The sequence below is a fragment of the Wyeomyia smithii genome, chromosome 1 (genome assembly GCF_029784165.1).
Source record: "Wyeomyia smithii strain HCP4-BCI-WySm-NY-G18 chromosome 1, ASM2978416v1, whole genome shotgun sequence".
NCBI classification, from domain to species: Eukaryota; Metazoa; Arthropoda; class Insecta; order Diptera; family Culicidae; genus Wyeomyia; species Wyeomyia smithii.
Window position 1 is genome coordinate 190,189,183 of NC_073694.1, and position 144,179 is coordinate 190,333,361.

At 39.4% G+C, this 144,179-nt stretch overlaps 3 protein-coding genes across 5 annotated transcripts; 1 reads left to right on the forward strand and 2 right to left on the reverse strand.

Moving 5' to 3' along the window:
• Positions 1–5,741: 5,741 nt before the first annotated feature.
• Positions 5,742–28,139, reverse strand: LOC129730420 (uncharacterized). Its single transcript, XM_055689745.1, has 7 exons — positions 27,749–28,139; positions 7,831–7,899; positions 7,101–7,744; positions 6,798–7,045; positions 6,374–6,542; positions 6,085–6,250; positions 5,742–6,033 (listed from the first exon to the last, which is right to left on the reverse strand). Exons 1-7 carry the CDS (start codon positions 27,950–27,952, stop codon positions 5,917–5,919), a joined length of 1,617 nt encoding a protein of 538 aa, XP_055545720.1. The 5' UTR covers positions 27,953–28,139; the 3' UTR covers positions 5,742–5,916.
• Positions 28,140–38,809: 10,670 nt separating this feature from the next.
• On the reverse strand, positions 38,810–119,175 carry LOC129719491 (mucin-2). Of its 3 annotated transcripts, XM_055671008.1 has the most exons (9): positions 118,598–119,175; positions 106,552–107,101; positions 60,280–60,440; positions 59,972–60,211; positions 59,432–59,905; positions 52,719–59,362; positions 52,366–52,603; positions 42,024–43,347; positions 38,810–41,603 (listed from the first exon to the last, which is right to left on the reverse strand). In XM_055671008.1, exons 2-9 carry the CDS (start codon positions 106,580–106,582, stop codon positions 41,005–41,007), a joined length of 9,711 nt encoding a protein of 3,236 aa, XP_055526983.1. In that variant the 5' UTR covers positions 106,583–107,101; positions 118,598–119,175; the 3' UTR covers positions 38,810–41,004. The 3 variants fall into 3 exon arrangements, with proteins under 3 accessions (XP_055526983.1, XP_055526880.1, XP_055526932.1); XM_055670905.1 differs by having other exon boundaries at positions 38,810–43,347; XM_055670957.1 differs by lacking the exons at positions 106,552–107,101; positions 118,598–119,175 and adding an exon at positions 60,535–61,698 and having other exon boundaries at positions 38,810–43,347.
• Positions 119,176–129,529: 10,354 nt separating this feature from the next.
• On the forward strand, positions 129,530–131,401 carry LOC129727485 (isochorismatase domain-containing protein 1). The gene is made up of 2 exons (XM_055685354.1): positions 129,530–129,750; positions 130,578–131,401. Exons 1-2 carry the CDS (start codon positions 129,619–129,621, stop codon positions 131,046–131,048), a joined length of 603 nt encoding a protein of 200 aa, XP_055541329.1. The 5' UTR covers positions 129,530–129,618; the 3' UTR covers positions 131,049–131,401.
• Positions 131,402–144,179: the final 12,778 nt, after the last annotated feature.

Sequence of the window (144,179 nt, forward strand, 5' to 3'; positions counted from 1 at the left end):
TGGATTTTCTCATAAAAAATCGTATGGAAACTTAAAAAATCGGGTGCAAATATATAGTTTTACCGATCGATCTGAAAATTCACCCAGTTGTTGTAGGACCCATAAGGAACACGAAAAAGGCATGGGAGCGAAAAAATAACACCATCACTTTTTTCCCATATAACCGTGTCCCAGTCTAACCCACATTCGATTTTATGAAAATATTTATATTGGATGGCATGGTTGTATTATTGAATTGTTTCGATGGCCACTAGAAGCCCCGGTGAAATTTGTTCCGGAAGAACCATTTTGAGAACATATCACCATTACATTCAAAACCATAGAAATTACCTTTGGAAGTTTTTTTTATTAACTTTGATAAAGAATATTTCTTCAAGTTTGTGTCAATTTAAACCTATGTGTATAACCAAAAGAGAAAATTAATCAACTTTTCAATTGAAGATTTGTTTGTCCTGAGAAGGACAGTGTTTGTATTGGAACAATTTCCCTCAATCATTAAACAAAAAATCGTTTCGGTTAGTAGTAGACCATCGCCATTTTGTCTATTTTACAGTCGGAAGCTGTCTTCTGCCGCCGAAAAAATCAGGCACAATCCGATCCGGTTACCTTTCGCCCTCTGCAAAACGGTCTCCCACCAACATTGCAATTGAAATCGGGAGCTTACTTTTTCCTTTCTAAATTGAAATATTGGTGGGGAAACATAGTCTCAAGATTCTTTCCATGCATAAAAGCAGTACAGAAATGCTACGCGCGATTATTTTTAATCTGGCTTTTCAAACAGAAGCACCAGCAGCAGTTCTTAACGTGAAACGGAACAGAAACCAAGCACGGGAGGACCGATGGCTTCCTCCTGCGTTCTAATTCCTCAAAGAATATCATTCATTTTTCAACTAACCTGCAATTATTTAATGTGAATCTGCTGAACCACCATCAGAGCACCTAATTTAATTTAAGCACATTTGGTTTCACCGTAAAACCTTCAGAACGTTTCAATCTTACTATTTTTCACATAACTATTTTTTTCTCTCTCGGTGTTGTTTATATTTTCGCGCCGGTAGTGACTAGAACATTTACCACAAATATCGGCACGTAATAGTCGCGTAACCACTCAAACTAAGTATACTTTTCTTTTAACACTAATAAACAGCGCGAGCGTGACTTATTATTTCAGCGAAAAATCGGCCGAAACAGGCTAACACTTACTTCTAAAGTGTAGCGCCTCGCAAAGCTCCGGTTTTTGATTTTTTTATAGTTTCAAGTCAACTGCCTGTGTCAAATTTTGCACCCGTGTTGTCAGCATTGCCATTAGCAGACTACGCTAACATATAAAAATGTTTAAATTGTTTTGGTTCTGTTGAATGTTTGGCATTGAAAATATTAAAATTTTAGTAACCGTGTACTGTTAACAATGATAAAATAATGCTTGCATTCCGTCCCGTTGCACCTTAAATATCTTCCATCATGCATTTGAAATACATTAAGGTCGCTTTTTACGCGTTTTTTACACGGGTTTTTTCATGCGGCTTTTTACGCGGATTCCGGAATTTACGCGGTTTTTTACGCGGATTCCGGAATTTACGCGGTTTTTTTTTTGCGCGGATTTCGGTTTCCCTTCACTCGGAATGCAAAATTTACGCTGGTTTTTTACGCGGGTTCCGGAATTTACGCGGTTTTTTTACGCGGCACGTATCCCCCGCGTAAAAAGTGACTTTAGTGTCCATATAACTATACAACTTTTTCAAGTTCCGTCATTCTCGCTTGTAAGTTGAGAATTAAGGGCCGGTTCTTCAACTACAGCATCATCAACGTGCACTGCCCACACGAAGGAAGAGCCGACGACGAGAAAGAGTTCTATGCGCAGCTGGAGCAGGTGTATGATAGCTGTCCGCAACGGGACGTTAAGATCGTCATCGGTGATATGAACGCTCAGATAGGACGGGAGGCAATGTACAGACCGGTGATAGGGCCGAATAGCCTGCACGCCGCATCAAATGAAAACGGCCAACGATGTGAGAACTTTGCAGCCTCCCACGGTATGCTAGTCAGAAGTACCTTCTTCCCACGCAAAGACATCCACAAAGCCACCTGGAGATCACCTGACTTACAAGTGGAGAACCAAATCGACCACGTTCTAATCGATGGTAAATTCTTCTCTGACGTCATCAACGTTCGCACCTACCGTAGTGCGAATATTGATTCGGACCATTACCTTGTTGCAGTATGCATGCGCTCAAAACTTTCGACGGTGCGAAACACGCGTCAAAGTAGCCCACTGCGACCAAACATCGGGCAACTACGGGACGCCGAGGTTGCACGGGAGTACGCGCAGCAGCTGGAAGCAGCATTACCAACGGAAGAGCAGCTTGGCGCAGCTACTCTTGAAGATGGCTGGAGGGACATTCGATCAGCCATAGGTAGTACTGCTGTAGCGGCGCTTGGTACTATGGCTCCGAACAGGAGAAACGACTGGTTTGAGGACGAGTGCAAACAGTTAGTGGAAGAGAAGAACGCAGCACGAGCGAGAATGCTGCAACACCAAACGAGGGCGAACGTGGAGCGCTACCGACGCGCACGGAACAGGCAAAACTCGGTCTTACGGAAGAAGAAGCGCCAGGAGGAAGATCGAGATCGCGAGGCGATGGAGGCACTGTACCGTGCGAATGACACACGAAAGTTCTACGAGAAGCTGAACTGTTTCCGCAAAGGCTTTGTGCCACAAGCCGACATGTGCAGGGACCGGGGCGGCAACCTTCTAACGAACAAGTGTGAGGTGATTGACAGGTGGAAGCAGTACTACGATGAGCACCTTAATGGCGATGTAGCAGAGGACGACGACGGAGTGGTAGTAGATCTCGGTGTAAGCGCAGATGACGACAGAATCCCAGCCCCTGACCTCCAGGAGGTTAGAGAGGAGATCGGCCGGCTGAAAAACAATAAAGCCGCTGGAGCTGACCAACTCCCCAGCGAGCTGTTAAAACACGGTGGTGAATCACTGGCTAAGGCGCTACACGAGCTACATGGAGGAGGAGGTAGTACCGGAGGAGTGGATGGAGGGTACAGTGTGCCCCATCTACAAAAAAGGCGACAAGTTGGATTGCTGCAACTACCGTGCAATCACGTTGCTGAACGCCGCCTACAAGGTACTCTCTCAAATTCTGTGCCGTCGACTATCACCGTTTGCAAGGGAATTCGTGGGGCAATACCAAGCGGGATTTATGGGTGCCCGCGCCACCACGGACTAAATATTAGCGGTACGGCAGGTCCTACAGAAGTGCCGTGAGTATAACGTGCCCACACATCACTTGTTCATCGATTTTAAATCGGCATACGACACAATCGTTCGAGACCAGCTATGGCAGATTATGCACGATTACGGCTTTCCGGATAAACTGACACGGTTGGTCAAGTCGACGATGGACCGGGTGATGTGCGTAGTTCGAGTTTCGGGGACACTCTCGAGTCCCTTCGAATCTCGAAGAGGGTTACGGCAAGGTGATGGATTATCGTGCTTGCTATTCAACATCGCTTTGGAAGGTGTGATACGTAGGGCTGGTATCGACACGAGTGGCACGATTTTTAGAAGGTCTGTTCAGCTCTTTGGCTTCGCCGATGACATTGATATTGTAGCACGAACCCTTGAGAAAATGACGAAGACGTACATCAGACTGAAGCCGGACAAATTGGACTGGCCATAAACGCATCGAAGACCAATTACATGAGAGGAAGAGGTTCCAGAGAAGACAGTGTTAACCTCCTGCCACGAATTAATATTAGCGGTGATGAAATCGAGGTGGTAGACGAGCTCGTGTACCTGGGCTCACTGGTGACTGCTGACAACGACACCTGCAGAGAAATTCGGCGACGCCTTTTAGCAGGAAACCGTACCTACTTTGGACTCCGGAGGACGCTCCGCTCGAATAAAATCCGCCGCCGCACGAAGTTAACCATCTACAAAACACTAATCAGACCGGTAGTCCTCTACGGCCACGAAACTTGGACTATGCTCATGGAGGACCAACGCGCCCTTGGGGTTTTCGAACGAAAGGTGTTGCGTACCATCTGTGGTGGAGTGCAGATGGAAGATGGATCATGGCGGAGGCGGATGAACCACGAGTTGCATCAGCTGCTGGGAGAACCACTCATCGTTCAAACGGCGAAAATCGGGAGACTACGGTGGGCTGGGCATGTCGTTAGGATGTCGGACGACAACCCGGTGAAAATGGTTCTTGATAACAACCCGACTGGAACAAGGCAACGGGGCGCGCAGCGAGCAAGGTGGCTCGATCAAGTGGAAGACGACCTGCGGGGCCTCCCCAGACGACATGGCTGGCGAGCTGCAGCCATGGACCGAGTTGAATGGAGACGACTTCTTCGAACAGCAAGGGACACTTCGGCCTGGAGCTGACTGGTAAGGTAAGTAAGCATTCTCGCTTTAACGTTTACGAAGCTGGTCGTTTTCATTGCCTAAGAGAAAAAACCGACCAGCTTCGTAAACGCAGAAGCGAGAACAACGGAATTTGAAAAAGTTGTACAGCTATGTGTACCACATATGCATCATCTCTCGGAAGATGTTTTTGTACAGAACACTCTCCTGGAAGTTGAGGATAATAAAATTCGATCCGATTTTAATGGTTTGAAAATAGTTGTAAAATTAAGAATACTAAATAGTGTTCTAGAAGACATGATCTTGAAAATAATTTACTTTTGTTAAACTTACTGCAATCCAACGATGAAAGATGATGCCAACGACTAACAACTATTTTTTAAGATCTGTGAAAATGACTGCACATTCAAGAGTCACAAGCTGAAGTAACTGAGTGAAAGTTACTTAGTTTCGCTAATCAATGTTACTCATTTTTTGACATTTAAAGTCAAAATGGCTAAGCGACTGAGCGACAAAATGGCATTTCTAAGCAATAAAAATATCTGTCCAAAGTTTCAGCCAAATCAAAAGTGACAATTAAAAATAGATAACAGATATTGGTCTGAACCTGGGAGGGAGAGATTTCTTTGCTGATCTATTTTGAGTGTAGTATTTCGCATCTTTCCAGATCTGAACCAGCTTCGCCAGGCACAAAGACCGTTTAAATAATTTCAGAGACAAGTTTTGTAACACGAGCCTGTGTTTGTGAGTTTCATATCATCCTGGATGTCTCATTTGTTCCATGTCTTGGTCTTTTGCTGAAGTCTCTTTGCCGGCCGCAGATCATTGGTTGGGCGAAACTGGACTGGGTATTTACTCACACATTCGCTTAACATTATAATAGGTTACTTGTTACATAATGTTAAAGAACTATTTCACGCGAAATCTTTCTGAATATGTTGAAACCTGAAACCAAAATTTTAGAATTTAATCAAACTGCATGTCTCTGACTAAAGGACACATGAATTTTCCACAAGTGTTTGAACTTTTCTAGCTGTTTTTCACAAAGGCCGTTTATGTCATAGTAGGTAAAATTTTCGAAAAATTGTATCTTAAAAACTTTGATCTCTTGTTGTAGAAAAAGCAGAACTTTTTCTTTTTTAGGTTGACATAGAAACGGCAATTTTGGGACTACTCTAGCTCAAAAAGTCACCCTTTGCACAAACAAAAGAAAAATGCAAGACCGAAATTTCATAAGAGGGACAAAAATACAAAGTTTAAACAAAATCTTTTGAATGGAATCGCTGTAATATAAAATAGAACTTAAACCAATTCAATAGGTACTTGTTCGTTATAATACTAAAATTTATTAAGCCATCAACTTTTTATAATAAATTAAAACAGTTATGAAGGAACTATACAGCTCGACAAACTATTCCAACCTAGTTGTCCGAAACAATTCCAAGCTCTAGGTCTGTGGGCAAATGCCACGCTAAATACTTGCATTTGAAAAAAAAAACACTCAAACAATCGGCTCCACTAACGCTCTTCAATCAAAGCTCCGATAAGCGCTTAATACTCGCTTTCAATAGTACTTCCGTTTCCGGTTCGAATGTTGATTTAATACACTCGTTCGAGTAATATATTCCACTTCTGGTGTTGATGATATCCTGAAATAAATATAATTAACAGGTGTTAGAAAAATGCCAACCGACACTCACGTTCCACGATTTGCTTTCCATCGAGTGGACCTCCGAGCGGGAAATTAGCTCCTTCCCGAGTATCTGATGTGAACCGGCTTTACGTATGACCACCTCCAGAGCGTAACTCCGACTTCGAACCGCATCTCCCTGTAGCAGGGCCGAAATGAAGACATCTCCGTTGGGGCTGGGTGTTGGTAGAGAATACACGCAAATGTAGCAATCACATAAATCAAATCCTCGTAATCAGGACGCATCGCAATGCCTCTATGCAGCGAAGACCATCGGCTAACTAATTTATTATACTTACCTCGGACTCGAGATTAATTTCAGCCAAAATTTATGACCGTCAAGAATCAACACCAGGCAGGCATTGTCAACAGGTGTCCTTGGCGGAAGTGAAATCTCCGCCGATGCCGTGCCAAACGAGATGATAGGCGTGCGGTGATGGTCGGTTACGTGCTGCTCCAGTTCGGAAGCTGTAAATCAAACGGAGAATGAGTCCATTCTAATCACAGGATAATGGCCGATCGGGGAAGACTGGAACCTCGGAATAGCCCTCAATGGAAGCTAACTAACAATTAGGATTATATGAAGAGCAAACCAACAATTAGGACCATGGTTGGTTGGCCAGACCAGAATTGTTGGGATTGCAGTAATATTCAGACGTTTAAATATTCCATGGATGTGTAAATCACACTCCACCATGAAATTTATGTATTCACCATCCTTACCGTTTATCTTATCGTTGCAATAGTCGCCACACGGACAGCACAGGGCGGCTGTCCTCGCTTGAGCTGCACTTGGTGGGACTGTGATTTGGATGCCATTTTCCGGTATGCTGCCCAAGCTCTCGGCTGAAACATTGCAGGAAAGGGAAGACGTTGGCCGCCTAGCAGACAGGCTAGTGCAGGAAGCCGCCAGTTCCGGGGCTAGCCGATTGGAGGAGGTACATCGGGGCACAGAAATTGTATTATCGCGTCTGCAAATGAGATTGATAAGATTTGTGACTGTTGGTGATTGAATGATAAAATCACCTGAAAATTTCACTCGACGACAGCGACAGAGACTTTCCCTTCAATCCTTGCAGATCTTCGCTCTGATCACAGTTCGAGTTTTTGCTTAAGTTATCTACGGACGAAGACTTCCCCATGATTTTTGCCAAAAATTTGTGCGTATGTGAATGGATTGGCTTCCCTGTCGCTAGATGTCCCTCGCTGTTGAATGGGCTGCGTGGTTTTTTTCGAGCACACTTGGCTCCAAACAATTTTTCCCGTAACTTGCCATCATTACCTTCGGTCAGATTAAAAGCTTCCGCAATCGACTGATACACCTGCTCTGCTAGCAGCGAACGACCGAAGCTGTACCTTTCCCTGCAAACGGCACATCTTTCCGAACGGACGCGGCAACGAGAACAAACCAGGTGTCCATTCTGGCACTGGAACACCGGCGGTGGAATGGTATCGAAACACACCGGACACTCCAAAGCAGCGACAATGGTTTGCATGCTGGCCGATAGCCGTTCCAAGTTGATCGGCATTGGGCCACAACATAACGACTCCGAGTTACAAGTCGGTTCCATGCCGGTGCTCCAAAGCAGCAGCGTTACGATATCTGTCTTCGAACGAACCATGCCGGCAACTTCGGCGATCCTCATGCCGAGCACGTCTTCGTTGTTCACCTGCGAGAGAAAGAGAGCGAGTAAAAATATAGACCAGAGTTTGCCTACCGATAGGCGGTTTAGCGTAAATGGTTTGCTAAACTCACCTCAAGCACGCAGTCGCCGGCCTTCAAACCGGTCACTTCAGCTGGCGACTCCTCGTCTACTCCACTGACCTGTCGATGTAACAAACATAAGGAGATGGTTTGATGACTTGCGAAAATCTGTAATTATTATTCTCTTCTTATCAAGTGCACAATCTAAGATTCTTGTGAAAAACATTTTGGATGCTTCTCCGGTAGATCACCCTGTATGTTTCGTTTTGAATTTTCAAGCAGTCTAGGATTTGGAATCTTTTTTTAATTCTTATTGTGCTTGGTCATTATTTTTATTTTTTGTTTTTCAAAAACCAGGAGTCACCATTCTGGATACCAAAATGGCATTTGGATTTGATTTCCGGTCTCTGGGTATTATATCGATACCAGAATTACCATGTTTGGCGGTTTTCCACAAAAATGGAAGTTGGCGCCCAGTTTTTGGCCCGCATACGGAAATACCCATTCTGGAGTTTATTTGGTTGTTTCCGAAAACAGGAATTCGCGATCATGGATTTCTAAATACAGGTGTACCTCGATTATACACACCCTCGATTATACGCACCCTCGATTTTACGTACTTCGATTTTACGCACATTTTACCTCGATTTTACGCATACTTTTTCCAAACACATTTTAAATTCGTTTGTTTTCTTCATTAAATCGTACGTAATGAAGGGTTATATATTTTAGACATCGTTCACAAATAAGGGGCCGTCCATAAAGAATGGGAAATCTGCCAAAAACCAGGAAACAGTAACAACAAGGCCTCATTTGCGAAACAGCGAACTTTTTCAAGGTTTATACGTGTCTAAGGGGCCGTTCAATAATTACGTAAGCAAATAGGGGGGAGGGGGGGTATGCAATTTGCTTACGCTGTCTTACAAGGGAGAGAGGGGGGTGAATTGATAATCTTACGTAAAAAAAGCATTGTTAATGCAGCTGTTCAAGTAACCATGTTTATGAAAGTGTGGACGGTAAAAAGTGTAGAAATTTGCTTACGTAATTATTGAACGGCCCCTAACGCGTAAAATATTGGACGTCGTACGCACACAATCTTTTTTGGAGTAATATACTAGAACTTTTATATAAAACGTGTACTGTTGCAAGATAGAGGAGCTGTTTTCAATGGAGGTCAGCGTTATTATGTGGGTAAAAATCACAGGAGGGTTGTGTGCAAAGCCACGACCGCAAGGTTGAAGTAGAATACTTTTACACAGCTCTACCTACGGCTGTACATTGACCTACGGCCGGGAGAATCGGTTCGCGCCACTTTTCGCGTTTAGCCTGGCAGAGGCCTAATGCGCACGGCCAACACAATAGAAAAGTGTTTTCACATTGAAAATTAGACACGGCTTTACTGGAGTAAGTGTTGGCAAATGCATCTACCGCTAATACCGCCGCTATCGTACGAAAGCGCGTCGTTTCATGTGGGGAATAATATCAACAACGAAAAATGACGCGCGTCTAAGCACATCCGAACTGTTTTGCCGTGCCGTTTCCATTTACTCCTTATAACATCGGCCTCAGGGAAATACCGGCTGCACCCACCGCTGAGGCTGTTACCATACTGCTACTGGTACCCAAAGCTATTAACTCTTCAAACTTAGTGTTTTATTTGTTCTCAAATGAACAATTGTTCAATTACATATCGGATATAATGCAATCGCATCTCTGTAATATTACCGACAGTAATATTCTTCTGAACAAAATGATCCAAATTTTCCATTAGAGGGAGTGCCGGCTAATGTACGGCAAAAATCTCGCCCGATCGCTCGCGTTGGCGTTCAGCCTGGCAGAGGCCTGAGACGTGGTGACCAACCAGAGGGGAAATGATTTGTTTAATTTGAAGGCAGCCACAGGCGCAACCCGCTGCTATCCTCTGTTACTGCTGAGTGCTGAAATCTGCTGCTACTGCTGTCAACGTTGTGGACGGTTCATCCAACTCACCTTCCGACTAATGAATGTAGCTAGATTTCCCAGAAACACTCTTTTATAGTCGAAGAGTGCTACGAACTAGGCCACGCCTTTCAGTTCAGTTGTCTTATTCTCTAATATTTTTTAGACGAATTATTCCACAATTCGCATTCGCGAATAAACACCGATGGTGCTCTCACACACGCAACGGTTTTAACCCGTATCTTATTGCGGTTTGTAACATCAACCGATTTCGTTTGCTCGCTGTTGCGTGTTGCATCATGTTGCAACTTGGCAGCTGGGAGACGACGAAATTCTGTTCATGCTGATTGATTGAATCGACTCCAATTAGCTTTGCATAGTCGAACTAACTGCTTTTGTGAATGCGTACTAACAGGGCAGTTTATTATTCAATGTCGGTTATGCTGATCGCAGCCTTTACGCTGCCCCAACAACTAAATTAACTAAATAAAGTAAAAATTAGACAACTACAACAGAGTTTGATTCATTCCGTCCCGAACGCTCGCTGTGTGAAGAAGAAAAGAAGCATTGCTTACTCGGTCGTGTTTCAAAGAGTGCGAAGTGCGGTGTAAAGACAAACTGATAATCCGAAGGTCATCCTGCTATTGTGCTATAGCTGTGCCGCTGCGAAGCTGCCCGTTCTAGCACCGAAAGACTCGGTGATTGTGCTATTGAAGACAACAAAGAAGAAGAGATACGTGATTCTTATGAAGGATCCTATCTTTGTCTTACAGTGGAATTGTAGAAGTATTTTACCAAAAATTGATTCACTTAAAGTTTTGATAAATAAAAACAAATGCGATGCATTTTCCCTTTGTGAAACTTGGCTTACTTCAAATATTGATCTTAACTTCCATGATTTTAATATTATTCGCCTTGATCGAGACACCCCATATGGAGGAGTACTTCTAGGGATTAAAAAGTGCTATTCTTTCTATCGTATTAACCTCCCCTCGATTCCAGGCATCGAAGTTGTCGCATGTCAAATGACAATACAAGGTAAAGAGCTTTGTATTGCCTCAATATATATTCCTCCCAGAGCACAGGTTGGGCAACGGCTGCTCATTGATTTAGTAGAACTTCTTCCCTCGCCACGTTTGATTTTGGGAGACTTCAACTCTCATGATGTGGCTTGGGGTTCCACTTACAATGATAACCGCTCCTCTTTGATCTATAACCTTTGCGATGTCTTCGACATGACTATTTTGAACAACGGTGAAATGACACGTATCCCGAAACCTCCAGCGCGCCCAAGCGCTTTGGACCTATCCTTATGTTCGACGTCGCTACGGTTGGATTGCACATGAAAGGTAATCCTCGATCCTCACGGTAGCGACCATTTGCCTATTCTTATTTCAATTACTAACGGTTCAACTCGCATGCGACCAATTGATATTCCGTATGACCTCACACGGAATGTCGATTGGAAGTTATACGAGAAAATGATTTCAAAAGCGGTCGAGTCGATTCAACATCACCCACCACTTGAAGAATACAACCTCCTCGCGGGCTTGATTCTCGACGCCGCGTTGCAAGCTCAAACGAAGAAATACCCTGGCGTAACGATCAAAGAACCGCCTCCCACTCCGTGGTGGGACAAAGAGTGCTCCAATGCCTACACGCAAAGATCCGACGCGTATCTGACCTTCCGGGATACAGACGATGCCGACGACTTTAAACGTTATTCGGAGCTTGATACCAAGTTTAAAAGCTTGACTAAGGCAAAGAAACGCGGATTTTGGCGTCGGTTCGTAAACGAGACGTCGAGGGAGACATCAATGAGCACTCTTTGGAACACAGCCCGAAGAATGCGGAATCGCGTAACGGTCAACGAAAGCGAGGAGTCTTCAAGTAGGTGGATATTTGATTTTGCCAGGAAAGTATGTCCGGACTCTGTTCCTGAGCAGATTCTTGCAGTGACGCGATAGTATCACCTTTAACGATGGCAGAATTTCCAGTTGCCCTCCTGTCCTGTAACAATAACGCGCCTGGGTTAGATAGAATCAAATTCAACTTGTTGAAGAATCTACCCGGCAATGCCAAGAGGCGCTTGTTGAACTTGATCAATAAGTTCCTGGAGCAAAACATTGTACCGCAGGATTGGAGGCAAGTGAAGGTGATCGCCATCCAAAAACCAGGGAAACCAGCTTCTGATCACAACTCTTATAGGCCGATTGCAATGCTATCCTGTATCCGGAAATTGATGGAAAAAAAATCACAGGAGGGTTGTATGCAAAGCCACGACCGCAAAGATTAAGTAGAATATTTTTACAAGAAAACCGGCTGTTTGCGTGTCAGTCATTTTCAAATTTGTTGTTCAATTCAATATCGGATGAGATACCGATCACATTTGGCGTTATCACTCACAGTGCGAATAAAGTATTCCTTGTGATAAAATAAACAGTGAAAAGCTGATTTAACACTCAAAACTAGACGGCTCATGTGTTGTCAAAATGTGTCAACTTTTCATTGAATGCATTTACTAGTGCCCGCTATCGCACAGAGACTGCATTTCACTAAAGTGCTTCAATGTATCAGCTGCTATCGATGCTAAACCCGCTGCAACTGCTACGCTATCCGTAGCCATGCTAATGTTTTGACCACTATACGCTGCTATTGGTATCCACTGTCCCTGCATCAGCTGGCCCAGCTGCTATCGATGCTGAGATCCGCTGCAACTAGTGCACTATCCATTGCCATGCCACAGCTGTGGCCGCTATCCGCCTGGTATTCACTGCACTGCTACTGCTGCTGCTAAGGGAAGACTACTGTTGTCGCTGTCTAGAACTATTATGAGCGGTTTCGGGTGAAAAAGGCTCTTATATAGGCCAAATAGCATGTTTAAAATTGCAAGGTATATGATTCTGTCGACCGTGCTTGGGAAGCAATCATATTAACGACTTATCAGATCAGTCGAATTTTGCGCTTCAACAAGGATTGACCATTCGCAATAATATAGTTGCTTGTCATGATTTGGACTTGTAATTTTTGAATTTTAATTATGCGAAAAATAATTGTTTATGCTGATAATGAAAGCTTTTCGGATGTTGTGCTCATGACACGAGATGAAACTAAATATAAGTCTGTTCCAAATTTCTTGAAAGTGTAAATTGATTTAAAAGAAAATATTAACACTTCAATTAGGTTTTTATTTCATCCTGAAAAGGACAATTTGTTGTTTAATTCAATGTCTGATAAGATGCCGATCACATTTCTGCGTTATCACTGGCAGTGCAAACAAAGTATTCCTTGGGGAAAAATAAACACTGAAAAGCTTTCCAGAACGTTCTTTTCGTTGGATGCATTTGCTAGTGTGCCTGCTATCGCTCAGAGACAGCATTTCACTAAAAAGCCACACTGCATCAGCTGGCCCTGCTTATATAGATGCTGAGACCAACGTCAACCGCTGCGCTATCCCCGTTGCCACAGTAGTGAACGCTTCCGTTGCCATTGGTATCCGCTGCCCTGCATCCCCTGGTCCTGCTATCGATGCTGAGACGCGCTCCGCTATCCGTTGCCATTCCACAGCTGTGGCCGTTATCTGGTGCACTGCTACTGCTGCTGTATCCACTGTTGCTGCTAAGGGAGGGCTGCTCCTGTTGCAGTCTAGAATTATAATGAGCGGCTTCGAGTGAAACAAGCTCTTTTATAGGCCAAATTGCACATTTCAAATGGCAAGGTCTATGATTCTGTCGACCATGCTCGGGAAGCAATCATATAACGACCAGTCAGAGGCCGAATTTTTCGTTTTGACAAGGCTTGCCTATTTTCAATAGTACGATAGTTTGAATAATAAAATTACAAATATCTGCATTTGGGAAGAATCTTAGAAGATTTTCCAATCTATTGCTGCAAGAACGAAGGAAATCCATCGAATACTAACCGATTTATTAGCATTTGAAATTGGACATATTTTTCACTTTTTTCGGTTTTAGATTTTCATTTTACATCCCTATGCAACCGAACTTCCTGAGAGAAGTATTCTACTTCAAAAATGATACTCCGTCGTTTAGACCATTGGGTCGAATCAAATGGTCTACTATCGGATACTCAATTTGGCTTCCGCCGTGCCAAAGGGACGAATGATTGTCTTGCGTTGCTTTCAACAGATATTCAGCTGGCGTATGCTCGCAAAGAACAAATGGCGTCTGCGTTCTTGGACATTAAGGGGGCTTTTGATTCCGTTTCTATTGACATTCTTTCGGGTAAACTTCACCGACAAGGATTTTCTCCAATTTTAAACAATTTTTTGCACAATTTGTTGTCCGAAAAGCACATGCATTTTACGCATGGTGATTTGGCAACTTTTCGAATTAGCTACATGGGTCTTCCCCAGGGCTCATGTTTAAGCCCCCTTCTTTACAATTTTTATGTAAATGACATCGACAAATGTCTGGCAAATTCATGCACGATAAGACAACTTGCCGACGACAGCGTGGTCTCTGTTACAGGAGCCAAAGCTGCCGATTTGCAAGGACCATTGCAAGATACCTTGGACAATTTGTCTGCTTGAGCTCTACAGCTAGGTATCGAATTCTCTCCGGAGAAGACTGAGATAGTAGTTTTTTCTAGGAAGCATGAACCTGCTCAGCTCCAAGCACAATTAATGGGTAAAACGATCTCTCAGGTTTTGGTGCATAAGTATCTTGGTGTTTGGTTCGACTCTAAGGGCACCTGGGGTTGCCATGTTAGGTATCTGATGAAGAAAAGTCAGCAAAGAGTGAATTTTCTTCGTACAATAACCGAATCATGGTGGGGAGCCCACCCAGGAGACCTTATAAGACTTTACCAAACAACGATATTGTCTGTTATTGAGTACGGGTGTTTCTGCTTCCGCTCCGCAGCAAACACACATTTGATCAAACTGGAGCGAATACAATATCGTTGTTTGCGTATCGCCTTAGGTTGCATGCAATCGACCCATACGATGAGTTTGGAGGTCTTGGCCGGAGTTCTACCGTTGAAAAACCGCTTCTGGAGCCTGTCTTCTCGTATTCTTATCAAATGTGAGGTCTTGAACCGTCCTGTGATTGAAAATTTTGAAAGGTTAATCGAACTTAATTCTCAAACCCGTTTTATGACATTGTATTCCAATCACATGTCCCAAAATATTAACCCTTCTTCGAATATTCCAAATCGTGTCAACTTATCAAATACTTCTGATTCTACTGTGTTTTTCGATACATCCATGATAGAAAAAACTCGTGGAATCTCGGATCATTTACGCGTGCAGCAGATCCCTAAAATTTTTTCCAATAAATATCGAAACATCAACTGCAACAATATGTTCTACACTGACGGATCACTTCTCGATGGGTCCACTGGCTTCGGTGTCTTCAATAACAATTTAACCGTCTCCCATAAGCTCGATAATCCTGCTTCTGTTTACGTCGCAGAATTAGCTACTATTCAGTACTCCCTAGGGATTATCGAAAAAATGCCCACGGACCATTATTTCATCTTTACGGACAGTCTCAGTTCCATTGAGGCTCTTCGATCGATGAAAGATGTTAAGCACTCTCCGTATTTCCTGGGGAAAATACGGGAACATCTGAGTGCTTTATCCGAAAAATCGTTTCAGATTACCTTAGCGTGGGTCCCTTCTCACTGCTCGATACCGGGCAATGAGAAAGCGGACTCTTTGGCTAAGGTGGGCGCATCAAACGGTGAAATTTATGAAAGACCAATCGCTTTTAATGAATTTTTCGCATTTGTACGTCAGAATACGATCATCAGTTGGCAAAATTCTTGGACCAGAGGGGAACTGGGAAGGTGGTTACATTCCATTATCCCCAAGGTATCGACGAGCCCGTGGTTCAAAGGGTTGGATGTAGGTCGAGATTTCATTTGCGTGAAGTCTCGGCTTATGCCCAATCACTATAGATTTGATGCGCATCTCTGTCGTATTGGGCTCGGGGAAAGTGGTATCTGTGCCTGTGGTGAAGGTTATCACGACATAAAGCACGTTGTTTGGTCATGCCCTGTACACCGTGACGCCAGGTCTAAATTTCGATTTTGGAACCAGCAATTGAACCCCACACGAACTCGCCAGGAAAACCCGAGGCCTTTCTTTATATCTTGGCTCAGCGGCACACACCATATGGCAACTTGAACACCAGCGAACAACAACAACGAACCAAAGCCAGCAACTAGACCCCGCACAATACCCTCAGAACCCAAGGATTACAAGCCCCTGTCCCAGCTCATGACATCGTGGCTTAGCAGAACAAATCCATACATGCTGCATATTCATTCGATGATCATCAGACGACCATTCAACTACAAAACACTGATTGAATAATACATGCTAGTCTTAAGATAGACTTAATTTCAGCTCGTAATCGGCAGCGAGGATAAAAAATTTGCTTATAGATTTTAAGTCATCCGATATAATAGGCGCCGTTAAACATTGAATTGTATTTGTGCCGTGTCAAATAAATGATTTGTGAAAAAAAAAACAGAATTTGATTGCATCCCGCACAGAATGTCTGTTTGTGTTGATGCCAGAAAATTATTAACCATCGATTATTTGTTTATTTTCCTTGAAAAAGACATTTTGCGGTTCAAAATCGGTTGCTGATCGCAACCTTTGAGCTACCCTAACAGTGGAGGAATTGAGATACACGGACAACATGCACTGTGGAAGCTATTTCACATTCAGTTAATTAGACGGGTGCGACAGATTTAAATTGCTAGGATCCAACACAGAATGCTTGCTTGCGTTGTCAAAAATTATTAACTTTCAATGACTTGTTTATTTGCCTTGAAACAGGCATTTTGATGTTCAAAATTGGATTTCCTGATGGCAATCTTCTTGCTGCCCCAACACGGGGGGAATAATGGCAGTCTGGCGACACACGCTGAGAAGAACCGCGCTGCTCCTGAGACGTGGTGACCAACCACAGGGCTAGTGCTACTGCTAAGGAAGGACGACTGCTGTTGTCGCTGTATAGAACTATTATGATCGGCTTCGGCTAAAACAGGCTCTTATATAGGCCAAATAGCATGTATTCAATTGCAAGGTATATGATTCTCTCGACCGTGCTTGGGAAGCAATCATATAACGACCAATCAGAGGTCGAATTTTTCGTTTTGACAAGGCTTGACTATTTTCAACAGTACAATAGTGTGAATAATAAAATTACAATTATCTTCTTTTGGCAAGAATCTTAGAAGATTTTCCAATCTATTGCTACAAGAACCAAGGAAATCCATTGAATATTAACCGATTTATTAGCATTTGAAATTGGACATATTTTTCACTTTTTTCGGTTTTAGATTTTCATTTCACATCCCTATATAGCCGAACTTCCTGAGAGAAGTATTCTACTTCAAAAGAATGTGTGATTCACACATTTACTCACACACACATATACACACACATACACATACACACATACACACACATTCAGACACATACACACATACATACATACACATACACATACGCACACATACACACATACACACACATATACACACACATTGGCACACATATATGCACACATATACATACACATATATGCACACATATACATACACATATACGCACACACATCCACGCACATATACGCACATACACTTACACTCGTACAAAAGAAATACACACACATACACACATACATACACGCCCATATTCATTGTTTTAAGTAATTCCTTTCAAGCATTTTGCATATGTTCTGGGTGAATTTCTCACGGCCCATTAGAGAACGTCTATTAATTACGTAACGTAAATAATTACCTTCTTCGGCTCCTATGTCACTTTCTTTTTTGGACCCTTAGTATTGTTTTTATGTATTTCCAAACTTTCCAACCCCCCTTTTGAACATAACATACTAATTGGATGATCCCTTACATGTTTTCTTGCACATTTCCGATCACGGAAGTTTATTTTGGGCAATAAAAAAAAATAAAAAATCTTGATTCGATTTTATGCACAATCCGATTTTACGCACACTTCAAAAACGAGAATGTGCGTAAAATCGAGGTATACCTGTAACAGCTGGAGCTTATTTCCGGTTTCTAGGCATCATTGGGTGACATTCAACTATTAACTTAAAAAGCCATAAGTCGCGTAAGAGTTCTGGGATTAAAAATTTTCAATTTACACCCCTCATTAGGAGCTTGCCGAAAGCTGTAGCTCTACGTCAAAAATAGAAAATTATACAGAAAATAAGGATTTAAAGAACAGAAAACGTTTTTTATCGAGCATTTCTGCTCATATTATTTCACTATTTTCAGTTGGAATGATTATTTTCTGACATGTTGAGTATCAGTTAAGATTTCATTTTACATTAAACTTTTTTTCTCATTAAGAGTAACTTTTCATAAACTTATAAGTTGCAATTTATGCCACGATACTTAAAACGCTCCACCCTGGTCCTATGCATCTCCCGGCTACAAGCACGAAATGAAAGACGAACGAAACATCAACTCAGATCACAAAACCAAGGGGATGAGATAATTTGGAAATAGACGAGAACTTTTTTTTCATGCTGGACTTATTATCAAAAGTTTTGCTATAATTTTCATAATAACAAAATTTAAAAAAATCAATTCGTTTCATAAATCAAAATAAATCAAAATCAAGTGTAGATTTAAATTTTTGTTTTTGTTTACAACATTAGTTTCTCAGTGCGTAGATTTTTCGCAAAGCATTGTTAGTTCTCTGCAACTCTTTTCTCAATTTTCCTACACAACAAAAGGTTTCTAAGATACAATACTGTAAATAGAGTCCAAACACATACGCCCTTCCAGATAATTGTTCTTGAGTAAAAAATTGTCCACCTATGGAAAATAGTCAGTGTTCAGAAATTTTATTAATATTAAAGTCACTTGCGCAAAAACAGTAAAAGTATTATAACACGGATTTCGCGTCAACTCGGCTGAGGGGCTGGCCGCACTTTCTCAGAGTTTGATGAAACTTTGTGGTTGTGTAAACCTCATTAAACTAACCATCTTCGCATTCTGAGCAGCTCCAATGTGTCAATTTAATTTTTTTTTTTCAAATTGTTATATTTGTATTGCCTGAAACTTCGCACAAATGTGGTAAAAATGTCATTTTGTGCTATTAATAAGCGTATTTCAGTCATGTCACGATCAGTGTTACGTCTTCGGTAGAGTGGTACATTGTAATTTTGTTTTACATAAGACGCGAATGACCCATACAATTTGAGCGTCTATAATAATTAAAATAATAATAAGTAAAAAAATATTACAAATTATGGGTCTTTCGATCTCAAGTGTGCAAAAATAGGTACAAATGTGTCAACAAAAAAAGCAAAGCAAAGCCTCGGTGCTACATTCCGACTCGGAACTTGACCTTCTGTTTACTATACACAGACTTCGCAACCAACTGTTAAGTGTACAGGACAATTGCGGGGCTAGCGCTACGATCCTACTGACACTAACAGTCTCTCCCGAGTCAAGACTCGAACCTAGGACGACTGGCTTGTTAGGCCAGCATCGTACCTCGAGACCAGCTGGGGAATAAGTCAACAACCTTCATAAATTTAACTTAATTTTGGAAAATGGTTCATATGAAATCACCTTGCAAAAATCACAAGATTGGTGTCGATATGACCAAATTTTCAAATAGGTTTGATGATTAAGTCACTATATGGTGTGATTACTGTCGTTAATTTAAGTAAGCAAAATGAGTTAAAAAAGCACGGTGCTTCAAAATTATGATTCATGTTCAAAACCATAATAAAAGTTCTTTCCGGGAGAATTTAGAAATGTCTTAGAAAAAGACATGATTCGATATAACGTAAGTTCGATGTAACGTTATAACGAAGAATTTTTTTTCCTTGGTGCTACATTCCGATTCGGAACTTGACCTTCTGTTTATTTATACACAGACTTCGCAGCCAACTATTTAGTGTAGGGGAAAGGGGGGCAGTTTCGGAAAAACAAATGGTGCAATGTTCAACCAAACTAAAAAAACGGTTTAACGTGGAATACCTGTATCAATTTTGAGCGGTAGGGTTGCCAGATATGTTTTTTTTACTTGAAAAAATAAATTGCATTTTTCGGCAAATCAGTGTATTTCGATTTGAAAATTTGTTGATTTGATCGTATTTCTGAGACAATTTTACATGAAAATCACTTATCATCCAGAGGAATTATGAAAAAAATTCGAGTCGTAGCATCTCTAAGGAATAAAGTCAAATTTATTCTGATTTGCTTACAATTTCTATTCCTATTTTTTGTATCTCAGGAAATATTTTGATTAATTACATTCTGAATTATACAATTAAAAATATTGCAGAAGAGTTCAGAATAATATGAATTTTGACCGAAAGTGTTGCCAGTTGCTTGGATATCCAAAAACAGTTTTTTATTATTTTGGAATGTTGAAATCCTAATTCAAACATCAAAATAAAAGGTTTTTTTATTGATATTTTTTCTGGAGCCAGATTCTAAAACCTCGAAGTTACTTATTTTCCGCTGTTCAATAATTTTTATGCCAGATATGGCGTTGTCAACAAACAATTTCAAATTTCCCAGTATCAGTAAAATTACTAATTTTCTTTTGGTTCTACTTCTGAAAATATTCAAGAGTAAAATGAATTAAAGGTTTCAGAGATCATGCATTTTTTTCGAGGCAGTGTTGTTAATTGTCGTTCTATGCGTGATGAATAATAATGTTCCATTTATCACTTCAACACAACATTTCATTATCATCTGTGGTAAAATTAAAAATAACTTTTCTACAATAAACTAGAATCTCTTCCTAGAGAAAATTTTGTCAGTAAAATAAACCAAGTTAGAACCTAAAAATTTCAAATAAAAAAACATATGGGTCATTCCATACGAAGTGACCACGAAAAAGCACAAACTTGGATACGACGTTCACAGATGTTGCTCAAAGTTGGGAGAATTATTCATCTATTGTCACTTTGGAAAAATCCCAAATTTGGTGTCGATTGGAATACCCCCGCTTGGTGGGACCCCCTTTTTATTTTGCAAAGTCACGCATTTTTTGTTCAAAATCTCTTTTTTCCGGGGCAACACTTCCGGTCAAATATAATATTTTTTCTGGACTCCTTGGTTTTTCACTATCACTATTTTCCGGGTGTCTTACGTTTATAAATTATAAAATAAACTAATAACGAAACTAACAACTATTTTCGTAAAAATGTTATATCTCAAGATTGGCTCATTCTACCTAGGGATGATAGTTGTTTCTTACGTTAAATTTTGCAAGGAACACGATGAAATTATCAATTTTAAAATAAAAATGGCTGCATTCGCCGAAAAATTTAAATTTAGTTTTCAAATATGGGGATTTTTCCAAAGAGACAGTAGATGAATAATTCCCCAACTTTGAGCAAAATCTGTGATGGTCGTGTCCAAGTGGCATGTACAATTCGTATGGAATGACCCATATTTTGTATGGCACGGTGTCAAAATTTCGATTATTATCGAATTTTCATGTACCTCTGATTTTTTTTTTCGCAGAAATGTTGCCAACTGGATAAGAATCAAGGAACGGAAAGTTAAAAAATATTTCATCGGCGATTTTTCGAAAAAATTGAATTATTTTTTTTTTTTTTTTTTTTAAAGGGGGGATTTGTTAGTAGCTTAAGTATTTATGATAAATATTAGTAAATAATGAGTATGTGTGTCCAATCACAAATGGTGACTTCTCAACACTGTTAGAAATTTGTAATTTTAATTGTTAGGATTTGTTTGCTTTCGCAATTAGGACTTATCATTCGTAGGGATTTAAACCTACTTGTCAGAAAAGGGGAAGTAAACTTACAACTAACTTAATTGCTAACTTATTGGCTATAAAAATTGAATTTATTTATTTAAAAGACGTTCAGCGCAATAAGAAAAAAATTAAGATGTAATAATTTTTGTGGAATGCAGAAAAAACGTACGGGAATCCAGAAAACCAGTTTGTTTTCATGTTTTTGTAGATAAAATTAGCTTAATGTTCAATCTTAATCGGATTGGGTAAATAAATTCATTAAAACACATTCTTTCTTTGAAAAATTCAAAGTTATTTATGTTTCAAAATTACAGCAGAGTACTATTACTTAATATGCAGACTATTGTATGCTACAATACAACTCATAATCTTATCATTATATCTTGGATTGATAATGGGTACCTTATAATTTTCCCATTTCTTGGAAAAATCTTTATGGATGGCTTCCGTTGTTTGCTTAGGGAAGCTTTCTAAGCCTCTTTGCCGATTTGCACAAAATTCCACCACATGTTGAATTATGTGGAACTTTGGGGTGCACGGAAGTTGTGCAGCTTTCCACGCGTTACAGGACGCACTGATGCAACTACTGTAGTCGTCTCGCAGGTCCACTCCAAAACAGGCATCATCAACGTTCTGCAGCGTCTCCAGAATATTGAAATATTTGGTTATGGTTCGATCATTGATGTTCAGCATTCTTCGCTTCGTAAGAAGATTGCGACAGTGCCTTCCCGTAAACCCGAACTGAGCAGGTCGAGTTGCACTTGAGGCGGCGGTCCAGGATTGAGCAACATCTGGATTATATTCCTCAATTGTATTGTATATAGAATTCACCACGCCCAACAGGAGATGTAGCGACGGAAGGGGACAAACGTTCAAAATCAAAGTTTTGTTACTTCCATGGAAGAGAGGTTCATGGATGCAGTTGAAGTAACTCTTTGCGGCTACTCTACTCGCTTCAGCTGCTTGCCACAAAGAGCTCTGTTCTTTCACGGCTCCGATTGTCCGCAAACCCCTAACTTTTTTCCCAGATCACAATTTTTCACGGTACAAATAGCACAAGGATACATTGAACTATTGCTCATTACACCCGTTACGATTGTAATGATCTTAAGGTCTCCTGGAAAAATATGTTAGGGTAAAAAAATAATTCCGTAAGTTAAAAAACTCATACCAGTGATCATTGCGTTAACCTTGCCAAGTTCTAGCTTCGACCAAATTTTGCTAACATTCTCATAGTTCTCCTGAACATTTTCCACTATCGCGAGGATAAAACAGCGCTTAACTCCGGAATTCTTGAATTTCGATTGATCAGAACCTTCTTGCCTATCCTCAACCATAAGGATATATTTGAGTGATCCTTGGCCGCCATCGATCCCCACTAGCAAACGTTCATTTAATATGTTTCGTCGGGCTTTCACGTTATCTATCAAACCAGGAACACTGCGGCAATACACCAAGTGGTGATCTGCGTAACTAGTGACATTGTCACTGGTTTTCGTGAAGTTTGTAACTCAACAACAAAAAAGTCATGAAGTTCGTGTGCTGAGGATGTGAGGACTTCTTCCAATCCTGGTTGTATGGAGACAGATTTAGTCTCAGGAATGGCACGAGCAAGTTTAGCTAGATTGCCGTGTATTTCCTTCATAAAGACTGAGAAAGCCAAAAAACAAACCAACCTTTGAAAATAATATTTCAGAGAATCAAACTTATTTATATTAATAATGTTGCAGGAAGTTTTTAACCACATTTATTGTTAGTCACAAACTCGGACTGTTCTTATTCCTACTCCCCGTTGGCCTAACGCCAACAGCCACAAAAAACGATTATTATAAATTTCCAATCGGAGTCGAATACTTCGTGGGGAGAGTAAAATACGAAGTGCCCTGCCAGCCGTTGCCATCCAGGGTTGAGATAGGTTTTATCATCCATCACCACCGCCACGTCGCGATTCGCTGGGAAGTTCGACTTAATCATTTTATTCAGCCGCTGCCGAAGCGTCATTTCCTGCAGCTCCGAGACGAGTAGACGGAACTGCCTCTTCCTGACATGTTTGTCCATGTTCGCCAGGTAGTTTTTCTCTATTTGGCTGGTTGCAACGATCTTCCGGCCAAGCGCTGTAGCCACTTTTCCCTCGGTCTTCCTCTTCAGCATACTTTTAAGCTTCTTGTAGCTCAGGGTCAATGGTCTTTCTTTCGATGCTCTGATTGTTGTCCAATAGCGCCAAGATGTTGTAGATGCCGGAACGGGCGTATCTAGTGTCCACGAACTGCCGCACGATGTCCATTTTCGACACGACGAGGTTCCGTTCAATGAACGCGCTCCTTTCTGAATGGAGTAGCTTCACTGTTACTATGATTATAATTATTTATTATTATTTATTTCTACAATTTATCTGGCCAAGGTCTTAAAAAATATTACAATATTTGTGTCAAGTTCATAAAATGTTCATTCTTTCAATCTTCTGCACGAATTTATCCATGGATTCGTTGAAGTCAAACACGTGCTCAACACAAGCAAAAGTTCTTATACAGGCGATGACAGATTCATTATAACCGAACGATGTGCGATGAAAAGGGGTCTGCAGAAATCCAGTTGAACGCAGAGCGCGTAGTGATGCACGAAAGTTCACGAGAGACAAAAGCTTCGGTGAGTCGATTCCTCCATGGAGTAATTTGGCTATAAACACAGCTTGATGCAATCGGCGACGGTGCTCAAGTGTATCATTTCTGATCAAGCGGCAGCGATCTGGATACAGAGGTAAGTTAGCTGGGTCACGCCAGGGGAGCTTACGTAATGCAATACGGACGAAGCGTTTTTGGATACGCTCAATCCCCAAGTTCCAGGTAAGTTGGTGAGGAAACCAAACCAGATTGCAGTTCTCGACTATTGGGCGTACTAATGAACAGTAAAGCGCTCTGCGCAGTGCGGATCATTAAAACCACGGGCGAGTTTTATATAACACCAAGCTGACGTGTAGCTTTTGAATTTATCGTTGCGTGATGTAGTAGAATGTAAGTTTAGTGTCAAGAAGAACACCTAGATCCCTTACATGATCAACTCTCTTCAGTTCCAATCCGTCGATGCGATTGTCGAAGATAACCGGGTTTCAAATACGATGGAAGGTTATAATTTCGCATTTGGCTATATTAACCACAAGCCAGTTTTTTTCGACACCAGCTGGTAAACACATTCAAGAAATTTTGTAGACGACGGCAGTCTTCGATAGTTCGAACTTCCAGAAACAACTTCAAATCATCTGCAAACACCAGCTTGCAGCCATCATCCAGTAGCAGTGTCACGTCATTGAAAAAAAGTGCCAATAGTAAGGGCCCCATATTACTTCCTTGGGGAACTCCTGACTTGTTAGTAAATTGCGATGAAATACTAGAACCAAGTTTTACGCGTAGAACTCTTCCTCGTAAATACGAGCTCAACCATGCAACGAACTGGTGGGAGGGCGTGAGATTTTACAGAGAAGTATTGAACGAACGATCGAAAGCTGCTTTGAGGTCGGTGTGTATCGCATCAACTTGAACTTTTTGTTCTATCTGTGAGATGCACGATGAGGTGAACTCCAACAAATTGGTACAGACAGAGCGGCCCGGTATAAATCCATGCTGAGTGGTTGAAATATAGTGCTTAGTGCAGGAGAGCATATAACCGCTTACTATGATCTCGAATAGTTTAGACCCAGCAGGAAGGCTAGTGATGCCACGATAATTTCTAACGTTTTGCCGGTCGCCATATTTAGGTACAGGAAACATCAGCGACTGCTTCCAAACTGCAGGAAATTTTCCTTGCGTGAGAGACTTGTTGAAAATGTGGCATAACGGAACAGCAAGAGCGGCAGCACAACGACTAAAAACAACAGCAGGAATTCCATCAGGATCTGCCGAATATGACCGTTTCAATTTTTATGCTGCAGCCAATATCATATCTGTTGTAATCGTAAAGGTTCTCAGGTCGACTAAACCGGGGGGAGCACCAGATGCCGCTGATTCAGCCTCGAAGTCAGAGGCAACTTTATCAGCAAAAACAGAAGCGAAGAACGTTTGCGGCTCACATGACTCGGATTCCGACGTTGATTCATCATTGTCGAAACATGCATTCACAGGTACGGAAGAACATTTCCTTTTGGTGTTAACGAAGTTCCAAAAGTTTCGCGAATTCCTTCGAAGGTCGGTCTGCACCCGTAGCACATATGACCTGTACAGTGTGCGATTTAAATGACGATACTCATCACTATGACGTTTAAAATCAGACTCCGTAAGCGCACTTTACAAACTACATTTTTTTAAGTTTGGTAAAACGGGCAGTGTATGCAGTTTGCGAGGATGCGAAAATGAACGAGAATAGAAGGTGTGACTTTAAAAAATTTTCTCTCGTCCAGACGGGACTCGAACCCGCAATCTCCGTTGTCTCCGGCAAGGTGTTTTAGCCAATTAAACTACTGGGAAAGGTATAAGTAGTTCTAAACCAAAGTCGAATCACCCTCTACTATTGTGTTCCCGTATCTCAGCACGCCACGATGAACTGCACACACTGCCCGGTTGGAGTGTATTTCTCTAACTGAAAGACTTCAGAACGATCGATGGAGCTATATTTTTGCGCCCGATTTTTAAAGTTTCCATACGATTTCATATGGGAAAATCCACTTTTTTAAAACTTATTCTCTAGAGATGTTCACTTGACCTCTAAAAATATATCGATACATGATATTTGTAAGAAATTTTCCTGGGAAAAATTCTTCTGAAGACCGTAAGGCGTTACGATGCTTGTGGGAAAGGTTATTCATTTCAAACTGAATGAATATATGACGAACGGCTCACCAGTAACTCTACGGTGAGTCCAGTATCCAGAAAGTCACTAAATTTGGACTGATACAATCGTTGGGACATGTGGTAAGAATGTGGGACAACAATCCCACAGAATCTCAAATCTAATAATTCTATTATTTTCTATACTGCTGACTTTTGTTCATAGGGAGAGCAGTTTTTAAATACGTGGTCCTGTTTATTGGTGACATAACATCTTCCTAAAAATCTAGTTTAAATTTACATATAGTATATTACATATAGTTTTCATAGACTTATTGCTTTACGGAAAGATTTTTTGATTCAAACTTGGTAATAATGCGAAATAAAAGTGATTTTCACCTTACCGACTGTAAAAAGTGTGTAATATGTGAAATATTGCTAAGGTGCGATTTACCTCAGGGTACGGATTGAAAGAGACACCATCTGCTACAACATATCATATTCTCTAGAAAGTATTCAATTGAAACATTTTAGAGCGCCGAGCTTTTTACAAACACATTTTCAATTAATTCCTATTTTTATTCCATCTTAATTTTCTTGTTAACCTTGGAAACTTTTTTTTGCTCTTTTGAGCTTTCAGTATGATTCTTGATATAAAGTTATTTTTAACCAACTCAGCTATGCTCAAGGCATAGCGAACTTAAAATATTAAAATTTCATGAATTGATGATTAGCAGTTTTGATGTATAAATTTAAGCGAAGACATTATCTATACTACTAGAGAATTAAGTTTTGAATATGTTAACCACACATTCGAACTTGACTCATACATAAAATTTAGTTGTGGAATGTTCCGAATCAATATCACGCAATCATTTGTAGGAAGCAAGTGAAATAAATCATAACGAATAAATTAAAACAAATAAGAGCAGCCACCGCCTTGCAAATAACCCGGTGACCGTGTGGAAATCATATGGTAATTTGTTTGTTTTGCCACCGTCTGAGATCATCTTCTTCTAGAGTCTAACTAAAATTGTTTTTGGTTCACGGTTGGCTTGAATCCTACAATCATTAAGAAGCCCCGGAGAGAAGCAACAAAAAAAAAACAACCACACAAGACAACAACCTGTTCCTCATGGTCAAAGGTAAAGGCCACAGGGGCTGTTTTGTCTCTCGAGATGCTCTGCCACTCGAGCCGTGTTCAGAATCAGACACAGTAGTGCTGTGGAAGGATTTGTCTCTATTATAGTTTATTGGCACTCGTTGGGGTTCAACATTTTAGCGCTTCAGTTGTTGAACAGTGAAACCATATTTACTTTTCAGCACGACCAGAGAAGCAAATCGAATTACCAAGTAAACAGATTGATTAGCGATTAATCGAAAATTGATTAGCGCGTGGTTTTTGGTTGTTAAAAATCTGGCAAACGATAATTTACACCTTCACATTTGATTTTTTAAATGAATAAATGTCAAGGCTGTTAAATGATAATCAAATCACGACTTGTCAATAACTCACCCAAGGATAGGGATCCCATTTACTTCGTGACAGATGAAAACCGCACGATCCGTCGGGTTGCTTGGGAATGTGCAGTATTCTCACGGAAGGATTGTAATGATCATCAGGACCCGCAGATGTGTCCGTTCCGTTGCCGTTCTGCGCAGTACCGTTCGTACTCAGCTTGATCATCGAGCTGGATTTTATCACTGAGGTTTCGACCATTCCAATAACCGATAAAACACACACAAAAATCACACCCTTTCGAACGATTTGGAATGCTACAACAATTCCAAGCAGTCTATTAAAGGAACGCTTTAGTTACGCGAGCCTCGAACAAGTTACACGTTTTTGCGACCGACCGTTTGCGCACCTCATCAATGACTAAAATCGTGGGGTTCGCCGCTTATTCGCTTCCTTCCTCGTCAAATATCCAGCGCGAAACGCTGCGCGCGGTTGTCTTGTCGTTCGTGGCTCAACAACGCGGCGCCGCTGCTGAGGAAACCGGGGAAGAAGGCACACGACACGAGATCCACTTTACTTTCAATACCAACCAGTCTAGCGGTCTCTGACACAAGCTTCCGAACAGTGAGTTATTGAGGCTGGCTTCGGGTCTATAAAATATCAAAACGTTATTTAGTATAAACTAGACATGAGCATGTTTCGAAACCATTCAATCGAAACTTTGTTACACTGTTCGGTGCGATCCGCGATCCTCCCATGCTGCATGAGTCAGGCGAGCAAAACAGGCAATAAGTAGGTAATAGCACCAACGGAACCTGTCTCCAAACGCCTCCAAACTCGTCGTTGTTGTTTCCAAACATTACGCACATGAGCACGTGAAGCATTGGCTATTTCCGAGTTTCCTCGAGTTCACGTTTACCGCCTGGCGCGCGCTCGTGGTGTAGCGTTACGCGATCTCGCGTTCGGCTCGAACTCGTACTCTAACTCGGAGTCGATGACGTACTAATTCGAAAGGCAATCACGGATCACAGGCACGATAAAAAAAACGATCAAGAACCTAAACTAACCAGCAGATAGACGAAAGACCTCGGCTGCAGTTATCGTCCTATGGAAATAACAGAACTAGCGGTTTCAACTAGTTTTACTGGCTCGCGAATGTTGCAGTCATCTCCGTTCTTATGACGCCTACATGACAGAGAGATAAAGGTTGGCCCTGACCTTCATCCGGATCAAAGCCATTCGGAAACTCATTGGAAATGCATAGGTTCAGTTCGAACAATCACTGCACGAGCTCGCCCGGTAATATATCCTGGGCTCTAGGGTAATCAAAATGGAAATAGGTAATTACCTTGAAAAACCTTATAAAAAGAATAATTTTAACAGCTTCGCTTATTTTAGATGAAATTGATAGGCTTACCAATAATAATTATTTCCTGATTGCTGAAGCATTGTTCTGTGATCTGTGTAATTCGCGTGTACCTTTATCCTTTGGAGCGTCCTTCTACCAATAACTTGACCAGATCGGTCGTTTGTGAATTTCTGTTAATGAGAGGACAATGACATCTCGTATAACACACTTTCCACATTGAAAGCAAATTGAAGCAAATTATGTGCAAAAAAATATCAATCGAGTTTTAGGGGTTTTGTACAGGACTAGATAACCTTTGTTCGAAAGTTCGATCAGCTAAATTTTTTTAAAATTTTGATTATAGAAATTAGACAATTGACAGTTAACAAATTTCGCAACCAAACCTTCGTCGAATGTTAGGAAGTCGAATCTAGGTAGCAGCTCCAGTTGAATAGAGGATGGTTACATATAAGTTACTCTGAGCAATTGAAGAGTAGTGGAATGCCCCGGTTTCGGTTTTTTTGAAGGCAAACTCTGTACAGGGACGATTTGAGGCTTAAGCCATATTTATCGGTACGTGCTTCAAAGTGAAATCCAGGGCCGGCGGTTCATGTGGGTAGTATGGGTAGTAGTACCCACTCGGAAAATATTCCTGTGGGTACTTACCCACACGGAACTATCGAACAAAACCAAAAGAAAAGTTTTTTTTTTGTTCGAAACATAAAATTGAGGTTACAAAGCTACAGCAATTACAATTTTTAAGCCTTAGATTTAAAATATTTTGTATTTTGCACCAACCTGAATAGTTTTTATTTTCACCATTTTTCGACCGTTAATTATGGTTTCAATGGAAATCGACTTTTCGAATTTCGTTTACGATAGGGTTCTAAAGTTTTGTCTTCTCGTAAAAAATTCCCATACCAAATTTGAGCTCAATCGGATTCCGGGAAGTAGAGCCTTAAAGCGGTAAAAGTTTCAGTTTTTTGATTGATGAAAAAAATGTTCGGGCTGGGAGAGTCTCTTGTGCGTTCTGGTGTATCTCGAGTCTCCCGGTGCAAAAGTTTTCATGTCCCTGGAAGTTGATTTTTTTTTTCGGACAATTGAGATAACATCAGATCTGGACATTTCGTGCGTTTCTAAAAGATTTGCCATCGGAAAAATCTTGATTTTGAAAACTACAATAACTACCCTTGTGCATTTTTTCGTTGGTCAAAAAAGTAAGATTGTAAGTGAAATTTTATCAGAAGTTCGATTAAGCTCAAATTTTTGGATGGAGACTTTTTTTCGAGAAGACAAAACTGTTAGGCCCTAACGTTTGCATTAAAAAATGCTCACAAATTGCCCAATTTTCATGGGTTTACCTTTACACATACTGACGAAACTACCCACGCAGCATCAATCAAGGTAACCCATTAGTTAGCAGAAGAATTTTGACTCGAATTCTTACCGTGACGGCTGAAACAATGAAACTACTCCGTTCAGAAGTGGGCGCGCTCAAAGAACGTTATCCCGCCGCGTCAAAAACGGATATCGTACGGAGAAAAGACACCGGATACGCCTGTTCCGGTATCTACAATATTTTGACACTAATTGACTACAATCAGAGCATCGAAAAAAGCCTGGTTCCGGACGGCCGATGACCCTGAGCGACAAGGAGCTCCAAAAAAATGCTGAAGCGACAGACCGAGGGAAAAGTGGGTACATCGCTGTGTACGCTTGATCGGGATGTCGGTGCAGTCGGCCAAACAGTGAAAAAGTACCTGGCGAACATGGATGTACATGTCAGGAAGCGGCAGTCCCGTCCACTGGTCTCGGAGCTGTAGGCAATGAAGCAGCGGCAGCGGCTGAATAAGATAATCAAGTAATTTTTTCCAGCGAATCGCGACGTACGTTGAGACCCATCTAATCCAGGATGACAACGACTGGCAGAGCATTTCGTATTTTACTACCCTCACGAAGGAAGTGAGCTCTGAGGTGAAGTTCATTTCACACACCAAGTTTCCTGAAAAGGTCCTACTGTGGCTGACAATCAGCGAGAAGGGGATGTCAAAACCGCTCATCTTTCGCTCCGTACTGCCCGTGAACGGGACTACTCGAAGCAATCGTTGCCGGAGATGGAGCGGCTGAAAATCGATGTGGTACCTAGGTCGGCCAACCCGCCCAATGTCCCCCAGCTGCGTTCATCCTGAGTTTCTGGGCAAACCTGAAGCGTAAGACCTACTCCAACAACTTTGCCGCGAAAGTTAAGAAGGAATTGATAAATAAAACATAGAAAAAATTCAAAAACATGCCTACATACATGTTTTCGTCCACCATGGCGAATGTATCAGTAAACTTCCGGAAGACCACTCGCAAGGAAATTCATCTAACTCAATTATCTGTCTTAGTTTTTTTTTCTATCATCATCCGGAAAAAGTCCCATTCAATGCAAAAATTACTACTGAACGAAAATCTAATTTTTCTTAGACATTCCATTGGCACCCTATTGTTGATGCACTGTCGATTTTTCAAAGAACTATGTTCAGGTATAAGTAGGTAACACTACCCCCCCCCCCTCCGCGCCCCAACAACGCCTTTGTTGCCCATGAACCTTCCCTATTCCTTACTACCCATTCGGGAAAATAATATGACGCCGGCCCTGGTGAAATCGATGCCTAGGGTTTATATTTATGCTTACTGACAATCGCTCGGATTTAGATCGCTATTGAACCTACCCAAACTTACCTACTAATGAGACGGAGGCCTTTGCTGTACTGAGAGCCGACGCCATTGTACCCGATCCACGGCTGCTCGTTTTCATTCCACCTGGTCGATCCTTCGTACACGTTGCGCGCCACGACGCCGCGTTCCTATTTAGTTATCCAGAACGATTTTGACTGGACTTCCCTCCGGCATCCTTGCGACGTGCCCAGCCCATCGTAGCCTTCCGATTTTAACCGTATGGACTATGGTGGATTCCCCCAGCGACTGATGCAACTCGTGGTTCGTTCATCGTCTCCATGTCTCATCTTCCATCTGCACTAGGGTGTCCTAAAATAACGTTTCGTCAAAAAGTCTGGGGGCTCTACCGGAAAATGATTGGGTATGGTGTAGCAAAAAAACTTTCGTATGGCGACAACTCTGGATAATGTTTAGTCGTTGTGCTAATTTGAGTTTTATGAAAAAAATCAATTTTTCATGTTTTTTTTATTTTAAATTAATTTTATCACGTAAAAATCCTGTAAAACCGAACTCAAGCATATTTTTTGCACATTCTACGGAGTCCAAACTAAAAGAAAAAAAATATTTCGGCTAGTTCTTGCTTTAATTTCATTATTATAAATAATTTTAGCTCTCCTGAAAATTCCTAATTTTGGTGTTTTCTGAAATTAAACCTTTAAAAAGCGGACCAAACTGTACGCTAACAACCATACTATACCACACAAAAATGGAAAATTTTATGAGGAACAACTTCCTAGAAGACACAAAAATCCTATCTTGAATCGTTGTTGAGCTATTCGAGTTTTATTATGGAAAGAATATCGTAAAATAGAAGAATCTTCAGTGTATACAACATCGAGTGAATCATTCTTGACTACGACTGCTTAGCGACATTAGTTTGTTCGAATCTGTATCAATATACATAGTAGGCGCTGCATATTAACCAGTGTTTATTCCGTTCCTTGAAGCCTGAACGATGTCGCAAGACATTTTAACAGGCGATTCCCGAAAGAAATTATCCAAGATAAATCAGCCTTCTGAACAAAAGGTATTAAGCTTCGTGAGAATAAAAATAAAATCTGTTTCTGAGAGTACTGATATTGTTGCATATAATAAAATCACAAACCACCTATGGTATCTATCGGAGATTAATATTTGCCTGGCATTTTTCGACGACGCGGTCAGTAATGATGTAAAGCGAAAAATGCTCATAAATTTATCTAAACCGAGTGATGGTAAGAATACGTTTAGAGTGAAAAACTTCAAACCGGAATTTCAGTTCGACGATTTTGTCGCTGACCAGTCGCTCCAGTTTTTCGAAATTTTAAAAGAAGAGGTAAACGCCCTACTTAAAGAAGACCCTGAGAATTGGAGCAATAATATTGAGTACATGAAAATTAGCGAACCTATACATTAGAGAAATGACAAGACACTCACCGTTAAGGCAACTGTCAACATCAAAACGGGCGAGTTGTATCATTTTGCATTGCCGTTATCCGTTTTGATGTTGACAGTTGCCTTAACGGTGAGTGTCTTGTCATTTCTCTAATGTATAGGTTCGCTAATGAAAATTAAAGAAAAATGCGAGAATTTGTGTGTAGTAAACGATCCCCCAGAACGAGCACTAGGGCTGGCAGGAGACATAAATGATTTCGGGCCATCTACCAATAAAAAAAAGGGTCAACTTTTGTTAACCGTGGCTAAAAACCGTAAATATCAAAATAACTCGGTCAAGGCATCTGTTGTTGACTATTTAAATAATGTTAATAATAATTCATTTATAACGTAAATAAACAGCTAAAATAATCGAACAATTGGATGGATGATATTTTTATTGATTTGTGAACTTGAAAAGTTGATTCACTGCATCTGAGAGTTACTTCATATAAAAATAATAAAAACAGAGGATTCGAATAAATAGTACTGAGAACTGGGCTCACTTATCCACTATAAAATCCTGTCTGACATAAAAATCAAACTAAGTAGGCGATGGTTATACGACGTTTTCGTTGATAAGTTGGCTCGATGTTGCACACACTAGAGATTTTCCTATTTTACGATATTCTTTCCATAGAAAAACTCGAATAGCTCAACAACGATTCAAGATAGGATTTTTGTGTCTTCTAGGAAGATTTTCTCCATAAAATTTTCCATCTTTATGTGGTATAGTATGGTTGCTAGCGTAAAGTTTGGTCCGCTTTTTAAAGGTTTAATTTCAGAAAACACCAAAATTAAAAATTTTCAGAAGAGTTAAAAAATTTGTAACATTGAATTTCGAGCCACAACATGCCGAAACAATTTTTTTTCTGTTAGTTTGGATTCCGGAGGATGCGCAAAAAAAAATTTGGTTCGGTTTTACAGGATTTTTAAGAGATAAAATCAATTTAAAATAAAAAAACATGAAAAATTGATTTTTTTCATAAAACTCAAATTAGCACAACGACTAAACATTATCCAGTGTTGTCGCCATACAAAAGATTTTTTGTTACACCATAACCAATCATTTTCCGGTTGAGCCCCCAGAATATCTGACAAAACGTTATTCTGGGACACCCTAATCTGCACCCAACCAGTCCGAGGGTAATTCTTCATCGGACCATACTCTCAGCATGACCCGGTGTAAAGCACGATACACCTGTAGCTCCCGACTTTGAAAAGTTTGGGTGAAATGTCGTCTTGACCAGCTGCCTTGCTGTTCTTCAGCTCGTCAATGAACAGTGGGTCCACAGTTCTGCCATCATCCTCAATCACCATCCTGCTCCATTCGACTACGCTGTTTCCTTCACCACTCAACAGCACACTAAAGTGTTCCTTCCAATGCCTGCTCACCTCCGTTCTATCGGTAATCAGGTTCCCCTCCCTATCGTTGCACATGACAGGGGCTGACACGTTCCGGTTCCTGACTCCATTTATCTTCTTGTAGAAGCTTCTCGAATCATACCTAGAGAAGCAACCTTCCGCCTTCGCAAGAATACACTCCCAATGTTGTTGTATCTTCCGGCGATGAAGGTGCTCATTACGGGAGTCACTTCACGGTGAAATCAGAGTGAAGTGAATAAAGTCCTATTACGGGACTCACGTAAGTGAGAAAAACGTCGCAAAGTGACATCTGCCGTGAAATCTGGGCTATTATGAGTGTCCTATAAGTGAAGTGAAAACGAAAAAAGCGACGTTTCGCGTGGAATTATTCCACGACCATGGTGCTTATTACGGGAGTCACTGCACGGTGAAATATATTTAACTCTCACGCTCACTTTACTTTTTTAGATCTATTCCCGATTCCACCTCAAGTGAGGTGACAAAAATCACCTCCGTGGAGTGAGATTGACAGTGAAGTGAAATTGAGAATAGGACAAGTGAAATGAGATTGTTTCCCAGCTCAAAAACCTAAGTCCCAAAAAGTCGTTTTTTCCGTTTTTTTAGATAACACCAGATCTTAACGTATTCTGCATTTCTAAAACATTCGGCATCAAAAAAATGTTTTTTTCGGTATCGAAAATTTCCTGAACTAGTTTGCATTTTTTTCATCGGGCAAAAAAATGAAAATTCGACCGCTTTAAAGCACGGATCAAATTCTGATTCGTTTCGTTACTGAAGAATAAATCCAATATTTACCATTAGATCACAAATCAATCAACTTTAAGACTTATGGCATCTTCTTGGAATCATTTCACCGTTCAAAATGGTCGTGAAATGATTCCACGCGAAACGTCGCTTTTTCCGTTCTCACTTCACTGATATGACTCTCATAATAACCCAGATTCCACGGCAGATGTCACTTCGCGACGTTTTTCTCACTTACGTGAGTCCCGTAATAGGATTTTGTTCACTTCACTCTGTTTTCACCGTGAAGTGACTCCCGTAATAAGCACCAGGGAAGTTTAAAAATCAATTGATTTATTATCAGCGGTAATATGTATGGGATTTATTTTCCAGTAACATGGCGAATCCTTTTTTTCTCGAAAAAAATCGGCTCTCTGGGACTTAAAAATTTTTGAGCTGCGGCCAATGGAACGTAAGGGAAAAATTGACTTTCGAATTTCGTTTAGTGGTAGGGCCCAAAAGTTTCCTCTCGTCGAAAAATGTCCTCTTACAAAATTTCAGCTCAATCGACTTTCCGGGACTTAGAATTTTTTTAGCTGGGGAACTCCCACATATCACTTGTCCTATTCTCAATTTCACTCCACTGGCAATCTCACTTTACGGAGGTGATTTTTGTCACCTCACTTGAGGTGGAATCGGGAATAGGTCTCAAAAAGTGAAGTGAGCGTGAGAGTGAAATATATTTCACCGTGAAGTGACTCCCGTAATAAGCACCGAAGTCTTTTTTCGGCAGCTCTAGCTTCTCGGTGTCTTCCTACACTCTGACGAGTCACAAACGTGGTTGACATGTAAACTCTGGCGCGGTTCTTTTCATCCGTCAATCACTGGCACTTAGCGTCAAACCACTCATTGGACGTGGCTGCCGCAGATGTGCCCAACACTTCTCTCGCTGTAATGCTGATTGTACTGTGGATATGCCTTCACTGTTCATTCAGGTTACCTCCAACTTGATCCTCGGTCCACTCATCAGCCTTCTGCAGGTACTATGTAGCCACTTCTCCAGTTGATAGCCGCTGGATGTTCAACTGTATCCCCCTTGTAGTCATGGATTTTAATGAATCTTGGGTACCACGAGATAATGATCCGAGTCAAAGTTTGGTCCTCTAAACGATCTTACGTCTGTAACGTCAGAACATGGTCGATCTAAGAGCAGGCCTCTCCATTCGGGTGCCTCCAGGTGTGCTTGCGTATATTCTGGCGTGCAAAATAAGTGCTACAGATAGCTATACGTCTGGCTGCATCGATTTTAACAAGCCTCAGGCCGTTGTCGTTCTTAGTAGAGTGGAGGCTTTCTCTACCAATCACGGGGCGGAAGAGGTTCTCCTGTCCGACCTGCGCACTTGCATCCCCGTTGACGATCACTCATTGTACGTCTTTTCCAGGAGCTCATAAAACTCCTTCTTCTCTCACCGGGTTTATCGTTAGTCGATGCGTACACATTTATTAGGCTTTAGTTAAAAAATTTGCCCTTAATTCTCAACACGCATATACGGTCAATGATCGGCCTCCATCTATTGACACGCTTCATCTGTTTCCCTATAAGCACGAAACTGACTCCCCTTTCTGCTTTCACGGCACTACTGCACAGTGGTCCAATAAGGCAAAAAGTGGAACTTAATTTTATAGCGCCTTTTGCCTATAGACACTAAATATAGTGTCTATACTTTTACCCTCATACTTTTTTCTATACTTTTACCCTCATTCTAGTGTCTACGGAACAATTGTTTGTATGAATGACCCGCATAATCGCAAATTGTCAAAAAGTATGAAAAGTTTACTACACTGGAAATAAAAAAAAATAACTTTTTTGTGTTAAGAGATAGAAGAATAGTTTGTTCAGCAAAGTTGTAGAAGATTCAAAAATATGAAACTTTGTTGAACAAATGAAAATCCTATCTTCTTTCGGTACAAAGTTATAAAGTATATTACATGGAATATTGAGAATAGGTTATGTTTCCGTTCAATTCTACTACAAAAAATCGAATACCGTCCGCAGATACGTATTTCGGCTGCTACATGCAACCATCATCAGTGCTTATGTGGACAGTATTCGATTTTTTGTAGTAGAATTAAATGGAAACATAACCTATTCTCAATATTCAATTCCATTCTACTAAGACGCTCAAAAAGAAATTTATTTGATATTACATGGAACTTACTTAAAAGTTAGTTTTTTGTACTTAACTTTTGTTAGTTGCATTTTACACGAAAGTGTTGTTCGGAGCAATTGTTAGGACACACAAAACACACATTTTTGCCAAGGGTCATATATCTCCAGGACTTTTCTTTACAAAGTTACCTTTTAGGCAGGGCTTAGCCTACCGATTTTCTCCTCGATCTCCTGGAGGCTTGGGACCGGGAACCTGTCGTCATCCGCACGTACTCCTAGATTAATTGCCGTTCCACCTTCGTCGTAGTACTGTTTCCACCTTCTGATCACTTCACACTCGCTCGACAGGAAATTTCCTTCCTTTATATCGTTCCACATACGCTCTCGTACGGTGCAGCCGCATTCTCTACTCCCGTGCTGCTTTCTTCTCCACTAACAGCTTACATTCGCCGCCAAACCAGTCATTTTGCTGATTTGGGGAGGCTGTACCTAGTGCCGCTATAGCCGTGTTACTTATGGCGGATCGTATATTTCTCCAGCCATCTTCAAGAGAGTCTGCGCCAAGTTGCCCTCCGTTGTTAGTACCTCTTCCAGCTGTTGCGCATATTTTCGGGCAACTATGAGATTCCGTCAGGTCGTGTCGTTCGACTTTGATGCGTGCTTTCGGAGAAGAATCACCCGTCGATTAGAACGTGCTCGATTAGGGTTTTCTGTAGATTGGTCGGGTGATTTCCAGTCTCCAAGCTCTGTAGATATCTTTACGTGGGAAGAAGGTGCTTCGGACTACCATACCACGTGAAACTGCTAAGTTTATGAACCGTTGACCGTTGTCGTTCGATACGACGCGAAGGCTGCCCGGCTTAACCACCGGTCTGTATATTGCCTCGTGTCCTATACCTGACCGTTCATGTCTCTCCTAGAGCAACCTTCATGCACTTGTTCCAGCTGCGCGTAGAACGTTTCCTTCTCGTCATAGGATCTCATGTGGTTTCGTCTTATGATGATCTTAATTACTCGTTCTGCATTTTTCATATGAGTCCGGAAAGCTAGGTTGTAAAATATTCTCTACTGAAAGTCTAGATTGAATAAATTAATAAAAAAAAGACCTAATTCTATCAAAAGGGTAATGTGTTGAAGTAATTGTAAACCTTGTCCTTTTCGGCAAACCTACTACGCGGGATTCATCTCTAATGAAAACGGAGTTCCTAACACAATGAAAGTCACTCAAAACAAAAACTCCGTTTAACGCTAACTTAATCACGCCGAAAAACCATGTCATCTAAGTAAAAGTGTTTTTTTTCTTCTCAGCACTGCAAACTTTCAAGGCATTCGGATTTACGACCGCACTGTCACAACATTGAATAAAAATCTGTTTTATTATTATTTTATAATTATTTTCAATTTTCGTTAAACAGTTTTCTCTTTATACATTGATCAATGGTTTTCCGAAGCTGTGCTTTGTTGACCCCTCGAATCTTACTTGATCGCTTAATTCACCTCAATATACAATATATATTCTAATTTGGACGAAAAAAGTAATACGAACCAATAAGCACAGAAGATGCTCCCGGAACATAAGGTCCCACACATTCAGCGGGAGAGCACTGATAATGTAGATCAATCAATTTTACTAGTTAAACTTTCAATTCTATGTACACTGCCCGTTTGCAAGCTGCTAACCCCGATTATTGTTAGATTGTTGAACGTAACTCTTGGAGTGCGTTCTTCATTTGGTTGGTTATGTTGAAAACAAAGGGCAAACATAATCAACCATTCCCGGACTCCGTACGGTTTGTTGTATTGTGAATTTGTTTTGCTTTCCGGAGTGCTTCCATCATATAAATATTAAATAAATTCAGTATTTAAAATAATACAAAAAACTAAATTATCTACTTATATAATATCGATTTCACTCTTATAGAATCTCTAGAAATTACATTAGTTTGTTGTCACTGCCTCCTCTTTCGCTTCAATCCAGAGAGATAGAGCAAAAAGTCTTTATAAACTCAAAGTTTTTTTTTGTATTACGTTGGAACCCACGTGGCATCAATACGACCACGACGCAATTGTAAACTCTCTTAATCATGTCTTAATTTCACTCTTTAGTAATTTTTGTTAGTTTACTACCATCAGTGCGCTTGCCTTAAAACCTTCAACTGAAAGATTTAAAACGTGACGTTCTCATCTATCGATACTGCTAACGTTTCACTCTTAAAAACTAGAAGTTCTTAAAATTTACAATTTATGTAGGTTATATGTAGCTCCATTATGCTACCCGCTTTGATTGATTTTTTCCACGTGTTGTTGAGTAAGTTCTTATCCGTGTGTAGTTTTTCGTACTTTGTCTTATGATCTGATTGAATTACCTCCTGAATGGGAGGTGTTCTTGTTCGAGTAGCTCTCCTATTTGTGGCTGCTTTGAAAAAACGATCAAACTGCAGCTTGTGGGATATATTTACATGGCATGCCATTATTGGACGAGGTTCGGTATTTTTGTGGGTCTTTTTATTCATTTAGGTTGAAGGTCTTAAACACTAGTTACTATACGTACAGTCATTCGTTTTGATGTTAACGCCCTCCTCCTGGCTGATGGTAGTTAGTTGGTGCGGGGTTTAAGGAAACATAGGAAGTATAGCATTTCTGCAGGTATGTCATATTTTGGTTAATAGCATTTTATCAGGGTAAGTTCGGCCAACAATTCCCTACTGACTGTGCAATGCAATTATCTCGGAAAATACAGGGTAAATACCTAGGTTGTGTAGAATCGAATTCCGCTGCACTGTTAGATGGATCGCGTTTGAGGGTTGAACATAAAAGTACTCGCTTATTCGAATAATTCCGTACCGGAAATTCATAACAAAATAAAATGACAAAAAGTCCATAAGAAGCGCTCAATTTTATAAAAACAAGACATTTTTTAGTAAAAGTATTTTTGACATTCAAACATTCAAAAAAAAATTATGTGAACAAGCAAAATTAGTTGAATATTTATTCGCAATATTGCATAGCTTCAATTATTTTCATTTTTTTTGTTACTTGTAAATGACAAAGATCCAGTATCGAAATTACAAATTCATTTGTTTCAAAACTATATCCGACTTTTAGTCTCCTAATGCGTCTAACTAAGACAAAACAACGTCATCTGCAGATTTTTTTAAAACTGGTGTTCTCAATCTCATCTTGAACTGCTACAAAATTTGCAATTTTTTAAAAAATACACAATTTCTACACATTGATAACAAACAAACAAGGGTATCACGATAGCCCTATCATATCATGGTTTTACCCTTATGTCATTCGAAAACAGTTAGGAAAATAAAGAAAAGTTTTTCAAGACCCACAGTGGATTATAGAACTCAAAAAAAAAATTTACAGACCCGCCGCAAACTTATCCGTCCCTGAAGGTCATTCCGCTTGTTTCGCGTCCTACTCCATTCCAGTCTATTGACCTGCTACCTACACTGCTGCTGTAGTTGCCGTTACTTCCGTCGTGGCACCCACCACCAGTGCCGGGAACAGCCCTTGACTTGCCGCAACGACAGCCGGAAGTTGTCAGGATTTGATGATAGTTTTAACCGGTGGATCACCAGCCCCGCTGTTTTCGCCACTACTGTCCATCGCTCCTGGTCCAGCAGCACCTGTTCCTACCGTGTTAGCTTGACTGTGATGATGGTAGGAAAGGGTTGTCTGGTGATGATGATGCAGCTGCGTTTGAGCATGATGTACTTGCACGTGGTTCAGATGATTGTTGTGATGGGAATGGTGACCGGATGCGTTCTCAGAACCGTCCTCAATTGCCGAGCTGAGACAATCGCTAATATCATCGAGCCGATTAATCAAATGGTATCGTCGTTTAGTCGACGATGGAGGTCGTTGCATAGCGGCAGATTGCGGACTGTCAACCAAGAACGATTGATCCAATGGAAAGTGCAGGGCAGCTTCGGTTTCGTTGCTCTGTAGGTTTAGAATGGAATCGATGGCATTTTGAACCTGTCGACTGATGTCCTCTTCAAAGTTCAACCCTGGGTGACCGCTAGCATCGAAATTGATATGGTTCAACTGATGCTGCAGCTCGTTCGATGTCGCTTGCGTGGATGACACCTGGTGGTGAGGATGACTTTTGCCAGAACCATCATGTGGTCCGTCCAATCCTAGAAGATCACGATCAAGGTAATTTAGTTTTCCGCTGTGACTGTGTACATGACTAGAGCTATTAAGACCACCACCGGTATTGCCAAGATCAATCAGATTAGTGTCATCGCAGTTTTCTCCCCCTAGAACTGGAGAAGGGAAACAATTTTTGGATGATTTGTGATCCGGTAGTGAATCATGGTGCGCCGAAGGAATATCGGTACCCATCATTCCCACCGACCCACACATGCTGTTAATGTTATTCAGACTGAGGCTGAGGTTAGTATCAAGCATATCTAAATCGCCGGTTGCCGAAGCGAGTAGAATGTCGCCATTCCAGGAAGTGCGTTTCGGGTTAGTAGTGCTGCCGTTACTATTAGTGTTAGTGTTAGAGCCGTGTCGAGTACCACCACCGTTATCATTAAGAAGATGATTGTTACCTGCGGAGATTGTATTACTCTGCTGATTCTGTGTTGAACACCTAATGCCTCCTGTTACATGATCCGGAAGCTGTTGATTCTGAGTCTGGGCGCAATCCAACAGCCAACGATGGTCATTATCTTGCTGTCTATTATTATGATCGGGTAAGCACTGTCTCTTGCTAGAATTTTCCCCATCGTTCCAGTCACAGTCGTTCGATGTAGTCCAGTGACGTTTCTGGCTAAGTTGCACTTGAATCATTTCGAAATTGCTCGTCTTATGCAGAAAGCTCGCATTATCCAATGCGCTTTCACCACTCTGAAACAATGCTTCCAACCGTGTTTCTATCAAATCATCCTGCTTCTCCACCACTCCCTCCGGTGAATTATCTTCAGAACTTCTGTTATGAAGTGGCGTCCCACCGAACAAAGCTTCTAATCGATTTTCCACCGACTTATCGGATGGCACACCACTGGATCCACCAGCACTTCCCCCTACTCCGGAATCTTGTTGCTGGGAGTTGAAAAAATCGGCTAACGGGGAATCCACCTGAGTTCGACTTACACCGTCACTATCCTTTTCCTCACTACTGGGATTGAAAAGATCATCCAACTGCTTTTCAATTATCTCCTCTTCCGGACTTTTAACGCTCTTAGAAATATTTCCACCTCTTCGCTCATCAGTAAGATAGTTCAGTTCTTTCTGAATGCATAGCCACTCGTCATACGGTTCACTAGGCTTGCTGGCGACTTCGTCTTTCGTGCCGCTGGGTCCACTTGTTGAGCATTGATCTTGGCTAACGTGATTAAAATAACTCAGCGAAGGCGGTTGAGTCTGGGGTTGGGGCGCTTTTACGCTATCACATTTTTTCATAATAAAACTGGGAGTAATCTCACTTTCGATATCGTCGAAACTATCGAGCTCTTTTTTCAGTACATCCGACGAGGATTGTAATGCGCCAGATCTCAGCGAAGAAGCATTCAGCTGTGGATGATGCCGATAAGCTACCAGATCTTCCGTTGCGTTACCTTCCGTTTTTATGTTTTCTTCTTTGATAACCGCCGGACAGCCTACCAATGACGGATCCATACCGGGAGTGGGCACCAAGGAAGAACTTGCGTAGGGCAGATCTTCTTTTTTAATCTTACTTTCTTCTCCGCTTGCATGCGTTTGCTGCTGTTGATACCACAAATCTGGATGCTGGGAATCCACGTTCAGCGGCAGTTCCGGCATTGTTGGATTCAAAAGCTCGTTGATATTCAACTGCATCTGGAGGATTTCCTCTTTTACGTCGGAGATGAGCATACGATCCACCATCATCAGTTCGGTTGTCCGTACGTGGCGCTGTAAATGAGAAGAACAATGTTTAGAATGTTGTTTTAAGAATGCGAAAAGTACTTTAAAATGGTAACGAACCAGGATACAAGTAATACTGGGGAACAAAAAAAAGTAGCATCTTCGTCGTGTTGGGCTCGGGGAAAGTAATATCTGTGCCTGTGGTGAAGGTTATCACGACATAGAGCACGTTGTTTGGTCATGCCCTGTACGCCAGGTCAGGGCCGGCATTTCATGTGGGTAGTATGGATAGTAGTACCCACTCGGAAAATATCCATGTCCACGGAACTATCGAACAAAACCAAAAAAAAAGTACTGTTGCGAGCGACAGATTTTTTTATGGATATCGTTGAGCGAGAGTTTATAAACCTACAGACTTATGTACAGTTGTAAAGTTACTCAGAGAAAAGGATTATTTTTTTCATTGTTCCATTTACGATAGAGTTCTGAATTTTATTTACGATAGAGTTCTAAAGTTTTGTTTTCTCGTTAAAATTTCCCATGCCAAATTTGAGCTCATTCGGACTTTGGGAAGTAAAGCCTCAAAGCGGTCAAAGTTATAGTTTTTTGATCGATGAAAGAAATGTTCGATCTAAGAGTGTCTCTTGTGTGTTCTGGTGTAGCTCGAGTCTCCCACCGCAAAAGTTCCCATGTCTCTGAAATTTAAATTTTGTTTTTAAAACAAATTTTATGAAACAACATCTCAGTTCTCGACATTTCATGCATTTTAAAGAGATTTGCTATAAAAAAATCGATTTCTGAAACTTCAAGAACTACTCTTGTGCATTTTTAGGTTGGTCAAAAATGTAAGACTTTCACGACTTTAAGTGAAACCTTATCAGAAGTTCGATTAGGCTCAAATTTTGAATGGAAACTTTTTTAGAAAAGACAAAATTGTTGAGGCCTAACGTTAGCATTGAAAAAAATGCTCAAAAAAGGCCGGTTTTTCATGAGTTTACCTTTACACGCACTGACGAAACTACCCATGCAGCATCAATCATAGTAGCATGAGTCAGCAGAAGAAAAAATGACTCAAACTCTAACCATAATGGCGAAAACAGTGAAGCTACTCCGTTCAGAAGTGTGCGTGATCAAAGAACGTTACCCCGTCGCGTCGAAAACAGACATCGTACGAAAAAGGGAAGCCGGTTACGCTTGTTCCGGTATCTACAACATCTTGGCACTGCTGGACTACAATCAGAGCATCGAAAGAAAGACCGGTTCCGGACGGCCGACGACCCTGAGCGACAAGAAGCTCCAAAGAATGCTGAAGAGGAACACCGAGGGGGAAGTGGCTACATCGCTGAGTACGCTTGATCGGGAGGTCTGTTCAACCGGCCAAACAGTTGAAAAGTACCTGGCGAACATGGACATCAGAAAGCGGAAGTCCCGTCCATTGGTCTCGGAGTTGCTCGATGGTCGAGTCAATTTTTCCGACGATTTTTCCGACGAATCGTGATGATGGTGGTCCAAGCCGAGACCTATCTCACCCTGGATGACAACGACTGGCAGGGCACTCCATATTTTACTTTACCCACGAAGGAAGTGACCTCTGAGGTGAAATTCGTTTCACATACCAAGTTCCTAAAGAAGGTGCTGCTGTGGCTGACAATCAGTGAGAAGGTCCGTACTGGCCGTGAACAGGGAAATTTATAGTACGAAGTGCCTGCCGGAAGTTGCGTCGTTAATCAAAAAATACCGTAGGGGCGAAGACGAGGTGGTCTGGCCGGAAATTCCATTGGCACCCTATTGTTGATGCCCTGTCGACTTTTAGTAAAATTTTGTTCAGGTATCAGAAGGTTCTAGGTCATTTGCTTCCACGAGCAGTGCAAAGTAATCCGTAAATTGAATCAGCTGGCATCCTTCTTCTTCTTCTACGGTTTCATGTAAAGGAGTTGAGTAAAAGTTGAATATGGGTGATAATGGGCAACCCTGAGGCAAGCTTTAGCTTATTCTACAAGTCACGTCACCGCTAGTTTTAAGTGTGACTATTCTTCGGTGAAGATACGTGTGTAGCCAAGGTATCAATTTTCCTGGGATCCTCTGTTTGGTCATTGTTCCGAGCAAGGTGTTGAGGTTAACTGAATCGAATGCCATAGACATGTCCAGAAAAATACCAACCATTTGTTTACCTGACGACTGGGGTTCTTTTATTCTGTTTACTACTTCACTTTATAATTGGTTTAACTAGCGACACCCTCCAACGTTTTGATATTTTTTCTGAGATGAAAACTCTGCTCAACATTTCGCTCATTTTCAGCTGGGTTCCTAAATTCTACTCAAGGAGTATGGCATAAGATACACCATCTTATCCTGGTGCTGAGTGGTTTTCTTTTTTTTGATATTACTAATTATCTCTTCATCTGCGAGACCCATTTCGTAGCCTACCAAATCAGAGCTGGTGTACACTTTAGGTTTAGTGACTGATATTAGTTTGCTTCCATAGTAATAATCCATGAATTTCGGACTTACTTGAGAACGGTTTGATAAAAACCATGTCAATGCCTCTTATAATATTCCACATTTGTCTACTAGAGGTATCTTCGCTAATTTTATCATCTTTTGGTTTTTTGAATAAGCCTTTTGAGACTTGCTATTGCTCTTTGAAGGTGGAGATAATTAGATAGTGACTTTTTCCTGTTGTACATTCGTATTGCCTTTCTTTCATCTAGATAAGCGGCGTGAATTTCTGAGAACCTTAGCCTTTTTATTCTTTATTATAAAACTTGCCTTCTCCAAATGTTGCTCAACAATGGATTGCATTTCAGCGGGGGCGTCGATATATTGTGGTTGCATTTGGTTCAACGTTTCAATTGCCCTTGCTGTTTTGTTAACGACAGGAATGGTGTTATCAATTTCGATGATAACCGAAAGATGAATGCTTCCGATGTTTTTCTTGCAAGTCTTGGTGTGACCAAGGATAGGTCGATGGCAGAGCTGTTTCTAATTTGAATGGTGAGGCAAGTTGGACTTCCGTCATTTAGGATTATGAAAGTGAAATTCTCAATTAGGCTTTTCAATAAAATACCTTTTGCGCTGTTCTCAGCCATCGGACCCCAATCACTGTGGTGAGCGTTTCGCCTCCCACGATGACTTCTCCAGGAAGATTTTCTAAGCAATTGAATAGGGTTTCCAGTTAGTCTCGAATTTCTCGATATGTATTACGGTCTGGGGGTGTAAATCGATACTAGCGTGATCGGACCGAATCCTTTGAATGAAGATTGATTCGCCCGGTACGGAGCCTCCAACATTTATTATTTCGTAGTCAAGGCTCTCAAGAATAAGGATGCCGACTCCCCCATATCCTGCATTTCTTCATTGGAATTCAAATCAGTAGTGTTTTAGCATGAATGGTTCGTCTGCTTTAAACCGAATTTCTTGTAAAAGCGTAACCTGGATTTCGTTTTAAAACATAAATTGACTTAGTTCTTCTCTGGTGAAAGAGGATCTTAAACTTTGGATGTTGTTTTGCGGTGTTTTGAATTTTTCACACTCCACTGTTGATTCTGGTGGTGATTCTTGGACTTTTCTTGCTTGGGTTCTGCGAGTCAGTGTCAACAATGGTTTGTCCGCTCTCAATCAGCAGTTGGTCTCGGTTGGCACTCTGTATATTGTTAGTCAATTCATCTTGTAGTTCTTCCAGTGAGTTTATCCATTTGTTTGCTGATGATCTGGGCATTTATTTGGGTTATGCCCTTCCCCACAGTTCTCGCATCGCATCTTGGAAGAACAAAGCTTGGTGCTGTGACCATATCTCCAGCATCTTCAGCATTAACGAATTGGAAAGATGTTTAACTCTGCCTTAAATAACCAGCCGTAAATTTTAACTTTTTCCGGAATATTCACTCCTTTAACGATCAGCTCAATATTGTTCGTGTCTACCAGTTTTTTTCCTATTTAAATCTTTTAATTCTTTCTACCGAAATCACGTTATACTTGATGATACTTATCACGTCTGGATTTTGAATTTCTTTTTTTTTATTTATTCCATTTGAACCTTCTGGATTTTTTTTTTTTGATGAAGCAGATACAAAAACTTTGTATTTTGGGGGAGAACTGCAGGTTGAATTCGTCATTTAGGATATAATTGCCTTTAATGGACCACTTAGTAGCGTAGCTGCAAATTTTGCAAGAAAAAGTGTAGATATCTAAACTGAATTAAGTATTTCATTATGTATAAACATGAAGTAACATGTTTAGCATCTTTTCTGCATGAAAAACCACTAGTTAATACCTCTATTTTCTCATAATAAAAGAAATAAATCATCATTTCAGTTTCCTTTAATAGGCCACCGTTTCCTTATTTGGACCACAACAAATTAATTTGGGCCAGGTTTTGATAATACATCTCTTCAACCGTAGCTGCCGCTGATGAGACTAACTCCGGATTACGCACTGAGAGTTCTGGATCTGGATAAACTGTAGACTGCACCCTTTTTTCGTAATAGAGAATCCTTTACGTGCCATCCGAGTTATCCAGCGAACAAGTGAGTCCTGTTCCGCGGCAGTCAATGCAGTTCGTTTACCTTTTCGTGATTTTCCTGACCACTTGCTGCTTGCACGGAACATTACGGTGGATCGTGGAACATCGGAGCGCTTGCAACTTCTCTAGTCGAAACACCACTGTTTATTGCTTGAAGACACTCAGTAACAGCTGCTTCAGTATATTTTTTACCAATTTCTGGCGTTTTCCCATTTTAGCAGCAATTTTATACAATAACACAATCATAACAAATTTATGGTAACTATGGTAACTATGATTCGCTGCGTTATTTCGATGATATCTCTTGTTCGAAATGAGGCATGCCGGAATAAGGAAAGCAGTATTATTTCCACCACTAATTGGGCCTCTATTTTTTCAATATTTTGAGTGTTTTTATAGTAAAATTTATTGCTTATCTTTTAAAGATACCATTATCCTACCCGTTCATCGAAAATCTGATTATTTTCGCTCGGAAAGTGTGATGTCAGTACAGTTTTTGGTAAAGCCATTTCCTATGAAAACGTTAACGAACCATGGCAAACCAGGCAGCTGTTATTAAAAGACATTTTTTGCAGCATCAATGAACAATATTATAGTAAACGTCTGTTGCAACATTTCTAATGAAGAACATAATTGAAGTTTTAAGCATAAATCAAAATAAGTATATTTATAATATGTAATTTGGTGTAAGAAGTTCAGGTTGTCAACTGAAGGTAGTGGTCTATATTAAGCAGATCTACCCTACGCTAAGTTTTCTCGCGTTATTCGTTAAACTTTGGAACGGAATCTTCCAATTTTAGTAATTTCTGAGAATTCCCTGAATCCTTCTGAAGTGAGGAATTTCCCTACTTGGACAGGGTGTTGAAAATGATTTACTTCGGGGTTAGATACTTCCAATATGACTTATTCGGTTGGGTCTCGTGTTTTTTTTTTTTTTTTTGCTTGGTATGTCCACAGTTGTTTTTTGTTTCTGTTGGATAAAGCGGTTCTGTTCATCGTATTGATTTTACTTGCTGCCTAATTTATTTTTTCTTGAACGGTTATTGAGGTAAATCAAAATACAAAGTGGCCGACTGCTAACTGTGCAATAGACCTGGGCCTTTCGAAACGTCGGAACTTCGAGTCATAGATTCAACACTTTGAAAGACAATTTCTGGGCGAAATCTATAAAAGGTGTTTATAACAAACTGAGTGGGCTGTTAACAAAAAACAAAAAGAACAAATTCAGGTTCTAAAGCTTCTTTTCAGCGCCTCAAGTTTCTACGTACCGTAAAACGGGGCGAATAGAAACAGTGGGGCAAATAGAAACAAAACTTCCGAACTTGAAGAATGCGATTTTAAGTCTTCGATTCAGGGTTGATATTTGTTGACACTCTTGAGTGAAAGTGAAAAAAAGCATCCATAAACGCTACTTTTTTAACAATCCTTTCAGAGTTCTCCCTTCCCGCTTTTTGCATGGAAGTGAACTGTCAAAACACCTCATTATATTTCATGCGATGAAAGCAAGACAACAAAATCAGTTTATCAGTTAACGAAGATTGTCAAGGCATCGGTCAGTGTCAGTGAAAAAGTGTTTCGGTGAGGTTCATTTTGGTTGAGTGGACTGTTTGTTTTTCTTTTTCGCTTTGAAATGAAGATTATTTGGTTGGGTTTGTCGTCAAATTTTATTCCGTAGCCGTGAACGATGCGCGCGATCTATTTCATCTGAGGCCAATGACATACTGAGGCGTCAAATGACGCGAAGCGTTGAGCGTGTGAGAAGCGGATAAACAAAAGCGTTGGGTGAGGCTTCCTATGACATACTGGAGCGAGCGTCACAAATGCGTTGTGTTGTCATATTCCTAGATTCCAGTAGCGGTTTTGTTTTAAGGAAATATGAATTCGTCCAATAAAGATTTTTTCGCTTATTCAAGCACGGTAAATAACGGTAATAAAATAATATTAGTGAAGTGAGTTGCGCTACAAATGTAGTAAAAATATAAGAAATTATTCTAAATTTTAAACCCGTTGACCTCGAGCAATAAAGCATCTGGCGATATCACGTTTAGTCTGGAAATGATATTACTGCATAGAGATGCACCGAATATTCGGCCGGCCGAATATCAGCAAAAAATGGATTTTGCCGTATATTCGGCTCGCCGAATAGTAAGTTTATTATTCGGCCGATTAGGCCGAATAAGCCGAATAGTTGCCAATGATTATCAGAAAATAATATAAAAGTATAGTGCAAAGTTGCATGAACGGGGGCAAATGAAAACTGAAGATGTAACTTGGGGTTAGAAAGGAATATATCTCATTAAAACGGAACACGAACCGCAATCTCCACACAATAGTTCATGTCTTGTCTGGATGAGGTATATTTTTTCTGAGCAAAAGTCACATCCTCAGTTCTCGTTCATTTCTCGCATTTTATATATTTGCATGCACTGCTTGCTTTGCAAAAACACTTGAAATGTAGTTGTAACACAAACTTTTTAATTGTGTTAACCATAATCCTTAAAAACATTATTTTTTAACGACAACTCAAATAAGAACAAAAGTAGGTGCGCCACGAATTAGCGTGCCTCATTCCATAGGCGCAAAATTAATTATTTCTTGTGCAATAGTTCGGATAACTTTCAATCATTTTCGTACATGAACAGTTGAAAAGCGAAAGAAACAATTTAAACTTCAAACAATGACCATTTGGTTATTTTGTTATCATACGATCAACGTTGTGTTCAGCCAAATATACGGCCGAATATTCGGCCGAATATTCGTCTCACCGAATAATGGAAAAAAAGTTATTCGGTATTCGGCCGAAGGCCGAATAGTGCTATTCGGTGCATCTCTATTACTGCACTAATATTTTTTAAACATTTTAACATTTTCTAAACGAAAATGTATTTTATTTGCTTTTTTCAATTACCAAACCAAAACAAAGCAAATATAAAGCACCTGGCAATAAAAGATTAAGTCTGAATATGGTATTACCGCGTACGAATACGCGCGTCAAAACACTACTCGTTCTGTTTTGCCGCCTCAACCGACGCGTCTTTGCCGCTCCAGTATGACCGGTTTGAGCGTTTCATATAGACGTTCGAAGAAGTAGCTCAGACGCCTTTGCGACGCTTTTTGCTTCGCTTCATTTGACGCCTCAGTATGTCATTAGCCTGAGCATAACAGCACGTTATTAGGACGAAAATCTAGTGTATCTGAAAGAGTGCTGCGATCATTGGAAGTGAAAATTAAAAATGATTGGCTGTAATTTTCGAAGAATTTTGCTGGGGAAAATGACTTTTATCAGCACTGCTTCGATTACATTTAAAAACCATTCCAAAAAATTTTCTTGGATAGTTCATTAGTAAAAAAAGTCCTGCAAACCCATTTTTGGGTTAGCAGCACTACTATCGGTTTGCTTTAAAAATTCAAAATGGGGGCTCAAATTCTGATGTAAAATGATGTGTGGAACATGTTTTGTGCATTTTTAGCCTATCATGGTCGGGACTTACCAACAAAAAAGTCCAAGAACGTATTCCCTCCGCCTGTTGCTGTTGAGATTTTACGCGAAAAACTGTTTCCTTGTCAAGCGGTTACGAAATATAGAATCAACTACTCTGTGAAAAATCGGATGGTACCTTTAGACTTCAATCCAGTAGACAACCACGCTAGTTTCCAAAAACGTGATGGAAGTCTGATTTATCTTCTGCATGATACTCGACATGGACTGAGCCGAGAGATATGAATCAAGGTTTCAGTTCCATCAAGACAAAATGTTCCCGGATGTCGTGTCCTAGATGAAACACCGGAAGATGCCAGACCGGTGGAAATACTTGACCCAACCCCGGGTCCTTCTGTTCCTAATAAGGACTGTCATAGAACATATTCATTCATAAGATAACAAACATGAAGTAATGAACCGAACATTTCCACTATTTTGATATCTTTTATCGTTTTTTTGCCTCTCATATCAATAAATATGATGCAATTGTTCTGTTTTCTTCCAATTAAAACTAGAATTTTCTATCAGAACAAGGAAAACGTATTTTATTGGCGAGTGTTTCTATTCGCCCCATTGTGGGGTGGATAGAAACATGCAACATTTTTTTCAATAAAACAATGAATTACATATTTTATCAAAATGGATGTTACACCCTTAATAAAGGGAGGTAAGGCCCATGTTTTGAAACTTTTATAATCATTCTGCCGAATCAATATATTCTATATATATCCTTTTTTTCTATATATTCTATTTTTTGTACACTGCAAGATATATCGCAGATTGTTTCTATTCGCCCCGTTTTACGGTATGCCTAAAGATACAAAAAATGCCATACTGACGTGATGAAACAGTCTTTGCTAGACTTGGGAGTGCAAGAAGTATGGAATAGGAAACAACATCGAAATACCGAGACAAAAATTGAATCTCGCTGTTAGACTACATCAAAGCTTTGATTCATAATCAAAACGGCCTTCGCGAGGAATCGGTACATTCGGTTCGGGGAAATATTTTCCAGAAAAACGGGTTCCGATAATTTATTCCACAATATGCCCAAACAACTCACCATTGATTCCTGCATCAAGAGGCACTGATACTTGTTCAGCATGTTCCGGTAAATGACGGGAAACTCGTGTGCCGCCGCTTCGAACGCATCTTCTTCGGCTTCTTTCGCTTCGCAGCGTTCCTCGAACATACAGTGGTAGCGAATTAGCCGTTTCACCGCGTCTTGCTTGTTGGTAAACGGAGTACAAGTGTCTGGTCGAGTACAAGCATCCTGGTCCACCGAAATTTGTCTTTCGAACCTAAAAAAGTCCAGGAAAGCAAAGAAAACAGAACGTTAGTTATGATCGGTGATCTGGTTTACGAATATACCGCGTCAGAGCTCGCTGACTGGTAACGGATTAATATCACACTCACAAACTTGATCGTGGCACCACGACCGGTTTGGTGCAGCCTGGAATGGTGGTAGTCACGATAGGTGGTGTGGCAGCTACGGCAGGTGTCACAACGGTCGATGATACCGGCACGTGGTTACTGCTGTTGGTAGCGTGGGTGCTCGTGATTGCGTGTATACTGGTAATTGCGGATGCAACGGTGGAAACGGTTATTGTGGTCGTCGTCGCAGGCAGATGGTGAATGGTGGCGGGAGACGCAGTTGAAACCACGGAACAGGCGGCTGGAATTACCGATGAAGCCATCGTAATCAACGGTGGAGGAATGTTCGTCATCGGTTGTGGAGGTTGCTGCAACTGTATATGAAGGGATGGATTGGCCTGTACAACGACTCCAGCGGTAGATGATGCGGACAGTACAGTGTTCTTGGTCCCGGACACAACTGACGGAAGAGCATTGGTAAGGATCGCCTGGGATCCACTCACTATCACTATCGATTGGCCGGCATAGTTTTTATTGCCCTGGTTGGGAGGAACTGGCATCGATGTTGGTACCAGTGGAGGAGGAATAGGCGTGTTTGACCGATGCTGCTGTTGGGTGGCCAGCAATGATGGCGGAGGTGTTGAGGGAAGTTCGATTTTTGTGACACTCATAGAATGAGGACGGGCATGTTGTGACTGCGTAGGAACCAGCGAAGGCATTGGAATAGTGGTATGAGTATTGTTTGACAGCGTTACATTTTTGTTATTTAAAATTAGTTGGTGCTGTGATTGTTGAGGTTGCAGGATATTTTGCTGTTGTTGTTGTTGTGGTTTGGAGTTGATTTTGATAATCGATTGACTGGCGGCAGGCGTAACAGACGTTTGACTGTTCACGATTGTTGTGTTAAGTGGAAGCGTTGAGCTGATCGGAATGATAGAAGTTGCTGAGGCCGACAGTTTCGGTGGTTGACAGCTTTTCGTCTGATGAGGTTGCATACTGCTGTTCGTAATAGTTATCGACATGGAAGAACTAGTACAGGAAACTGCCGAAGAGCTCGCGCAACTACTAGAAGCCGGTAGCATGAGATCCTGCTGTTTGACGACCTGTGGAGAATTAATCTGTATCGGCGACGGCAGTGTTTGCATATTAGCTCCGCCTTGATAAATAGCAGCGTTGGCCGATGTAGGAGTAACACTGATAGGCGAAACGATAGCTTGTTGCGGTTTTGGGTCGTTGCTGACAATTGCTCCACCCGATGATATCGCGGTTGGTAGTGGTGGCGGCACATTTCCTGCCGCAGCCACTGCTAGTGCGTGACCTGCTGGAATAGTTGGAATGATTTTTCCTGTCGCCAGAATCTTCTGCTGCTCGATAAACAGCCGCTGAAGTGCTTGTGTTATTTCGGGATCCGTCATGGCTTGAATGTTGGTGAGCACTGGCAGTGGTTTGTTGAATATTGGATTTGAAGGGTCGAAATCCGCCGGAATGGTTAACGTCGATAGCAGATTCTTGTTTTGTAGTTTCGCAGAAAGCTGCTGAATTTGGTTTTGGACATTCTTCAACAGCTGCTGCTTTTGCGGCGTTAGCTGTATAGTTTGAACTCTTGGGACAACACTGGGAGTTCCTATGCTGCTGGTGGTGGAGCCAGCTGGGTGTCCCCCGCTTGAATTAACACTCACTAGTGGGGGCATCTGGTGTGTCATTGGCTGCATTTGGGAAATAGGTATGGGAGGGCCATGGGTAACCTTTCCCTTCTTACTAGTGCTAGTACCTAGGTTACTACCACTGATAACATTATTCGGTTGAATACACACATTTACACTACTACTACTACTGTTGCTGTTAGCGCTACTGATACTGATGTTACTACTGCTGGTGCTGGTGCTGCTGATTATGACACTATTATTGATATTAGGATTGGTGCTGCAGTGAGCATTCGTCCCTAAAGTTGCCACATTTGCATTATTCACAATCATGTTATTGCACTGGGTTGTTCCGCTTATAGCTTGGCTAGTGGGCCCCCCTACGAGAAGGCCGGTTTTATTGTTCGTAGATTTGTTGTTGTTGTTATTATTTCCACAATTGTTTGTTCCGCCAATTTGATGAATCAGCTGTTGAGGTTGTACCTGTGCTACGGGCGGTGGATTCGTTACGAAGTTGTTCGGATTAACAGTGCCGACAATTTTGGTTCCGATTTTAGTGCCGTCTTCAGCCAAAATTGGTTGAGCGTGTTGACCGGGCTGCAGAATGACATTCTGTGGTAATCCACTACCTACTGGATTCACTTTAACCAAACTCTGAGGCTTTGCCGGTGGCTGTTTATCTACCTTTTTCGTGCGGCTGCGTTTTGGTTTTTCCGGTTTCACGGGATTGACCACCTTCTGTGCAGACATCGTTTGCATGGGTACAGAAGTATTAGTCGTTTTGAAAGGTGCACTGTTTTGGGCTGCAATCTGCTGTTGGTGTTGCTGCAGCTGAGAAATTTGTGGCTGGTGCTGTGGTTGAGGTTGCGGAGGAGCTGTCGTTGGTTTCGGGTCGCTGGATTGGGTCACCTGTCCGATATTATTGAAATGTATTTGACCCTGCAGGAGACACTGGGCCAATTGCTGGGCATTAATACCGGTTGGGACAATCAGTAAGCGCTCCATTGGACCAAGGGCAGCTGTAGTTTGACCAGGACTCATTTGAGTAATTTGATTGGTTAACGTGTTGAGAGAAAAAAGTTGCTGATTAGGGCCAACTTTGGGTAACTCAACGAACTTCGGAGCATTTGAATTTATAACCACTGTCTGCTGTTGTTGTTGTTGTTGAGGTTGTGGTGTATGCTGAACAACTGGTGCTGGTGTTGACACTGGCTCTGGCGCAATAGCATCATGCTTCCGGACATCCTTTAAACTTTGTGTTATTCCAGCAACAGCATGTGCATGACTCAGGGGTTGTTGTTGTTGCTGCTGATGATGAACTAATTGAGGAGGTACCGGAACAGTTTGCTGTATGATATGCAGAGAACTGTTTGTCGTTGTTACACTTGGATTCGGTTGGCTATTGTAGGAAGTAGCCATGATGTGGCCACTGGAAGTTTGCTGGTGCTGAGAACTGGTAACTATTACGTTTCTATGCTGGATTTGGCCACTGACAGTGGCCACTGTTTTAGGCGGCTGCTGTTGAATTACGGGACTGACTGTTTGCTGCTGACTGATGAGGGCAGCAGTCGATACGGGTTTAGAGGGTTCATGTACTAGGCTGACGTTTCCTAGCGCTCCGGTCATAATTGCTTGCAGAATCATTTGCGATTGATGGTCCTGGGGGCTGTTGACGTCGTGCTTCATAATAAGATGCCCATTTTCCCCAAGCGATAGACTTAAGGCTCCGGTTAGTTGCGACAGAATGTTTTGCGCTGTTGGTTGCTGCTGTTGTTGTGGCTGTTGTTGATTAGGTATTTGAGAAATAGGCTGTGTGGGTTGCACTGCAGCGGTGTGTATTATTGGCTGACCTACCAACGGTTGATGAAAATGGCTGGCCATAGTCTGAATGGGCTGCGTCTGATGCATTTGAACTGACGAAGAAACATTCATAGGCACTGCAGTATGCGACTGAAATATCGGTGCATTCGTTTTGCTGCTGTCGATAATGGGGGTAATCTGTATCTGATTGTTAATCATTCCTTTGGCTGTTTTGTTATTGTTTACTGTCGTCCCGTCGATTTGCGATATTTGTATGTTCCCGATTTGAGTCGGAACAGCAGTGGTAGTGAGAGGAGCTTCCATTGGTTTATCTGTCAATTTCTTTCCATTCTTTTTACCTCCGCCGGTTTTCTTTTTGGTGGGTGTTGTTACTGTTGCTTTGCTTGGAGATATCACCATCGAAGTGGTCACCGGAGCCGTCAACGTAGAGGTCGTTACAATAGGTGTACTAAAGCTGGTAGAAGAGGTCATCATCATCGGTTGACTACTTGGAAGGGCGCAATGTTGACTTGGTGCGCTAAATGACGTCGGAGTCGCGGGTGTTGACGAAGCTGCAGCCTGAATCAGCTGATTTTGAATTTCGTTGATTTGACTTTGTAATGTTGGAGTCATTTGCGTATTGAGAACGTTGTTCATCAGACTGTTAACGCAGATCGTGTTTGGCGGAGCGGTAATGGGTGCTGTGTTACTAGTAGCAGCTTGAATGGTTTGTGTGGGAGCCACTGTTGCTATGCTAACTACTTTGGCCTCTTCCAAGCTGTTACCACTGGACGATAATCGAGGTATTGAGATCGTGTACGGTTGGGCAGAGTTGGGATCACTAGATGAATCAATTGTAATCATAAATGGAGGCGGTTCTTGGGGTGGCTGTTGATGCTGTGCTTGCTGCTGCTGCTGTTGAGGTTGCGGCGGTGGAGCCATCGGTTTAGTTACCGACACATCACTGGATGAGGAAACTTTAACTTGTGCATCTTGTCCCTCTAGCCCAGAGGTGGGAATTGAGATCGTGTATGGAAAATCCATGTTTGCTCCACCAGCAACACTCGCCGGAATTGTGATCATAATGTCTGTGGTTGCTGCAGACGCAGTCGGTACCGGCGGTGGGGACATAAGCTCTTTTGGGGCCGCCTCATTCGGCTGCATAACATTAGCGTAATCCGAACCAGCTTGCACCAAAGGTGGTGGCTGTGGATTCGCTGGAGATTCATCGGTATCCATGAAATCGTCATCTTCGATACCGATGCCGGATATTTTCATTAGATTGGCTAAATCTAGCTTTCCAGTTGCTGTGTGCGTGTTGGTAAACGTCGGCGATGTAGGAGGTGAAGACACTGGTTCAGAGTATGTTGTTGGAGCTGGTACAGATGGGATCGAAACTTGACTTGTCACTGGTATGCTGGGTGTCACAATGATTGGAGCGGCGGTAGCAATCGGAGGTTGGGTAACTTTCTTTTTCTTACTTTTCCGTTCTTTCTTCGGTTTTTCAGGTTCGAACTTTGGCAGCAATTGATGTTGCGGCTGTTGAATCTGCACCGGAGCCTGTGGTGCTACGCTATTCCCGGTAAAGAAATGTTGTTGCTGCTGTTGATGCTGTTGATGCTGAGAATGTATTTGGGTTGTTATAATCGGGGTAGATTGGCGAATCGGTTCCTGAGCGGCGGACGAAATAATTTGCGTCGTTTGCAATTGACCATCCAAGGATGAACCTGTTATAATTTGTCCCTGTGAAGCTTGCTGGGCTTGGTTACTGTTTACAGCGGCGGTTATCGTTCCTCCTGGTTGTGTGGTCGTTGTGAATTGAATGTTCGGTCCACTCATCACAATTTCGCCTGGTTGGCCAGAAGATTGCGTTACCTGAGCAGCAGTAGGTGGAGGTGATGTGAACGTGGTCCCACTTGCGGCCGCTGCTGCCGCTAACTGCGAGAAATTTGCGCTACCGATCTGATTTAGGTTAATATTCTGGTTTTGTAAACTAAAGCTACCCACACCCTGCTGGAATTGAGTCGGCAACGAAGTCAGTAATTGTCCGTTGAGTCCATTTGGCACTTGTATCTGTGTCAGATTTCCGTTCAACTGCAGGTTTTGAATTTGAGCTACACCTTGACTAAGCAGATGCTGATTGATTGCTGCCGCCAGCTGCTGTGGCTGTCTTTGACCGGACAAACTCTGAAGCTGGGTCAAGGGAACTCCCTGATTTGTCTTCAACCCTGGTATGTTCTGCTGCACCAAATTTCCTTGGGAAGAAACGATAAACGTTGGAGCAGCTGCCAACTGCATTGCTCCGTTTGTGTTTAATATTCGTAGCACTTGCTGGGGTTGTGGTTGCTGCAGTTGAGGTCTAGTATTGTGTATAACCAAACTGGGGGCGGCTATCTGTGGCGCTGGTGGCCGCAGGATTAACTGCACTCCTTGAGGTGTGTTCGGATGTACAATAACAGGCATCTGATTAAGCAGCAGTGGTTGTGCGTTCAAATTACCCGCCGGCAGGATTATGGAGCTCCCATTCTGAGGAGTAGTTGCTGTATGTTGCCCAGGTGTTCCAGTAGGCGTGGTTTGTGGAGTTGCCACCAGCTGTGGCTGCTGGGTTGATGCAGTGTTCTGGGGCTGTTGAGTTTGATGTGGATTTGACGAAGTCAAATACTGCCCTCCACTGGTTGTCTGTGAAACATGTAGTTGCGCCGGTATGTGGGTCATTACCGTTGCCATTGAAGTCTTAGGTTGGCTCATGACTGTTTTGCTTCCGCTGTAACTGAGGGAGGTAGGATTGTAACTAACTTGCAGCTGCTGCTGCGGACTTTGATGGGCAGACCCTGGCGACGGAGATACCGCAGGTGTAACTGGTTTTGGCAATATTTGCTGTGGACCTTTCTGGTGCTTTTGGCTGTGTCCTCCTCCACCACCTATGATGACCGTGCCTCCGGCTACTGACATAGACGCGGGTGACGACGACGCAGATCCAGAGGACGGAGAGGACGTAATAATTTGTTGAATAAACTGTTGCTGAGGCTGGTGGTGGTGGTGGTGGTGTTGGGATGCCGTTTGCTGATTGCTAAGCGATTGGGGCTGGGGTGAGTGCGATATGATCGATTGACGGGTTTGCAGTTGTTGAGATTGCCCTTGAATAGACGCCTGCTGCTGTTGGGACACCGCTGGATGCTGCGTAATGAATTGGGAACCTTGAAATATTTGCACTATTTGATTGCCGGCGCCCATTACAGGATACTAGAAAGAGGAGTAAAATAAGTTCTAGATTTTTTTTTCTACAAATCATTTTCACAGGACGAGACTTACTTGCTGTATAATAGGTTGTGGTGTGGGCGGCCTTAGCTGGGCAGCTCCAGTAGCGGACACTCCCGAACTCGCATGGCCCGTACCGGCTTGGGAGGTTGAATGACTGGCACTGCCAACGATAATACTGCCGCCCAAACCGCCGTGACTGCTTGTGGTGACCAGAATTTGGCCCCCGTTGGGACTCGCAATCGGGCTCGGGCTGGCAATTGGACTCCCAACGAAAGACACTGTTTGCGGCTGATGTTGCTGGTGGTTCTGCTGAAGCTGCTGCTGCTGCTGTTGTTGTTGATGATGCTGAATATGTTGCTGTAAAGCTTTTTTCGCCGCTTTCGGGCTACAAGCGGGAGCACCGATGGTAGTCCCATGACCATGAGTGACATGTGTTTGGATAAAGGTATGCTGTTGCTGCTGCTGTTGAGCCTGAAGAAGCTGCGGCTGATGGATCACAGTTGCCGCGGAGGATTTGCGACCCTTCTGAAAGTGAGATACAAATATTTAGCATTCTAAGATTAGCGATTGCGTTGTAGTGCGTTGACTTACCTTGTTTAGCGAGATATTATTGGAACCCACTAGTGTTGTGTTGAACTCATTTCCAGGTATCGTTGTGATACTGTACGTAGCTGCCCCGGCCGGGGACTGCGTTGGGCTTGGCCGGTATACAACCGTGCCTGCATTTGGACTATTATTACTGGCCTGTTGTTGATGTTGCTGCTGCTGCTGTTGTTGTTGAGATTGCTGACTAAACGACTGGCGTCGATTGCTGATTCCGATTTTACGATCCTGCCAAAAGTAAACAAATCGCTGCTAGTTGTTTGATACTAGGAAATTTAGTTAACGGGAAAACCTACTTGCTCCTGAGTCACGTGGCCGATGCTATTGTTAGTTACCAGCAAGACATCCTGTTGCTGCTGAAACGGTGACTGTGATGGCGAAGGCTGCAGTCGTGGGCTCGCTGGTATCGATGGTGATGGACTTGGCGTCAGAAATGGACCCGGAGGAGACAGAATACCTGGGGATGGAGCAGAGAAACGTACGATTTTGTATTTTCTTCCAATACGGTTTTTGATTGCATTGAAAGAAGGAAGTGCGTGGTAACTTCTTACCATATATCATGTTCTACACAGAAAACTTTCGTCATACACGTATCTTCAGGTTACATTTATTCGATTTTTGTTAATCAACCCAGTTTCGAGGATATTCCACTATTTTAAATATTTTAAGACAGTTTCGCTTGAATGACAAATTACGTAAAAAGTCATTTCCTGAAACTGTTTCTAATACCAAGAATACAGATATGACAACAAATGAAAAATTTGAAAAACCGATTACTATTTCAGAACAAGAAGCAGTGTACATAGTGGCAACGCGACACCACAAAGTTCGCACTCAAAGCGAGCGCATGTTAATTTCCGATCTTTGCAATTCTCATTCGCCAAACGCTAATTTTGATCATTCCCTTTTCTGTGGCATGGGCGTCATTCATGAAAATCCTCTCAATCTAAAACACCGTCATCGCCGTGGTGGATAGGAAACTGCGCGACTTCAGTCAGACGTCACTAGTGTTTCACCGGAAAATCTCCAAACACAACACACAGTTGAGCAAGGCTCTCAAGCGAACTTAAGCGTCACTACCACCAACGCACGCGGTTGGCCCTAAGAACAGCGTATTTTATTACACGACATTTTGGCTGATTTTCTTTGTTTATCGATTAGATTGGCAGCAATATTTATGCTTACGTGTATGTATGTGTGTGTGGGATGGCGAGATTGAGAACGATGAGATTGTTGTTTTTGTTGTACACGTTTTCATCCACTCCGAATAATCAGGTCTTTCGAGATAACAAAGCAAATATCGGAATGCAGTCATTCAAAACTTCGAATGAGTAAATGCAACATGCAACAATTAGTGGAAAACTTTTTCTTCCATCGGTAGGTTCAGAATGGAGGCAGGAGAACAATGAATTAGGTGGAGATAGGATTTTCACAAACATTCTAGATGGATAAAACCGTTCTTGATTGCTTTTGTGTCAAACTAATTAAACCAACACTAGGTGCATTCATCTTATCAATTCTCCCGTTAATTCATGAACCTGACGGACAGAATATGCTCGACTGGATTCTGCTAGTGAAGATTATTTTTAAAATCAGATCAAAATTCACTCCACACTACACTACACAATGCACACGACGCAAGCTAGTACATTTTTTTGCTTTTTACTGTTTTCCATCCAGCGGAACACTACACCCACGGCACAGAGCACACAGGCTAGTATTCACATCAGGATAACTGTCAGGGAAACAAGGACGCCGAGAGCGGAAATTCGCACGCACGCATCATTCAACCGCTCACTCACTGTTGGCCTCCCATCGCATCCATCTACTCGTCCACTCTCTAACCCACGACGAAAAATCGGTGGTGCTGTGCACAATCGGCGAGAGCGTCTCGCAGCGATGGCAGGATTTGATCCGAGCAGAGAATCTAGAACGGTAAAGCTACCGTCGAGTGGTGGGTGGTTGTGTGACATTACCACCGGTATTCCGCTTCCTTGTGCTGGCATAAGCGAGTGTCTGAAGTTACACCAAATTGATTTTCGACGTGTTTTTCAGTGCATTGATATCATTCTCTGAAAAATCAGTGCATTGGGAAGAATGATAAAGCCAAATGTCACCGTTGAGGGGTAAAAACAAAATTATTTATTTGTCACATAGCTTCTGAGGGGCTCCGTACAGTGTGAATAGTGTTTTCGAGTATCGTAGTATCGAGTTTGATTGATGAAAATTGCCTCGCTCTCAGTATCGGAATGCGTGGTGTATCGTTGTGGTCATACCACGTGAAGTATTATGATTTGTTCAAAAGAGTTTTAAGCACACAAAGAAGGGGCTTCCACATTCGCATCACAATAATTGTCCAATTTCAAATGGTAATAACTCAGTCAGTTTTCAATAGATTTTATTCATTCTTGTAGCAATCGATTGGCAATTTAGCAAATTTCGACCAGATAAAGTTGGATACAGCGCATCATACCATTCACTATGTGTGGAACCGGGATGATATCTAGAGGATAGATATCCCAATACGGATATTTTCGGATCCAGAATGATGTCCAGAAACCGAAAATCAACTCCAGATGCCATTTTGAAAATCAAGATAGTGAATTCCGGTGTTTATAAAACCGTCGAAAATACCGTATATTATGAGTATTTCCGGAAACAGAATGATGTCCACAGACCTGCAATTGACCTCAGACGCCATTTTAAATTATAGTTCCGGTTCCTGAAAAACAGCATCAAATGACCAAATACCATCCAATATGGGTATATCTGGGTTCGAGATTATATAGAGGCCGGAAATCAACTCCGTATGCCATTTTGTGATTCAAGATGGTAACTTGTGGGTTCTGGAAAATATCGAATCGAATATCACCTAATATGAGAACTTTCGGAAGAAGGATGATATTCAGAGGCCATAAATCGACACCAGTAACCACTTGAATCTCTCTAGGATCGTTACATAATTTTCAGAAAATTATTTTATTAGTGTTGGATAAAAGTTACTGACATACACATATTGATGCAAGATAGTCTTTCGTAAGCTTAGCGTAAGACGGAGTTATTACTGAAATTTACCGCTTCAGACCCATGAATTAATTCCAGTTGAGTGTATTCTTTAACCTATATATTGAACAAAAGACAGGCTATTACAATTCTACATTAACCTTGCGGTCGTGTTTCGTACACACACAACCTCTACAACTTCTATTATTTTCTTTTTTTGTTATGAAAATATTTTTTTTAGTGCGAGATTTCAAATTATTTTTTTTAATATTTTAAAACAAAAATTCAGACGATTTCCCAGAAGTCATCTATCGACAACTTTTTTCCATCTCTTGAAATTATTCAGATAAATGGTACTAATTTCGAACTCTTTTTATGTCCAAGGTTATCAAAGTTAGCTTAGGGGAGGGCGAAAAATAAATAACACGGAAACGAAAAGGAAAGATAAAAGTTTGTATAAAGGGTGTCCACGATGAAATTGCCACACCATGAAATTGCTCTAACTTTTTAACCGTTGGGTAAAATTTAATGAAAATTTGGGTGGATTTAGTTCATAGTGCATTATTTACATCCTGCAAGTTTTAAAGTCCTGTGATCAAAACTCGCGGATATGGAGTCGAAAGAACAGCTCGTGCGTGATAAAATCTTGCGCATTCATCACGAGAACAAGGATCTCTCGTATCGTTCCAACGCTAAAACGTTGGAAATCGCGAATTCCACGGTGTCGCGAGTGATTAAGCGGTTCGAGGAACGATTGACCACCGATCGGAAGCCCAGAAGTGAAGGAAAAAGTATTCCGTACAACACCAAAAATCACAACCGCGTAGTTGGGGCCTTCAACCGAAACCCGAACGCCTCCGTTCGGGATGTGGCTAAGAAGCTGCACCTAAGCCGAAGTTTTGTCCAGAAATTCCTGGTTTGGCAAGCCATCTGCACGTGCGGGAAGCGGAGTGCACCTTTCGTGACGGACACGATGAATGGACAGGTGTACATGAAAGAGTGCCTCCAGAAGCGGCTGTTTCCTCTCCTGAAGGCCCACAACATCCCAACAATCTTCTGGCCAGATTTGGCCTCATGCCACTACTCCAAGCACGTGCTGAAGTGGTATGCGGACAATTAGGTCAATTTCGTGCCGAAAATGTTCAACCCTCCCAACACTCCGGAGCTCCGCCCCATCGAAAAGTACTGGGCGATTATGAAGCAGCACCTACTTAAACAACCTAAGGTAGCGAAGACAGTCGAGGAGCCGAAGAAAATATGGGTTTTCATGCAAAAAACGGTTGATACACAGGTTGCGCACAATATTATGGCCGGGGTTAAGACCAAGGTGCGGGCATTTGCGTATGAACTGTAAATAAAATACGAGTAAAATAGTAAAATGAAGTTTAATAGTTATTTTCAATCCCTGAGAATTAGATGGCAATCGGATGAAAACTCGAATTTTGCGAATCAATTTTGTGTGGGGCAATTTCATCGTGGACGCCCTTTACAAGTTACGAGGTTTGTAACTTGAAGTCAAATAAATGTTGAAAAATAACAATTTATTATTATTGTTAATCATACGCTGTCGAAGAACTATGAAGGAAAATACACGTTTTTCTTGATTTGTCCGTGGTTCTCCAGCAGAAACAATACGTTCATTGGAATGCTTGATCAAAAATATACAATTCATCTATAAAGTCCGTATATCTGCCCATGAGTCAGCAGAAAAATTGATAGCTCTATCAGTCGAACTCTAACCGTGATGGCGAGAACAGTGAAGCTACTCCGTTCAGAAGTGTGCGCGTTCAAAGAATGTCCACTGGTTTTGGAGCGGCAGCATTTGAATAAGATGGTCAAGTCGATTTTGCCGGCAAATCGCGACGTGGCGGTGGTAATGGACGACGAGACCTGTTTCACCCTGAATGGCATCGACTGGCAGGGCACTTCGTATTCTACTTTTCCCACGGGAGAAGTGAGCACCGAGGTGAATTTCACTTCACACACCAAGCTCCCCAAGAAGGTGTTGCTGTGGCACCCAAATTGGCGAAGTCTTCTTCTGCTGCCGTTGTACGTATTCGTGCCTTGAGGCTCAAAAGAACAAAAACTATCTTATTCAAAAGAGGGTCAGTGATGAGTATGAATGGAGACTGGATGGCTCAGGATAATCATGATATTCCCTACAAGGTAAGCGAAACGTCGCGTATAGACTGGGAAGTCAGATTTCCTGATGTCCATCCCGGTACAACGATATTTTTCACAGATGGCTCAAAAATAGGTACAAAAACTAGTGCAGGAATCTTCGGCCCTGGAAATAATATTTCAGTGGCAATGGGCCAACAGAGTTCCAAGCAGAGATTTTTGCAATCCTTGAATGTGCGAATGGAAATGATGCTTATAAATGTACATCCAAGATTGTCTGGAAATGTATTTTCACATTGCGACAGCTGTGTCAAACGAAGGCAGTAAATTTGTATTGGGTTCCCGGACATTGTGGCATTAGTGGGAATGAAAGGGCAAATGAACTTGGAAAACAAATATCTAACTCGTAGTTTATTAGCCCAGAAGCTTTTTGCGGTAGATCAAACTGTGCAGTGAAAATGGAGCTTAAACGATGGAAGGAATGAAAGGTTGGTCGGATGTCAAAGTGTTCACAATCTAAAAGATTTATAACACCTAGCGTAAATCATTCAAAAAAGCTCCTAGAGCTCAAAAAAAGAGCTCCTTGTACATACGTCGGCCTAGTAACGGGGCACTGTCCGAGTAAATAACATTTAAATTATCATTTAAAGAACATTGGCCGTGTTCAGGATGATATCAGTCGCTTTTGTTTAGTATAGAAAGCGAGACATCGGAACATCTGCTTTGCATTTATGGTGCATTATTTAGACGCAGATCAAGGTTCCTTGGCAGTGGCTGTTTACAACTCAAAGAGATTTGGTCTTTGATTCCTGGGAAGGTGATAGGTTCATAAACCATATTTAACCTGACAAGTACCTGATCACTTAACAATAGTGGTCATTGTATTTTGCAAGGAGACACGTATAGCAACTGGGATATATTACAAAAGTTCACATCAATGGACAACGTAATTCTAATTCCCTAACCAAAAAGAGGTTGGCGAACCCACCCAACCAAGTGTGCCTCCCACCGAGGATTTCTGGGCAAACCTGAAGCGTAAGATCAACTCCAACAATTTTGTCGCGAAAACTGAGGAGGAATTGATAAATGAAACGAAGAAAGAACTTAAAAACAGGTCTACACGCAACTACCAAGAGGCCGCTCGCAAGGGCGTAGAACTTTTTTTTTGCAAGTAAGCTAATACAATAACGTTCTATGGGAATTCATTAAACTCAATTATCTGTCTTAGTTATTTTTTACCACCATCCGAAAAAATTTCAGAGTTTGCAAAAGTTTAGCAAGAATAACTTATAAAAAATTGTCTGCAAACAAGTTATGTTGTACCTGACAGCACTGCAATGTTGTGATTTCGTAATAGTGTAAGCGTAGTTCATCAAGCAGACAGTATGTGCAGTAGGGAAAGTGAAAAATAAGCGAAATATGATACAGATTTGAAAAAATTTACCGCATCCCGACGGGACTAGAACCAGCAATCTCCCTGTCTCTGGCATGGTGTTTCGAGTTATCTCCTTCACCATTTTTCTAAAATATATGCGAAACTACACTGTGGTTGCTTCAAGTATTGAAGTTCTCATTGGTCCTGTGAACTGTTACTCTAACGTTTTGCTAATTCATATTAGTGTAACTGTTTTCTTTTCGTCATTTGCTAAGAATAAACAAAATGAAAGGATGAATATCGAAGCTTTCATAACACGAAAATTGGAATAATTTCACCAAGTTTACTACTTTTTCATTGCTGGTCGATTCTATGAGAGTAGGTAAGCATGTTTCGTTTATTGCTCAAACGATTCTGTAGAAATCTGATATTAGGGGAGCTCGTAGTCTCAATGTTTCAGAGTCTGCTTTGACATGCGATTGGTTATGAGTTCGAATCTTAGTGAAAACAGACCTTTCGGTATTAGAGGGACTTTTAGGCATGGGGTTATTATCAGGCTCCCTGTCATCCTCCTACTTGATCCATCCGTCACGAAAAAAGTCACGCACAGTTAAATGAATATTTCTCCAGGCAGTTGGCAGTTAGCAGGGTGTTTAACGAAGCTCGTAGAAGTGTTGACAAAGTAACCTAAAGTTAAATTCGGTATCCGGCAACTTTACTGCCATAATCTACCGTAAGGACGTAAGAAGCTACTGAATTTTTGTACATTTATGATGATAACTCGATCACAAATTAGTCATCTTACGGTGTTTTTTCGTTCAACATCACTAGCTCAGATCCATTACAAAGAAGCAACTACGAAATGTGTGGTCGTTCCGGTTCAAGCCCAGGCTCAATGATTTCGTGGAAATTTGATATTCCCCGCGATCATCAGCCTTATGAGACGAATATAGGAACAAATACTGCATGTTTTACAAATCGACGTAAGGTTGAATGAACGCATAGCCGAACAAACGCGACACCGAGTGTACTGAATGAAAAGAGTAATAAATTATTTATAAATTGATGACTAAAACATGTTGCTGATGGAAGTCATGAATCTTGCAAAATATTTCAAAAGTAACGAAGGTGAAGTTCAAACAATCGTGGTATTCTTGTTTAGTTATTGATTCATTCATTTATAGTACTATCGCAAACAACACACTTATGGTGCCTTCATACGATTCGATGCTTTATGCTATGTCACTCGTTATTGCACGTACGAAATAACGGAAAGCTAATATATTTGCGTAATCTCGAAAAATTAGTAAATTTGTCATTTGCTTGCACAAGGCCGCTGCTTCTGATAGCGGATCGGCAGCGGATGAAAATTTTGCGAAATGGATTCTGCTGCGAGATACATTTTCGTATAAATCGGGCATAATTGTACGATTTATCCTCAACAAAAAGAAATATATATTATTTCGACTTAATTTTTCATACAGACGATTATACTGTAATTGATTAGGCTGCTTCTGATTATCACTTCAAAAGCCTTTACCATAACCACTAACGAGCAGTGCAAAAAATAAACACATCATTAGTAGAGCAAAAGGCAATCCCATACCAAATTGTCAGCACTGTTTCCAGTGCAGTGACCGTTAAAATCTTCATCTCGTTCGTACATTTTTCAGCGTTGAAAATTCGCTTTCAATAAAATATTCTGCTTCCTCGATATGTTTTACAACTGCTTCGTACCATTCACTCAACGATTAGAGAAGTTCAACAGTTTGAATAATCGATCATAAAACATTCAACAGACTGATTCCGGCACACCATTACGGATTCTGATTTACAGGCCGCAATTGATAGCGTAGTTGTAATTATTATAAATAACATCATCCAATTGTTTTATCAACGTGTATGACCGCTTCCCATCCAACTAGGTTTCTTCAGTCTCTAATGAGAGCTTTCAATCTGCACACCGCCAGGATGTGCATGACCTTTATTGCTCCTCTCGCGTCAATCCGCCCTGCCCAAGGAATATCACTGCCAAATGAGCGGAAGTGAGCACATCTCAGCAATAGCCACACAACAGAAAAAAGAACAAACAGAGATTCCGCGCTACAAGAGCGAGACAGCAGTATGTGTATAGTAGTAATTCTAAATATCCCTTTTTCCATATCTAGTTTTTCGTGGCAGCGCGCAGTTATATTGATCGATACACCGCGCACGTGTCTGTGTTTCGCCCTTTCCGCAGCAGACAGCGTGGAGGAATGGGAAATCTCATCACTCCGTTCGGTGGCGCGGAGCGGTGCGTTTTTTACCGTTGTTTTTCCTGCAGCAAAGATGCCAGCCTGTGCACGACGGAGGCGAAGGCCCGACAACGGAAACGACAAACGCAGCCGCGCTTTGCCCGAAGTCACCAAACGGGATCGGGATCGACCTTCCGGTATAAAACAAAACTCCCATTCCGATTGGAATCTCGAGCGCAATAGAGTCAAAATTTAGAAAAATCTGCGAAAGAGGACAAACTTTTTCATACCCTTTCCAATTTGATTATGTTAAATCATATCATTTTGTGGTTTAGAATAGTTGAATAATAAAACGTAAAGCACGTGGGAAGTTATTTATTTTGGAATCCCAAAAAGTTCGTACAGCAAAAATCCAAAAAAGTTGCCATGCGGTTTACAGAACTGAACTATAAATCACAGCACTTATTGAAACAAATAAAATCAAGCGTAATAATCGACTGACAGTAGAAGTAGAAAGAAAAAAAGAGCAATAATTTGTTCCGAGAAAGGACAGAAAACAGCACCGAATCAAAAAATTGCATACATGCGCAATCAATGACTTCGCAGCGATGGTGTGCTTTCTGATGCTGGGCTTCGTTACGGGCGTATAGGTCATCGCCATCGTCATTGTCGTCTGCAGCCGTAATGAAAAGTAATCAATATTTTCGGGGTAAACTTTTGCAATCGCGTTTGGCGTCACCTGTTGCCCTTTCGCGGTTGAGCGATTGTAAGAAAAAAAAACGCTTTCGAAGAAATTTGAATTATGAAAAGGTTTAATCGAAGGTTACTAGCGTTCTCAATATTTTGGATTTATCATAGGCTTTTGTGTAATATGAAAGAAAACCGGAAATAGTCAAAGATTTTTCTATATCTCAAATAAAAACTCCAAGGTATTTTTTCGAGTACATTATACATCGATCATTTTACCTAAAAAATTGTGGTTCTGTAGTAATCATGAATGTTTAGAACGTTCCACAAGGGATCAATCTAGGTGCTCTTCTGTTTTAACTGTTTAGCAAACATATGGATGCAATTTATACCTTGCCGATGATGTTTAGTTAAACACGAGAATCAATTGCTGATCATTGAATGTGATGAGTTATAACTAATTGTGAAATGTGAGCAAATTCGATATTCTCAGGATTTAAAAGTGTAATATATATCGAGCTAGATAGACTGAAGACATTCGATTGTGCTGTCACCGCTTATTTGGGATTGACATGCTCCTTAAGTTCTGTTTTGGCTCTAGAAGCGAAGTTTTCTCGATAACCTTTTCCTCTAGAATTATTCAACTTTTCACTATGGAATAAAGCTTACTTCGTTGAATTGAATGTAGTAAATAACTCGGGTTCATCACAGAAAGCAGCAGAATCACAAAAGGCAGTATTTTATGCCCACATGTGAGGACGAATAGCAAGAACCGCAGAAAGACTTTTGGCGACAACAGTTGAAATTTTATCCTTTTTTTGAAGGAAACTAGAAATTTACACGCAGTCGAAAGCGGCGGCCTCTTGTAATCAAACGTCTGTTCTATTCATCCGCTAGAATTACTACAAAAGATTAACTTTTATTTGTATGGACTCAACTGCAACCAGTAGTTTTTTATCTTTTGAGGTAATGTCCGGTCGTTTTTGCTGTTCGCACAATTTTGTTTTTTTTTTACCTTTATGCAGTGTTACTTATTGTAAAGTAACCTTCTCCGTGTTATAGTGAGAATAAACGCATACCTGAAAGTCCTTCGCCAACGAATGGCTTGGTTCTTCTAAGATTTGAACCTATCACACCCCGTTTGTCAAAGCGGACTATGTAACCTTGCGGCTACGATGCTCTGCAAGAATTGCAATTTTTTTATTGACATTTTTACGAGTCATAGGTGCTTATTACGGGAGTCACTTCACGGTGAAATATATTTCACTCCCACGCTCACTTCACTTTTTTAGACCTATTCCCGATTCCACCTCAAGTTAGGTGACAAAAATCACCTCCGTGGAGTGAGATTGACAGTGAAGTGAAATTGAGAATAGGACAAGTGAAATGAGATTGTTTCCCAGCTCAAAAATGTCTAAGTCCCAGAAAGTCGTTTTTTCCCGTTTTTTTGGATAACACCAGATCTTGACGTGTTCTGCATTTCTAAGACATTCGGCATCAAAGAAAATGTTTTTTTCGGTATCGAAAATTTCCTGAACTAGTTTGCATTTTTTTCATTGGGCAAAAAAATGAAAAATTGACCGCTTTAAGGCACGGATCAAACTCTGATTCACTTCGTTACTGAAGAATAAATCCAATATTTACCATTAGATCACAAAGCAATCAACTTTAAGACATCTGGCATCTTCGTGGAATCATTTCACCGTTCAAAATGGTCGTGAAATAATTCCACGCGTAACGTCGCTTTTTCCGTTCTCACATCACTGATATGACACTCATAATAACCCAGATTCCACGGCAGATGTCACTTCGCGACGTTTTCTCACTCTGATTTCACCGTGAAGTGACTCCCGTAATAAGCCCCATAGTGAATAAGGACAGCTTGTTTTATTATGTCTATCTAGAATAAAAGTTCAATATTGAAATCATACTCAGAATTGAATTATGCCTGTCATGATTTCATGTTCGTCTGTTAATCTTTCGTTTGCGGGTCTTTTTCGGCCCATGTATATTTTGTATAGTAACCCATAGGGAAATTGAGTAAATATGGGAAAAACTTTTGTCTTCTCTATGAATCTTTAATGATTCTTCGTTTTCTATTGCGACTCCGGGAAAATACTCGTTGTTAATACCAGCTGAAAAGCCTTAACCACTCGACTTTTCTGTCTAATTTCTTCATACGATTTTTTCCAACCGACTTTTTATTGAGCTTGAGTTTTAGCTTGACGACCGCAAATTTCGTAGTTGCTCTTCCGTGAGCGATTTGAGTTAGTGAAGTTACACAAGGAACCACGTATATGGCTACTTGGGATTAGTTTGCCATTGTCCAGGGGCGACTCGTGGCTTTTGAACCTGTCTGTTCAACTACAAATTCTGAAAATCTCAGTTTGGGGAAGTAATCACATTCATGTCCGCGTAATTACGCTAGTCATTCTTTTTGTTTCGATCTAAAAGTGAACCTAAAAATCAATAAAATATGAATATAAATTTGGGTTTGAAATATTTATTTTGCTTGGCGTCCCGGGGTGCAATGCACAGGTTGCACCTATGGACGAGTCGCCCCTGCCATTGTCAGTATACAACAATTCAGTAGCTACCGCTTTGTAAAGATCGATAACAGCGCCGGCCACGTCCTCACGATCGTTAGGGTAAGAAAGGATGTTGTGAGGAAGGAGGTGTAACAATCGTTGTCGGAGAGTGAGTTTACCTCTGCATCTCCACGACTGCGACGAAAAGGAAAGGTATGTGTCACCGTGATAAGTGACCAAATCGAACAATGTTGCGCGCGAAGTAAACTCATTACGAAAGCGAACAACGAGTATCTTTCTTGTCAAATACCGCGAATCTAGGTGAGCGGTGCGCGTGGAGAAACCATACCAGGAGTATCCAAGTATTTAAATATTTGTCTCTTACTAATTCCGAATATCTTCCAGAAGTCACGATATTCATCAACCGAACGAAATTTACTCTGATCTGGCTAAACGGTCACCGTGAGACACGAATAAATATCTGGGTACACCTCGTGGAGTCACTGCAAAATTACAAAACTTTTTGTCACGAATTGTCTATCCAAAAAACAAAGCTGTTTAGATGATCTTTTTGAAATATCTGTCTGTTTTTAGAAGCCTTAAGTAAAAGTGTTGGTTGTATCCGTCTAAAAAAACTTGAAGGAAACTACTTTGCAAAAAAAATATTGAAAAAAGAGATAAACACAGCAATCAAACAAAAACCAAATCTTATATTAAAAAAGCAGAGAAATTAAACTCTCTTAATTCAACTTGGAGTAATAAAAACTACGATACTAAAACAATTTTTTTTTCAAACATTTTTTACAGTGTACATGCTTTACGAGAGAGCCAAAATTATTATTCACCACCTTTCCAAAGACCGTTTAGGTGCTAAATATATATTTTATCATTTAATTAATACGGAGGAGGTAGTCTCAAGTTTGTTTTATGTCAACAGAAAATCTTTAACATTAAGGATTCCTAAAAAATAGCTTTTTAGATAATTATAAATTTATGGAGCTCTTTCATAATGTTTTTTTTTGTTTTTAAAAATATTTGTTTTTTTCAATACCATTTTTACATGAACCATTTTGCAAAAATTAGTCGCGATTAACAAAAAATTAATAGCACAGCTAGAAAAATGGTCGGTCAGAATGGTTGCCTATTGTTTTTTTTTTATAAATCGCTCAGCAATTTTGGTGTACCGAGTTTTGGCGTTTACAAAAAATTGATAATTTTCATGATGTGTGCTCTGTCGTCAGTACATATTGATTATAATCAGCTGAAATTGCACTAAGAACCGTCAAAATCATACCTGGGAGTAGCTTATCCAATGCAGAGCAAGGGATTTGAGAAATGTTAGTCTGAAACTTGCTGTTACTAGAGACCGAGGGATCCTCTGTATTAACTATAAGTATCAAAAGAAGGGGCTAGTGCTGGTGGGAGGGATTCAATGAGGTTGCTGATGCCTCCACGTTACGGATATTTCGCAGTCTCTGAACAACCGGCCACCAGGAGACATTAAATTTGACGCCGCGTCCCTATCGCAACATCAGTAGACTCGAAATTGCATCAATCACATCTACAAAGTTAGAATAATTGCACAGAATTCTATATTAAGTTTATCAGAAGGAAAAGGCAGATTAATGCACTCTTACTATGTGACGCATTGTTTATCATATATGGCAGTGCCCTTTCAGAATTCCATGAAACTTTGTGGGTGTGTATGCCTTATGTAACCAAATAACTTTGCATACTTCATTTCTCAAAAATGTATAAATACGTATGTTTGAAAAGGGCTGAACTTTTTACGTAGAACTGTGTCTCTCAGGAAGTTCGACTACATAATGATGTAAAATGAAAATCTAAAATCGAAAAAAGTGAAAAATATGTTCAATTTCAAATGCTGAAAAATCGGTTAGTTTTTAATGGATTTCCTTCGTTCTTGCAGCAATCGATTGGAAAATCTTCTGTGCATCAGCCGAAATGCAGAAAACTGTAATTTGATTATTTGAACTGTTGTACTTTTAAAAATTGTCAAGCCTTATAAAAACGCATAATTCGACCTCTGATTGGTCGCTTAATGTTGACATTTTTAAGAACGGTTGATAAAATAATAGACCTGGTAAAAACGGGAATGTACTATTTGGCCTATAAAAGAGCCTGTTTCTGCCTAAAACAGTCATATTAGTTCTGGATTGCGACTACGACAGTCCTTACTTAGATGCAGTAGTGGCAGCGATAGTGGTAGGGCTAGCTGGTGCATTGTAGCGGGAAGCACCAGTAGTAGATACATCAGCCAACACTTCCTCTTATGAAAAGTTGCCATATTTTAACAACATGCAAACGTTTCAAGATGCTGGCATTCAAAATATGTGTGCCGTCAAAGTATCAGAAAAGAACCTTATCCCCACTGTCTGAGATAGCATAGAGATGCGGTCAACATTATTTCCGATATTTAATTGAACAACATTTGTCCTTGTGAAATATTGAAAATTTAATACTTTCTCTAAATAATTAAAAATTTCGTATTTTCTCTAAATTATTGAAAATTTATTATTTTCTCGTTCCGTACTAGTTGACCATCTCTATCTGCTTGCACACTCAGACTTTCAGAAATTGTTTGCGTCACATAGTGTTTGTTCCGGTACTGTTCAGTGATGTCGTATTTATATGGACAAATCGAAACTCGGTAGCACTTCAACTCCTCATTTGCATAAAATTTTAAATATATAAAATACAAACAATCTTATGTAGTTCTACGTCCTTGTGGTCGTGGGTTTGCACACAACCTTTGTGATTTTTTTTCAATAAGACCGTTACAAATTTCATTTTCATTCTATGTCACCGCCCCCTTCAAAAATCTTGAAAATTGGAAGTGGAAGAAAAAAAAATTCAAGTCGTTTTGTTAATATTATTACACGGTGACAAAAAAGTCCGGTCACACTTTTTTGGGGTCGCCTGTAGCCTACACGTTGCATCTCTCTGGTGCCATCTATATGCCAAATGAAAGGGTTAACTTTGCTGCCCAAAGTGGCAGAGTTTCGTTTCTGTGCAGTTTGTTTACATTGAGTTGTGAGCCATGGTAGAGTTAAGAGCAGCTGCTGTCGCTGAATAACAAACCCGGACACATATTAAAACACCTAAAACCGCTTGGATTCAACCGGAAATTCGTGTACCGGACCATAAATCGGTACCTAGAGACCGGAGGCACCGAGGACAAGGCACGATCTGGACGGCCAAGGTCTGTGAGAACTTCAAGGCTGAAAAAGATTATACGAGACCGGATTCGCCGAAATCCCGCCCAATCTGTACGGAAGCTGGCCAGGAACCTTAAAATGAACCGAGAATCAATCCCCGTGCTTCTGCGCAAGGATTTAAAACTTACACCGTACAAAAAACAGGTGGTTCATGGGGTTACCAAAGCTACAAAGGACAAGAGGTACCAACGGTCGCGGGAGTTGCTCGGTTGGCGCGCAGATGACGAGATTATTTTTTCGGACGAGAAGCTGTTCGTTTTGGAGCAAACAGTCAATCGCCAAAATGATCGAGTTTAAAGTGTGAGCCTCCAGCAAGCTCCTGTGGACAAGCTGAACGTTTCCCGGTTCCAAAATAAGACGTCAGTGATGGTTTGGAGAGCCATTTGCAAGAGAGGTAAACTGCCTCTTATTTCTATCGATAAAGGGGTCAAAATCAACGCAGCGTACTACCTGGACACGGTTTTGAATAAAAATGTTCTGCCTCAAGCTGAACTATTGTTTGAAGACGATTACTACAATTTTTATGATGCATTTTAATTCCCTACAACTCATTCTCAGACAGTTTTTCTATACAACCAATGCTTTGAATAAAACCTATGCCAAAAGGCATACGCCCTTTTAGAATATAACTCATGGGTGTAAAAAATCTCTCTATCTGTGAAAACTGCTCAGTTTGCTAAGCCAAATACGTGTGCAAAGTTTCATTCAAATAAAATATGGTCGATACTCGACCATAGGGGTCATTTGGCGCAATTCTGCTCGAATGCCAAAAGGTCACAAAAAACCTTAGAAATATCAAAAATACTGAAAATGCTATAAATGTTGAAAGCTTCCAGCTTTCAAAAATGATCAAAAATGTCAAAAAATATTAGGTATTAAGTACTCGCTATTTGTCAATAGATAGCATCAGTAGCAACAAAACCGCTTTGACACGTTGATGATTTTGTTGGGGCGTCCTATACTTTTAGTTGTGTGGAAATTTCTAATTTTGTGCCTAGAAATCATCATTTGTGGAAATTGTAACTTTTTTCATTCCATTCAAAGAAAACGACTGAAGCGCATGAAGAGTTGAAAAAAGCTTACGAAAATGCCGCTCTATGTGAAATTTCATGCCGTGATTATTTTTGTCACTTCAAATACAGTTAATACGGCTGTTCGCGTGAAGAAAGGCCAAAAATCTTCGAAGACGCTGAATTAGAGGAATTAGAGGTTGAGCATCGTTTTTTTCGCCTGTGGACAATTGGTCATCCATTGGCAAAAAATGGTTAATTTTACCACATCCGTTAGAATGATGAAAAATGAATTCATCACAGCAATCCAAAGAAAAGAATGTCAGGAGGACTGCCCAGTTGTGCTTCTAGACCGAATTTACACGCTCTAAAGGTTATGGGGCTGTGATGCCATCCGATTGCTAGTTTCGTTACGATGGCACATGGTTTAGCTGATCATATGAAGGCATCGATTAATGGCTTGATTCGTCAGTTTAATCAGAATTATTTCTATTTCCACAAAAACCACATTTGAAAGATTCCAACAATACATACGTTATTATCATTACTCTAAATATAATTTCGAAGTCTTTACCTAGGCTCACTAATATGGAAACACTAAAAGATATGTCGAACAAAGTTATCAACAAGTTCCAGCAAAAAATTGTTGCTGATTAGCAATCACAACGAAGTTGAAATTCAAAAACATGCATTTTTGTTTTTTGTTTGACAAGTTTTTTTATTTGCCAACAATTACATTCATTGTATTACAGTTTATATCCGTTTTATTTTGTCTTGTTAACATTAATGAAAATATCATCTTCTTCTACTGCAGCAGTATCGCAGTTTTTCCTTGATTGCAAACGAATAGAAATCGTGTACCGCTGCAACAATCTATTGCGGCGGTCTGCTCTACCTGTAAACCTTTACCTTCGAGACATCACATTAGTTTAGGTTCATGAAAGCAAACATTAATTGACCTGTTGGGATGGAGAGACTCTGACAGGTTTTTTGACACTGATAAAGAGAATATCACAGTAAATGGTTGTAGTATGGAAAAAATGTCATCATCGAACTTACTTTAGCGCAAAATTTCAGCTTCATCAGACATGATTTGGGGGTGGCTCAAAGCGCTTAGAATGTTGGAGTTTTGACCTTCAAAAATTAACATCCATAATACAAAATTATGTTTAGGATGCCTAAAAAATAATAAAATGATTTACATGTGGTTTGGTGAATCATTTTGATGTTTATAAGCAATCTTTAACTAATTTTTTTTTATAAGTGATGTCCATTTTCGAGGATCAAAACATCAAAACTTTGACCACATTGAAGCACCCCTAGATCATGTCCGATTGATCTGAAAATTTGAACAGCTTATTTTCAAGGTCGATAAACAAAATGTACATGGTCGGTATTAGAAATTTGTGCTAGGCATGCTCGAATGTGATTCCTTCATTGTCAACACAGGTGCACTCCAAAAACTCAATTTTTTCTGGTTTGAGCTTTTAAAGTTCCTTTTTCTTTCAGTTTGTCAACCAGAATCCAACAACATATTCAGTAATGTTATCAATTACGCTGTTATTATTGTTTGAAATAATTTGCCAGTTTTATTTTCAATTTTACAGAACCGATTGACAGGTTACGTGGCCTGAACAGTATCGAATATTGTTAAGAAATATTTATTTCGAAGTCCAAAAATGGGTACAATGTTCGTTGTTTACACGGAATATCCCAACCCAATCAAAATCATATCAACATTTGTGGAAATATTGATTCATGATGTAGAATAAATTTCGATTAGTTAAATAACGAATGCCCTAAAATTGTTCAATTTGTATTTTTTATCCCACGCAAAAGCGTTTGATATTGTTGTGTGACTGCACAAAACTCCCACAAAAATGCAGCAGTGTCAGCAGCAGGCAGCGTTAGATCTGACATTTCTACCACTGCCCAAATGTTCCCATTGACGTCGTTTTACTCACTGAATACGAGTCATCAAACAACTTCCACACTGCAGCAGCAGACCAAACGCAGTCAGAGTAAAGTGTTATGAAAGAAACTGGTTTTGCACTCTTGCGCTTAACCAGTTGAATAAACAGTCAAGATTGGACCGTAAATGTCGACGGGAAAAGCAGGTAGCTCGAGCATTCGCTCACTGTGGTCCTAACTACCAGATTCGATGGTCAAAATTGACCACAGCTCAAAGCTAAGGCTGTTCTGAAGATTCGGTTTGCCAAAACAATAGGCACCTTTTCTGTGCTCAACGGCAGGAAGAACTTATTCCACAATAGCGTGTCTAAAAATTTCTCCAAAGTTGATGCATCACTAACCAAAGGAAACAGAGTAAAACATCTGTCTGTCTGCGGCCAACGTATTCAGCTGTAGACCGCTATCTTTTGCTTTGCGACTGATTTTCTCTGTATTTGGTTCATCCGCATTTTCATCTTCATTCTCCATCGCCTCTGACAGCTCGTAGCAGGCAGCTACTTGAGAAGAGAAGAAGATCCGCCTCGTTACCAGCTGATAGAGTGTATATAAAGCGCCAAGTGCGTTTACTTCCATCTTCACGATCAGTGAGGAACACAAGAAACGCTTCTCACTCTCGCTTTGTTTCTTTCCATCCACGACGAAGACGACGACGACGGCATCGTAGATCATTAGCATTGGGAGTTGAATTCACGTTCGCCGGAGTGTGTTCGGTCCGATACGACAATGACCGTGAGATTCAGTGCAACCGAATCACATGCTGGGAGTAATAAGCATAACCGAAAAATTGTCAAATTGGAAAAGGGATACTGCCCGAATCATATTACAATTCGATGATGATATAATGGAGCAAAACATCAGATTGTGAGAAGTTGTTGACCCATTAGATTATTTTTTGTTACTGAATCAGTTATCTGCCCATATCGGCCAGGAATCAATGATCAGGGAGATAATGGGAGAGGAAAAAAATATATTGTAATTATCTGACGGAAGATGGTTTCGGAGCGACGATTCGGTACGGAAGCATAAATGAATAGGCATGTAAACCCGAAGAAAGAGGTAAAGGGAGAAAACCGATGATAGCAGTTAATTATCTTGGCAAGCGGAGAATACCTCAAAGCTGGGGTTGTCAGCAGTAAACATAATTGTGGGCATCGAGATATTCGCGGCAAGCAGAACTGTGTTGTATTCGATCTGTTTCACTGTAGTTAGAAACGGAACGGCTTATTATATCATAAAAATTTATACTTTTGCAATGGAAGAATTTTTGTTATCTTCGTAAATGTACTCAAAATACTATTACCTAAAATTATTTAACATGGAAATCTGGTCCGAAACCCGTAACGAACCAGCTAATACTTTCACCCAACTTTTTTGACATCTTTTAGGTTCCCAGGCTCTTAGTAAAATTTTTCAAAAATCACTTGCAATAAATAAAATCAAAACCCTACATTAAATCACGAGTTATTCCTGATTTGATGCAGTATTCGTGATGTCTGCCCTAGAGCATAAAATCGATTGACTTGAGAGTAAAGAATACATGTTGTAAACAAGCCAGCTCATGCTCTGGCGTAAGAATGAGTGAAAGTATGGACTGAAAGTATAACTCTCCGTAATCACGTATAAAAGAAAGCATGCCAAAATTTAGTCTTCATTGTCTATCCAATCACTGGTGCAAGTGGGGACTGGATGCCCAGCGATATCAACAAAGAACGCACTGATGATTGTACATTCACAGCGCTAGATTTTGGATCTGCCGTATGTTTGGAAAGCACCGTCATACAAACACGTTTCCAGCACTGTGAAGCTAAAACCAAATCCTTTTAAGGACAACCACAATATTTTCAACTGAAGTAGTGAAAACGAATTTTCCACATTTCATTGGTATAGTAGATACTCATGATTTTGCTATAACAAAAACTGATTAGTTCGATGTCACTTTACAAAACAAGTCACGCACAAACTGTCACAAAATTGCCGTTTTCGTTCAAAACTAGCACAACTCATAATTCATAGTTCTGAGAAAAACTGGTTTGAAAATTAGCATTGTAATGTTGTTTTGGTGAATGGCAGAAATATTTCAACTATTTCACAATCAAACGATTTTTGGGCGCTAAGAAGCGCCATTCATACAGTTCACAATGGTCCAGAAACCAAATTTAGGGGGAAATGTGGGTCAGAGTTCTATAGCAATATTTCAGAGAAAACTTTCTTCTACAAAGTTGTTAAATATGATAGAGAGCTTATTGAAAAATTATCCAAAATTAGAGTGACCCAAATTTTCGATGAAATCAAATATCTAGCTTTTTTATCTTTATTGAAGAAAAGTTGTTCGACAATGCAATAGCTGCTTTGTTTTTAGGTAATTTCTAAAAATAAGTTTTTTTTATCTTTGAGAATAACTGATTTAGGTTGAAAAAAATCATTTTTCGCTCTAACTTTATTACAATTTTCACCCAGAAACTGTCTTTGAACGGCTTTTGAGGTTCTTTAAGAGAAATAATTTGCAATCCTCATATACTAAATTCTATCACCATTTTTTTCAACTTGCTCAAAGTCGACGCGAATTGAGATAACAGATCTCAAGCCCTGCCAGAATTCACTCATTAAATCAGCTCTGCGTTGGGTGTTTTGATTGACAAACGTAGAATCCGATAACACTTCATGATAGTGCAGCAGCGGCACCGACGATTTGCTTCGTTATTTACTCTTCGCAATCAAGTACTACACACCCCGCAATAACAGCAACAGTATGACTTGCAAAACAACTACCACCGGCACTGCATAACGAGAGCAAAGAACAGAGAGTAAGTAAGAGCGGCAATAGCATGCAACCGCATCGTATGCTTTAAAAACTACTGGTGATTACATAGCCACTACCGAAGCACTGACAGTATGTAGTGGCGAAGAAAACAATCCGTAGAGATAGCCCAAAACGCCACTGGCGGGAGACCGGCGTCCCAATGGCTACCTCTGCATTCGGGTGGGTTCATGTCACAAAATTGCATGATGTTTGCTACCTACTATACCGTTCAAGCAGCAGCGAGTGAGTACACATGCGAACTGTTTGTAAACAAACAAGTTGTTAAAAACTTTACTCTCGACTGTTGCCCAGAATAACTTCACAGATTCTATCGGGGCCTTAACCAAGGGGAGGACAGATGATTTCAGTTTTGTTTTTGTCCTTTTTATCATCCATTTTCAAACCGGAGAGACGTCATGGAATCAAACTCCCTCTATGGCTTTGAAGGATTCGTTATTAACGAGCTGATAGTGTTAAATTTGCTCAAAGCAGGACTGAGTTTTTAGATATTCTACTTCAACTTCTTAGGTTCCAAAGAATCGTTTCATTGTACTTTAATATCTTCGGAATCAGAGGACCGATTTCTGTTTTTTTTTGTCAAATTGAGAGTCAAATCATTTCTTCGAATGAAATTTACTCAATTCGATTCACTTCTGCGAAGGCATTGCATTGATACAGGAGTATTATTCACGCTTCGAGGTAATCCTGAAATGACTAATTGATTTGAATGCAGTAAAGTGATAAGCGGAATACACAGATTTGTGTAGCATGAATAACGAAAGGAAGCGTAAAATACATTTTCTTCGCTTTGTGTCATGCGAAGAACCTGCAACTTGACGTCAATAGATGTGTCATGGAACTGATTACTTTTCTGAAGTGACGTATGTTTTCAAAAAACTGAACGTGAGAAATAAGGCTCTAAGCGCACTGTTGTACTCTTTTTGTTTTCATACAAAAAATAGGAGGCTGCGAAAACTTGCATGCCACAATATGCATGCGCGCATCTTACACATCTATAGAAATGACATCATTCATACTTGCCTTGGAAAAACTGGGACTGATGGTGTCAGGATTCCGCACATACTTGGAGTGACTGTGCAATGTTTTATTTCAATTCCTTCGAATACGATGAATACGAATACGTAGATGAAATGGGTATAGCTTTACAAGTTTTTTTTCTATTTCTCCAATCGACGAAGAAAATTTAATATTGATGAGAATAGAAACAAACCGGCCAAAAATTAAACTTGATGGTAATTTTTTTTCAATCAAATTTTAAAGCTCGGTTTAACTTTTTTAATATACAAGTAGGAAAAAGTGACAAAAATCAATATAACAAGATTCGATTAATAACTAAAAGAGGATGACAATTTGAAATATAACAACTGCTCAGACTGTCGAAACCAGATAAAATTCTCCATTACATTACAAGCAATTTTTTTCTAAAGCTGCATCAAAAATTTTGTAATCTGTAATATTTGTATTCAAAACGAAAACATATCCAATTTAATTTTCCTGATTTACCTTGATGATGATGATGATGGTCCCGCCACATACCCCTACAAAGGTTTAAGCTGGACGATTTATCTATAGATAATTAATGTAGTCACATTTAAATCAGTTATACAAAAAAAAAAACGAACTGATTTTACCTCCAGATATAAATTTCTTCAAAAACTGATTACTTGATTCACATCGGTAAGAATGTGAAGAGCTATAGAGCTACACAAAACTAGCACAGGGTTTTCATGACCTTCAGCCAGACTAACCACAACTACTTCATGATTTTTCTCTAAGCATTGTTAAAGAATCCATTTATATCTGAATTCCGCGCGCGAGGCTCAAACTTATGTAGTCACTTTCTATTATTTTTTAAAGCTACAACAACATAAAGGAAAAAATCCATCATCACCACCGTGACGAACACAGTAGTTTTTGTTATTACATTACATATTAAAAAAGATCTAATATAAAATATGAATAAAATTTTACAACACAATCAGATCCGTTCGTAAAAACTTCGTCAGTTACATTCTTCAATAGAACAATAAATAAATAGATAGGTTCCAAAAATAAATAGTTCATCCAAAATAAATCCGTTGTTTAAACTTCGTCAGATAAACTCTCGTCATTTTATAAAAGTTTTAATTTTCGTTCTGTACAACAGAAACTTTCACGTGTGAAATACATTGTCTCTTGAACTCCGCAAGCGTTGGTGCACGTTTAACATGTCTTGGCATCGAATTGAAAAAAATTATACCTTTATAAAACAATGAATTTTGTGAAGCTCTTGTTAGAAAGAAAGGTGTTCTTAGTTCATCCGCGTTTCTAGTGTTATATCTATGAAAATCTCTTCCTCTTTCAATTCGATCACACAAATATTGAGGTAGCAAACCATTAATTATTTTGAAAATGAACACCATAGACAAATAAACAATTCGTTGCTTCACGGATAACCATTGCAAAGCGTCCAACATAAAGGTAGAGGAAGTTAATCTATCACAATTTAAAATCAAACGCATTATTCTATTCTGCAAACGCTGTAACCTCAATAATTGTGTGTTATTGGCCAAAAACAAAAAGGTAGGGCAAAAATCCAAATGTGGAGAGATGATTGACTTGTATAGCTGTATTTTACTACTAATCGTTAATTCGTTTTTCAAACGGCATAGAATTCCATACTTTTTGGCAATTTTCTTGATGACATTGTCAATGTGAGCGTTGAACTTTAGGTTGTCATCAATAATCACGCCAAGATATTTAATCTCCCGAACGCGACCAATTGCCTCATCATCAATCAAAACAGAGACATCGTCATTTACAACGGTGCGCGAGAAAATCATATATTTAGTTTTATCTATATTTAATTTCAATTGCTTATACTTCAACCATCTGTTTAGAGAACGTAAATCTTCGTTCAAGTGTGAAACGGCTTCTTCTACATTCTTAGCTGCAATGAATAATACGGTGTCGTCGGCAAAAAGATTGATATCACAAAAACGTAAAACTCGTCGCATGTCATTTATATACATAATGAACAAAAGGGGCCCTAATACACTTCCCTGTGGAACTCCAAGATCATTCTCCACGGGACTAGATACCGAATCATTAAAAACAGTCCGTTGAGTTCTGTCAGACAAATAGCTCTCAAACCATCTGAATGCAGTACTCGAAATTCCAAAGCGCTTGATTGTGTTCAACAATAAGGGCCTAGAAATTGTCTCAAAAGCGCGTTTTAGATCCAAAAAAACAGCAAATATTGTGTCTCTATTCTCTAAGTTGTCTTTCCATTTTGCTAGTACTAAGTTCAACGCGGTTTCACACGAATGGCCTTCCCGGTAGCCAGATTGTTCCGGAATTAATAACGAGTTACTATTTAAATATTCTAACAGCTGACCTTTAACAACAAGTTCTAATATCTTTTCTAACGTGTGTAACATGTTGATGGGACGAAACTCTTCGGCTTTAATCGTTCCAGCAACCTTTTGAATCGGAACAACCAACGATTCTTTCCACACTTTAGGCACGTACCCAGTTAGCAATGATTTATTAATAAGGTTCAGCAGAGTGTGACCAATAACATTGAAGCAATCTTGAATGACCCTAGCATTTACATTGTCTACTCCAGCCGTTTTACCTAATGAAAAACAAATATTTTTAAGGTCATCCATTGTGATTGGGTGAAAACCATCAAATCTACTATTAACGTTAGTCGGCTGTTTTATTTCATCCGGTTCATCGACCAGTTCAATTGATTGATTGATCAATGAAACACTATTGATGAAATAATCATTGAACTTACTAGCAATTACTTGTTCTGTTTGTTCTAATGTGCCATCAAAAGTTATGGACCGCGGTTTATTATTACTAGGTTTTAATAAAGATTTCAAAATTTTCCATAACTCTTTGCTGTTGTATTGATGCTGAATAATCTTCCTCTGTATATATTCACAACGCGTCTTTTTTAACGTTTGTGAATACTTATTACGCGCGATCGTGTACTCCTTCCAATGATTCTGCCTGTTAGACCTACAAAACTTTTTGTACAATTTATCCCTCTTGCGTTTAAGGCGCAAAAGATCAAAATTGTACCAGCTGTTCGAGTTTTTCAGAGAAACTAATTTGTGTTCAACTAATTGATTCGTACACGTTTTCAAGATGTTTGTAAGAACAGCTGCCGAATCATCTAAATTACGGCCCGCGATTGGAAAATCCAAGCTTCTTTCAACAAGATTCGAAACAGCCTGTTTCGAATATTTTCTCCAGCATTTCAATTTTATTAAATCATTATAATCATTCATTATATCTAATACATTAATCATCAATGTCTCATGATCGGTTATTTTCAAGTCGGAATTCGTAACTGAACGAATAGAATCAAAATTGGAATAAACATGATCAATCAAAGTTCTACTTCGCTGAGAAATGCGCGTATATTCGTCAACACTTTGTTTTAAATTGAAAGATTCAACTAAGCGCTTCAAATGATTCGAATTTGCATCATCACGCCAGTTAATATTGAAATCACCAGCCAATATGTTCAATTTACTAAAATCAAGAAATTCCTCAAGCCAGTTTTCCAATATTTCAAGGAAACGCTGGTCACTGGTATTAGGAGAATGATATAAAACACCAAAATTACCCAACTTCATGCCACGAATTACTGTAATGCCCAAGAACCAGTTACCATCCTTAGCTTCGTTTCGGCAAAGCTCGAACTGAACCGATTCTCTGACATAAATAGCAACACCGCCAGTTTGTCTAGAGTGGGATAAACAAGCAGCAACGTTATATCCCGGAATACTATATTGATCAAATGCTTCAATATCGACAATATGTGTCTCTGATAAGAACACTAAAAGTGGACGTTAATCTTCAACAACCTGACGTAATGCAACGTAGTTTGTTGTCAACCCTGCAATATTAAAATACAGAAAATCAATGTGATTCACACTCTTCTTGGAACTTGTTTGCTATTTATTGAAACGCAAGCTGCTTCTCTTTTGATTAAAAAGTCTTTTATAAATCACGCACTCTGAACTGAATGCGGCATGGTTGACGTCCAAGTTCATTTTACGCTCTCTATTCATTTTTAAACAATTAACGCATTTCAATACAGTAGACGTGCACTCAGATGTCTTGTGCTTTTGGCTACACCTAGAGCATGTATCACAATTTTTGCAATCCATGCTCTTGTGTCCAAATTCTCCACATTTGAAGCATCTCAACACGTTTATCGCGGGAAGTACTAAGCATCGATCAAACTCTACATTCACTTGCTTAGCAGCTAATAAGCTATTATACGCTTCTAAATCAACTTCTATTACCGCGCTATACTTGTTATAAGTGAAGCGTGGATTTTCAAAGGTATTTACTACTTTTATATTATTTATTGTGATGCCTTCATTTTGACTCTTTAAATAGTCAATGAAAACATCAGGAGAAAGATTCTCGCTCATGCCCACTATTTTCAATCTTGGCACCGATGTGGGTACAACAGCGCTGTAATTTTCACCCAGATTATTTTCAATGCCATTTTTCACATTTTCAACATTTTCGCCAATAGCGCATTCAACAATAATGGAACCATCTTTACCGTTCCTAAAATTACTAACTTTGTGTGTTTTTGGATCTAAGTTAGTTTTCAAAAACTTCCGAGTTTCCTCGCAAGCTTGTTTGGACTCTTTAGGTTTAATCACAATAACCGGACGAGTCTTAGGTTTGGCCGGTTTAAAACCATTATTATTATTACTATTACTAATCATTTGACTTGTACTCGTTTTTTTACTTTTACTGTGTCTTTTAACGACTTCCGCAAATGTTGCGTCGTCATCAAAGACATCATTTTGATCGTTGTTATCATATTCAATTTTGCGCTTTTTGCCGATTTGGTCCGATTCAGAAGGAACCGGCCCATTCCGTGCGCGAGCATCTTTCATCGCAGCTATATTCTGACGCGTATTTAATTCCAAAACTGAGTTATTCAATTTTTCAAATTGCTCACAAAATAATTTTTCAAGAGACTCATTAACATTTAATCTCAACTGTTCAACACCGGCACTCAACGCGTTGTTTATCTGGGCCGATATTTGGTCTCGCATTGCAATGACCGAATCAGTGAGAGAAGATAATTTCTTCATCTCTTCTTCGATACGCTTGACGTCCGAAACCAAATGCTGCCCACCACAACACTGGTTTGATAAACATTCATCACACTTGAAGCAAAGGTTATCGTTATCTGTTATAATCTTTGCCGTTGCCTTGGTGAGTCCAGTGCACTTGTAGTGAAACAAACGTGCACAGTTGAAGCCCACACATTTCAACGGCAAATCCGATAGGACAATTGCCGTTCCACAGCCAGAACAAATCATCGCACACAACACACGTTAACACGGGACGCTATACCAACAGACATGCAGGGAAACAAGAGATAGGCAAAAAAAAAAAAAATGATCACCACCGCAGCTAATGCGCTGGGGGGATTTTATTTAAACAAACTTTAATGCGAACAAGCTGCTTAAGCAACTGTTCTTGTACTTAGCCTTGTGTAGATTCACTACCGAAACACGTTAGAATATATCTACCGTGAATCACTTCACTATTTCACACGTAAAATAACGATTAAATATCACCACAAAATAACACGAACTACTCTGTTCGCCATCAAAGAGGGCAATGCCTTGACATTCGTTGAAAAACAAAATTAATTTAATATTTTTCAACACAGTATACGGATTATTCACCTTTTAAAAAATCCTAAACTGCAATGAAACACAGAAGCCATTCAATTCAATGCAAGTTTACAATTAGGATTGTTGTTTTTTCACATTCAAGGTGCTTAGCTTAGCTTAACTGACTGCACATATCAATGGTTGCACTCCGTGATTGTTTCGAATCAGTAAAATTGCACAGTGAATCAACTGAATGGGGCTGGAAGTGACCGACCATTTATATTGTACAAGTTCTATTAACTATATACTTTGAAGAGCGAATAACGACGCCGGGCACGTCCTTGCAATCAGGTGGGAAGGGGGAAGGGATGTTAATGCAACCCTTGCTATTATTGCTGCGTGTTAACCTCTGCATACCCACAAAGATCACAGGGAGGAGGTTTTTGCTAGTAGAGAAAGGTAAGTTCAGGATATCTGCATTCGATAAGTGATCGTTCATGTATTTTATATCCGACTCTATTGAGCTATTTTCGGTTTATTCTTCGTACAGTCGATAAAGACTTAGGTTATACTTAGGGTTTAGACTAACAAACATTAATAATGCTGTGGGTGCCACGCACGACTGTGTGATTTATTTAAATAGAGCACAAAATTGTTGTTTTCTGATTTGAAATCGATTTAAACCAACAGACAATGGTAAGCTGTTGGGGCCACGCCCAGTCATTGGTATTTTTCGTTGAACTACAAAATACTATGCAACACGATGTGGATCTAATTTATATCCACCTACCACAGGAAGGCTGTTGGAGCCTCTCTGGAGTTTACAGTATGTAAACAGCAGGGATACTATATGTGCAGATTTGCTGCGAAATGCAAATGTTGATCAATTAGCAGATATTTGTAGTTGACAAGCCTCCGTGTGTTTTACGTAAATTTCCTCAAAATAAGTGAAGTTTTACGTAGACATGCGAGCGTAATTTTCTCGATCTTCGTTCGAATCATTTCCGGAAATGTAGTTTTGCCGTTTACCGATTGTTTGAAAAAAAAAAACCTAAATTAATACACCTAGGGGTGTGATCTGGTCTTTCTCATACAAAATCTATTTTATGTTAAAATCTATTAGCACATACGTTTTAACTCTTGGAATAAATTACAGCCTGATATTAATAAAGAACAATTTTTTGTTTCGATAAATATAATAATATTTTGGTAACCAACTACGCACTGTATTCGACTGTTGGGTATTTTAGAAACCGGAATGATGCCTGAAGGTTGGGAATGGGCTTTAGAACTGTAGGGAACGGTTGAAACCCATGGTAAATGCCCAAAGGTGTGAGTCCTGACTAGAATTAAAATTCGATATTTTCTCGTCTCAGGAATATGCTACTACAACTACCCCCTGAATAATAAAACAAAAAAGCTTTCAACGGCAGCGACAACTGTATGTCGTATATATGAACGACTGTCGATATGTTCTAGATAACCCACTAGCACTAACATCGGCAGGTGCCAGTACTATACTCATCCAACGCCGCGTACGGTCGGTGTTGACAACAAGAGGTAAACAATGTTCGAAAATTTAAATAATAGTTTTTTAATTATTTTTATATGAACTATGCCTACCAAAACTACATTTTCATGAACCACAAATTAAGAGCTTTCGATTGATGTATATATCATCGTTGTCCGATTCATTTGAAGCGAAATCATTTTCAGAGATGGCTTGACTCAGTTTTCTGAAAATTTCTCAGAAATTACTCAACCACAAATTACCACAAATTGGATTTCAAAACCACAAATTAACCACTCAATATTGGTGCTAAAAGAATTTAAAAAAATACTTCGTCAAGCCATCTTGAAATGAGCTAGTTCTACTTACACATGAGCAGGCTGGATGCGACAATACCTGCGTTTGAAAATAATTTACTTTTTACAACTCGCATTCGAATATAAGTCACATGTCAAATGTGATGAAGATAGCAACTATATACCGTATAGTGGCCGCTTCAAACAACGTTATCGCGATATATATTGAATGTTCACAGTATTGTTTTTTATTATTGAAAAATATCAACTTTATTGATTCTAAAACAACAAAAAAAAAGAAAGATAGGTTTTGTTTTTAGTATAGTGGTTAATTGTTTAAGTTCGGTTTGCTGTGACTGGTGATCTGGAGATTCGTATCGCGTGGCTTACTTTCACAGCATATAAAATCGGTGTCTGCGAATCAGCTCGTTGATTCGCGCTTAGCTTTTGTATCTGACGATTCATTACTTAGTTTAAAAAATTATTCTTCGCGCGCGGGATTTAAAAATATCTGATCGTATTGCCTGCCACGGCGAATCCTGATCTTTCTTAACCCATCATACTAACACAATTACCCTTCCTGTGACAAACGTAGAGATACAGAGGTGAACTCGGTCTCAAAACAACGTTTGTCGAACTAACAATCCTCTTCCTATTTTTCCCAACGACTGTAAAGACGTGGCCGGCGCCGTTATTGATCTTTAAGTGAGAGTTACTGAATTGTTGTACATTGAAAATGATATAACATCCCAAAAACTATCTATGTGGTTCTCTGTGCAACTTCACTAGCTCAGGTCAATCACGGAGGTGCAACTACGATATGTACGGTCGTCAATGCTCATGCTCAAAAATTAAAGCTCTTTTTTGTTTGATTTGCATATTTGAAATTTTTCAGTTTTTGGGCTATGGATGCATGGAACTTTGCCAGTTTTATATTCAGTAGGTATCTTAATTTATTCAGTCGACAAAAAAGAGAGAACCGGTGCGAAATGTTGTTTCTCCGCATTTGCGTCGGAACGACCGTGAGGACGTAGCCGGCGCCGTTATGTATCTATACAAAGCGTAGGCTACTGAATTGTTGTACATTGAAGATGGTAAACTAATCTCAAGTTGCCATGTACGAGGTTCTCTGTAGAAACTTGATTCCATGTTAAAGACTAATCTGTTCTTTAACCATACTCTTTTTCGCATTTGAAGGTATCTAAGAACCTCGTGAAGTTACTGTTTTCTTTGCCCAGCGAGTGGGTGTTAGTGCGAATTTTAGTAGAACCAGGTCGTTCTATGTGAAAAAACTGAAAGATAGGTTATTCTTATATTCTCCGCAATTTCTCCTTTACGATGAATTCCACAAAACTTTCTCTTGACAAAAATAAGTAAATATTATTATAAAACTGACGGAGGACGCATCCGAGGTACTGTTATTGACGATACTGGTAGGAGGGTGGTTGAGCAGTAAGTTTGAAAGGAAGGGTGACAGCATACACGCAAGCACAGATAAATGATAAGCATGTCGCTTGTTCCTAATAGGAATAGTATTATAAAGTGCGGAATACAGCAATCGCCTAAGCAATGTAAGAAAAGATAATTGTTTCCGGTCGCAGTGTTCGTCCATACAGTAGCTTTGAATCGAAAACATTTCGTAAAAAGTTGTTAAAATATAAGATCTAATCAAATCAATGAATACACTAAGGTCGCTTTTTACGCGGTTTTATGTGGGTTTTGGAATTTACGCGGATTTCAGAATTTACACAGATTTTTCAGATAAGTCGTTTTTTACGCGGTACGTTTCTATTATTTTTTTTTTTATGTTCAAATTGCTTATTCAGAGTGTCCGATGAGGTTACCAAATCTAGTCACTGAATTCTGGCCTAACTTGTTTTTTATTCTTTCTTGAATTTCAGCTCGATTCGCGTGTGAAAATAACACTGCTATAGATTCCTTTTCGAAAAAATTTGAAACAAAACGTTTAGCAAATAAAGTTTTTTTACGCAGATTTCGAAATTTACGTGGTTATTTTTTGTGGTGATTTCGGAATTTACGCGGACTCTACGTGTCCCTCACGCAAAAAAAGATTTTAGTGCATTTGGTAGTTTGATAAAAGAAATTCATGGGACACTCTGAATTAAGGGGGGACCCTACTCTGGAAGGTAGAAAATAATGAATTTTCTTGATTTGTTTCTCGGATTCCTAGAGTAAGGTGAAGTGTTCGGGTATTTTGGCTATTGATTAAGGTATATTTGAAGATGTATTTTGCATGTCGTGGCTGCAAATATAGTAAGTATTACGCTGCTGGCAGCGTTTTTCTCGAAGCAATGTATTTTCAACTGATGTTTTATTGTTACACAGAGTTGTCATTTTTTGAAAGTACAGTTTTCCAAAAAAGACATTATGAAGAATATGACATTAATCATTATGAAATCTACTTTCATCAGGATGGGAGGAACCTGAGAATAAACCCATACGTGAAGTCCCTCTGGCAACGAACGGTTTGATTCTACCAAGATTCGAGCTTGTCAAAGCGGACACTGTAACCTTGAGGCTACGAGCTCCCCAAAAAGTTCCATTGAATGAGCACTACATTTTTTATCGTAAACTATTTTCTATTTGTTATTTCAATTCAAAGGGCCTTTAATTTTGAGGCTTTTGAAACATGTGTAACAGTGTCCAAATACATTGATCTTAAAGCGGCCTTCGATAGAGTAGACCACGGAATACTTTCAGCTAAACTCGAGAAACTTGGCGTTTTATCTGCTCTTGTGCGATGGTTCGGACCGTATTTGATAAATCGAACACTCTGTGTGAAGATAAGAACTCAATTTTTTGCACACTTCACAAAAGTCTCTGGAGTCCCACAAGGCAGCAATCTTGGACCGCTACTATTCATGCCTATTACCAAATGATATTGCTCATCTACCTCCGATTGGTTGCCGTAAATTGTATGCCGATGACGTAAACCTTTTCAAAAGTGTGAGAAATAGTGCGGACTGCATATAACTTTGGCGACTAGTGGATAATTCCAGCCAGTGGTGTTCCAGAAACTTTCTTCTGTAAGCATTCAGAAATGTAGTATCACCTCCTTCTATCGGACAAAGAAGCCAATCTTGTTTGAATATACTATGTCCGGTCTATCGAGAGTGACACAGAATCGAGATCTGGGAGTTATTTTGGAATGTTTCGCTTTTACGGATACGGATGCGGATATCTGTAACATTCCTAGAATGCCCTCCGAGCATCACTCAAATATAGATCGCTTCTGAGCCTGTCCTAACGCAGTGTACACTATAGGTAATTCGACACAATACGCTTAATGTTGATCAGCTTTAATACAGCAGATACTTTCTGTTTCACTATTACTTGTGCAACTTTTAAAAAATAGACTTCTCGACTACTTTGTGATAAGGTCGTATGTCTAAACGTCAACAAAACGAGTTATATTCCTTGCACTTCACAAGCACAAATCATCTCTCACTCGTTTTGTTTACGTTTAGACATACGACCTTATCACAAAATAGTCGAAACTTAGTGTTAGGTAACCTTTTTGTGACAGTTCATGATTTAAGTTATAAGTAGTCTATTAAGACAATTATCCTGTTGAATGGATTTTCAATAAATTATAACAATTATTACAACAATTTTATTAAAACTGACTATTCGATTGCATCAGATTAAAATCGGGATTATGAAAAGCAATCGTAAACATTTACAATACGTTATTACACATACAGAAGTGTAGATATTTTATCGTGTTTTTACAGAGTATCTTACTTGCATGTCAAAAATCTAAATACAAGTCACTTCATCAAGTTTACAAGGTGGTTTTTGAAATGTCGCGGATCGAGTTGGAAGCACCGAAAAGGTAGTATCTTTCAATCGAATCGTGAAGCGGACTGAAATCCATCCGGGAAGCGTAAAGCGGATCATCGAGAAGTTTATCAAGTTTATGTTCTTTAAAAGCACCACTAGGAGGTACATGGAATTGGACCGGAAAGTTGATTATATTATAGACAATGGATCTGCCTCTACTCGTGATTTGGAGCATCAGAAAAGCTATAAAAAATCGTTTTGTTTCATTTTTTTAACTATATCGCTTCAATTTTTGAATTTGAAAGTTTAGGATTGTTTTCGGTATATTCCTTATCGGCATTACGCATCCATCATCTTTGTAATGCCGATTGGAGTAACCACATCTAGGCTAAACGTCGAAATCCAGATATGTATATTCAAAATCTGGCTCTTCGACAGATTCTGTTTACTGACATACGCTCTTTAGAAGGCATTATCACGAAGAAAAGTGTGGTTTGTTAGATACATACGGACCATATTGTCGTTTTGAACATTACAGAACCCCAACTCCAAATAATTTTTTATTGTTTTACCCACAAATAGATACATCTAATAGCTTCACAAGCCCTCAACTCCGTTTACAAGGTCTGACAACTCCAGTACGGTTATCATTGACCTTGCAGGCGGCAAAAGCGAAAGCAGTAAACGTGTCTACCATAGGAAAGATCCATGCGAAGGGAGTAGTCGCACGGAATAAAACGACGATTCGCGTGACACACTCTGAACTTGCATTTTCTTTTATCCATTGAATTCCGTACCCCGGTACCCCCATCGAGGTTGTTTGCTGTTGTTTGTTACATACCGGTACGGTAGGGATTCGCGTGTGTACGTGGGAGTTGCCTTGCTGGGAGCAGCTGAGCTCACGGCTTTTTCGAACGCTTCTGATTACACCTGCAAGTGGGTCAAACTTTGTTGCGTCTCTAACTCAGATTTTCGATTGGAATTTTGATTTAACCCTAGAGTTGAGTTTTAAGTTGGCAAAAAATTGTATTGATGTTATCTTCTTAAAACTTGACAGCCTTAAATTGTGTTTTGAACAATAAGTTCATATCTATTGAAAAATAATAGTTTACATACATAGCAAAAACTTGCTCTTCTTGTCATGTGCAACTAATTGGCGACGCACATTATTGATCGAAGAAAAGTGTTCTCAGGAACATTTTATCTGGTTGACTCCGAATTTTACCCAAAAAAGCATTTTATTTTTCAATCGAACGTAAATCAGTCGACCAGGCCTGTGCTGTGCATTATTGTGTTTGATTTTCGGTCCAATTACCTGTGCCCGAGCGCAAACCCCTGCTTGATAAACGCACAACGACAAAGGCTGCAACATACTCTCGCCCATGGGTGAATTTTCTCAGGTGGAACAAACAGCCAACACAATAAAGCGCGATTTTTGCTTCCATGCCTTCTCGATTACTGCGTGCATAGTTTATGTGCCCACTGCTGCCTTCTTCCATCCATTACGGGTCTTTACGTGATCCGAGTTGGAAGCGAAAAATGGGTAAAGTATCGCACAGTGTTAAACGTTACGCACACACAGTTCGACTCGTAGCAACCGCACTTGTGCACACCAATACGAGCAGAGCGGGATGGATTTTCACGTGAGTTTTGCACCATTTATGCTCGGGCGAAGCAAGTACAAGTTAGCTTTCGTGTCTGCCTATTCGTCCGTCTCGTCGTTCGTATGTAGAGATGTTAGTGAAACGTTCGAACCGTAGCAGCACTACGTGGACGATGAGACGTGAGCCACAACGACCTGCTCGCTATGGTTTGTTTTGATGAACTGATTCTGCTTTGGGACAGACTTTCGTTCTCTCTCGTTTATTTTAATTCTTTGTTGAGTGAAGTATAATATTAATTGATTATGGGGATCAAAAAACTCAAGTTAATTGCGGTGGTAGCAACAGTTCAATATAGCTTGCACAGCGTTTCTATAGAAATGATGCAGCGGTATTTATCCTTATATTGATAAGTACTTCAAACGATGACGCAACTTTATGCAAGGAAATAATTGTGAATAAGTTTCACTCAGTGGACATTCCACTACTTATCAATTGCTCAGGGTTACTAATATGATACGAGCTAACAAATCTGAAGGGTATTCCACTGGAGTTGGTTACGTAATCCGTAAAAGGCCCTGTTTGCGCGGATAGCAGCCGCAAACAGGGCCTTTTACGGATTACGTAACCAGCTAAGGTCCCGCAGTCTGCAAATCTGAACTAAGCTTGCACTCTATAAAACACTGATTCTTCCGGTGGCCCTCTACGGCCATGAATCATGGACGCTGAAAGAGGCTGATCGGCAAGCTCTTGGTGTTTTTGAGCGTAGGATTTTGCGTTCAATCTTTGGCGGAAAACTAGAAAATGGTGTTTGGCGCAGACGCATGAACCATGAAGTGTACCAGGCATACAAATCGGCGGATATAGTCAAGCGGATAAAACACGGCAGGCTTCAGTAGGCTGGGCATGTAGCGAGAATGCCGGATGAGCGTCAAGCAAAGGCTATATTTAGCAGGAATCCCGATAGAGGTCGACGACTTCGAGGTAGACCCCGCACTCGTTGGATGTGTGCTGTCGACGAAGATGCACGCGAAATAGGTGTTAGAACGATTGGAGGATAGTAGCCCAAGACCGAGGGACATGGCGACGTATTCTGGATTCGGCATTGGATCGATAATCGGTCTGTCGCCTTTAAACACACACACACACACACACATTCCACTGGAGATGCTCTTCTAGACGTAGAAAAAGCATTCGAAAGTGTTTGGCATAAAGGTTTCATTGCGAAATTGCTAGCTTTAAATTTTCCAATTTATCTTATCCATTTTTTTAACATTATCTTACTGATCGAACTCTGACAGGAAATCTATCAGATTTCAAATTCTGGTGAGACAGTGATTGAGGCATCTCCCAATGTAGCTGTGATTTCTCTGCCCGAGAGCATATTCTGAATCCAGCTCATAGTAGTGTTATCAACGCTCCTCTTCAGGAGAGCTGTATTGATCGAAGCATAGGATGTATTGTCAAAAGCGCCTTCAATATCAAGAAAAGGGCACAGCGCCTTCTCTTGATACTTCAGCGACTTTTCGATAAGAGTCACTATACCATGAAGAGCAGTTTCCGTAGATTTGGAAAGCGTGCTGATCTTCATGTAGTGGCGAGTTTTTGAGAATATGGCGATCCGCAAATTTCTCCATTAACTTCAGGAGTAGATGAGAGACCTATGGACCTAAAGGTTTTCCGTAGTCTTCGGTATGAAGATCACCTTGATTTTCCGCCAGCTAACTGGAATACCCAGGATGAAGCTTGCGCCGATGAGATATATCAGTTCGGGCATTATAATCTCATCTGATTTTTGTATAAAGACCATCTGGTCCTGGAGACTTCATAGATTCAAAGGAGTCGTTGGGCGCTGTACGCCTCGGCCTCAGACCGTTGCCCCAAAGTTAGTTGTTCGGTTATACATGTAGACCCAGAGAAGTGCATGTTCATAAGAACCTGCAGTGTTTCCCAAGGTGTGACTTTAACTGCTTCTAGCCCTGTTGTAAAAGCGCCTGGCCTCAAGGTGAAGGTTTTTGATCGTCTCATTCCACAAAAATAATTTCATATACCAAAAACGGAACATGTTCATCGCATCTTAGTTAGGCGTAAAAATTCTCTACAGCACTGTTCGATAAATCGAACACCTTGTCCATAATGGGTTTATGATCAAACACATAACAAGAAAATGACAGTAATAATAAGCATATCCTGAAATTCTTGGATAGTTGAAATGATCCAACAGCACATTGATAACAAATAGTAGCCGTGAACCAAAAAGGCGACCTTCTAGCAGCCCTGCACTAGAGAGCATACGTCATAATTTTTGCTGAGTGGGCAATGCATCTCACCAAGAATTCGCTTACCGTCTGCAAAACACATGCGACCAAATGTACTAGAGAGAGAGAGAGAGTGTGTGTGTCAGTATTCTAGTAAGTTTCAAATTTCAACCATCAGCTAAGCGCATAAAAAAAGCTAAAGCCAGCGAATAATACAACGAGGATGGAATCCGAAAATAAGTGCTTTCGTCTGCGGTGTGCACATTTTTTCCTACTTAACTTTCTCCGTCGCACTCGCACTGACCATCTCCCGTGTTTATTGTCGTCGCATACGAGACTACTGGTGTTGTTACTGTGTCATAAAAACCATACCAGAATTTGGCACTCTTCTCGGTTGTGATTTACGAGTTCGGAAGGACAAACAGAGAGGGAGAGAGAGAGAAAGAGCGCACAAAAATACACTATTGTCTGACCGTGAGCCGATGATGCACGAAATGGGTGAGCAACATCACCGTGAACTGCTTTCAACACATTTTTTCTGATAACCAATCATTCCCAACGTGCAATGTTTCTACAGAACTACAATGTTTGAGTTTATTGTAATGTTCAAATTAAAATTTGGAATATTATAATCAAGATAGCCTTAGTATAGCATGCAGCAGCAACATTTGTCCGACTAAAAATTAGAAAAGTCATTGACAAGCAGTTATGCGTGATCCAGATTGAGCGGAAAGAAATTCTTGGAATATGATTCAAGTTCAATTTCAAATTATGTACAACGTTGCCTGCACCAAGAAATACAGCGATTATTCCTCTGCTCTTCTGCACAGATTTTGGTAGTTGACTCAACGCCTCCACCGCCGGTTTTCACATACTGCTGAGAGCAATCGGACTGTTGCTGCCTCTTGTGCAGGCGATGCGAATTGTATGATGACTGTCCGCTAGCCAACCAAAAACACTTCTACATTTTTTTGAGGTTTTTAACCGTTGAGAATGACACATCTAAAATTAAAAGTGGACACTACGTACGAAAACTGTACTTCGCTGTGGCTGCACAAACGAGAAGCTTATCTCTCGACACTATTTCAGGAGCTCATTACATAACTAGCGATTGACAAGTGATTTTTTTTATGATTGGGTTTACACGAAATTGGTCTATACTTGAAATGCATAAAACGTAGAAAACACTATAAGGTTTGTTTCGTTTGTACACGAATAAATCTACTTTTGTTTAGAAATTTACACAATTTTATTGCTGGAAATCGTGGCAACTTTCATAGCCTCTCAGTTGGCTTCGAAGTACAGAGTTAGTCCATCGAGCAAATTTTCTTCACATCCGACGTTTCGGCCGTTGGCTGTGGCCTTTTCGGAGGAGTTTAAAACGAGAATTAGGAGCTTTGCAGGTTGATCAACCAAGATTCATGCTGTCGAGAAGTGTGGTTGGAAAGGTTGTTATATACTCCATTCAACTATCGTTGGCATCATTTGATACATTGAACATTTCTAGACTTAAAATGAAACTCAATAACATTTCAATCATTTAGCAATACTTTTTTGAACACCAATAGATGCCGCTTGACAAAGAAAATTACATCAAGTTAGTTTAGTATGGTAATACCTTCCAGTTGGTTTTGAGGTACGATGCTGATCCGACAAGGCAGTCGTCGTAGGTTTGAGTCCCGGCTCGGAATTGACTGTTAGTGTCATCAGTAGGATCATAGCGCTACCCGATCAAACGATTATAACACACGGGTAACACAAATGACGTTTATGGTTATTGATTATGTGGGTTGTCTGTTCAAGGTAGGAAGTGCCACAAAATTTGAATTTTTTGTTGGGGTTGAGTGGGACAAAACGACTCTTAAATATGTTATGTCCAAAAACGTCCAAACCACAGAAAAGATCAATAACTCCTGCTAGACTTGAATGATTGTCTCGATGGTTCGTATTATCACTCTACTCTAATAGGACTTCAAAAAGTATGGCTGTCAAGGTGACGTAATCTAAAAACGCATTTTTCTTCTAAAAATTGGCTATTTTCAAGCTTTTCATACTCTTTCCAATAAAACTAGGAAAAAAATCCGAATTTATATAGCGCTTTTGAGAGAGCAACACAAAAGCTTCAATTTTATGTAAAAGCCAAATGCGTCCTTCGAGGTTTTTTTTTTCAAAAACCGTGAAAGCTACTAGAATTCCAATAACTCGGGTTAGACTTGATAATTTTGTTAAAAATTCGGATAAGATTCTATCAAAACTTTAAAATGCACGAATACAAAGGTTGGCGAAGGAGATTAAATACAGGAAAATAAATTTTGTTTAAAGAATATTGCGATTTTTTTTGCGTTTTTATATGATTTTCGACAGAATTAAGAATTAAGAATAAAAACTCAGATGCGCCATTTAGGAACTAAACAAGATCACGTTGTTCTATCTTTTGTTGCACACAGTTCTGTTGTCCATAAATTTGAAAATTTGTTCAACAGAAAAAAAAATTTCTTGTAATGCAAACTCATTTGTATTTTCCTAACTGTGCAGTTTTAAGTTTGGTAAGGTAGAGTGATTATCCAAATTTTAAGCAAAATCCGTCAAGCCTAGTTATGAAAAAATAACTTCCAGGGTAGGTATACCGCACTTGGTCCATTTGGTTTCGTATCGTGTTGTTCAGTAGAAAGGTTATATATGGATTTCTCTAGTTCTGTTGAAAAAAAAGTGGAAATTAATACGGTTGTTATGCGATCCATAAAGAACACGAAAAGTGCATCGGAGCTAACACTTCTTTGTCCCACCGTAATGAATATTCCCGGAATCGGGATGGTGCTCAGAAACCGCATATCGATCCCACTCATTTTGAAATCCATGGTTGCAACTTCCGGTTTCTGGAAAATTACCAAATATTATCTGAGCCCAATAGGATTATTTCTTTAATCGGGATGATGCACAGAGGTCAGAAACCGATCTCGGATGCTATTTCAAATTTCACTTCCGGTTTCTGGAAAACAGCTTGAACTGGCCGAATAGCACCTAATATGACTATTTCCGGAACCATGGTGATATCCAGAGGCCGTAAATAGATCCCAGTTACCATTTTGAATCTCTTTAGTGCCGCCACAGTTGAAATAGTCTATCGTAATTTTTTTGTTGAAGAGAATTGAAAGAGAACCACTGCTTAAATTTACCGCTCCAGACAATCAACTTGATTAACTCAAATCGAGTGTATTCCCTAACCTATTGCAAGAAATACATTGAAATAAGCCAGGCTATCGTAATTCAACGTTAACCTTGCGGTAGTGTCCCATACACAACCTGTTCAACTTTTTTCCAATTTTTGAAGACATTCGTTGTCAAAACAACTTTTTTCTGCAGACTTGCCAGTCAACAAACTTCTGTACAGTGGTCATAATTATTCATTCTTTAAAAACGAATAGTAAAAACTATTTTCAATGCTGAATTGATTTTTTATGTTTCATTACATCTTTTAAAATAAACCAAGAGAATTCATTAATTATAAAATTTTGTTAAAACTACACTGTAATTTATCAGTTAGAAATGTTGTAGCGCATTAACAGGTGAGCAGTTCTACAAAAAATCATTTTTGAGAAGCCATTTAGAAATGATGCCCCTTAAGCTGGAAGTACAAAGTCAGCAGAACAAAGCGTTAATAGCATGAAAATTTAGTGCTCAATCGATGCTCATTTAATGCCATATCGCCGAATTTAATGCCCCATCATTTCTTTGAAAAATGCACTTGTTTGCTAGCTTAAGAAAATAGCTAGCAGACAGCATTCGAAAATAGCATTTTTAGTAACAAAACAGTTCTATAACGGTCAAAAACATTTAATGCTCATTTAATGCTCTTGAAAAAACCTGATGATCATGATAATTTCATTGATTTTGTATAAATTTTTCAATAATATGATAATAATATGATAATACATGAATAGCTTCAATTTTTTCAAACGTTTTCCTCTAAAAACACTCAGAATCCTCTTGATACGATTCGATACTAATTAAATGCTTCCATATGTGAGCAGTTCCAATAACTTAGGTGCATTTTTTCATTAAATATATTTTTTTCAAAAATATTGTGCTGCTAGCTTAAGAAAAAAGTTAGCAGAGCAATAGCCAGAAACAGCATTTTCAAGCAATAAACTGTTGTAGAATGGTCATAATAATTTATTGCTCATTAAATGCTTTTGAAAAAACCTGATTTTCATGATAATTTTATTGATTTTGTATAAATTTTTCAATAATATGATAATACATGAATAACAAAGAACTTAAGTTAATGTTTGTGTACATGTAGCAAAATCAGCCACGCGACGCCTCTGGTGACGCGACAAGGCTCGTAGGCCGAAAACACACCGGCGCGACCCACGCCGCGGAGTAGTAGAGCTGTATATCAACCCGCGGCAGGACGCGCCAGTGTGCTTTCGGCCTACGAGCCTTGTCGCGTCACCAAAGGCGTCGCGAGGCTGATTTTGCTACATGTACACAAACATCAACTTAAGTTCTTTTTCCGTATATTAAAAAGAAAATCAAACAAAAGCGTTCCATACTTTGAATTAAAAGGCCTCGCTAGCATGCTCACTTGTTTTTTTAATTATTATTATTCTTCGATAATTGCATGAGTTTGGATATTAGGTAACAGAGTACCTGTGCAGTGCACATGTTACACAGGTGGACTCTACGCCACTACGCGCAGAGATGCCAGATGTTTTTGAAAAATGTCTGCAACTGCTCGAAAAACCGGAAAAATCTGCTTGAAATCTGAAAGAAAAACTATTCGTGATTGGAAAAAATTTCGCTCGCGCCGGCAAAAATCTGCACACATTTTGAAAAAATCTGCCCAAATATAAGGAGACTCTGACAAAAATCTGCAGAAACTATGGAAAACCTGCAAATATCTGCGAAGCAATAAAAATCTACACACAGACACTAAAAATCTGCATTTTGCAGACAAATCTGCACATCTGGTTTCCCTGACTGCGCGTCACATGGAAATGGGAATTCTTTTGCGACGTACACAAAGATATCTCTCGTTTTTGACAAAACGAATGAGGTGCATGGACGTCGCGGACATGAGACAACTCGCGCGCAAAATTCTCGTGAGCCCGTCACTTATTATGCTTTGCGATGGTAAGAGAGAAATTGATTTTGTGCAGAAGGATAAAGACAGGAGATTTTATGCAACTTGCTCACCAGTAGGAGTAATTAAAAAAGTGAATAGAATATTGAAGCATAGTTAATATTTTTTAGGACATTTGGTCATTTGAAGCTGACACTGACGTTAGAGTGTGTGTTCATCACTTCAGCATGTTGTGCGTTTACAGAAAGGGATAGGGAGATTCGACAAAACCGCAAGGTTTAAAAAATAATGAATAATGTTAAACTTAAAAATCAGTTGAAAAACATCTCACTGATATTATAATAGTTGAACCTTGCCTAAGCAGCAGGGCTGGTAGTGGTCAACGATGTCAGAAACAGTTATTTTAGTGACTAAGTTGATGTAAAACGTGACCAAATAGTACCCAACAAATCGAAAAAAGGGACCAACAGTTGCTAGAAAATAGCCATAGAAGCTATTGTTATAGAAAAGGGTACGAAATTAGGGTTTCAACCCGTGATTCGTTGGGTACTGAATTTGATGTGCTATATATTTAATGGAAAATGCATTTAATTTACTGAAACTGGTCGCATATGGAAGCATTTAATTAGTATCTAATCGTATCAAAAAGATTCTGATTGTTTTCAGAGGAAATATTTGAAAAAATTTAAGCTATTCATGTATTATCATGTTTTTATCATATTATTGAAAAATTTATACAAAATCAATAAAATTATCATGGAAATCAGGTTTTTTCAAAAGCATTTATTGAGCATTAAATTATTATGACCATTCTACAACAGGTTATTGCTTAAAAATGCTGTTTCTGGCCAATGTCCTGCTAACTTTTTTCTTAAGCTAGCAGAACAATATTTTTGAAAAAAAAAAATTATTTAATGAAAAATGCACCTAAGTTATTGAAACTGCTCGCATATGGAAGCATTTAATTGGTAGCTAATCGTATCAAAAGGATTCTTATTGTTTTCAGAGGAAAATGTTTGAAAAAATTGCAGCTTTTCATGTATTATTATATTATTGAAAAATTTATACAAAATCAATAAAATTATCATGAAAATCAGGTTTTTTCAAGAGCATTCAATGTGCATTAAATTATTATGACCATTCTACAACAGTTCATTGCTTGAAAATGTTGTTTCTGGCCAATGTTCTGCTAACTTTTTTCTTAAGCTAGCAGAACAATATTTGTGAAAAAAATTTATTCAATGAAAAATGCACCTAAGTTATTGAAACTGCTCGCATATGAGAGCATTTAATTGGTATCTAATCGTATCAATAGGATTCTGATTGTTTGCAGAGGAAATGTTTGAAAAAATTTAAGCTATTCATGTATTATCATGTTATTCCCGATCAGTCAAAAATATCAGGATTATAACAAATCTTGATATATTAGTACGCACTGTTTTGCATCAACTTGTGTTCTAAACTTGGTCTCGTTAATAGTTAAAATATCAAAATTACTTTCTGATTATAACAAAAAGCAAGTTTTGTAAGGTTTTTGGCAGAAAAAGATCAGAATTAGTTAGAATGTACACTATTTTGTCAATTTAATAATAAATTCTGTTATAAATATGCTTTAGAAAAACACACTTTTGAACATTCAAGTGTATGATAACAGAATTTGATATAATTCTGTACTATTTATCATTCTGGCATATCAAGAATATTGCAGGCTTTGTTATTTCTATCAAGTTCAGATATATTTGTGATACCCGTTTGTTATAATTGTTTAATCGGGTTATCATATTATTGAAAAATTTATACAAAATCAATAAAATTATCATGATCATCAGGTTTTTTCAAGAGCATTAAATGAGCATTAAATGTTTTTGACCGTTATAGAACTGTTTTGTGACTAAAAATGCTATTTTCTTATATTGTCTGCTAGCTATTTTCTTAAGCTAGCAAACAAGAGCATTTTTCAAAGAAATGATGGAGCATTAAATTCGGCGATATGGCATTAAATGAGCATCGATTGAGCACTAAATTTTCATGCTATTAACTCTTTGTTCTGCTGACTTTGTACTTCCAGCTTAAGGGACATTTAGAAATGCTACGTTGGAAAGGTATTGATAAATATTTTTAAAGCCAAAGGGATTTGATTGCTTGGTGTGACGTCTTCGTCTTAAATAGCTTACTTTTTCGAAATCTTTTTTTTTATTTAAACTACAAAAGATTAACTAAACATTGAGGCTGGTCCGACCATGGAGAAATCAAGAAAAAAAAGTTATAATTTTTTTCAAACAATTTTTTTGCAATTTTGTAGATTATAATTTTGTTCTTTCAAAAACATTTACCCTGTGAAAAAAATTAATAACTTTATTTGCAAGATTTCTCAATGATCGGATAAGTAATCTTTTGTAGTTTTTATTAAAAAAATAGATTTAAAAAAATGAGCTTTCAAATCTTAATTTTTGTTTTACTTTTTTCAAAAAAAAATTTTTCAATGTGTATTTTTTAGAAAACAAATTAACTATCTACAACTTTGCCGAAGACGTCACGCCGATCGAACAAATCGTTCCGACTCTAAAAATATTTTAATCATCAATACCTCTCCAACATAGCATTTTTTAATAGTTTCTCAAAAATAAATCGTGTCTCAAAAGAATTAACCAATAGCATCGATTAAATTGGTTGGCCGTTTTTTTGTGCAATTGCACAGGTTTCACGATCGTGTTCAGAGAAAAAAAGTGCTTTTTAAAAATATGTTTTCCCGTATTAGGTCTTCATCTTCATCTTCAAAAAAAAAAATTAAAAATAATGGCTGTTTTCGACCATTGTTTTGCTACCTTTTTTATTTGAACTGACAGAAAAGAAATTTAAAAAAAAAAATTATCAGAAAAATCTTGTATTAATAGGTTTCTGATCGTTTCAGAGGACAAAGTTGATATTTCAGGAAAATAAAAATCAGAGCTATGCATGTATTTAAAAAACGCATATTTTCAGAAATTGAAAAAAATATCAGATAAAACTTCAGCATTTCAACATAATGCTCGCTAAACTATATTATGTTTGAGTATTATTAACTTAGCAAAAACCTTAACAAAACACAACATTTTTAAAAAATTGACTAAGCATTGAGATCGACCATAATGCATTTAATTAATAGCGAATGAACACCCAATATTCATATCACAAAACTATTTGTTATGTTGATTTGTTCTTGCAGCTGTTCCGTGAGTACATAAGATACTGTTTCATCAAAACAAACTTTTTAATGTCACAAAATGATAAGTGAGCTCAATTTTTTTTGGTACATATTTCTGTCATTCAAAATGCAGATGTCGAGTTTAGGATCGACTGAGTATTAGCCATTTTCCTTTAGTCTAATTAGTTGTTTTTTGTTTGCAAACTTGTTGGAGGTTTTTTTTTGGTTACTAGTCAAAGTTCGTCGCTCTAATTTACATCACATATGCTCTTATGTATTCTTTCATTTTTAACGGAACGGAAAAAATCAATCAAAAAATCATTCATTTGGTCGTTTAAGTACTGTTTCTAAGCAGACTCCTACACTATAAAAAACCGAAAGTACGTGCTGAACCCATCAAAAAAGATGGCAAGATCCTTTTCTCTATCAGGACGTCAACTTGGACTTTATTCTTGCAATTCTTGACAGGAATTTTGTGTGGAAAAGACCATCTGAACTTCGTCACAGAATTTTTTTAGTAATAAATAACTTATGACAGTCACATAAAAACGAATGTCACGATTGTTTCACCGCAAACAAAAATGCATGACTGGGCACGTAACATAGAATACAATCCACCTAGTTTGGCAACACTCCACCCGGAGTGCTCTCGCTTGCAATGTGTACGTGTTGTTTTTGCAGTTCCACTTTGCTGACTTGCTTCACCCTTCCTTCATTCATTCAACCATTCAACCACACGTTCATTAAAAGTTTCTCGCTGCAATCTAGGATTGTCTCACTTCTCACAGTCCGAAAGATAGACACAAATTGATTTTTGCACTATGCTAGCCAGCTAAGCTGGCCCTTGCGATTTGAATCCTCTATTTCGGAAATATGTAATGGAGTTTTCCAATAAGAAAGATCCATATTACACCGGAATTGCGAACGGATGATAATAACGATTATGGCTACTCACTGTCGTGCACGGCACTTCATCCGTTCATCACAAAAAACGCAGAAACCATCCGCGCTGTGTGAGAGAGTACAGATATTTCACCCCTTATGTTGTGCGGCAGGCATTACAACGAATGCAGGATGGGATGGATATCAAAATAGCAGAATGAAAAAAAAAATGGAACCAAAGAGACAACGACTAGACACAGAACCCCGAACCCGAATCCTGCCGGGGTGCTAATTTTCACCTTGCTCACCTGGCTTGTCCAACGATTGCCGACGATTCATTGGCGTACCAAGGCGGATGTCGGCCAAGGCGGACGCAAAAGTGCGACGGCCTCCGGCTGACTCCGGGGAGAACAGGAAATGTCTACTACAGGATACGGCTGCTACTGTTGCTGTTGCTAGACTTGCGTCCCGGAAAGTCTTTTCACTTTTCCAGCAGACTCCTGCTAGGGCGCGAGCTGCTGCTGCACATCGTCCGTCCGGTGCCGGTCAATGCATGGAAATCGTAATTCTATACACAATTATTTGTTTCATTTCACGATCGATTAGATTATTCACATGGGTTGCATGCTTCGGGTACACTATTTTGCGAACACTAACACTAGACACTCACACTTATCGGAAAAATTCGAGCTTATAATCTTAAAAATACACACTGATTTTTACACATTTTTACACTTGTTTCGGTTCTGTTGTTGTTGCCGATGCTTGCGGTAATGAAATTCCGGGCTCAATTCGTACGGTTAGCTGCGCACAGTGCTGCCAGAGATGTTCATGCAGTACGTTGGGTGCATTGAGAATCTGTAAGCAAGGAAAAAAGTAATTAAACAATTAAGATTTGGGCAATGTGCAACTTTTTGGTGTCATTTTCATGATAGAATAAGTTTTCGTTTGTACCAGGTAACTCCATGCGATATGCCAACTTACTTTTTTTACTGAATTTACTGAAGAAATATATTAAAATTCATCATCAAGAAATTTCTCGTTTTTTTTTCAATAAATCTAACATGTTCAAATCATCTGTCAAAATGTTAAATAAATATTTTGGATGGTAAAATAAAACAGAGAAATCTGTGCCTAAACGCAGTTTTGACGTAGAGCTAAGGATGGTATGACGATTTTTTTTGTTATGAGTAATATAAAATTTATATTTTCAAACTAAAAAATTAGTTATAGTTAGTTAGATACACAGGGTAACAAATAAACTTTACTACGATGGCTGTACACAACCGTGCGGGTCAGCAGTAGAACATTCACTGTCATATTTTTGCTATATCACCAACATTTTTGCTAAAGAATTACTAGACAATGGTATAAAAATCACGGGGATATGGGCAACCGAAAGGGTTATCAATTTTAAATTTTAATAAAAAATAGTGAAAGGTTTTTTATTTTTTATATCTTTGTTATTTCTATTATTATTTCTCTTTTTTTAGTGAAAGATTTTTTCAAATCCATGTTTCCCCAGAGCTACAATTTCTCTATCAACCTTCATTTTAGTTGACTTTGACTTGAAAGGATACTTTATTTCTTTGTGCCATTTTTGAATGGCCCCTTTTGGCATCTCTGTCGGAACCAAACAGCTGTGCAAACTGGCAGCCAATTCGGTACTGATTGGTCCTGATTGATTCGCGAAGAAGCGAAAAATGGCTACATTATTCAATTATTCAATTGCAATAAAAATGTTTACTGAAAAAACTTCGCTTTGATGTTCAACTCTGCAATTAACACATAGCTATCGTTATTGGTAGTATTTTTACTTGTAAACTTGCATTTTTACTTGTAAACATTGGGTTCTTTTTGTTAAATGTCTGAAGGGATCGTTCAAACACCGTCTTTTCACATTTCACTAACAATGATTCGACACTTTCAATTTTAGCAATTCACATGGTGGTAGAATTAGGTGAAAAAAGAATTTATAATAAAAGGTATAAAACATTTCATCAACAGCTCAGAGAAAATCAACAGATTCACATTTTGTATTGCCTCCTATTATTTTTTCCTATGTTGGTTCTGGGATTTTTAAAACTTGAAGGCAAATGCAATAAGGTGCTTATTCGATTTTATCACGATAATTTATTTTTTATTTTTTGGCGAAATGATTAAAATCTGTATTATTCTTGTTGAACAGCACTGAAATTCATAATATTTTGAGTAGAATACTTGAATAGTTTCATCACCCACAGTCTCCCAAGATTCGTATAACTAAAATATAACATCCTTTATTGTTAATAACTACGGCATAGTCTAAACCTAAATATTGAAGGAAAAGTCGTGATATAATGACTACAAATTAAGTTCACGATAAATTAACTTTAGATCAAGTCAAATATACTTTCAACAACTGGAAGTACATTATGTTGGATTTAGGTTGATTTTTCTTGAAAAAGCGTGATAAAAACAAAAAAAACCTGGAAAAATTGAGCGCGAATTTGGCGAGCAGTGATAGAAATGATTGTTGATGAAATAGAAAAAGCACTGTACAGTAAAAAAAATTAAAAAATGTCGGACTTAGACTTTTAATAGAGATGTTTATTCACATCAGTTCAAGTTTAATTTTTTTTTCTTTTTCCCTGCTTTTGGCACAGACCATAGGTGATCCATACAGCCAATGTTGTCAAGTTTTAGTTGTCAATGTTTTGCTTTAAAATTCTCTAAAATTAGGCTTGGGAGAATTCCAATCCCATTCCAAGCACGCCTCGACCAACCAAACACACTGCTGGCTTGGTTGGTTACGTGAGACCCCATTCACCTCTGTTTAGCAAGTCCTATTCCAACATCCAAGGTGCCGACCGGGGTACGAGTGACCTTAGCGTTAACTAACCCCCGGTAGAAACTTGAGCCGTATTTTGACTGGGAAGGGGTTATCGTACGCGGCTGTCTCCCCATGTTAGGGCGGCGTACAACAGGGTCTGATCCGGATCGGGCGACTGAAGCATGAAATGCGGTGCCTTGCCAGCTATATCTAAGACGGCACCCCCATGGCGAGGCTAGGTATCGCATCCCTAGTAAGGTAGCATACCGAATCTGAGCTACTACACAGAAAAACTGATTTATTTTTCATGACGATGGAGTCGAGCGGTTGTTCAGGAACGTTTATATATCTAGGAGTGATGTAATGATGCTTTACCTGGCCAAAACACATCCCTTCTATCGCCATGGTGTTTTTGAAGAAATGGAATCAAAATTTTGCTCAAACTGTTGTATCATGGGGAAACTGGTATGTACATCTTCATTGACAGCGAAACCACTTGGATTGAACCATGATTTAGACTAGGGATGTAACGGATATTCACATCCGCATTCGCAAATGCGGATATTTGAAAAAATGCGGATATTGCGGATATTTGAAAAAAAAAATTGCTTCATAAAATTTTGTAGAAAAAATTTTCTTCATGTTTTCACTGCTCGCTTAAATAACTTTTGCACTGGGGAGGGACATGGTCATGTCAAATAAGCAAAATAAAACACAAGAGATGCTACGGATATCCGCATGAAAATTGACATCCGCATCTACATCTGCATCCGTAATCACATATCCGCATTCGCATCCACCTGGTCTTCCACCTTTCCGGCGAGTTATTTTTAGGGCTGGAAATAGTTCAGTTCAATTAGAAGTGCACAATGCGCTTGCACAATGCATTTGTTTTGACGTAATTTGGAACAGGACAGAACATGGATCAACGAAACCCAAAAAAACACAGACAGAAGAGAGAGAGAGAGAGAGAGAGAGAGAGAGAGGGAGAGAGAGGGGGAGAGAGAGAAGAGAAAGAGAAGAGAGAGAGAGAGGAGAGAGAGAAAGGAAGAGAGAGAGAGTAACGAAGAGAGAGAGAGAGCAGGAAATAGAGAGAGAGTAAGGAAGAGAGAGAGTAAGGAAGAGAGAGAGCAAGGAAGAGAGAGAGAGAGAGCAAGGAAGAGAGAGAGAGCAAGGAAGAAAGAGAGAGAGCAAGGAAGAGAGTGAGCAGGAAGAGCTATATTTTTGGAAAAAAATTCTTGAAAAATGAACCAAATTTATCGAATCTTGACATCTTGACAATTGACATCTTGGTACCTTTAACTAGTTCTAATCGGTTTCCGAGGAAAATGTTTTTAAAATACAATGACGTATAAATACATTTTTTCACATTTTTTTAGAAAAATCGATTAAATTATCATGAAAAACATCTCAGCTTTAAATTATCATGAAAAACAGCTCTTTTCATGAAACTTTTCTTTTTGACCATTCTACAGGAGTTTATTGCTTGGAAATTCGTATATTGTTCTGCTAGCTATTTTCTTAAGCTAACAGAACAAAACGTTTTTTTTTTCAAAGCAGTGAAGGAGCATCATATTCGACGAGAGATATAGCGTCGAATGAGCACTCAATTTTCATGCAATTAACTATTTGTTCTGCTGACTTTGTACTTCCAGTTTAAGAGACATGATTCATGTGACACAACAGAAATTATACCATAAATGACACAAACAACAAACATATTTGAAAACTTTATGATATGTTCTGTCTGCTATCTAATGTTCATTCTCAATTTCCTTGAAGAGGTTTTTAATCATCCAAGCATTGTTTGATGCTCTGTAGAACACAAAAGTTGATTTAAATTTCAAAAAATTTGAAAAATCACGTTATTATGGAGGAAAATACGTTATAACGAGGAATAGCTGTAATAAAAATTCTAGAGATATTCTGGGTTAAGAATCATTGTCAGCTATATTTGAGATGAATTTGGAATCATTTTTTCTTGACCTTTTTTTTTGGAAAAGTGCTTCAGACACGTTAAGAACCTCTCAAGAATTTCAGGTGGAATAGGATCTATTTTTTTTTGTTTTCTCTCGTTAGCAGAAGAACTTTCAGATTTCTTAAGATGTTTCGAAACCATTTTTTTTAAGCTTTATTGTAACTCTTCGGGGCACTTTCAACGCTGTGAGCTAAATTTGGAATCAACTTCTACTTTGCCCTTTCCTTTCATTGAGAAGCGTTCTCCAACCATTTGGCTGAAATTGAATATTTTTTTTAACTGCTTCCTCTCGTTAGAATAAATTTGTCATTTAAACCAAATTTAATATCATTTTCTTTATTATATTTTTTCTTGGATTCCAGAGCATTTTTAGTTAATTCGGAATACCTAGTTTGCTTCATGATGTTTTTCAGATTTGTTTATATATATTCGGACGACTTTTTATTTTCTTCAGCTTCTTTCGTTCGGTGACGGAATCGTTTCCGCGATATAGACAGAATCTGTGCGAATCGCATATGGAACTCAAGTGTGATTCAGGCAATTTGACGAACTTAATTCTTTTGTGCTTATTCGGTTGATGTTAGCCAAAGACAATTTTCAAAAGAATTGTTCACAAAAATACAACGAAAATGCTGATCAGAAAATTTTTTGATCATGGCCTACTATCATAAAAAAAAAATCTAACTTTTGATACAGCGAAGATACATGAATAGTTTCTATAGCAAAGTTGTAGAACTGTTCAAAATATGAAACTTTGCAGAAGATATCAAATTTCTATGACGTCTATTCATTGAAATACAAAGCATTTTTGCTGTCAACCCCCTAAAATTTAGATTTTCTGGCATAACTTTTTAAATATTGTTTTCCACAATGTTCTAGACAAATATGACCAACATAAACACACAGGTTTCTTTCGATGACAGCATGTTGCTACAATCGTTCTATACTAAGTTAGAGCGTTTTTTCATCAAATTTTTTCCCAGATTCAATTGCATATAGGGGAGAAAAAGGCAAACCGGTGCACATCATCAAATACTTTTTTTAAAGTTTAGACCTTGTACTATGAGCTATTTAAACTTCGATACTTGACAATTCATAAATAAATGAGTAGAGTGATGTTTTAGGTATGTATGTTTCTGGGGGTTTCTATACAAAAATGCACCAACTACCTGATTAATGAACGATGATTTGTGAGTTTATGAAACAGATAACTTGCAATACTATCAAAATTAGTGAGAACACTTCTCAGGTATGTTTAGTTGTTGGTAGATGAATCCATCAGTCATTCGACGTGAGTAAAATGAACACATAACATATGGACTGTAGCTGGCAAGTAAAACCAAAGATATATGCTGCAAAGCATTTTTAGCTACAAAACAGTTTTATAACGGTCAAAAACATTTAATGCTCCTAAAAATAACTGATTTTCATGATAATTTTATTGTTTTTTCGAAATTTTGCAGTTTATCACGCGCAAATGTTGTCTTTGACAATTGGTCAGCTAACATTTTTCTGGAGCTAGCAGAACAATATTTTTGAAAAAAAAATGTATTTGATGGAAAATGCACATAGTTTATTGAAACTGTTCGAGTATGGAAGCATTTGATTGGCATCTAATTGTATCAAAAGGATTCTGATTGTTTCCAGAGGAAAATGTTTGAATAAATTGAAGCTGTTCATGCATTATTATATTTTCGAAAAATTTCGAAAAATCAATAAAATTATCATGAAAATCAGGTTGTTTAGTAGCATTAAATGTTTTTGACCGTTATATAACTGTTTTGTAGCTAAAAATGCAATTTTCGTATATTGGCTGCTAGCTATTTTCTTAAGCTAGCAAACAAGAGTATTTTCCAAAGAAATTATGATTCGGCGATATAGCATATTTAAAGCATTCGAACGAACACTAAATTTCCATGCTATTCACTCTTTGTTCTACTGACTTTGTACTTCCAGCTTAAGGGACATGATTGATTTTCCAGAACCAAGTTTTTTGGTTCTTTTTGGGGCCCCAAACAACCCTGAATTTACAACCCTGAATTTAAGCATTTCGAATTTGTATGAAAATTTATATGGGAAAACCTGCTTTTTTGCATTTACCTTTCTAAAAAGCAAAGCCTTGGTACTACATTCCGTATCGGGACTAATCCTTCTGTTTATTATACACAGACTTCGCAGCCAACTGTTAAGTGTACAGGACAATTGCGGGGCTAGCGCTACGATCCTACTGACACTAACAGTCTCTCTCGAGATGCATTTACCTTTCTAAAGAGCTCAAAAACACTCCAATAATGCACTACATTATGTTGAAGTATAGTAATTTAGATGCCTAACAACTTTGTAGAAGACACTGAAGAGATAGGATGACGAAGTTGAGTATGACGATTCAAATGTAGAAAATTTTGTCTTCTGCCAACAATACCAATGTACCGGCGTCAGTAGGATTCCCATCAGAAGTAACCTGTCGTGACGAGTTTATACACTCAGCTGGATCAAGCAAACAAATTTAGGTCAATGTTCTAGGCGTAAGTAGAATCTACAACGTGTTTCAGAGGTTACTTCTAATGGAAATCTGACTGACGCCGGTACACTAGCAGTGTTGGCAGACAATCAACTTTTAACAGCTCTAGTATTTTTATGGGACACCTTAGCTCTTTAGTGTCTTCGGCCAAGTTGTTAGGCATAAAAAACCTACCATTTGAAGTCATGAAACCTATGGTTTGAGCCATTTTAAGCGCTTTAGAATGTAAAATGCAAAAAAAGTTGGTTTTTTCATACAAATCTCCATAGAAATTTGAAATGCAATGCGCCAAGCGGAGACAAAACCTGAAAAATTTAGGATTGTTGAGGGCCCCAAATAGAACAAAAAAAAATTGGTTATGGCTTTTTGCTATCAAGTTCCGTTTTTTCCATATAACGATTCCCCACCCTAGTATGTACGTACCTCACGCAACTTTGATGAATGATTCGATGAAGTTTCACGATATGTTTCAAAACCGCTTTATGTTCGATATGTTCGATAAAGTTGACGTCCCGGTTAGAAAAATGTTACATTCCACGAGTATCTTCAATTACCGACTGGTACTGAATTATCTGTCCGCCTCACAGTGGGGCGACTCCATACAAATGCTGCCCAAGCGAAAAAAATGTCTTCAAATCATGGAAAATACATGGTTTTTATATAATTTTGGGACGCTGAATCCGAATTTGATGTTATTTTTGCATGAAGATGTGTATTTTCGACGCCAGGGGAATTTTCATGTTTTATATATATATATATATATATATATATATATATATATATATATATATATATATATATATATATATATATATATATATATATATATATATATATATATATATATATATATATATATATATATATATATATATATATATATATATATAATATGAGGAAAATTTTACGTCGGTTTCAATTTTTGAAGAACAAAATGCATGATACTTGGAAGACTTTCATATGCCATAAAAAAAACATAAAAATATTATTAGGTTATTGAGAAAATAAAGAAAATATCAATTGAAAAATATGCTTCGTGATGAAAATTACTTTTGACATGTTTTTTTCAAAGTGACTATATTAAATTGCGTCTTTTTATCACATTCTTCTTTTTATTCACTTCCACCTTCATCTTCATTTTTGTGTTCATTTTTAATACAGTTTTAATATCTTCAAGAAGAATTTTCGAAATGCAGTTTCTAACGTCAAAATGATAATTCACTATTTGTTCTGTAGAAATGAGCAGGCGATTTATTATGTCATGGTTTGTGTTTACACGATTGTTTTCACATGTGACTGGTATGATACAAACTTAAATTATGATTTTGATACTCAGTGCTGGTGATACGAAACATAAACAATGATTAGTTTTTAATACTGCGTTAAATATCGGAATATTGATGGGTTAAACTTGTTAATATGAAAACAGTGTGATTAATCATACTGAAACATGTTTGAAAACGCTGTTATTATCAGACTAATACGAGCCATTCGTTATTCTGTTGACTGCTTGCAGTGTGCAATTCAAATTTACATTTTTAAAATCCGATATGTGCCGAACACTTGTTGTTTCTCTTCGAAAGAAGGGTACTCTGCGCAACTCTGCGCAGGATCGGACTAGATGAATTTTAAAGCATTTTTTTCCAAGATATCTTTTAAAACTAGTGCCAATAGTGCTAAACCTTGCCGTCTAAACTTTAAATGCTGTTTTATGCAAAAAAAACGTAATTTTTTGATTCCGCCCAACTTTTTTGAGTATTTCAACGAGATTACACATTATCCAATGATGAGGATTTATTCTCCACTATTTTACAGACAACTTTTCCTTAGACGTCATCAAGATACAAGTTGCCCTTGAGACTCCAGCAAATTTCGCAACAATGCATTTTTTTCAAGAAAAACGCTAAAAAACGCTGACTCAGTACACTTTGAAAAATCATAGAAAATTCAAATTTTGTCGTTATGCTCTAAAAATTTGGATTATGACACTTCAATAGTATACAACTATAGGAAAAATACAATTGAAATTGAATTCGCATTTGATTATCCCATGAGAGGCAAGAGTCTAGATGCAAACCCAAGTATTTGAGATTTCCTACTTTTTCGATATTCAGGTTATTGACAAGTTAATCTGGATATTGCAGGATTTTTTTCCGTGTTGAGTGGAAAATCATATATATTGTTTTAGTCAGATTATTACCATTAAAATACTCTGAGTTTTCCCAAATCTGATTCTATGTCTTTTACAACGGATTGAACACTAGAACGAGGATAAAACAACGCCGTCTCATCCGCAAAATGTCTTGATGTCTCAAGAAGTTTCAAATTTCCTAGATCGTTGATAAATATCGAAAAAAGCAAGGGGCCTATGTTGCTTCCTTGAGGGACCATTTATGTTGCCTATGTTGCTTCCTTCTAACACCATTAATTGCAACAAATTGTTTCCGACCAGACAGATAGCTTTGTATCAAATCGTTGGCAATACCTCTCATCGCATACCGTAAAAAAATAAATAAGTAAAATATTATGGTCTATGGTGTCAAATGCTTTTTTATGATCGATAAATAAACCTCCCACGATCTACGATCAATTTCTAAGATCAACTCATCGATTAGTTCGGTAATAGCAGTTGTGGTCCCACAACCTTCTCGGAAGAACCCATATTGGTAATTGTAAAAACATTGTCGGCGCTCAAGGCTCAAAAAATGTACTAATCGGCTGGTGAGAAGCTTTTCGTTACGTCGTTACGTTATATCGAAGCAAAAAAAAATTTTTTTTTAATTTATGCGAGAATGTTAATGGTTGCTCAAATATGCGCGAAAACCCATTTTCCATCACCTATCAGTATTTTTAAACCTTTCTAATGCCCATTTAGAAAAATTTTCAGAAGCAAAAAAAAATTTTTTTTTACTTGATACACAGGTTACTCAAAGATGCGTGAAAACCTATTTCCCAGCACCTATAAGTATTTTTTAACCTTTCTTATGCCCATTTAGAGAAAATTTCAACGAGCAAAAAAAAATTTTCTAATTGATGCAAAACTGAATTGTTACTAAAGGATGCGTGAAAACCTATTTTCCATCACCTATTAGTATTTTTAAGCCTTTTTTATGCCCATCCACGACAATTTTCGCATTGGTTTCATTAATTTTAAAACTTACTACAAACACTTTTTTGAAGCAATTTATACCCCGAAAACAGTTGCTGTATCATTTATTTTCAATTTCAATACAATTTCAAAGTTACGTTATATCGAGGTAAAAGTTTCGTTATATCGAGTTACGTTATATCGAGGTTGCCTTGTATCGAGGTATGACTGTATTGCCTTTTTCAACGCTTTTTTTTTTTTGAGATGTTTCAGTTGTTCAGATGTTTCAACGTTTCTTTGATGTGACTATCATTAGGATTACTTTTGGCTCTCTCAAGAAAGTTATTTTTTATCTGTTTCAACCGCCAAAGGTTGTAAGTCATCCAAGGACAGATATCACCCTTTGATCTGACTTGTTTGCTAAAAGACCTAGTACACTCAGTTAAGATCTTATTATAAGTTTCAATTAGTTTATTAAGAGTAGCTTCAACATTATCAAACATAAGAAAATTGGCTAGAAAAGAAGAAAATTGGTTTTGGAGTTTTATGTGATCAACGATATTTATTTTCAATTCTTGCTGTCTATTTGCATTATTCAATGGCAGCGATGAAATAAGCGGAAGATGGCCACTAAAATCATTGAATATAGTGTAATTCCGCAATTGTCCAGCAAGGTCGATAGAGCAGATGAAATGATCTAAAATATCCACACTTGCAGGACGTGTAGGAAAGGTATTCGTGCACACATAGCAATACGATTCTAACAAGTTTTTGTATCTTATTACTCATTGAGATCGAAGCAAGGTGGACGATCAACACCAATAACGTTATACAAGTGGTTCCGATTATTTCTTTAAATATGTTTATGGTGAAGGCCATGAATTGTTTGATTATCAATTAATTTGTGTTGCAGCGAACTCCTTACATATACTGCTAATCCACCGGAGGAGTCATCATGACATGAGAAAAATGCCCGATAACCTGGAATATTGAAAACTTTGCTATTCTCCTTCTTCAAAGAAGTTTCACCTAAAATAATAACGTCTATTCTAATTTTACATTCAGTTACGAAATAACCTCATCAAATTTTTCATAATCATTCATGCTCCTGACATTCCATTGAATTACATTCAAAAAACTGTTGCTAACCATTTCATTTTTTTATTAAAATCATACACATTATCATAATAATTATTCAGAATCATTATCAGTGTTGAATCCAAAAATCATGTTTGGGCAACCTGAAAACAACTTTTTAGAAAGTCGAAATGTTCTACAAAAATTCTATACATAACATTATCTTTCTATTTAGGGCTGAGCACCTTGACTTTTTCAGCATCGATTTTTTTAGGACACCCTAATGGGCACTCTCTATTAAAAGAATATCCTTTCACTATTAGAAATTACGAACATTTGAACTGGAATTATAAAGAATGTAAAAAGCATATACGTCATAAGAAATCCTAGGACTACCTTATGACTGACTTTGATTTCCTCTTCAGATGGTGGGGTCGAACGAATCCCGAGAAAAACATGTTTAGAAAATTTTATTTGGTTTATCATTTTGTAAACATGAGTAAGTACATAATGACACAATGTTGCGATAAATTTTGCGAATGAATCACTCCAAAAATCAAGAGCATTTATCTGTTTGGTCGCCAACCAGTTAATTGTTTAACAAAGTACATTTAACGGTGAAAAGATAGATATGCTCTTGAAATCTCTCTTTTATTCATCTAACCGTTAACTTTTTCGCTATGCGCTATTAACATACACCTAATATGTAGATTTATTACTGTTTGCAAACTGTGGCTTGGTGAACAATAACAATACAGTTAGTAAAAATGAATTACATCTCAAACTAATGTCATCTTGAACACATCTAATGCAAAGAAATAGTTACAAGTTCATTGTCGATAACATTTTCGTAAATAAAACCATAACATTTCACGCACCTTTTTCGTCTACACCGCTATTCAATGAATGTAATTTCATTTTTCTTTTCCTGCACCGAACACATCATTCTCGAATGCAGCACCAACGGTATTTGTAGTGGTGCAGCACTAGTACAATATAATGTAGTATGATAGCAGAAAATAACCAGCCAGACAAATCTCACCACTCACTCTGCACGGATTTCTTCGCTTGCTTTACCACTGGCTGCAGCAGCTCCATTCAGCGCTCACTGGCTCACCGTTTCACGGTGATACCACACACCACTTTCTCACTGGGTGAAGCTGTGCTGCTTTTTCCTTTCACAACGAAAAAAAAATCAAGAGAACCTGGTGCTTCTACCACTACGATGAAACATACGAAGGCTCACTTTTTCAGCGCATTTTTCGACCGCTTCCGGTACACTAAACTGACCAACTCGATCCACATCGCGCGCCCGGGTCACTTAACTACACACCGCGCGGACATTCGATTTCCGGAACACTGGATTACAAGGTAAATTTAACGATTAAACTACGAGTGCTACTCGGAACCAAACCAGCTCAGGTCGCTCGCACACGGGGGCTGCTGTATGGTTGTGTGCGTGCGATATTACACTGTACAGGCTGTCAAAAGCGCACAGCACTAGTTGGTGCTTTCTCTCGTGCCACCGCACCACTACACGGTAAACGAAATCAACTTGAAGCAGTTGGCAATGGCAGTGGATCGATGTGTTTGTATACATTGTGGGAATTGATTGGTGAACGCCATTTTGAAACTGGCGTCTGCTTTGTTCAGCAAGGTTGGTAACGATAAGACGATTGGGGTACATTAAACAAACAGCGAGCCTACATGTAGGCGTATTTCAGACGCTATAGGTGGCTCCCAAATGCAGTGTTCCCAGTATCATTAAGGTGTGTAACACTCTCACAATTAGGAACATTTTCGTGTTTATATATTTAACTCTCAAAATTGATGGAAAATTTTAGCGGACGGTTGAATGTCTGCTTGTGATCAAATTTCACAAGTGTGAACGAAACGAAAGATATATTTTGGCTAGAATTATATCACGCACTGTAGTTTTGTTTTGTTGTAAATTAAAAAGGAATTAAAAACTTTCCAATGAATGTTTCTACTTGTTAAATAAATAATACCTCAATTTTCTGAATCGAAATCATTGCTATTGGCACTGATTTTATTTTTTTATATATAATTAAAAATCCAGGGTTTTACAAGTGAAATAAGAAATAATTCCTAATTATGTCAGACGTCACGAATACTGGTAGAAAATGGAGATGGTGTACTACAAAAAGATACACGAAATAAAAATCAGCGAATACTGTTGGATTGACCTTCTTCAATATTTAATAACATATATATCATGTGTAGCAACTATTTATTAAAATCGACTTTATTTCCTACTAAACAACTCATATACCACGACTCATCATCGTTACGTCCGTACTTGAACTCTCCCTCACCAAAGTACCTTTCTGTCTTCAGGTTGACTGTCGATAATATACAAATTACGATTGCTCAAAATTTCCACATTGAAAAACGGCAATCCTTCTTTTTGCGATAATGTCGATAGGAGCTGAAAAACTATCGATTTTATCAAATCATTGGCTGCTAATAGCGAATTTCTTTATTCCACTGCGTCCGGGCAAATATGCCGAGCAATAAAGAAAAACGGTATCGCGATTTACGACGCAAGTAAGAAAGAGATGCCAGATAATTGTTTACGAACTAAGAACGTGCGGTAGTGGGTTGAAGCTGACAAATTTTACAGTGCGCTTCGGGCAGCAAACCAGGTCAAAACTGGGTCGAAATCGAGCGAATAAAGAAAGGGTTTGACAGCAGTTAGTGCGCTTCCAGGTCAAAACGAAGTGAGCTGGTGGAATAAAGAAATGCGCTATAAGTGTTCTTAGCGCAACCATACTGCATATTGCGACATGCTAAAAAAACTGTTGCATCTTTTTACACATGTAACGAAATTAGCTTGGTTGTCTGTTATCTGTGCCTTTAGAGCATCTTCAGCGGTGGTCCAAATCGTTGTTTTGTTCTATTTTTTTGGAACAAACTCAAATTCACTGCTGCACCGGTGGTGTAAATTTTGTTTTATACCAGATCTAATTAAAAAAAAATTAAAACTGGTATACGTTTTGTTCTATTTTCGTCACTTTTTGGAACAAGAAATAGCTCGTTCTAAAACCCTTTGTACGTCTGGGGCACCAAAAACCCCTCGTGCACCCATTTCTCGATCAGAAGATAAAAAAGAAACAGGGTTCATAAAATTTTCTGATATTGTGGACTGGATATTTAAAACATTCAACATACCAGATCCCCTACAAAATATTCTTCTTGCCCTTCTTCCTACAGTGAAAACCTTTTTGATGCAACTAGCAGCAACTTGGTCCCTCATTTCAGCTATCATATCTTTCGATGACTAATACGGCAAAAGAGGTTAGGAATTTTATCACTGTATTACAGTGGAATTGCAGAAGTATCATCCCCAAATTCGATCTATTTTCTCATTTAATAAATACATACAATTGTGACGCATTTGCGCTCTGTGAAACCTTTCTCAATTTAAACGATCAACTCAATTTCCACGATTTTAACATTATTCGTCGAGATCGAGACTCACACGGTGGAGGGGTACTTTTAGGGATTAAAAAGTGCTATTCCTTCTTCCGAATCGACCTCCCCTCGATCTCGAATATTGAAGTCGTTGCCATTCAAACGAATATGAATGGAAAAGACCTATGCCTTGTTTCGTTATATATGCCTCCATCCGCGCGGATTGAACAGAAGCATCTCACTGATATAGCAGAGTTGCTTCCCGCGCCTTTTTTGATATTGGTAGACTTTAATTCTCACTGTTTGCTATGGGGGTCGCTGTACGACGACAACCGATCTTCTTTAATCTGAAACTTGATCGACGACTTCAATATGACAGTTTTGAATACTGGGGAAGCGACACGTGTACCTAATCCTCCAGCACGTGAAAGCGTGCTTGACCTATCCTTCTGCTCGACATCACTAGCGTTAGATTGCCGGTGGAAAGTAAATAACGATCCCCACGGTAGTGATCATCTTCCAATCGTTATATCAATTGCTAATGGTTCAACTCCCCCGAACCCAATCAATATTTCCTACGACCTTACACGTAATATTGATTGGAAGTGTTATGAGTCTATTATAGCGCAATCTATCGAGACTCACGAGGAACTTCCTCCGGAGGAAGAATACGCGTTCTTAGCTGGCTTGATAATCGACGCCGCGACTCAAGCTCAGACGAAACCGATACCCGGGGTAACGATTAGACAGCGCCCTCCCAACAAATGGTGGGACAAAGAGTGCTCTGAGCTGTACGCGCGAAGGTCCGCGGCGTATAAGGACCACCGGGAGTACGGCACTGTCAACCTGCTTCGAAAGTACGAGGCACTGGGCAGGCAGATGAAGAGCTTAGTAAAGGCGAAAAAACGCGGGTACTGGCGGCGGTTCGTAAACGCGTTGCCCAGGGAAACAGCGATGAGCACTCTTTGGGATACCGCCAGGCGCATGCGGAACTGTGACGTTTCGAATGAAAGCGAGGAGTATTCAGATCGCTGGATACTCGATTTTGCCAAAAAGGTCTGTCCAGACTCTGTACCGGAACAGAAAACCTTTCGCGACGCGTTATTAGTAACTACGGAAGAGCCTCCATTTTCGATGTTGGAATTTTCAATGGCTCTCCTGTCGTGCAACAATAAGGCTCCAGGGTTAGATAGAATAAAATTCAACCTGTTGAAGAATCTACCCGACTCTGCAAAAAGACGCTTGTTGAATTTGTTCAACAAGTTTCTTGAGCTAAATATTGTTCCGCATGACTGGAGGGAGATAAAAGTCATTGCTATTCGGAAACCCGGGAAACCTGCCTCTGATCACAATTCATATAGGCCGATTGCGATGCTCTCTTGCCTCCGGAAATTAATGGAGAAAATGATCCTCTTACGGTTAGACAAATGGGTCGAAACAAACGGGTTACTTTCTGATACTCAATTTGGCTTTCGCCGGGGCAAAGGGACGAACGATTGCCTAGCGTTGCTTTCTACTGAAATTCAACTATCCTTTGCTCGAAAAGAGCAAATGGCTCCTGCGTTCATGGATATTAAGGGGGCTTTTGACTCTGTCTGTAGAAGTTTTAAGCGCGAAACTTCATTCGCAGGGACTTTCACCAAATTTGAATAACTTTTTGCTCAATTTGTTGTCAGAAAAGCATATGTATTTCTCACATGGCGATTCGACAACTTTCCGAATTAGTTACATGGGCCTCCCCCAGGGCTCATGTTTAAGTCCTCTCTTATATAATTTTTACGTCAATGACATCGATGAATGTCTTGCAAATTCATGCACGCTAAGGCAACTTGCAGACGATAGCGTTGTATCCATTACTGGTGGCGAGGCTAGCGATCTGCAAGGACCATTGCAAGATACCTTAGACAATTTGTCTGAATGGGCTCTTAAGCTGGGTATCGAATTCTCTCCGGAGAAAACTGAGCTGGTCGTTTTTTCTAGGAAGCATCACCCAGCTCAGCTGCAGCTCCTACTAACGGGTAAAACGATCTCTCAGGTTTTAGTCGCTAAATATCTCGGGGTCTGGTTTGACTCTAAATGCACCTGGGCTTGTCATATTAGGTATCTGACACAAAAATGCCAACAGAGGATTAATTTTCTTCGTACAATTACCGGAACTTGGTGGGGTGCTCACCCAGGAGACCTTCTAAGGTTATACCAAACAACGATATTGTCAGTTCTTGAGTACGGCTGTTTCTGCTTTCGCTCCGCCGCGAACACGCACATTATAAAATTAGAGAGAATACAATATCGTTGTTTGCGTATTGCCTTGGGTTGCATGCAGTCGACCCATACGATGAGTCTTGAAGTGTTAGCGGGTATTCTTCCGTTGAAACATCGTTTTTGGAATCTCTCTTACCGGTTGCTAATTCGATGCACAGTTATGAACCCATTAATAATTGAAAATTTCGAGAGGTTGGTCGACCTTCAATCTCAATCCAGATTTATGACTTTATATTTTGACTATATGGCTCAAAATATTAGTCCTTCTTCATACGATTCCTCTAATGTCGCACCTTTAAATACTTCAAATAATGCTATATTCTTCGACACCACCATGAAAGAAGACATTATTGGTATCCCGGATCAATTACGACCGCAAGAGATCCCTAAGATTTTTTCCAATAAGTTCAAACATGTTAGTTGTGATAAAAGGTTTTTCACTGACGGATCTAATCTAGATGAGTCCACTGGCTTCGGTGTTTTCCACGAAAATTTTACCGCCTCCTACAAACTCGATGCTCCTGCTTCCGTGTGCACCGCAGAACTTGCTGCTATTTAGTACTCCCTTGGGATCATCGAAACCCTACCCATAGACCACTACTTCATCTTCACGGATAGTCTCAGTGCCATTCAGGCTCTGCGATCGATGAAGTCTGTGAAGCACACCCCGTATTTCCTGGGGAAAATACGGCGGTTTTTAAGTGCTTTAACAGATAAAAATTACCGGGTTACCTTAGCGTGGGTCCCTTCTCATTGCTCGATTCCGGGTAACGAAAAGGCTGACTCTTTAGCTAAGGTGGGTGCTATTGACGGCGATATTTATGAAAGACCAATTGCTTATGATGAATTTTATAGCATTTTGCGTCAGAGAACACTCAACAGTTGGCAATCATCATGGAACTCAGATGAACTGGGACGGTGGCTACATTCCATTTTTCCTAAGGTATCGACAAAAACATGGTTCAAGGGGTTGGATGTAGGTCGGGACTTCATTCGCGTGATGTCCAGACTTTTGTCCAATCACTATACGTTAAACACGCATCTCTTTCGCATAGGGCTTGTAGACAGTAATCACTGCGTTTGTGGCGATGGCTACCATGACATCGAGCATGTTGTTTGGTCGTGTACCGAATACTGTGGTGTTAGGTCTGAGCTTATAGATTCCCTTCGGGCCCGAGGAAAACAACCGAACGTACCCGTTAGAGACATTCTGGGAAGCGGTGATCTCCAGTACATGACACAGCTATACGTGTTCATAAAACACGCTGGTATTAAAATATGAAACTCTTCTATCTATTTGTTAGATTACCATTCCCGCTACACGCTGAAAGAAGATGATACACTAAGCTGGAGACACTCAAACGAAGACTCGGCATCTTTATGTTCACGCAGACACCTCAGTCCAAACTGCTCAAATAGAACATCACTGCTTAGCCATGTACAAATAAATAAATCGTATAACTCAATATAGTTAAAATCAAAATTGTAACTCCCCTCCTCTCACCTTAAATCCCCACTAGCTCGTAGTCGGCCGCGAGAATAAAGAAAAGGCCTCCCTCTTTTCCCTGCTAATTTAGAATTTAAAAAAAATGTACTTGGCTCAGTTAAACATAAATTGTATCGTGCCGTGTCAAATAAACTATTTAAAAACAAAACCCTTTGTACGCTACCAATAGGTGGGTAAAATGTCATATTTTAATTAAATACCTCATTTCTAGCTATTTCCATATAAGCGTTTTGCGAGTGTTGAGGAATAAACAAAACAAAGATTTTTTATGACAATTCACAATTCATTTTTGTGGGTTTTCTGAAAAAGAAAATGAACCCCGTAAGAGGCCAGAAAAATGTTCCTCGAAGACACTGAACTGGAAACGTTCAAAATGTAGGCTTGTTTCAATATCTTCAAAACCGAACCCAAGTTTAAAGAACTGCAAGATTCCGAAAGTTTGATGAGAAGAAAATGGAAGATAAACATCTACGCGATTAAATATTTTTCGCTATCCTCCGAAGCCCTACTAATAGCAAAAATTTTTCGATCATACCAATCCATCCCGAGAAATGTCACTGACGCTTGGGTCAAACCGTCAAATCCATGAAGTCTTGTGGGTATAAAGTGCCTTGCCAAAGTAATCGTTCAATGTGCGTAAAAATTATCGAATTTTCGTTTGTTAAATATTGAGTGTTTTTTATTATAACAAGTCTCATAAACTGATAACATGGGGTATTGAATTGTTGACAGTATGACAGATGTCAGCGGTTTAAAACAACAAGATATACGACACCGGTGCGGAGAACTAATAGTTGGTCTATATTGGCTGGTTCTATTCAGGTTTTGCTGGTGTAAATCTAGTATAAAGTTGTTTCAAAAATAGACCACCGCTGAAGATGCCCTTACTAATATTTTATTTGAAACAATTCTGGAAACCAGATTTAATTGCGTGTAATTTTCCGTACGCAATGGGAACTGCAATGAAATTTTGAAACTAAGTAGAAACATTTAAATTTTAAAGCTTGTTCCAGCACATACTAACAATATTGGATCTTGAATAACACATTTTTCGTCGAAACTATAATTACATGTGTTTCACGAAATTTATAAGGATTGCAACACTTATTCTGTACGAATAGTGTACCACCCATGAGATTGTTCACTTTGCCCACTTGGAACCTCAAAGCGAGATTCACTTTTGCATATAACTTGTGAATTGATATGAAAATTAGTATGGGAAACCCTAAATTTTGCATTTTTCCTTGAAAATGCTCTAGCTGTTCCAAGTCGGAAGCTAGAAAGAGGCCGTCCGCATTTCACGTGGACAGAAAAATCGCCATTTTAGACCCCGCCTTCCCCCTTGTGAACAATCATGGAACTATCCCTCTGTTCACGTGCACTTGATTGTTACAAAGGAAAATTGAAAAAATGTTTGTTTCTGTGAAAAAAAATGACAGCAAAAGATCCAACGAACAATTTTGCAGATTTACAACCTATGACCTCAAGTAACCATAAGCATTAAAAGATAGCATTTTATTAGCACTAATTCAGCCTTGTTAATGCCAACCTAATAAACAATTTTGTTGGATACCGGCTTGTTAAGCTGTAGTTCAGCCCAAATTCACTTAATAATAGCTTATTAAGCTGTAAATAAAAAAAAGTTTGCTGGAAAATAGCTTTATATCATGTTTTTTAATGTTTAGGGCATTATGCTAAACTAGCATTACTGAGAGTCAAATATGCGCTTAAAGGGCTACCGTAAGTGCTACGATGTAGTGTTTCAAATACATATAGAAGACGCATTACATTTTTTCGTGAGTGCCAATAACGAGCGATATCGAGTGGTCAATTAAAAATAGACGGAACATGGATACACCACGTAAATGGAAAAAAAACTTTAAGGAGTGGGAATTTTCGACGCAAAGTTCGGGTATATGAAAGCATGAAACTTTCCGAAATACCCAATGCAAAACAATTGCAAACTAGTGAGTTGGATCCAGGATCTACATCTCCTGGGCTCGTGGTTTCTGAACCGTCAATATCAGAAGATGAAAATCAGACACCAAATAATCAAGGTTCTAATTTTTTTTTGTTTTCTTAACTCACATGTCAGAAAAGAGAAATCTCATGGGTGCTCCAAATCAGCATTAGTGATGCATATTAATGGTGGCGTCTTAATGGGGGTACTGTAAAACCACAAACTTAACTGCACAATTGTTTCTCGGTAATACTTAATACCGAACTACTTGAAAACTTTTTAGTTTACCATTTTTCCGTACAAAAATTACTGAGAAATCGAAAACCGAATGTGTTTACCGGAATACCGTAAATTTTTTATTTTTCTGCGAAGAATATTTGAAGACAAAGGATTAATTCAATTCTTTCTTCACTCATTCTTGTAGATTATCGACTCGCTTCGCCGGATGGAAGTTGCAGAGTGGTAGTTGCCACTTTATTTCCTGGAAGCAATACAACTGTCCTGTTTACACTAATGCTCAGTTTTGTTGAATCAGTTGACTTAATAATTAATAAATTTATTTGTATATGTAATCGGTTTTGATAAGAGAGCTTCGTAGCCGCAAGGTTACAGAGTCCGCTTTGATAAGCGAGTGGTCGTGGGTTCGAATCTTAGTAGAATCAGGCCATTTGGTTGTCAAAGGACTTTAACATGGGTTCATTCTCAGGCTCTCTACTACATACCCTTCCTTCAAGCTGAATTCTATAGTACCTTTGCTGACTTTCATCCGAACAAAAAAGTCCCTCTTATAATAAAACTGTTCTGAGTAACTTATAATAGTTATCTTCAGGGAGTTGTAATTATGACGGTGTCTTGGCTGAAGGAACGAGGTTTCGATAGACTCCTTCCTCTCGACAAAAATATAAGTCCTACTCATAATAAACCTGACCAGAGGTAAAGCATGAGTACCTCTTCATGGAATTGTGATTGTGACGCGATGTTGGTAGGAGGAACGAGGTTCAATAAGACTCCTTCCTCTTGACAAAATAAGTCCTTCTTATAATAAAACTGATTTCAGAAATATTTACCCTCTACAGTGAATTGTAATTGGCGATATTGGCACGAGGAACGAGGTTTCGATAAGACTCCTCCCTCTTGACATAATAAGTCCCTTTTAGAATAAACCTGGCCAGAGAGGAACGTTAGGTGTAGCCTCAGTTCAGGGAATTGTAATTTGGCGATATTGGTAGGACAGAAAAGAGGCTCGGTATAGTAGAGCAGTAAGCTTGAAATGAAAGGGTAAAACTCTCACACACAAGCACGGATATAAAAGAAAAAAAAAGCGTATCATTCACTTCAATAGTGATACTGCCAATAATATGAAGTGCGGAGTACAGGAAACACCTGGGCAATATCACAATAGATCAAAATGTCTCTGGTCGCAGTGATGAGTCCACACAGAGAAAAAAAAATCGGTTTTGATCATATTCTGAGTTTATTTGAAAAAACCGCAAAATACGTACTTCAGTAAATTTTACCGCAGTTCTCGTAATAATTCGACAGTTAAATTATTCGAGATCCGTAATTATTTATTGAGTATTTTAGTAAAACATTACCGAGAATCTCGTAAAAGTTTGACAGGTTTTTGAATTTTTGGTTTTACGGAATCACGGTATTTGGATGTATTACCGAGACTTTTACCGAGATCTCAGCTGTTGAAATCTCGGTAATGTATTTTACCGTACTCGGTGATAATATCTAAGTGTGTATAGAGGCCCAAGCACAATGAATACGTTTGCGTTGCGTTGACGTTAATTTGACAGAAAATGTATGGGCTAACTGTCAAATTGCCGCAAACGCAGCCGCAACGTATCAATTGTGTTTAGGCCTTAGGCATCCTTAACAGTGCGCTACTATTTAAGTTGTTATGGCGACTGTGTACAGCGCGGCTATTTTACGCACTCACCCGTTTTCACACCTGTATCGTCTCTGTTTGACGTTTCATTCAGCATAAACCTTAAGGTGAATCGGGACGTGGTCGCGATCAACTCGAATTTTGCAATCTATTTTTTCTTGATTTATGAAGACTACGTACATGAAACTTTGATCAATTGTTTTCACAACTGTTGCATGCCTGAAGTAGCAATTTGAGTGCTGTTTGTTTAGTGGAAGCCGAATTTTTTACGATCAAAATACAGAAGTAAAAAGAACTCTAACCTCAAAATTGTATAGGAAAAGGCCATAATCCCGTTTCACCTTAAGCAGCGCTATTACCGGGCTGCCAAATTTGAGTGCGCGATGCTTCCCGAAGGCCCGGCTACTATTTCTCTAGCGCGTTTAGTAGCGACCGGTACGGTATGAAGTGATGATAGAGCGCTACCAAACGGGGTATAGAAGCGCACTGTTAAGGATGCCCTTAGGTAATGAGATTTCGATGTCAGGGAGCTGGGTATAGAGCTTTCTACGCTAGATCTCACAGATGAAATAAAACTAAAAATCGGCTTACAACTTGAATAAAAGCTTTTTGTTGATTATTTGCAACCAAAAATAAAACTTGTATTAGTGAAATCGACCACTAATACTAAGCGCAGATAGGAAGGTCTATGAGCGTAAGAATTATTTTCAGTGTAGGACGTTACGTTTCGCGTTACGTGTCATTACTGTCATTTCTGTTTTTCTTTGCAGTCGGCTTTTATCGCGTTTTATTTATATTGTGTTTCGTACGTGCAGTTAAGTAATTCTTTTAAAGTGCTACAATGGCTCGTCAGTTAACTAAATTAGGCTTCTTGGACGTGAAAAAGACTCTATTCCTGCTATGTGACTTGCAGGAAATGTTCAGACCGGGTATGAAGATGTTCGATCCGGTTGTTAAAAATGCAAGCAAATTGGTACGTATCTGATGCTGTTAAGAGACGTGATATGAACTTCATTCTCTGTACCGTGCAATAGAGTTGCTTTGGACGTCGTTAGTTTGATGCGATGTAGCGGTTGAAATTTTAACGCTTTTTATTTTTTTCAGTATGCTTCAACATTTTTATCACACCGAACAGAAATCATAGCAAAAAGGTTTCTACTTGTGTGAAATCTATTCGAAATATTCACGTATGGCCACAGCAAAATGTTCGAATAAAACAAAGAGTAATTTATTTTGATTGGATGTAAATCTTTTACAGTTCAGTATTATAAAATTTAAAAATAAATAATTCAAATCATAAATTCACGTGAATTTATATGTCGATTTTTATACATATACTAAAAAGGTTAATTATCATGTAAAGTAAAATTGAAGTCTGATCCTATCCCCTCGCTATGCTTTTGCCAATGTGCAACAGCGAACAAACTATTTTTACTATTGGGAAGCAGTAACTATATTATTTGATCGTGATGAACAACTGCAATTAGAAAACCTGTAATCATATTATTATAATGCGCTTGTTTACAAGACTGCAATAATAATTTTACCACGAGAATTTTGAATCTAAACTTTGTTCTATGTGAGATAAGATTTCCATGATTGCAAAAATCTTTTTATTGACATCAACCTAGAGACTAACATGTTAACTATAAGCACTAAGTTAGTTTTGGGTCGAGGGCAGACAGCCAGATCGGAGCGCTCGCAATAACACTGCATTGGAGCCACCAGCGAAACTAACTCCCAATTTTTTGATAGTTGTGCTGTTGGTATATCCCCACTAAAAAGTAACATTCTCCGCAGGTTCAGGCAGGCAAAATGCTGGACATCCCTCTGATTGTAACCGAACACTATCCGGAGAAGTTGGGACACATTGTCAAGGAACTAGATATTTCGCATGCCAAGGGCGTTTACCCGAAAACCCTGTTCAGTATGATGATTCCGGAAGTCCAAGCGAAAATGAACGATCTCTTCGGTGCGGAGTTGGAAACAGTGGTCTTGTTTGGGCTGGAGTCACACATCTGCCTCGAGCAAACTGCGATGGATTTGCTGAAAACTGGACTCACCGTGCACGTTGCAGCCGATTGTTCACTGTCGCGAACCCAGGAAGACCGGAAACTGGCGCTTGAACGTCTGCAGCAGATCGGGTGCTTTGTTACGACTAGCGAGAACGTTATATTCAAACTTATGAGGGATAAGAAACATCCCGCGTTCGACAAAGTGCCACACCTGGTTCGCGAACCGTCGGTTGACAGTGGGCTTTCTAAGCTGTAATATTCAATCCTTGGCTGTTCTTAGGCGTGGTTTGACCTAATTTTTTTAGGGTATTAAAAAACCTTACATTTAAGAAATGAAACAGTTATGTAACCATGCCTTGAAAAGTGAAGGACTGTAACTGTAGAAGAACTGTTGCAATGTTTATGGAATTTTCAAGAGTCATCGTAATCTAGAATAATCAATGTGTTTTGGGTTTTGTTGTAATTGTTATAGAAGTTTGACCTTGATTTTGTATTAGCCATAAAGAACTAACGATTTACATGTCTGAATTAAATTCTGTTGAATCGATATTAAAAAAACACACAATCAATAATATAGGTGGTAGAAAATAAATGAACTTTTGAATTCAACATGTTTCATTGTGATTGTGCACTTAGATATAGAGGGCCATCCATTTTTTACAAGCAAAAAAAAAAAAAATCCCGAAGAAGGATAGACTTCATTACGTTACTAATACCTAGAACACAACGTTACGTAATTTTCTAAATATCTCTTAGAGTGTGGAATTGTTTCTCTGCAAAGCAAAGGCTGTTCTTCTTATGAATATTTAACAAAGATAATGTTAAAAATAGAGAAGACAGCAGCGTTGGATTTGTAATTTTCATTGTTGGTAGATCGTTCACCGTACAACTGCATAATATCTACGTAAAACATATGCTTGACGTCTTGACGATACCAGACCAGTGAGCTTGCAAAAAGTGTACCTTCTAGGCAAGTAGCAGAACATCCTGGCGAAAAATAGGAGATGCGTAGCCACTGCATCCGACCGAGGTGCGATAAAAGCATTTATTAAGTCACTTTGGTCTGTCACTCGATAATTGATCGCGACTCGATTAGCTCTCCGTTGACTCATTGGCAGCACATTTTATAATTCAACCGCCCATTTCACCACCCTTATTCACCACCTTTACCACTGCTTGCGCGCGCTGTCTGGATACGATAACAGCTTATTGACACTAATTATACACAGCAGCATGCCACTTATGTCGGTATCGAAAACAATCAAGGCAGCTGGTGCGAGAATGGACGCAGATTCATGTTTGATTTTAATGAGTGGCGTAATCGTAAAAGTTACTCAAGTTTATGCTTGGTGATAAATGTTTGCCTTTGGCGCACGGTGTCATCGTGGTGAAATTCTCACTTTCCGCTCAACATAAGGAGGCAGTTTTATTCTCGAATCGTGACGAATCATTCTAAGACCATCCTCCGCAACTGGCATGTTATTTCCGCAGGCACCAGGAATGATATTTTTCAGCTTGATTGACTTTGCCCAATTAGAACACCTTGCCCTTTTTTCTCCGGTGCTAACTAATCAGCGACTCGAGAAAGATTTTTCTGTTTTTTTTTTTCTGGAATATAAAATCTATAACTTCTACAATTTTTAACTTCAAATTGATGACATAGACCATTTATGTTGACCAGGAAAAGGTTCACTTTATTTTAAACCAGGAATGGAAAAATACCACAAAATACTGAAAAATACTAACAAAACACTGCCAAATCAAGTTACATTAAAAACTAATAATCTTGATGTTCGTTCTCGTATCTGTTTTGCGCCATTTAATCTAATTTTTGGTTCAACAATAATTTGACAGTTTAAGCGGTTTGCTATCAGAGCTTTCCATCTTCAGTTTACGGTGCTTATTACGGGAGTCACTTCACGGTGAAATCAGAGTGAAGTGAGTAAAGTCCTATTACGGGACTCACGTAAGTGAGAAAAACGTCGCAAAGTGACATCTGCCGCGGAATCTGGGTTATTATGAGTGTCCTATCAGTGAAGTGAGAACGGAAAAAGCGACGATTCGCGTGGAATTATTTCACGACGGTGAAATGATTCCACGAAGATGCCATAAGTCTTAGAGTTGATTGATTTGTGATCTAATGGTAAATATTGGATTTATTCTTCAGTAACGAAACGAATCAGAATTTGATCCGTGCCTTAAAGCGGTCAAATTTTCATTTTTTTGCCCGATGAAAAAAATGCAAACTTGTTCAGGAAATTTTCGATACCGAAAAAAACATTTTTTTTGATGCCGAATGTCTTAGAAATGCAGAACACGTCAAGATCTGGTGTTATCTAAAAAACGACTTTCTGGGACTTAGAGATTTTTGAGCTGGGAAACAATCTCATTTCACTTGTCCTATTCCCAATTTCACTTCACTGTCAAACTCACTCCACGGAGGTGATTTTTGTCACCTCACTTGAGGTGGAATCGGGAATAGGTCTAAAAAAGTGAAGTGAGCGTGAGAGTGAAATATATATCACCGTGAATATTATATTGAATAACCGTAATAAGCACCGCGTCTCAATTTTTCGCATTTGCTGCTTATTTTTAGGTAAATTTATTTCTATATATTTTATAGTAATAGAATGCAATGGAATATAGAAAGGTACGGAGATGGTTTGAGTCTCGGGTTTGAAGGGCTTCTTTTTTGTTAACAGTGATGACGTAGAAGTCAAAAAACAATGCCCAAAAATCAATGTTCGGTTAATTTTTCTCAAAAATTGTTCACAGGTTATGACAGTTTACGGCTGAAAATGACTACCTGCGTCGTTAAACAATGCGGAACACAATTCCAAATGGCATTTTCTTGTTTTTGGAGATCTCACAACCCCAACACGTGCTTCTGTTTACCTTTTTTTCGTTACTAATACAGATAAATGTCTTCTTCTTCCTCACCTTTGTATACCTCATTGAATAGAATGTCCCTCACTGTCAGAAGCCTGCTCAATATCCACGAGCGCCATTGCTGTCGTCTTCGAAACGAACTTGTTCCGCTGGCTGATGTTGATAACTCGATTAAGTTGATGAATAGTGGACTTGCCCTTTCGGAACCCAAACTTTTCCTCAGGAAGGACACCATGCTCATCGGTGAATAAAAGCGAACGACTTTGCATCAACTTTTCAAACAGCTTGGAGAGGGCAGAAAGTAAGCTGATTGGGCGATAGTTCTTGAGAACAGAAAGATCTTTCCCGACTTGAGTATGATTTTTTGAGTGGAAGTATGTGCTAAAATGTTGTAGTACCGCGTTACAAGGTCCCCAGACGGGATACTGCCATTTCGGGTTTGTCTCCGGTTGTTCCTCTGCGATAATGTATTCCGCTTGCCGCAGAGTCACCTCTATTTTATTTTACTTTATTTTTTGAAGGTAGTGGGAGAATCTGCAAACAGACACCTAAGAAGAGAACTCAGGGTGTGAAACTAGGAGAGTGATGCTGGGGTAATTACACTCCCCTGAACACCTACTCGACCTATTCCGGAGCCACTAAAATCCCTCCAGTCTCCAGCCCTAATCTTTCCGGGACGACGGTTGGTGCATCCTCTTAACTCTTGTGACCTCCTAGCTAACTACCTGGAGACTGGAAATCAGCTATCTTTGGCGTGTTTGTGGTTGACCCGTCACACACGTTGTAGTTCCAGGACAATCTGAGAGTCCAGAGTAGTGTCTGGCCCGCTCACTGCCATCATGTCGCTTTTCGCACGTACAAAACGGGGGCATACGGAGAAGACGTACTCAGCAATCTCTTGGGGACCCATTTGAACCTGTGCAGATATTGCCTGAAACAACCATGGCCTGACAGGATCAGACCTCTGCATAATACAGTCTGACAAAGGGAACCGTACAGTAATAATGAAAATGGATGACTACAACCAGAAAATGCTAAGCATCTTAGAAGACACAAAAACATATAGAAAACTCTCAAGAGATCCCACATCGACTTACCAAACCAAAACCAATCAGATCGTTACCCGCCTCAAGAATCTAGACATTATTGATTATAAAACAGCCTTCAAACTATACTGTCACAACGCTACCTGTCCCCGCATATACGGACAGCCAAAAGCACACAAAATAATTTGCCACTGAGACCAGTCGTTCCAAACATAACCAGTCCAACTAGGGTGGTCGGTATTACCGACTTTTCGAAAAACCGGTATTTCGGTATTCATAAAAATAAAAACCGATAAAACCGGTAAAAAACCGGTATTTTTATTTCTTTCGGATTAATACAAACCAGGGGTGACTCGTGGTCTTTAAACCTACTTTTTCAACTAAAAAGTTCTTAAAATCATAGTTCGGGGAAGTAATGATGATTGTCCGCGAAAAAAAACGCAAGTCATTTTCCATGTACTATTTAAAAATAAAACTGAAAAATAATTAAAGATATGGGGTGTCGAACGTCTTCGGTAGTGATTTTCTGCCGCAGTCTTATGCAAAAACCTGCCGAAGTAAGCCACTGCCGAAAACGTTACCTACATAAATTTGGATTTGAAATTTATTTTTTGCTTAGCGTCTCAGGTTGCATCTATGTATGGACGTGTCGCTGCATGATTATGTTTTTGCATTTATGAGTACCTCTGCTTCATTACGATCCAGATTTTTTTCTAAGATTAGGACCTCTGCGACCATTATTTTGATCTCTTGTGGTATACGATCCAGATACAACACTGGATAACAGTGTTTGAAAAACTCCAATGAATGAATCTAGTGATATGATTACGAAGAACATAATTTCGAAACTAATGTAATAACGAAAAAAACATGCAGATTTTTATTTAAATTTTCTTTCACATCGCAAAACTTAGTGTCAAATTAGTGAACAACATTAAATTTCGTAGAAAAACAATATTTGAAACTGTTGAGAAGAGTATATGAATGAAATAAAAAAAAAGAAATCTCGATCAGACCAGAATTTACTTTTTACGAATCCGAATGAATCGAAGGTAAATACTTCTTTATTCTGTTCGATGCTTTTTAAGCAATTCGTCCAAATTATTTATTATTATTATTATTATTATTTTATTAACTTTAGCTTCTAATGGAGAAACGAAATATGTGGCATATGGACAAGTTTGTAACTGAAATAGAAATAAATATTTGAAATGAGAGGTTGATAAAAATTAAATAAAAATATAGAAAATTATAGAAAAAGCAGAAACTTGTACACGAGTGAGGCCGGGTACATTCAGCTAGTTGCTAATAAAAGCCCGCTGCGGTACGGGCGACGAAGCTTTGACCATGCTACAGCTATTTATAGTTCACTTTTTCAAGGAGCAGTAATTTTCAGGATAAAATCTTTATTGGTTGATTATTTCATCCTGTAAACACTTTGTCTCAACAAAAAATAAATTCCCAATCCAAATTTATATTTATTTATAATTTTTTTTAGTTTTACTTTTAAATAGCACAAAATGAATAATGTCATGCGTTTTTTCGCTGACATAATTGTAATTACTGCCTCATAATTTGTAGTTAAATTGGTAGGTTTTGAACCTACCCACGCGATGCCTCTGTGAGTATGAGTGTGTGAAGAGATAAGCTGTTCTACTTAAAAAATAAATGCTTTATTGATATGAAGTTTTTTGACATATTATCGATACACACAAACACATTGTCTGAATCCGAGCAAAATCCTTCAAGGGGCGATAGAGGACCATGTTTGATGAAAAAAATCCTTCTACACATATGATCAATAGTCAACTACTGCAGAGTTATTCACTAATTTCAGTTTTTGGTTATGTTTGCCTTAAACGAGCAGAAAATTGTGAATTCTACCACACTAAACGAAGGCGCTGCTGATTGCTTTTAAAGTGAAATAGTATCTAAACTAAAAGAATTAGGTGCTTGGTGTCAGAGAACAACTAGTAGAGTAGACTCCAATGTTTAATTTGGTTAACAACAAACTCCATGTTTATTCCACATTTCAGAGAGAAAATTGCTGTTAAGTTCTCAAAAACATTTGATTTCATATTTGTTCCTTTTTAAAGGCTTCTTGTTCTTCCTAATTCGACATTTTTGAGACACCATTGATTACGAAATTTTCTCAGCATTTCAAGAAAACCAACAAAATTGAGCTAGCTATCATACTTCTTGAGATAGACCTCGTTAAAGGTAAACATAACCGAAAACTAGAAGAAGAGAATAACTCTGCAGTAGTTAAATTTTGACCATATGCGCAGAATTTTTTTTCATCAAATAGGGTCCTCTATCCCTTAAAGGATTTGATTAAAAGTGAGCTACCTTACACCCTGTGTACATCGTCATGTGTTTTGTAACGACTACCTAAGTGAGAAGCATTCATTAGCCTAACAAAGATTTATGAATATTGTGGGAAGATTTTTTTTCCATTTTAAGAAAAATACCAAAAATACCGTTTTTTTCGTCTCTCCAATACCGGTATTTCGGTATTGAAAATAATATCGGTTTTACCGGTTTTTGTTTTACCGGTAAACCACCCTAAGTCCAACATATCAACTGTCAAAATATATCCAGCAAATACTTAAACCAATATCTCAAAGCCAGTACGATATAAAAAACTCTTTCACATTCTCAACTGAAATCAACAATCTAACCCTACCACAAAATTACATCATGGTTTCCTTCGATGTAATATCCCTCTTCACCAACATTCCAAAAGATCTTGCAATAAAAAGCTTCATAGACAACTGACAACAAATAAGAAAAATGACCACGATTACCATGGACATGTTTTTGGAAATAATAGAATTCTTACTGGACACAAGCTACTTCAGTTTCCGATCACAAACGTACTTGCAACAGTTTGGCAGTGCCATGGGCAGCCCTTTGTCACCGGTTCTCGCTGATATGGTACTAAACACACTTATAGAAACCACTATTAGGAAAATAGATTTTCCAATCCCATACATGAAAAAATATGTCGACGATTTTTTTCTGACACTACCAGCAGACAAAGTTACATCAACGCTAAACATCTTCAACAGCTATGACTTGCAATTCACCGTTGAAATAGAGCAAGACAAACACCTCCCTTTCCTTGACACTATGATCACACGACATGAAAATCAAAAAATGACAACAGAATGGTACAGCAAACCGATTGCCTCAGGAAGATTACTGAACTTTAACTCATTCCATCCATTAAAACAGAAACTAAACGTAGCCACCGGTTTCATAAACAGAGTCACCAGTCTTAGCACAAATTTGAGTATCACAGCCAAAAAACAAATAGTACACCGAGAACTACGCCGCAACGACTATCCAGTCACCCTCATCAACCGTATATTTCATCTTTGCACCACAGCAAAGCCCCCAGCAGAAAACACCAACGGCACCACCTCAGAACCGATCCAGCTTACGTACATTTCCTTGCCATATATCTCACACCTCAGCGAAAAAATCAGCAAAGACACTGATGGAAGATTATGCCAACGTAAAACCCGCACATCGCAACCAAAACACGGTGAAACAATGTTTCACTAGAATAAAAGATCCTGTCGAAACAATGTCCCAGCACAACGTCATTTACCAGATACCATGCAGCAACTGTGACGGCAAGTATATTGGCATGACACACAACATCCTGAAATCCAGAATCTACGGCCACAAATCCAACACGAACAACTTGATCGACTTATAGAGTCAGGTCATACATACACAGACCAAGCAGTGGTAGAGTTAGGAAATAAAACAGCCCTCCTAGAACACTGCATCCACCACCAACACCGCTTCACATTAGCAGAAACCAAAATATTAGACCGTACTCTGAACCCACAAACGCTCCCACTATTGGAGTGTTTCCACATCAGCAACACCGCACATACCGTTAACCACCGAACAGACGTCGATGGAATCAATTGCACATATGCAGGACTTTTACACCAAGTGAAAGCAACACAAGAACGAAGACAAGCCACCAAAACCTAACAGACAAACACAACCACACACACACAAACACCATTAACAACCATAGTCTCAACCAATAGACTCACCAACAACTCTCCGAGAAAAATACTTGCTCCGCTATTCTCACCAAAGCTTTACCGGTTTAAGTTGAAGCTCACACACAAGGGCTAAACAGTACAGTCAGTGAGTGGGATCAAACATAAAAAAGTGATAACGAAAATCGAAGAAAAATTGCCGATAGAAAACGTTGAATAACGATAGAAGAATGGTAGGAGTGAAAAAACAACTGATAATTAACATTTTAAACAAAAATCCCCCTTTCCCTTCAGTTAAAAATACCCTAGTTGATAAATTGTTATTACACAAACCCGCAAAGCTCATGCGCTAAACAAGAAACGATACCTTTGTAAGTGAACGATAGACCACAATGATTTTAGAATATTGTTAAAGTAAACCCATCTATTTTAGGATTCCTTTGAAAAAGGCCGCAACCAACGGCCGAAACGTCGGATGTGAAGAAAATATTCGTGTTGATCTACTGAGACTGCAAAGCCGAAAACCCAAAACCTGAAATTTGCCACGATAACTGTTAGTACCTAGCGCTCTGGACCACACTGGGCCCCATACCTGCAATAGCCGACGAGGCCCTCCTCCCAAACGTGAGCTTTTCGTCGAATATAACCCCCAAGAGCTTCAGAGATCGCTTTAAAGTGATGGTGCAGTCTCCAACTCTGACCACTCGACCTCCTCGATCGACTTGCCGACTGCGAAGCCGACGATCATAACTCCTACAGAGAACTTGAGTTTCAACACTTTGTCATACATGACACTCCACAACACCGGGTCCAGGATAAAACCTTGTTAAACTCCTGCGGTAATTGACCCTCCTTCTGACCCTCCTTCTGACCCTCCTCCCACGGGCTCGTTTTTTCACTCGCGCATAGCTTATTGAAGCCGACCTTCTTGCTTGCCTCAATGGCACTCTTTAGCGTCGATCTCGCTGAACCCAATGCTTCGCGGCGCTCAATCCTCGTCGTCTGTTCACGCACGCAGCATCCTCCGTCTTGCACGGAGACACGCACTGCGAAGTTCCACTATCGCGTCAGTCCACCAGTAAACCGTTTTCTACCCATTCCTAGGTTGGCGATTCCTAGGCATGATGACTTTGCACGCCCGCGATAGTATGGCAATTAGTTCGTCAGCAATCAGGCTCTTTCATTGCCTCTTCGAATACCTCGGCATCGCAATGCGATATTTTTCACCCACGGACGATCGGAATATTGGCTCTACCCGTCACTTGTCGCCTTGCGTTGTTGTCTACATTATAGCAAATCAACTTCTTGGTTACTATTGGTTCGTTACAATTAGGCACTTCGTTTGAGGCTGAAACAGTCTCCTGAACAGGGAACCTGCTCGTCGTTCATACGGCCGACATACTGGACTTATCCGGAACCCAGTTATCGTTTCCGAGTGGGATGCGGTAGGGGTCCCATACGACAACGATGTTCGACAGCGACTCAGTGACTGCTTGGTATAGCAGCTACTGAGCCGCGTAGCAGTGGTTTAGATTCAGTTGCGTCACCCTTACACCCGTGTTTTCGCAGCCTCCCATAAAGTGTTTGGTGTCCCGTTTTCCGGAACGTACCACGCACTAGGGAGACTTTTCACAATCCTTCGCCTAATGGCCTACACCACCGCAACGCCAGTCCAGCGCAGGTTCAGGACGTATGACCTCCCTCAAAGCACCAGAGCAAACGTCCGAACTTTCTTCAGTGCCAGGTTCGCATCTGCCGACGCTAGTCGGAAGGTAGTTACCTGGGTCCCCGCTGGACCCTTTCGGATTGACTCAGAGGCCACCTCCACCCCGCATTTCTCTTTGAGGGCTTGTGTAACATCACACCCTTTGATGATTTCATCCAGGTTTTTAGGCTGGAGAGGCACCTCCGAGGTAGATGCCCGACCTCTTTGCTAAGAACCTGCTCAGCTACCGCTTACCGACCTGCCCCGTAAAACAGATCGCGGTGAATAAGGGGACATCGTTTTGAACCTGTATAGATTCAGTTGCCCTCCTAGTCATCGCCTCTTTTTCGGAGGCTTCAACCCGAGCCACAAGTTCGACGTACTCATTTTGAGCTTGAGAAGGCTCTGCTTCAGATGCAGATCCCTGGCGATATTGCTTCTATTCGCCGCGAACTCGATGATCGCATTGAGCTTTTCGGAAAGCGCTGCCACCATAGGACGCTTGTTCCTGCTTTTTTATGGCCTTGACTAGCAAGGGAACATCGCACTATGGGACATTTTCATGCAAGCAAGCGGACAAAATATTTTTATAAGTTTTTTCAACACTTCTGGTATTTTTTCTACTTGGTATGATCAAAACACGTTGCTTAAGATAATTTGTGACTCTACTGCGGTCTACTTTTGATAGAAGCGGGTATTTTTTTTGTATGAAAAACAAAAATTACACATGGATACATGGACTTGTTCGAAAATCAACCCGTCGCCCCTTTAAGTGGCTGCGCTCCCCATTTCTCATACGCTTTTGATTGCCCTTAATGTTTGATATATATACGAACACATACATACCTAAAATCAGGCAAATTATAATATGGACAGTTTCAGCGCGTTGGTATTTGTGTGTTTTGACTGTGTTCGTGTTAGTGCGGCTATGATGTGACGGTTCCTACAACAGTATTCACTTGAATTTTTTAGTATGCAAAAAAACAATATGGCGTAGGAAGAGAACGTTAAGGACACACTACTCTACACTACACACTATACTTCTTACTTTAATGGGGTGGCATTCCAAAAAATTAAAAATTGAGTGAAACGATAGAATGAAAGATTTCAAACGCTTACTACTTCGTTACCACTGAACGGATTGTAGTCAAAATTCATCACAGCCGATACTAAAGCATACAAACGATTTGACTCTGTAAACAATTTGTAGTTGCTGTTGTAGCTTTGTTCGCTGATTTACCGTAAACCGAATCGACCACTAGCAAGCAGATTTGCTGGTGCCACAGCGCAGGAGGCGATGATTTCATGTTTGTATGGCTGCACCACATGCATCGACCGGCAAAGCGGATGGTTCTTTCTGGAGCAGCAGAAATTAGGTGAAGGCCTGATCAATAACGTTTATAAGAATAAAATACATTTGAAAGTTATTTTGGTATCATGATCAACTTTTTTTTTCAGATTTCGTATATTTCCTATTGTAGAATCAGGAAGCATTAATAATAATAAAAATAAATAAACAAATAAAACAATAATAAAAGAAAAAAAATGGTGGAACAGTTTTCATCCGAAAAATAAAAGAAGATTTTGAGACAAATTTTCATTCCAATTTTTTGCGGTTTTTCTCATCGTATTTTATTGCATGGTGGGCGTGATTTTCACTTTCCCCTCATTCGGTTTTCGGTTGAGGGGTGTGAATGCCTAGCTATAAAAGAACGAGTGTCTCGCTGACAAGCTCATTGTTTAGTCGAACGCCGTAGACGACACAGCAGGATGGAAACCGGAAAGCAGCAGATCGAGGAAGACGAACAACGGCAGCGGAGCGAGCTTACTTCGGCGATTAACCGCTACTTGCGGCGGGTGCCGAAGAGAACTCCCAAAGTAGAGCAGCACGAACCTGACAGATTCGTTAGACCGCTATCTCCAATTCACGACACCTATGAAAACCAAAAATTTAAAAAAAATTTCAAACGCTTGGTCGCAGGTAATCGCTAAATTCTTTTGAAATTGTTAATAGACTCTTTTTGTCATGCTTCTCTTTTCTCCACCCATAAAGCCTTATCAATAATATTTATGAAAATATACTACACTTAATAGTGAATATGTTATCATTAGCAAAAAAAAAAATCCAGATTTTGTATATTTTCTATGAAATTAAAAAATTTCTAAAACGGTTTAAACGCTTGGTCGCAGCTAAACTCTTTTAAATTGTTAGTATGCACCTGAAATAAGGACCCAGCTCGGCAGCTCCCGGGAGTAAAAAAAAATGTTGACCACCAATATTGGAAATATTTTTTTTTCTAATTTTTTCTTTTTTACGCTTTATTTTTTCTTTCCCACCCGTAAAACCACATAACCACAGGTTTTTGTGAAAGTCCAATTATTAATCCTTAAAAAAATATAATACAAATAATAATTGTTCTATTATTATGGTCAAAAAAATTTTAGAGGTTCTACTTTTCTCAAAAAAGTGCTCTTTTACAATTTTCATCTTCATATCTCAATATCTTAGGTACAGTACCTGATATAGTTGTAAAATGTGAAACTTTTCATAGATGAAGTGTCTGCTTTCTATAAAAAATATAGAGAAATAGAACGGCGACAGTCATTTTTCCGATTTTTGTCCGCCTGAAATCCTATAGTGCATCGACCGTTATACCCGGTGTGGAAACTGGCGTATTAACCTTTCCGTCACCGGGTTTTGCTGCATCCGTCTTCACCTTTTTCTGCGGAGACCGCGAAGAAATTTGGTTGTTTCTTCACACCCGTCACTTGTTTTTTGTTGATTTTCATTCTCGTTTATGGAGTCCCCCTTCCAGCCGCTATCCTTATCCATGATGGAGTATTTGCTTATGTGGTCCCATGGTGGTCTATGCCGAAGCAGTGAGGTCATGGCTAGGCTAGGTCGCCCATAGCGCCTTATGAGCAACTATGTTACCCCCGACCGACGTAAGTCAGGAGAGGGAATCTGGTTCTAAGACCAATTCCCACCATCTGATCCTTCTACTGCCTGATTCCCACCAGGAAATTCACGCGGAACGTACTGCCAGGCCTGCGGGACGGAGCCCCTCGCACCGGGTACTATCTCGCCGTTTAAAGCCGCTGTCACACGACTTTACTAGGGAAGCTCGATGCAGGTGCCAGTCCAGAGACGAGGTACCATAACGAAGACCAACTCTAGTCCGTATTCTACGCTACCAGTTGCCATAATCTGAACTTTACTGACATCGGCCCCATTTTGGATGACGGCACCCGTTGTTGGTCCGGGACTGTCGGGTACTATCAATGGTCACACACATATTGCATGACCTCGGCGATAACCGCGCTCCTACCAAAACTTTTCCTTATTACTTTAAAAGCAATAGCGCAAAATTGCCTTTTGGGTAACAAACCTATTACTTTAAAGGCAATAAAATTCTTCCCCAGTCAAGTAACAACACATACTGCCATATATTTAGCACGTGTTACGGGAGTACGACTATCTAAAAATGGTCGTTTCAACCACATGCAAGATTTTTTCTGTCGAAAACTGCTCCCTTTCCATGTCAAGCAAAAAAAAAAAATCACACACCGTCGCATATGTGGCACATGTTACAAGTTTCTTCAATCTCCAATTCATCCGGTGTGTGTGTTCTAGTTCGCATACGGAGTAGAGAAAAAATATGACAAGAGCTGCCAAGCAGCATTTTCCCCGTTATAGAGCATGCAAACGTTGATGATTA

Coding starts and splice junctions, on each gene's coding strand:
- LOC129730420 (XM_055689745.1), bottom strand. CDS start 27,952: ATGGTCGAAACCTCAGTGATAAAATCCAGCTCGATGATCAAGCTGAGT. Junction 7,745..7,830: donor CCGGCGACTGCGTGCTTGAG/GTGAGTTTAGCA, acceptor TTTCTCTCGCAG/GTGAACAACGAAGACGTGCT. Junction 6,543..6,797: donor TTGCAACGATAAGATAAACG/GTAAGGATGGTG, acceptor TTTGATTTACAG/CTTCCGAACTGGAGCAGCAC.
- LOC129719491 (XM_055670905.1), bottom strand. CDS start 106,582: ATGAATCGTCGGCAATCGTTGGACAAGCCAG. Junction 52,604..52,718: donor GTGGTGCCACGATCAAGTTT/GTGAGTGTGATA, acceptor GGACTTTTTTAG/GTTCGAAAGACAAATTTCGG. Junction 43,348..52,365: donor TCTTGATGCAGGAATCAATG/GTGAGTTGTTTG, acceptor TCTCATTTACAG/CGCCACGTACGGACAACCGA.
- LOC129727485 (XM_055685354.1), top strand. CDS start 129,619: ATGGCTCGTCAGTTAACTAAATTAGGCTTCTTGGACGTGAAAAAGACT. Junction 129,751..130,577: donor TTAAAAATGCAAGCAAATTG/GTACGTATCTGA, acceptor CATTCTCCGCAG/GTTCAGGCAGGCAAAATGCT.